Source organism: Aythya fuligula, chromosome 2 (assembly GCF_009819795.1).
Source record: "Aythya fuligula isolate bAytFul2 chromosome 2, bAytFul2.pri, whole genome shotgun sequence".
Taxonomy (NCBI): domain Eukaryota; kingdom Metazoa; phylum Chordata; class Aves; order Anseriformes; family Anatidae; genus Aythya; species Aythya fuligula.
In genome coordinates, this window is record NC_045560.1 from 65900139 (window position 1) to 66022034 (window position 121896).

At 38.9% G+C, this 121896-nt stretch overlaps 2 protein-coding genes across 5 annotated transcripts; one reads left to right on the forward strand and one right to left on the reverse strand.

Moving 5' to 3' along the window:
- Positions 1-26537: 26537 nt before the first annotated feature.
- Positions 26538-83313, forward strand: FBXL2 (F-box and leucine rich repeat protein 2). 2 transcript variants are annotated; one of them, XM_032181559.1, is made up of 15 exons: positions 26538-26695; positions 39805-39866; positions 51000-51054; positions 52559-52633; positions 56102-56196; positions 59280-59348; positions 59435-59530; positions 59865-59991; positions 60188-60262; positions 64829-64959; positions 73940-74000; positions 75510-75554; positions 76145-76201; positions 80309-80521; positions 81371-83313. In XM_032181559.1, exons 1-15 carry the CDS (start codon positions 26693-26695, stop codon positions 81476-81478), a joined length of 1272 nt encoding a protein of 423 aa, XP_032037450.1. In that variant the 5' UTR covers positions 26538-26692; the 3' UTR covers positions 81479-83313. The 2 variants fall into 2 exon arrangements, with proteins under 2 accessions (XP_032037450.1, XP_032037451.1); XM_032181560.1 differs by lacking the exons at positions 26538-26695; positions 39805-39866; positions 51000-51054; positions 52559-52633 and having other exon boundaries at positions 56133-56196; positions 59416-59530.
- A 195-nt stretch (positions 83314-83508) lies between these two features.
- Positions 83509-121476, reverse strand: UBP1 (upstream binding protein 1). 3 transcript variants are annotated; one of them, XM_032181557.1, is made up of 16 exons: positions 121318-121476; positions 112523-112674; positions 105436-105512; positions 102654-102759; positions 101952-102058; positions 100163-100315; positions 99899-100009; positions 99242-99349; positions 92118-92221; positions 91317-91371; positions 90990-91080; positions 89816-89906; positions 88998-89107; positions 88192-88334; positions 87596-87647; positions 83509-85368 (listed from the first exon to the last, which is right to left on the reverse strand). In XM_032181557.1, exons 1-16 carry the CDS (start codon positions 121428-121430, stop codon positions 85331-85333), a joined length of 1611 nt encoding a protein of 536 aa, XP_032037448.1. In that variant the 5' UTR covers positions 121431-121476; the 3' UTR covers positions 83509-85330. The 3 variants fall into 3 exon arrangements, with proteins under 3 accessions (XP_032037448.1, XP_032037447.1, XP_032037449.1); XM_032181556.1 differs by having other exon boundaries at positions 90990-91083; XM_032181558.1 differs by lacking the exon at positions 99242-99349 and having other exon boundaries at positions 90990-91083.
- Between the last annotated feature and the right edge of the window lie 420 nt (positions 121477-121896).

The following is a 121896-nucleotide window of genomic DNA, read 5'->3' on the forward strand; positions in this document are numbered from 1 at the left end:
TCTTTTTCAACACAACACTTCAGTTTAAAGTGTCAGGAATACGTAGGTACACAATATTCAAACCATCTTCACAATACCTGCCAAATACTATCTACAATGTCCAAAGTCCACTTCCATTCCTGAGGTTCAGTCTAGTCCTCAGAAGCTGACTAACACTTAAACAGCTGCTAAAATACTCTCCACAAGACACAATGACAGCCGGGGTGGAGAAACAACATAATCTGTGCCAAAATCATGAACCACTATTAAAAGTCTATGAGCTAATGCCAGCCCTTTGAACTGGTACACTCTTGCAAATGTGTTTGAGTTTAATAAAGTAAGAAATTGTAATTGATGCATTCACTGTTGCAAGGCCACTAACACTGCAACCAACATTTTTATTACCTGGCCACACACATAGTAGAAGATTATCATTAGATTAAAAATACTGGAAATATACTTTAAGCTTAAAATGACATAAATACATACACCTTTAGCAGTGGAAGTAGGCACCATACTTTTGATACTAAAACATTTATTTAAAAAAAAAGAAAAGAAGTATACCCTCTTGGTAAAAGAAAAATCATCTGTGGATCCTCAAAGAATTGATAATTTTAGCTCTATAAGTATGAAGGAAATTTGTAATAAATCTGGACTCCAGGGCCACTTCAGGGATAAAATACTGTTACTGTGAAGATGGCTTTTAATCTTTTAAATGAACATCTTTTTAATATATAAAATCTTTTTAATATTCATCATATATTTCATTTTCAAATGAAATTGGACACCACCCTGCAGTCCAGAACATCTGCACTTTCTAATTGTACACAGAAGCTGAGCAAACTCAATCAAGACAGAAGCTTTTTGTGTGTACGTGTATGTGTGCATGCACATGCACATGCGTGGGTGGATATATGTACTTCTGTGGTAGTATGAGAAAGAGGGAGGCAGAGAAAAAATGAGATATTTTTCCCTTCCTACTTTATTTTTGCAACTCTGGACCTGGCAATAGGTGATTACCAGACACTGATCAAATGTTGCAGACCTCATCATATGCTGTTACCTCCAAAATTAGGTTTGTGGCCAAGGCTTCCCACTTGAAGAACTTTGATATTTTTGATGTGTACCTCATACACACTTGATATATTTCATTAAATGTACAAAAAAAAAATAGTATGAAATGAAGTAACTTTTAAAGCTCAATATTTGCCAACAAAGGGGTTATAAAATAGGAAGCTTATTTAATAAGCTATCTGGCAAAATATTTGAATAAATAAACCAACATTTAATTATACAATAAATATTACCTAATTTCAGTAACAGAGAAACCACTGACCAAGTCACTTTACCAAAAGCAAATTTTAACGATGAAATATCGACCAATGGATAGTGCCCCAAATAAGACCTGCTTATTCTGCTTTATTCTGAGGCCATAGCATACTTTATCAATCTACCTTTTCTTCATCTGACTATTTTTTTAAAGTCTTTTTCAAAGTCCATACATTTCCCATGGTATTTTTTCTGGCCCAGGTGGTGAGCCAATATTTGGAGCACAACCAGTATTTACTACTAAGACAAGCAGTCTTAGGGGAAGAGAGATGACTAAAAGAGAGTTTTGCACATGAATGCACGTGCAAATGTTCCGAGCCTCTGAATGCAAGACAAGATTATTTTTTCAGTATTTTAGCCTTCTTTCATCAGTCAGAGTGGTACTGCAAGAGCAATCTGAGCTTCGCATCCAACTCACAGTATCAGTGCTCCTATGGTTATCTTTGGACTTCACTGTCTTTGTATTCAGCCCTCAGTGAAAACACTTCTATACAAGTAAATTGTACAAGGAGCCTTCTTTAAATTTGGGCTTTGCATTTGAAATCTGGAAAAAAAAAATCCTGATACTTACCCTAGATTATATATGGCTCACCAATTTCAGCCAAGGCAAATCCAGCCTCCTGAACAGCATAACTTATTAATTGCTCTTAGTTCCATATAGAAACAGCATACATGGAGTTGCTAAACAGAGACTAAAAAGGATACGACTATTTCCCAAGGTGTAAGAAAGAGTAGATGGATACAAAGAGATTATGCTAGAGTCAGAAATTTTGCAAATTAAATTACATATTTAAAAGAAGGCAAGAGGCAGTTCAATGTACATTAAGTAGGATGTCTCAGACTTCTGTGGCAGAGACAGAAACATAGTAAGTCTAATAAAAGTAAAAGAAAGAGAACAATGAAAAGACAACTTTACATCAAGAGAAAGGGATGAGAATCCCCAAGAGACAGATTAGGAAAAGGTATATAGATGGGGAAAAGGGAAAGAAATTCTAAAAATAAGAACAATCTTCTACTTTGAAGCAATAGACAGACTTCAGGCTGTCTTGCTGAACTATTCCTTCAAGCTATTTGAAAGTTAGGTATCAAAGGCTACAGAACAGCAGATTCTAACAGCCCTCCACAGATTTACATACCTGCCAGAATAAAGGATAGGATAGGATAGGATGGGATGGGATGGGATGGGATGGGATAGAATAGGATAGGATGGGATAGGATGGCTCAGTTGGAAGGAACCTTCAAAGATCATGTAGTCCAACTGCCTGACCACTTCAGGGCTAACCAGAAGTTAAAGTATATTATTGAAGGTGTTTTCCAAATGCCTCGAACACTGACAGGCATGAGGAACCACCTCACTAGGAAGCCTGTTGTAGTGTTTGACCACCCTCATGTTAAGAGGGTACAGACCTTTTATGCTTAATTTCAGACCTAAGAATTTTAAGTGTATGCCCCCAGCACAACGGTCTTGGAGATCTCTGAATTCCAGGGAACTTTGCCTCCATCCTTCCCAAGACACATATATACAGAACACGAGTGTGCAGCATCTAAAAGCTTAGAAACACCTGGCCTCCAAAGTCCCACATGCCCCTTTGCTGTGGCACGGCTAATACCTGGTTAAATATTGGCACAGCTTCAGATCATTAATTACAGATACATAGCTATTTAGAGCTCTGATAGCTTCCAGAGCCTGAAAGCAGCCACCACACTTCAAAAGCATAGGCATATTTATAATGATATTTCCTGTTGGTTTGCTTTGTTTTCTCTTCCTAAATCTCTCCCATTGTTGAAATTGCCATCCTCCTCTGTTTCCACTCTTGCTTTCCCTTCTCTGTTTTCTATTTACTCTATTTTGTTGTTACCTCTCCTTCCCTAACTCTCTGTTCTCATTTTTTAAATTCATATTAACTTATCCACTTTATTGTTTCTCTGTCCTACCCTGGATTTCATATTGCAACAAGCAAAACAAAATTTGAGAGGAAAAAATGAAGTGTTGCATTTCTAGTTATCTGCTCACATATCTTGTGCTGTTTTGCATGTGAAGCCTTAGCATATGTCTGGAGCTTGACTTGAGAAATACTAGTTTTCATTTGGAAAAGAGAAAGCAGCTTTCTAGCATACGTGGTTTCTGAGAAAACATTATCTGGGCATACCCTGAATGCTAAGAAAACAAAGGCAAATAAAAAGAACCTCACATTGATTATTTTTAAGCCAGAAAACAAATAAAAAGGAACTCCAATTTGATTATTTTAAGCAACTCTCATCACATGTGATTTTGGAGCACTTAAAGTTGGCAATACTGCAATATGGATCAGGCGTGGTATTTGCCAGAAATCAGTCTGATCATTTTATATACATTTGCTTTATTAGTAGTAGTAGCATTTTTCAAGACTCGTTGTTAAAACGTGTTGTCTGCAAACTAGCAAAAAGGGAGTGTGCGCCCTGAAAACTTCTGAAAAAAAAAAAAAAAAGAAGCAGAGATCAACACAGGGAATAGAGGAGTTGTGTGACTGCCATGATCCCTCCTGTCTTCAATCCTGGATGAGGATGGACTTTTAGTCTGGCTCTGGAACAACCTTATTGCCCCACCTTATTCCTAGGCCTGGTGTACTACACCTTAAAGGCTCCTCACACATCCTCTTGTCATCAGAAGTACCAAGTAATGACAAAATAGAGTAGTAGGCAAGTGGTGAGTATTATTTGTCCTCAGATTTCCAGAGGTGAGAAAAGCACATGCAAAGCCACAACATCATCTTCCTTTTGTGCTTGGGAGGGGAGACTGTTTTCCCCCCTTTCTTTTTTCTCTTTGCCCTCTTTTTTGGGAGAGGAAAAGCGTAACTCTAAACAACTTCACATTTTCTGATTTTTTTTTTTAGGAGAGCGAGCAGAAGAATCAAAAAATTATACAAGTGTGACAGTGCTCCCTGCTCTTTTGTTTCCTTCTACTTGTGTGGCTAAGGTGCCTGTAACCCTGGTAAGTATCACACTATTTCCCATCTGATTAACACAAGTGGTTCTGGAAATACCATGACACACTCCTCTCTGTGCAACAACTACTTTACTTTTCAACCATTTTTAGGCACGATGCTGTCTATTCCACTTTAAGCAGATATAAAGCTCGGAAATCAGAACCTGTGGAATTCATAAAGGAAACAGCATACAAAGCAGCTATTTACAATTATAGCACTAGGGTTTTTCCAAGAATTTCTGAATATGTGTATTCCTTTACCCACGATGTTTCAGCTTCTGTGGTAGATAGTTTGATGGATCTGAATTGGAATGACGTTGAATGCATAAGAAACAGAAACAAGTGCAGAAATCTTGGCTGGCTGCTGCTGGCTCCTTACTGGTGGCACGGATATTATGATTAATCAACAGTGTAGTTCTGGACACAGTGAGTCAGGACCTTATTGCTGCTGGTGAAGGAATTCAGCAATTCCTGTCCAAACTGAACTTACCATGGGAGTTCTGTGGGTGTCTTGCAGAGATTCATACCTGCTATGAATATATATATGTCTTCAGGAAGCAGAAAGTTTCTAAAATCTCAGCAATGCCAGGAGAACATAGATTCAAGTTCACCTTTCTGTAAGTGCATCATGCTCTTTCTCCATGTTACCATCACTCTGTTCCCCATCTATGTGCAGGCACACCTGTCTCTTTCCTGAGCCTTTTTGGCATTTGGTAGCTGTTGTGTTGCTGGATAAATGGGAATAAACAGGCTTTAAAGCTTATCCTAGCTCTCCCATGAACTGCACAGGAAGACGAGGTGCTTAAAATCAGCATTAATATCCTAGATTTTAGAGCTTGTAGAACCTGTCTTTTGAAGCAGGATCTTTCTGAGGGTCTTACAGATACAGCCAAACTGCTAGAATCCTAAAATCCCTGACTGTAGCACTCATTTGTCCAGTTCATAAATCTGCCTCTCTATTCTTCAAAGTGCCAAAAGCTATCTAGCCAAACATCCAGCTTTTATAAGACAGTCTAACAAGCTGTCTGGCTCAATTAGCTGAACTCTGATGGTGATCCAGATTTTCAGTCAGCAGACCACTTTGTAAGGAAAATATCTACTCGCAGATCCTGTTCCCTTCCAGTACCAGTAGCTTAATCTACCATGTATTAGTTTATTTTATGTTTTTTCAATCAACCACAAGAAAGAGCTCTGCAGTCCATCCACTCACCACAGTTTCAGATCCTTGCTTCCTCAGCCTTTTTTTCTTGGCCTTCTTCACTGTAAATGGTGTCAGTGATACTTTCTATGGTCTGGTTATGCATAATATGATATAAAAAAAAGCTGCATACTTGGTATGACCAAGAAATTCTGAGTACAAAAGTACTCTTTGGGATTTCTTCTGCCTGAGCTCACTCTGTTCTTGGATAATCCTGTAACAGGCCGTTCTCTATGATCACAGATGGCCCCACAGAAGCTGGAGCACTCGACTCTACTACCAAGTTAGACTGCACACAGTTATACCTAATTGCTGTTTCCATTACAACTTCTTTTTCAAAGCTGGTAAGGCACAGCTAAACAGAAGCAGTCCTTGTAAAATCACAGCTAGGGCTTTTAATCAATAAAGAGTAAAATAACTACTATAATTACAGATTTGTTGCGATGCTTCCTCCTAAAAATGGCAATGTTAAAGAAAGAAATGTTGTTTTTAACACAATTCTTCAAGTTTTACCCTTGGCATAGATACATAGTGATTCTCTTTCTCTCCTGGAAGATAAGGGGCAGAGAGGCTTTCACCTTCCCATGTTTCTACTGCTCATTTCTAATAGCTTCAGCAGTGGTCCCGCCAGTGCTCCCAAGAACCTGGCTGCTTCAATAATGAAGAAGCATGATCCTCAGTAGTGATGCAGGTATTAGTAACATCACCACACACACAATATTTTAAGGAACGAAATCTGTATAGAAAACTGGAAAACAAGAGACTCAAAGTGAAATATTCCTATTATTTCATGCACTGTTATTTTTTATTATTATTTTCAGGAAAAACATCTTTCAACCTATAGTTCTCCTATGAGTACATACAGTTGTTTCTCTAGTGTTACGTCTATGAGACCATATTTTGCATTCACTTACAACATTGTCCATGCAGAGTTTAATCAAGTATCTCCTAGCCTGTGACTGAAAACTGGTAATGATAGAATTCTCAGTCATGCAAAAAAAAAAAAAAAAAAAAAAAAAAAAAAAAAAAAAAGTGAAACGGTAAATAGACAGTGGGAATGCAATTATATTAGGGCTCTCATGTTTTCAAGACTTAATATAAGTTTTGGCAAGGATATTCAGTAAAACTATATTGATTCATCTTTGGCTGTTTTTAGTTTTTGTATTTTGAGCAAACCCCAGCATTATCACATGAACCCACATAAGGTGCTATTTTTGTTTACAATATTTTACTACATGATTAACTTAATTCTGTGCAAAATTTCAGCTTTGTGCATAAAGTTTAACATGACAACTTATCCTATATGAAGCCACTAACAGAGGAGAAAAACTATTTTAAAACTAGGTGCGCTGACTTCAATACATTTTAGAGCAGGCCTTATTTTCATGAACTTCACAAGTTAGTATGCTGGTTTTATGAGAGAGAATCGTCAGGACTATGTGGAAAGATGTTGACAGAGTAATTCATATAGTAAAACAGTTCTTAATATACTAGGTTGTATTTTCAATTATGCTTTCTATTTGATTGTTAAAAGCAAATCTTGTTGATCCAGCAATATACACTTGGCTTTGCAGACACTGTTGCTGTTTAGTAATGTCTTGGGAAATCCTATGCCTTTGAAAATCTATGCAAATCATCTAAAAGGAGCCAACTTTAACACTCAGGTTGAATTAGAAAATAGGAAAACACACAGTGTAAGTAGTTTAAGAACAAATTTGTCTCTAGCTAAAATTAAGCACCAATTCATAGTGACATTGTGAAAACACCAAACTGTACATTAAAATTCCTAAACATCACTTCTATTTACAAGCCAATACAAACATTCTTTATTTCTGTGTCTAAAAGTGAGTTTATAAGTTAGGAAAATGATGTCAGTATAAAAGAATTCCAAACTAATTTTATCTGATGGGCAAGTGAATTCACATACGGAGATGCTAAATAAATATTTGACAGCACCATTCCATAGTATAATTTATTTCACATATGTACTAAATTAAAATGAAAGTTTTTTCTAAACTGCAAGCGATTTCCAGGCAAACCACTAAGTGGGATGATGGTGATGGCTGCCATTGTGTCACAGTGGAGAACTTTCTCACCCTTCCAAAGGTCACAAAGAGTTTTGAGCAAATAATCAAAACCACAAGGCAGAGAAAAGTATAGTAGTTACTGTTTTGTCACTTTAGTGACAGTGAATTTCAATCTATAACACTGAGCACTTCTGCTAATGGGGAAGTGATGTTAAATGTCTGACCTTGTATTTGCATCAAGAAGCACTACCATTATTGATAAGGAGCTCAGAGTTTTGCCTAGCAATGGGCACTGCAGGGAAAATTCATTCCAATGTGGCAGTGCTGTTGTTAGGATACTATTTAAATCTGTGCTGTGTCTCAATGACTGGTGGGAAATACGTTCCTCACACAACAACCAATACACACTGACACTTGATGGCACAGGGAAATACACAAGGGGCATGTAAGAACTACTAGATGTGTTGCACAAACTACTAGATGTGTTGCACAAACAGGTCCAGTGCACAGATTCTTCAGAGAGGAAATTAGATAGCATGCACTATTTTCTATTCTATGCTGAAATGGAAGCTGCAGAGAGACTATACATAATTCTAGGTCCCCACATGGAAAAAGTAGGTCCATTCAGTGGTTCCTACTAAGCCAGAGTTTCTATGAAAATTGCATTTATTTAAGGTTCAACCAAAGAAGGAAGAGTTCAACACCATCCCAAGGATATAGAGAAGCATTTTTTTATACTGTAGTTAGGGTGATAGAATATCAAACTGGTTTAGACCACACTGTAATGCAAGGGTCAAAATTTGAACTGAAATTCCCTCAAATTGAGAGACTATTATACAGAATTTTGATTAAACCCCCCCTAGAGACAATAGATAGTTGCAAAGATCAGCTATTTTATATCCCAGAAAGGATATATATCAAGGATATATATAAAGGATATATATCAAGGATAAGGTTCATACTTAATTAAGAAAAATATAGGTAATACTTATCTCAAATGCAAGCCTTACTTATATGTAATAGCATATGGTTTTAAAATATTACAATGTACATACCAGTACAAAGTTTTGGTTATTAAATGCAAAACAAAAAGTATTCAATAGCACTTTCACTTACAAAAAATAATTTAATACAATCTGTTCTTTTTTTCCCCATTACAGAAAAATGACATCTATTTAACAAAAAATAAAAGAAGTGAAATTGAAATGAAAGCTCAATGTGATTTATATAGTGAGATTAAATTCAGAATGACATTTTCCATTTATATTTTTAATACATATTATATTCCCCCCCCTCACTTGCTTCCTTGCCTTGGAGAAACCTGGAATATCTATTGATTGTTCTACAAATCATGAAACCTTAACCAATCTGACATTAAAGTACTTGAGCTATGTAAGAGAAAATTCAAAGAGACAGTATTAGACTTTCTACATTAATCTTCACTCTTGATCTAACAGTTTGTATCATATATGAATATATGAATTCTAGTCTTCTTGATGTACTTACTGTCGTGTACACAGGGTCCTTCTCTCTCTAGAGAGTGTTAATACAGAAAAACGCATTTGTTATGAAGCTTCATTCTAATACAATACAGATTCTGTATAGCACTCTGGCACTGTTCTGGATGAAAAGCATTACATGCACGTAAGCTGTGCTATTAAAAAACAAAAACAACAACAAAAAAAACAATTAGGGAGATTAGAAAGAGTGAAAGACAGAAGGAAAATAGGAGTTCTGAAATAATATAATGGTGCTGGGAAAAAAAAACATTTTATCTTCCCAGGCTTACAGTGCCACGTAATTGCCATTGTGAAGTAGCTTTTTGTTTTATTTATTTTTGAAAAATAAATACCCTTTGTGTACATGGATGTTTGGTTGTACTTTGGAATTAGCTGCAGTTCATGGTGATTGAAATACCAGCAATAAACCATTTTCTAATAACATGCAGAAAAAATCAGCAGGTTGACCCAAAAATCAGTACTTATTTGATTACCTACCAGCCTTGTTTCCAAAGTTCCCAGGTCCCGATATCTGCTTTAGAAATGTCTATTTTAAAGCTTTTGGCTTAAATGCCTATGCACAGATGCTACACATGAAATCTTATGGATAAGTGCCCCCAAATAGGGCACAGATTTGGTTGGATTTGTGCATGTGTAGATGTATTTGAAAATGTATTTGAATGATAGGCTTGAGTAATTTCATGTATAATTTGTCAAGCAGAAGTCTTGACCACTTATACCAGAATACAAAAAATAATAAATAAATATATTTTTTTCAAACTACAGGGAAATTAAGTGTTATCTTTAATAGTGTATCAGAGAATATGAATGCATGGCATGGAGCTGTGGCATACTGAATGACTACAGGTTTTTTCAATAAAATAACATTGCAAAAATATGCATCTTTAAACAGCTACTCTGCTACCAATTTGTTATTCCAGTTCTGTCAGACTACCTTGGTGAAATTCAACTAAAAATGTTAGAGCTACACCTATTTCTGACCTCACTCAGTTTGCATTGATGTGTGACATACCCCAATATCAGACTAGGTTAAGTGTAAGTCCAGAGCTGACTGTATATAACATCTTCAGTTAAGTCAAAAAAAAAAAAAAAAAAAAAAAGTATAGTTATTCTTCTCATGTTCCAATGTGGGAATAAAAATGTTTTTGCACAGTCACATATTTTAGAGGGAAGGAATGTGGTATTAAGATATGCTTGCAGTGATGAGAAGGCTTAACAGACGACCTTGTAAAATGCAGACAACCAGAATCCTTAAAGCAATTGGGCAGAAATGTAAGAAACATTAAAATTGTGTAAGAAACATTACCACCTCATAGAGTATAAAAGTCAAAAGAAATTTGACTTATAACAGGCCGACAACTGAAAACCATGTATTGTCTGTGAAGCACTCGATAGACTGTGAACCTGGATTACTCAGTCAATGGGGAAACAGGGAATGGTACCGGTCGTCGAGAAAAATAAATAAATAAATAAATATAAACTGTGTTATGGAACTAGTAGGTGCGCTCCTGCTTGTGGGACGCCCACCATTGCAATTGCGAATAAATTACTACTTCACTGAGATTCTCACCTGAGCCTATGTTATTGGCTACGGAGTGTTTCTCACAGTTTGGGGGCTCGTCCGGGATCCAGTCACCTACTGGGGAGCCCCACCGCCGCAGCAGCAGGAAGGCCTGCCCCGCTGATTTCAGGGGTCCTGTGCATCCACGGTGGCGGTTCTGCGGAAAGCTGACAGAGGGCCCGAGACTGGTTAAAGAGGCAGGATCCGTGAAGTAGTGGGGAAAGGAAGAAGGTAGGCACCCTGCGTTTGAGAATCGATCCGGTAACTCTGTGCACAGACCAAGGTAAGAAATATTAAGTATTGCCTTAGGGGTCGGGTGAGACTCTGTGTGATGTGTGAGTGAGATGTACTTTTGTACGAAGCGCGTGTGGAGTCCTGATCCTCGGTTCCGTAGCTCGGTGAGGGGCGTGGCTGGAGACAGACGAAGAGTGAGATAAAGGAAAGGAAGAGTCTCGGGAAATTTGGTGTACGGTACCCCTTGCACGGTAAAGTGCTTGGCAGTACACCCCCATTTTCCAGAATTGGAACACTAGTGTGTGGTACCCTGCAGGAGGTAAATTTCAGTAGCAGCACACTGACAAGGGCTAGGAAAAATAGGAAAATATGGGCTCCAGGGGACAGGGAGATATCCCTGGGGGAGTGCCTACCGACAGTTCTTCCTTTAGAATGATAAGAAATTGGAAAAATAATCCCAAAGTTAGAGGAGATGATAAAAGAAGAAAATGGTTAAATATTGTGTATCAGTCCAGACAAAAGAAACAATTAAGGAAACAGCACTATTTTGGCCAAAAGAGGGGTCTGATGAAAATTCAGGCTTTAAATTTATATGTAAACAATAAATTCCTTTTTCAATGAAGGAACCAAGTTATGCTCCCTAAAATCCTAATATTGCACCAGCAGCCACTGCTGAGAAGGAGTGTGCTCTAGGCTCTGGTAAGAATTAGAAGAAGGTAGAAGAGATATTAAGAATTTCACCTTCCCTGACACTAACAGTACTAACATTAGCTGTGTATCCTCTTAGGTGTCCCCTCCCTCCCTGCCTCCCAGCAGAGAGGTTAGGAGTTTTAAGAAGGAGATGTTCAGTCTTTAATTGAAGAACCCATCAGGCTTGCTGAACAATTAGACCAGTTCCTAGAGCCTAACTTATACTCTTGGGGGGAAATGATGTCTATAGTAAGTATGTTGTTTACAGGGGAAGAAAGGGGAGTGATCAGGAGGAGAACTGCTGTGCAGGAGTTGGGGTCCTCCAGGACCGGGTGTAGTACCGGCAGAGCAGGGGTGACCACTTGCTGATCCTGGCTGGAGTGGTGATAGTGTGCAACACAGGGGTCATGTGGGAGGTTTGGGGTTGGGGTGGGGGAGTGCTCGGGGGTGAGTCGCAGGGACCCGGCGTCCAGGGGGCACTCGAAGGTTCATTTTGTGGTTGGAGCCTAGTGAGATACACGGTGTGTGTGTGGGGGGGAGGCTACTCCGGAGGGTGGAATGATGTCACTGGATGGAACAGTCACTGAGGGCCCTCCTGAGGGAGGCCCTGGAAGTGTACATCAGGAAGGGAGATGAGAAGGAAAAGCAGAGAGCGAATCTAATGGTATTCACAGTGTACCAGGTAGTGAGGTAGAAGGTTGGAGAAAGATGAAGAAAATCTTCAGGGGTAGTAATGGCAAGCAAGGAAAGCTACCTGTGCTGCAGCTTGAATCCTAGCAGGGACAGGCTTTGATAAGATGTTTTAAGTGTGGCCAGGCTGCCACTTCAAATAGGAATATCTGGAGTGGAAGGAGGAGAGAAGGAAAATGGGATGAAATATGGTATACTGATATGTTGTTTCAGTGCCCTGGAGGGCAAAAAGTATGAAATTAAGTTGCCCCCTGACTGAACCTTTAGTAAATGTGTGAGAAACACTCTGTAGCCAATAACTCAGGCTCAGGCAAGGATCTCAGTGAAGTAGTAATTTATTCAGAATTGCAACGGCAGGCATCCCACAAGCAGGAGCACACCTACTAGTCACACAGTACTGTTTATATACTTTATTTCTCAATGGCCAGGACCCTTCCCTGTTTCCCCATTGACTGAGTAATCCAGGTTCACAACCTATCCAATGCTTCACAGACAATACATGACTTTCAGTTGCCAGCCTGTTAAATTTCAAATTTCTTTTGACTCTTTTACTGTTTAAAGTGGTAACATTTCTTCACTTATCTGACTTGACACCGTGATTTTCACCTAATTGTTCTAAGGAGTCCGGTTATCTGCATTTTACAAAGTTACCTGCTAAGTTTTCTTATCACTGCAAACATATCTCAATACCACATTCCTTACCTTTAAACAGTGTAACTCTGCAAAAACAACATTTTTATTCCCACAAAAGTACAGACTGGAGAAAGATAAAATGAAGTGTTGAAAGAGTTATTGAAGGTGTTAAAGGTGTGGTATGTAGTATTTGACAGAGCTGTTTGAAGTTGAATGAGCAGAGGAAGAGGATGTAGGCATTATTTAAGTAACAGTCTAGAAGTTTTGGTATACTTGCTGTGGTGTTTGGTCAGTTTCCCAAGTATCAGAGTGAGGGGGGAGGACAGCCTGCTCCACCAGGGCCGTCTCCACAGGGGAGCTTCGGCTCCAGCGCCTGGAGCACCTCCTCCCCCTCCTTCTGCACTGACTTTGGTGTCTACAGTGAGGTTTCTCGCTTCTCCCTCTCCCAGCTGCTGTTTAGCGGTAGGTTTTTGTATTCGTTTTCTTGGATGTGCTCTGAAGAGGTACAGACTGTGTTGCTCATGGCTTGGCTCTGGGCAGTGGTGGGCCCCTTTGGGGCCAGCTGAAACTGTCCCTTACCTGCCATGGGGAGGCTTCTGGATTCTCCTCACGGGGGCTACCACTGCAGCCTGCCCAGGACCTTGCCATGTGAACCCAGTACACTGGTGTAGGCAGGTCATGAGTGGCCTGTAAAGCATCACGGATTAAATTAACTAATGAAACCCTAAAAGTGATGGGGTTAGAAGGGGCTGGGATAAGAGTGCCACTTTTGGGGGATACCAAGCTGAGACTAAGGGATAAAATGATCACCGGGCAATTATTGTATGTACCCAAGGCAGGGACTAACTTGTTGGGAAGGGATTTGATGATGAAATTGGGCATTCAACTAGTAAATTATTAGACTGGAATAACAGTGTTATTAATGGAGTGCTCTCAGGCCCTGAGAGCAAACATATATTCACCTCTGACTGGAAAGACCCTGAAATGGGGGCGGAAGCAACAATATAGGTGGACAATTTTACCTCAGGGGTTTACAGGGACACCTATCTATTTGGGTAAGTTTTAAAAAAGATTTTGGAGCAATTCCAACCTCCCAAGGAGGTATTAATGTTACAAATATGTGGATCATTTTCTATTGTAAGGACAGGAGAAAAGAGTTGTGAAGAAAGCTACTAACAAGCTATTCAACTTTCTGGGAAAGCAGGGCTTGAGAGTATTAAAAAAAAAAAAAAAAAAAAAAAAAAGTTACAATATGGAGAAAGAGAATTCAGGTATTTAAGGCATCTAATGTCTGAGGGAAAACGAAGAATAAATCCAGAGAGGATTCAGGGAATTGTTGAAAATTTAGAAAGAACTAAAAAGTTTTAAAAGAATGATTTTTTTAAGGAATCAGGAGCCATGAAGTCTGAAGGAAAACGGATACTCCCTGATGGGAGAGAAATGCTGAATAAAGTGATAATGAGGCAAATATTAACTGTTTTACATCAAAAGAGTCATTGGGAGGTGCAAGCAATGTGTGATATTGTGCTAAGAAAGTATGTCTGTGTAGGAATATACACTTTAGCAAAGCACATATGCAGAGGATGTACCCTATGTCAAAAGGTAAATAAAAAAGTCTTCTGTAACCCATCTAGAGGGGGACGGGAGCCGGGGGTTTGACCTTTCCAAAGTATACAGGTAAACTTTACAGAGTTACTTGTTTGTCCTAATTGACCACGTGACTGGATGGGAGTAAGCTTTACTGCAAGGGTGAAAGCAGGCCTTAGAGATTGAGTGGGATTTTCACAGCCCCTGGCACCCCTCCTCTGCTGGGAAAGTGGAGCGAATGAATCAGACATTAAAGAAGCAATTAACTAAACTAGTGTTAGAAACCCAACTTCCTTGGGTAAAATGCTTACTCCTACAGGTTCAAACAGCACCAAGAAAGGATATAGGAATTTCACCATATGAGACGCTGTTCAGATTGCCCTATCTGGGCAGAAGGGATGAGATACCACAATTCAAAACAAGAAAGTTTTCTTAAGAACTGTATTCTGGGGTTGTCCTCTTCTTTGTCATCTCTCAGGACCTGTGGGTTGTTGGCTCAAACCCCACCTTTGGAATTCCCCATTCACCACCATCACCCAGGAAACTGGGTCCTGATTCGGACCTGGAAAGAGTCAACTCCGGCCTGAATGGGAAGGACAATTACTGACCACTGAAACAGCCGTAAGAACTGCGGAAAAATGTTGGACTCACTATACTCAAGTGAAGGCATCCGTCGACCCTAGTACCTGGGAAGCTGTTCCTACAAAAGACTTGTTGGAAGTTGAAATCGAAGAGAAAAATCTCACAGTGCACTCTGAGCAGGATAAGAGCTTACAAATGTAAACTAACCTTTTATTTTCACAGGTAACTAACGAGTGTGACTTGTGATTGAGAGAAAGGACAGACCTATAGTGAACTGCAGTGCTCCCAAGGGGGGGGTTGTTATAGTAGTAGTGTACATCTTATTCTTTGTATCGATAATTATTTGGAAACCTAAGGTTTAAAAATAATGACAGGGGAAAATCGATTACTAATTTTGTTTTTAGTGATTCTAGGCCTCAGAGAAGGCCTCGGTCAATTGGTAACTTGGAAAAGGCATGACCAGATAATAGCAAAAACGGGATACCCCATCAAAATATGGGTGACTGTGACAGAGGGTTATGTACCACAAGCCATCACGTTTGATGCTTGTGAGGTGTTAGCTTGTGGAGATTTAAATGCCCAATGACAACTGAGCAGAGAGAACAAATAACTGGGAGAGACCCAACAGCCAGATTGAGAATAGCTGTATGGAAACAATCCTCTATTGCCATCAGAGAAAGAGAGAAACTCAAGGAGAAAACAGGAGAGAAAACAGGAGGCCCTCTGAAATGTGGCAGTTCAAACATTTGAGATTCAAACAGGGTATGGGGATGTGAATGCCTGGATAGAATGGGTCAAATATACTGTCCAGAGTCTCAACCGTAGCTACTGCTATGCTTGTGCCTCGGGATGACCGATTGCCCAGATAGTGCCCTTCCCATGGGGGTGGACCAAAGACTCCCAAGGGATGCGATGTATGATTGCATTGTACCAAGAAAAGACTGCCTGGGGAAATGAGGCCTGTAAGTCTCTCTTTGCTGTTCCTTGCATGATAGCAATATCGCGGTTCCCCCTGCATTCTCTACAGCTATAGGTAACCATACAGCTTGCCTCTCACGGCAGGGTGTGAGTGCTACCTGGCATCTGGGAGAATTTGCCTTGTGCTACCAAGGACTTGATGGGAAACTGCTCAAGACTAGAGATCCCCAGGGCAGATCTCTGGTGGTACAGTGGAGGGAAGATCTTACGGTCCACCCTACCATCTAATTGGGGAGGCACTTGTGCACTTGTTCAATTAGCTATACCCTTCACCCTGGCATTTGAAAGAGAAACATCACAAATACCCAGAAGAAGTAAAAGAGGCTTAGGAATATCATTTGATGATAGAGTATACATAGATTCTATTGGGGTACCTAGAGGAGTTCCGGATGAACATAAAGCCAGAAATCAAATTGCTGCAGGGTTTGAGTCACTGTTCTGATGGGTAACAATCAATAAAAATGTGGATTGGATTAATTATTTCTATTATAATCAGCAGAGATTCATCAATTATACCAGGGATGCGATGAGAGGAATCGCTGAACAACTAGTTTGTAAAATGCAGACTCCTTAGGACAATTAGGTGAAAATCATGGTGTCAAGTCAAGTCAGATAAGTGAAGAAACATTACCACTTCAAGCAGTAAAAATGGCAAAAGAAATTTGAAATTTAACAGGCCGGCGACTGAAGGCCATGCATTGTTTGTGAAGCATCAGATAGATTGTGAACCTGGATTACCCACTCAGTGGGGAAACAGGGGAGGGTCCTGCCATCAAAAGGTATATAAACTGTGTTTTGGAACTAGTAGATGCGCTCTCTCCTGCTTGTGGGGCGCCCACCATTGCAATCGCGAATAAATTACTACTTCACTGAGATCCTCGCCTGAGCCTAAATTATTGGCTACGGAGTGTTTCTCACAAAATGAAAATAGGTCCTAGAGAATCACAGAATCACAGAACTGTAGGGTTGGAAGGGACCTTGAAAGACCATCGGGTCCACCCCCCCTAACAAAGCAGGTTCCTCAGAGCAGGCTGCCCAGGTAGGCATCCAGACAGGCCTTGAATATCTCCAGAGAAGGAGACTCCACAACCTCCCTGGGCAGCCTGTTCCAATGCTCCGTCACCCTCACCAAGAAGAAGTTCTCTCGCATGTCAGTGCAGAACTTCCTGTGCTGTAACTTGCAGCCATTACCCCTTGTCCCATCCCCACAAACCACTGAGAAGAGGTTGGCTACATCCTTCGGTGAGAAACGCTCCGTAGCCAATAACTTAGGCTCAGGCGAGGATCTCAGTGAAGTAGTAATTTATTCGCGATTGCAATGGCAGGCGCCCCACAAGCAGGAGAGAGCGCATCTACTAGTTCCAAAACACAGTTTATATACCTTTTGATGGCAGGACCCTCCCCTGTTTCCCCACTGAGTGGGTAATCCAGATTCACAATCTATCTGATGCTTCACAAACAATGCATGGCCTTCAGTCGCCGGCCTGTTAAATTTCAAATTTCTTTTGCCATTTTTACTGCTTGAAGTGGTAATGTTTCTTCACTTATCTGACTTGACTTGACACCATGATTTTCACCTAATTGTCCTAAGGAGTCTGATTGTCTGCATTTTACAAGGTCGCCTGCTAAACTTTCTTATCACTGTAAGCATATCTCAGTACCACATTCCCTCCTTCTAAGCAACGTAACTCTGCAAAAACAACATTTCTATTCCTACAGTTCCCCCCTTTTCTTTCCTTTTCTTTTTTTATAAACTGTTGATTTTTGCAAAACCTTTCTCTAAGGTGTAATTTGGTAGATTTCTTCTTCGCTTTCTTTGCTTTCCATCTCCTCATTATCACCTTATCTGAGTAAGGTGGTGGCTCCATGGTCATTTGTTTCAATAGTGTGGTTTCAGTTAACCACTGTACTAGTCCTCTTACACAGGGGATAATACAGCAACCAATGGCTGTCAAAACTCCTACAACGACGATCAAGGATGTAAATATGCCTACTTTTTCTGCCAATTCACTGGCAAGGGTGGTAAACCCTTGCAATGCTCTAGTTACTGAGCCATCTGGGACAGTATTGTTGGGTATAAGAGTGCAACAATGATTGCTCAGTATCACACACACACACACAAACACCTCCTTCCTCCAACAGCTTCATATCTAATGCTATCCTGTTTTCCCAAGACATTTTACTGATGGCATCTAGTTGTTCAGCGATTCCTCTCATCGCATCCCTGGTATAATTGATGAATCTCTGCTGATTATAATAGAAATAATTAATCCAATCCACATTTTTATTGATTGTTACCCATCAGAACAGTGACTCAAACCCTGCAGCAATTTGATTTCTGGCTTTATGTTCATCCGGAACTCCTCTAGGTACCCCAATAGAATCTATGTATACTCTATCATCAAATGATATTCCTAAGCCTCTTTTACTTCTTCTGGGTATTTGTGATGTTTCTCTTTCAAATGCCAGGGTGAAGGGTATAGCTAATTGAACAAGTGCACAAGTGCCTCCCCAATTAGATGGTAGGGTGGACCGTAAGATCTTCCCTCCACTGTACCACCAGAGATCTGCCCTGGGGATCTCTAGTCTTGAGCAGTTTCCCATCAAGTCCTTGGTAGCACAAGGCAAATTCTCCCAGATGCCAGGTAGCACTCACACCCTGCCGTGAGAGGCAAGCTGTATGGTTACCTATAGCTGTAGAGAATGCAGGGGGAACCGCGATATTGCTATCATGCAAGGAACAGCAAAGAGAGACTTACAGGCCTCATTTCCCCAGGCAGTCTTTTCTTGGTACAATGCAATCATACATCGCATCCCTTGGGAGTCTTTGGTCCACCCCCATGGGAAGGGCACTATCTGGGCAATCGGTCATCCCGAGGCACAAGCATAGCAGTAGCTACGGTTGAGACTCTGGACAGTATATTTGACCCATTCTATCCAGGCATTCACATCCCCATACCCTGTTTGAATCTCAAATGTTTGAACTGCCACATTTCAGAGGGCCTCCTGTTTTCTCTCCTGTTTTCTCCTTGAGTTTCTCTCTTTCTCTGATGGCAATAGAGGATTGTTTCCATACAGCTATTCTCAATCTGGCTGTTGGGTCTCTCCCAGTTATTTGTTCTCTCTGCTCAGTTGTCATTGGGCATTTAAATCTCCACAAGCTAACACCTCACAAGCATCAAACGTGATGGCTTGTGGTACATAACCCTCTGTCACAGTCACCCATATTTTGATGGGGTATCCCGTTTTTGCTATTATCTGGTCATGCCTTTTCCAAGTTACCAATTGACCGAGGCCTTCTCTGAGGCCTAGAATCACTAAAAACAAAATTAGTAATCGATTTTCCCCTGTCATTATTTTTAAACCTTAGGTTTCCAAATAATTATCGATACAAAGAATAAGATGTACACTACTACTATAACAACCCCCCCCTTGGGAGCACTGCAGTTCACTATAGGTCTGTCCTTTCTCTCAATCACAAGTCACACTCGTTAGTTACCTGTGAAAATAAAAGGTTAGTTTACATTTGTAAGCTCTTATCCTGCTCAGAGTGCACTGTGAGATTTTTCTCTTCGATTTCAACTTCCAACAAGTCTTTTGTAGGAACAGCTTCCCAGGTACTAGGGTCGACGGATGCCTTCACTTGAGTATAGTGAGTCCAACATTTTTCCGCAGTTCTTACGGCTGTTTCAGTGGTCAGTAATTGTCCTTCCCATTCAGGCCGGAGTTGACTCTTTCCAGGTCCGAATCAGGACCCAGTTTCCTGGGTGATGGTGGTGAATGGGGAATTCCAAAGGTGGGGTTTGAGCCAACAACCCACAGGTCCTGAGAGATGACAAAGAAGAGGACAACCCCAGAATACAGTTCTTAAGAAAACTTTCTTGTTTTGAATTGTGGTATCTCATCCCTTCTGCCCAGATAGGGCAATCTGAACAGCGTCTCATATGGTGAAATTCCTATATCCTTTCTTGGTGCTGTTTGAACCTGTAGGAGTAAGCATTTTACCCAAGGAAGTTGGGTTTCTAACACTAGTTTAGTTAATTGCTTCTTTAATGTCTGATTCATTCGCTCCACTTTCCCAGCAGAGGAGGGGTGCCAGGGGCTGTGAAAATCCCACTCAATCTCTAAGGCCTGCTTTCACCCTTGCAGTAAAGCTTACTCCCATCCAGTCACGTGGTCAATTAGGACAAACAAGTAACTCTGTAAAGTTTACCTGTATACTTTGGAAAGGTCAAACCCCCGGCTCCCGTCCCCCTCTAGATGGGTTACAGAAGACTTTTTTATTTACCTTTTGACATAGGGTACATCCTCTGCATATGTGCTTTGCTAAAGTGTATATTCCTACACAGACATACTTTCTTAGCACAATATCACACATTGCTTGCACCTCCCAATGACTCTTTTGATGTAAAACAGTTAATATTTGCCTCATTATCACTTTATTCAGCATTTCTCTCCCATCAGGGAGTATCCGTTTTCCTTCAGACTTCATGGCTCCTGATTCCTTAAAAAAATCATTCTTTTAAAACTTTTTAGTTCTTTCTAAATTTTCAACAATTCCCTGAATCCTCTCTGGATTTATTCTTCGTTTTCCCTCAGACATTAGATGCCTTAAATACCTGAATTCTCTTTCTCCATATTGTAACTTTTTTTTTTTTTTTTTTTTTTTTTTAATACTCTCAAGCCCTGCTTTCCCAGAAAGTTGAATAGCTTGTTAGTAGCTTTCTTCACAACTCTTTTCTCCTGTCCTTACAATAGAAAATGATCCACATATTTGTAACATTAATACCTCCTTGGGAGGTTGGAATTGCTCCAAAATCTTTTTTAAAACTTACCCAAATAGATAGGTGTCCCTGTAAACCCCTGAGGTAAAATTGTCCACCTATATTGTTGCTTCCGCCCCCATTTCAGGGTCTTTCCAGTCAGAGGTGAATATATGTTTGCTCTCAGGGCCTGAGAGCACTCCATTAATAACACTGTTATTCCAGTCTAATAATTTACTAGTTGAATGCCCAATTTCATCATCAAATCCCTTCCCAACAAGTTAGTCCCTGCCTTGGATACATACAATAATTACCCAGTGATCATTTTATTCCGTAGTCTTAGCTTGGTATCCCCCAAACTGGCACTGTTATCCCAGCCCCTTCTACCCCCATCACTTTTTAGGGTTTCATTAGTTAATTTAATCCCTGATACTTTACAAGTCAGTAATGACCTAGCTACCCCCGTGTATTGGGTTTGATGGCAAGCTTCGGGGGCTGTGAGTGGGGGGGTGGGAAACTGCAGTGGCAGCCCCCGTGAGAAAAACCCAGAAGCCTCCCTGTGGCAGATAAGGGACAATTTCATCTGGCCCCAAAGGGGCCCACTGCTGCCCAGAGCCAAGCCATGAGCAACACAGTCCGTGCCTCTGTGAGAGCACATCCACGAAAACAAACAAACAAAGAAACAAACAAAAACCTGCTGCTCAACAGCAGTTGGGAGAGCGAGAAACCCCCCCGCAGACACCAAAGTCAGTGCAGAAGGAGGGGGAGGAGGCGCTCCAGGCGCTGGAGCCGAAGCCCCCCTGCGGCCGCTGGAGAGGCCCCTGGTGGAGCAGGCTGTTCCCCCCCACCGTCCCCCTCCCCGATGCTTGGGAAACTGACCAAACACCACAGCAAATATGCAAATACACCAAAACTTCTAGACTGTTACTTAGATAATGCCTACATCCCCTTTCCCTGCTCATTCAACTTCAGACAGCTCTGTTAAATATTACATGCCACACCTTTAACACCTTCAGCAACCCTTTTAACACTTCCTTCATCTTTCTCCAGACTGTACTTTTCTAATACCAGCACCAAAGGCTCAGTCAGGGTCCAACTTAATTCCATACCTTTTCCCTCCAAGATACTGAAACAACATATCAATATAGCATATTTCATCCCATTTTCCTTCTTTCCTCCTTCTTCCACTCCAGATATTCCTATTCGAAGTGGCCAGCCTGGCCACACTTAAAACATCTTATCAAAGCCTGTCTCTGCTAGGACTCGGGCCACAACACAGGCAGCCTTCTTTGCCTGCCATTCCTTCATCTCTCTTCCTCTCCTTTCCATCCTGGCCCTGACTCCCCCTGAAGATTTTCTTCATCTTTCTCCAACCCTCTGCCTCACTACCCGCTGCACTGTCAATACCATTAGTTTCGCTCTCTGCTTTTCCTTCTCATCTCCCCTCCGGACACACACCTCCAGGGCCTCCCGCAGGAGGGTCCCCCAGTGACTGTTCACTACATCCCCCCACCTTCTGAAGCATTTTCTGCATATTTTTCCAGGCTTTAATCACACAATGAACTTTCAAGAGCCCTTGGGATACTGGGTCATCAGGTCTCATCCCCAAGTACTTTCTCATTCTGACCCCAAGTCTCTCATATGATTTCTGTGTTGCACACTATTATTATTCCAGCCAGGATTGGCAAGTGGGTATTTCTGCCCTGCCGGTATTACCCCTGGTCCTGGAGGATGAGCTCTTTCCCATTCTTGTATAGCAGCTCTCCTCCTGATCATTCACATTTCTTTCCCTGTAAACAACATACTTATAGACATAATTCCCTCCCCCAAGAGTATAAATAAGGTCGTAGGAACTGGTCTAATTGTTCAGCTAGGCTGTTGGGGTCCTCGAATAAAGACTTCCTCTTCTTCTTAAAAGTCCTAACCTCTCTGCTGGTAAGGAGAAGGGGGTAGTTCACCTAAGAGGATACACAGTTAGTGTTAGTACTGTTAGTATCAGGGAAGGCAAAATTCTCAATATATCTTCTACCTTGTTCTAATTCTTGCCAGAGCCTAGAGTACGATAATTCTTTAGGGACAGTGTTAATTACAGTCCCTATCTCCCTTCCTGGAGTGACTGCTGCTGCCACCAGTTCAATATTAAGATTATAGGGAGCATAACTTGGCTCCTTCTCTGAAAAAGGAATCTTATTGTTTACACATAAATTTAAAGCCTGAATTTTCATCAGACCCGTATTTTGGCCAAAATACTGCTGTTTCCTTAATTGGTTCTTTTGTCCAGACTGATACACAATATTGAACCTTTTTTTTTTTTTTTTAGTTATTTTTCTTTTACAATCCCTCTAATTTTGGGATTATGTTTCCAATTTCTTATCATTCTTCAGGAAGAACTATTGGTAGGCACTCCCCCAGGGATATCTCCCTGTCCCCTGGAACTCATATTTTCCCATTTTTCCTAACCCTCGCCAGTATGTGCTACAGAATTTTCCCTTCTGCAGTGTACCACACACCAACGTACTGAAAGATGGGGGTGTAACGCCAAGCACTTCCCTGTGCCAGCGTTACCGCACACCTGAGTTTACCAGATTCCCTGGTGTACTTCCAAGCACTTCCCCGTGCAAGGATTACCGTACACCAGATTCCCCTGGTGTAGTGCCAGCACTTCCCCGTGCAAGGGCTTACCATACACCAGATCACCCGACCCCCAAGGCAATACTTAATATTTCTTACCTTGGTCTGTGCACAGAGTTACCGGATCGATTCTTAAAAACCCGGAGTGCCTACCTTCTTCCTTTCCCCACTACTTCACGGATCCTGCCTCTTTAACCAGTCTCGGGCCCTCTGTCAGCTTTCCGCAGAACCGCCACGGTCGGTCGATGCATAGGACCGCTGAAATCAGCGGGGCATGCCTTCCTGCTGCTGCGGCGGTGGGGCTCCCCAGTAGGTGACTGGATCCCGGACGAGCCCCCAAACTGTGAGAAACACTCCGTAGCCAATAACATAGGCTCAGGCGAGGATCTCAGTGAAGTAGTAATTTATTCGCGATTGCAATGGCGGGCGCCCCACAAGCAGGAGAGAGCGCATCTACTAGTTCCAAAACACAGTTTATATACCTTTTGATGGCAGGACCCTCCCCTGTTTCCCCACTGAGTGGGTAATCCAGATTCACAATCTATCTGATGCTTCACAAACAATGCATGGCCTTCAGTCGCCGGCCTGTTAAATTTCAAATTTCTTTTGCCATTTTTACTGCTTGAAGTGGTAATGTTTCTTCACTTATCTGACTTGACTTGACACCATGATTTTCACCTAATTGTCCTAAGGAGTCTGATTGTCTGCATTTTACAAGGTCGCCTGCTAAACTTTCTTATCACTGTAAGCATATCTCATTACCACATTCCCTCCTTCTAAACAACGTAACTCTGCAAAAACAACATTTCTATTCCCACAATTTGACTAGCATAAAGGGAGATGGGGGAGAGGGGGAAAAGAAGGAAAGGTAAAGTAAGGTCAAATAATTAGCTAGTTTCAAACGAAATTCCTTCAGCTAATAAGGGACAATTCCTGGAAAGATTTCTACAGAGATGAGCATAGTGGGCACAAGGCCACTGCAAAGAATACCAAGGCACTTCTAGACGCAACGGAGTCCAGCAATCAAAAGACCACTGCAGAGGAAACTACTGTATGGCAAGTTTCCTCCTGAACTCTAAATACTCTGTTACTGCAGTCTGGCAAAGTTGGGAAACAACATGCATGGAGAAACCCATAGTGGTTTCTAGTGAATTTGGGGAAAGCATAAGTGAAGAGGCAGGAATCTGGAAATAAAACTGAGTTTGCAACACTGGGCTACTCAGTCTTTGCAATGACCTTCTGGAATCGGAAAGTCTCTTTTGAGCCATAGGACTTAATGCAGGACATAACAGCTCAGAGGCCTCAAAGCTGCTGTTTAGGAAGAGTAACGACTTCCAGAACTGGCCCCCTTTTCTGCAAGATCTTACTCATTTCTGCACACTAACCCACCCTTCTATAGTTGGCACTTGCTCGTTTTCAAATGGAGAAGAGAGACCACGTTGTATACACATCTCTGAAGTCTTTCCACAACTAATTGCTTATTTGTCAAAACTGAAAGCTGTCTAGAGGATTTTCTGAGTGAGCTTTTCTTGGATTGAATTTTCAAGTTGTGCCACGATACAGACAAGAAGGAAAAAAGCAGTCCAGAAAGTCAGTAGGTGAAGCATTATATCATCCTTAGCTGGCCTCCATCAAAAGATACAGATTTCAGCCTTCTACATCTTAAGCAAATACACAGGTGGCAAAGACACAGCTGCCTCCTCTTCCCTGAGGGATGAAACATGGAACTTTCTTTCTTACAGCCTTTTATACAGAAAATATTGGTTCAAATTTATTCTGTATTGTTCCATTCCTTCCCACGTTTTTTATCAAATAAGAACTGATATTGGTCCACGGAAAGTCCACTCCACATTTGCCTCTCATATTGCCTTAAACAGATCCCCAATGGGCTAATTATTCTGAACTCCTCTTCATTGAAAAAAAAAATTATTATCCTGCAATACCACTTATTTTTTGTAAAATATTATTTTTTTTTCTTCAGGTTGCTGCAACTCTGATTCCAAAATTGCTTTCTTTTCACTGCAGTGATAGGATAATCTATCCCCATCTTTATAACAGAGTGCAGAATTTCACACTGAACTAAAAAAATATAAGAAATTATGTGATAATATTTTTTTTTTTTTTTTTTTTTTTTTTGAATGTGAACCAATGGAATTTAGAAACTGCTAGTCTAGGCCTTCTGCAATTCATCTGTACATGCCCGAATTGTTTATACATATTTCACATTTCTGAGGCTTTCTTCCCTCCTATACAAACCAGACCAAATGTATGCACGAACCAGGTCATTCTCCAAAATCTGGAGAGTGAGACAGTTGATTCAGAGAAGTGCCAACAAATGGTATGTGCATGTACTGGCTGTTTACCTGTGGGTTCTGAGAAAGCACTCTTTCATAAGAAACCATTTTTACTGTTAATCAAACCAGAAGGTTTCATCTTTAAAGGAATTAATGCATTTCATTCCAAACAGCAAAATTGTGTTTTTCTACCATGGCCACTTCTGTTTCAACAGAACTGCATCAACATCAGACATTACCTGCTGGGAGAGGTTTTTCTCCTCAATTTTGCCCATCTCCTCGATTTTGTATGTGGTATTGTGACAGCGGAACAGATGTAACCTTTAAGTGTGCTATTAACAATATTAATTTGGCTCTGATAGTGGTTTTATGCAATGCTCATAGAGGCAACTGACAGCATGCGTTACTTTAAAGCACTTGGCTGACAGATGAGACTTTGTGGATTCTACTGTAGTTATCACCCTCAGCTTTCCACACACGTGGCTGCAAGGTAAGCAAACACGCACCCAGGTCCCAGTTTACCACCTGGGACCAAACGTGTTTCCAGCAGCCATTTCACATCCCAACCGACAAACTGGAAGAGCAGGGGGCACCTGCAGACCTGGAGGAAAGCAGAGAGCGCGGACATGTCCAGCAGCGCTCCCAGACAGCTGCACCAACCCTCCCTCTCCTATTTTCTATGGGATTTCACCCCATGAGGCACCCTCTCTCCCCATCCACCGCAACGCCCGCCATCTCGCGCCCCCCCTCCGCCCGCCACCTGGGCCTGTAGGGGGAGGGAGGAGCAAGCCACCGGGGCGGGGCGGCCCGGGCTCAGGGCGCAGGGGCGGTGGCAGTGGTAGTCACGTGGGGGGCTCCTACTGGCGGCGGCCCCGCCCCGCCCCAGGTCGGGGAGGCGGTGGCGGCGGCGACGACGACGACGAGCCGGGAGGGAGGGGGTGCGCGCGCGCGCGCGCGGCCGTTGCACCTGGCGCCGTCCTCAGGGCTCAGCGTCGTCAGGACGACGGGGCCTCGCCGCCGCCGCCGCCGCCATGGTGAGTCCGGGGGTGAGGGGGCTGGGCTGCCGCCGTGCCCTGAGGGAGAGGATGGCGGTTAGGGCTTCGAGGGGGGAGCGGGAGGGTTCCTGCGGCGGGTGTGGGGGCCAGACCTTAGGGAGGAAGAAGGGGGCCCCTGAGGTACTGCCGCCTCTCTGCTGCCTCTGTGTAAAGGCTTGGTTGGGCTCCCTGCGCTTCCAGCCCAGGTATTTTGAACCTGAGCAAAACAGAAAACAGCCTTGATAGCTAATTAGAGGTGGAATCAAAAGGGTGGGCGTGCTACTGTGTCATACCGTGTTTTTGGGGTGGAGGGATTTGCCAGGCAGAGGTTTGGGAAATTGCTACTGCTGCTACAAGGGTGAGTAAACAGCAGCGTGGCTGCGGGTGGGGTGGTGTTGGTGAGGTGGTTGCGGTGCAACTTAGTGATGTGCCCTACTTTTCAATATTATGCCACCGCACGTCTTGGTGGAGCTTCTGGGATGGGGAGTATCTGAGAAGTAAAGCAACTAGAAATGAATTTATCTCCTGGGCTAACGTTAGGGAAAATGGCAGACTGAAAAACAACAAACTAAATGGCTTTTATGGAGTATATCACAAACATAAGTGAATATTTTCCATTTACTCAGAGGAAGATGAAGAAGGAATTGATTTCACGCACTTAACATGCAGTGTTTAATATATGAAGTGTCAGCATTTCTACAAATCTGAAATGTTGTTGGCTTATTGCTCACTTATTCTGACAGCAGACTGAAATATTTAGTGATCTTAGTTAAAATTAGAGAGAATGTGGGGTTAGCAGATGTGGAAAGTTGAAACGAAAAGTCAAATTTTCACTGAAGCATAGCAACTATTTTTAGGTTAGTGTAGAAAAGTAGTACTAATCTTGGCACGGTGACAATATTGATCTGAATGCCAGCAGAAGGCTATACATCAACAGTACTTCAACTGTTTTGTCAATTAGGAGTCAGAATAACAGCATCAGTTTCATATAAATTATCAACTTGCCTGATAGTCCTAGTAGTATTTTTTCCCGAATCAGACATGCACTTAAAAGGGATATGCTAAGTATGACAAAACCATATGAAACTGTGTAATCGAAGAGTTTTCTCTCCTGGTTCAGACAGCAGCCCGGAGCTAATTTAGACAATAGGCACAACATTCATTTGTATTCTTTCTAATAAACGTTTTGGGAAGGTGATCTGTATACTTCATAAATTTCTCCTTCTTCTTTCATTTATCATTTTAGCACAATACAAAAATGGTTACACTGTTATCTGGACATATGTGGACAAGGTATATTGAGTGACTTGATTGTGATAGGGTTGGAGTCCAGTGTTCTGTCAGCTTTTGCAAAACAGCTTTCCCACTTGAATTTTGTAACATGTGGTGGGATATTTTATTTGTTTGTAAAGCTTCTGTGAAGAAGCAAAGAATAACTTCTGAATGTTGCAGGTCAGACTTGTGTTCTTTAAAATGCAGTATGTCTGAATCCACTGTTACAAAAGATATATATCAGGCATTACAGGAATACAAAGGTGGACTTCAAATTCACAGCATAATGGTTTCTTCTCTGTCAAACCCATGTTTATTTTTCAGGATCAAGAAGTTACTTATATACTTCCTTAAAAGTTTAAACTAGTTATTCTTGAGCTTGAGCATTTTTTTACTGATGGTTTGTTAAAGATAAAACTCTTCTCTCAGACTGATTTTTCCAAAAGTATGCCATGCTATAAATGTCTGAAAATCTGTGCATATAGTGTGTTACTGCAAGACTGCTTGGAACCAAATGGATTATTTCTGTGATGAGATGAACAGTCCCTGTGAATGATGTTGTGGTGAAAGCTGCTGTGGAATCAGTTTCAGTGTTTTTGATCAGTCACAGAGTTAGTTGAATGGTCAAAGGGAAGTACCTTTTTCAGGTGTTTTGAACTTAGAGTTCTGCAAATGCCATCTGAGTCTCTGGTGCTTAAGGAAGGACATGTTGTTTAACCTGCCCAAGAAAAGAAAGCCTGGCATCTGTAAGGTGCATCCTTTTGGCAGCCCCATTGCTGTCCCTTCAATACCCTTCAAATCTCTTTGAGTGATTCCATCTGGGTTATTATCTTTGCTTTGGAGAAACACTGCACTCATGCGAGATGAGGCCTGGAGCTGGAAACATGCCCCTTTCTGGGCCTGCATTCTTAAAACCACGAGCTGTTGCTGTACAGTCCACAAGAGCTTAATGGCAACAGACTGATACCAAACTTTAAAATGTTGGCTACGCTTCAAGGTATATTCTTTTTCTGTCAGTGTTTTCCTCTGCTCTTCTTCAGGCAGAAGGAAATAGGAAGCTCTGTCTTCATTGGTTTGGTTACTTTTCAATTGGTTAACCGGTATATTCTGTAAATTTAAATCAAGGAGCTGAGACATCATCAAGTCTGCATAAATGTGAAACTCTACCAGTATGTCAAGTTTTTTTGTTCCTCAGATGCTAAAATTGAGGTCAGAGCTTCACTGAGCAAAGGCCTTTCTGGATCATTGCTTAATATTATGTAATAGTTATTCAAATATTAAGGGCCAAAATGTCTGAGCATACAGGTAGTTCTGAACATGTCTATACCATACTTCCTAAACAAAAGTATTGAGGATATTTTATTTCCACAGAAATTCAAGGACTGTAAGCTTTGTTAAGTGAATGTCCAGCTTCTTTAAGTCTCAACCTTTTACCTTTCCTGGAGCAGTTTAAAAAAGTATTTTGGAAATGCTACTGTAATGCTATTTCCTTTGAAGTCAGACATAATTGCTGCATGTAATCATGAAGACATAATTTTGTCTCTTGTAACTGAAAGCTTTTATTAATCATACAACACTTATACGGTGTGTGCAGTGGCAACACAGATCTTGTCATATTTGTTTTCTGGTTCATACTTGGGGAAGATTGTTCCAAAGAGCAAACCTCCACTAGGCAAAAATTTCACACTCAGTGGTAAGAAAAACATCGATTCTGACATTGTTTGCAGTGCAGATCAAGCACTGCTTTAAAACAGCTTTGGAGAAGCTTTAGCTTCGTTTCTGTAATGAACTATATCTTCTAATATAATTCTGAAGAGCAGAGTTGTCTTTGGGGAAAGAAACCAGTATTCAAAATTTGTCTCTCAGGTGCTCAGAGGAAGGGATTCAGCTTCAACCATGCAATCAGGACTTAAGCCATAATTTCAGTTACAGTTTTAGCTAGCATAATAGGAAAAAATAATTGACCTTCTGTATATGGGTAGTGTGGTTGGAGAAAGGGCTGCATCAGTCCAACTTAGAATAGCGGAAATTCCTGGAGAAATGGACCTGCAGAAGAATTTCTAGGTTTGCACATTAGGAGAGTTGGTACTGACATCAGTGTGTCTGCAGGCTAGTATACTGGAGACTGGGAATGAAGCTAGTCATACGTGTAGCACTACAATTATATATTGACACAATGATTCAGAGCTGGAATTTTGGAAGGTGTACTCTTAAGGGCTCTGATGAATCTGTGATGTGGATTAAATTTGGATGGCTGAAACAGAATGGCTGTCCATAACCAAATACTGATGCATTCAAGCAAATGGATACCAGCTTTTCTTTGTGATTTTCCAAAAATATATCACAGTCTGAATGTCTAAATGTTTATTATAATATGAATCTGTGAAGGCTGTTTGGAACCAAATAGATTTTTGTCACGAGATGAATTTTAATGAGTAAACAGTCCCTGTGGATGATGTTGAGGAGAACGCTGCCTAAGAATTTATTTCAAGCTTTCTGTTTAGAATGTCAAAGTTATGTGAATGCACCAAGGGAAATTTCTTTCTTGAGTATTTTGAATTTAGGCTTTTGCAAACTGTATTTGAGCCTGTTTGATGCTTGAGAAGGGATTTGTTACGTTCTTGCTCAAGAAAAAAAAGGCACCAATTCTGAAGGATACAGAATGTGAAAGATGCATCCTCTAGCTTTCTGATGGGCTACAGTCAACGAGTGCTTGATCCATTCAACTTTAATTTTCTGCCATAGGTCTGTTGCTCTTGAAACCAGTGGAGTAGATGGTACGGGTTTCCCTGTGTTCCACTTGGACAATCAAATCTACAGATTACTTCAGTTGAAGGCTTTATTCTATTTTTTAAGCAATAATCTATAAATGCTTCATTGTATGCTGTTTTTGTTTGGAAGATCATAACCTTAAAAGAGAAGTTATGGACAAATATATGGACAAATGAACAAAAGGAAATATGTAGTCATTAAAACTTTTTGTGTGTGTGTGTGTGGGCAACCAATAACAAAAAAACACCTAAAAGAAAGTTTACTAATCAGTATATGTCTAAGAGGTAGAACTATGCTTTAGCAGATGAGGATAAAACCTTATCAGGCCCATTTTTTCAGCTGTCTCTTTATATATACTTGAAGAATGTTTAGACATGCAATTAACAACTTTTCCAAAATTTGTTGCTGTTTAAGCACTTTTCTTTCCCTGAGCTGAACTGCTCTCTGGTGACTTTGTAGGAGAGAAGGTGAGTCTCGCTTACAAGGATGGACAGCTCAGCTAATAAGTTTCACTAACTTGTTGGGCCTTAATAACCTGGCTGCCTGCAGTTGAAAAGCCATACTCTGAAGAAAGCTTAATCGGTGTTTTTCAAGTACAGCTGGCAGAAAGTGTCTGCACTTCTGAAAGCTAAAGGGGAAAGGGTGCTGTCAGCTACTTGGCCAACTGCGAATGGGTGGATGGGGCAACCCCAGGCACCCCCAGGTCTGCTTGAAGGGGCAGCTGAGCTGGAGTGGCTGAAGGTGCCACGGTAGAGCTGCATGGCTGCAGAGGTGAGCACTAATGTTTGTGAGTGACCTTCATCTGTCGCCAAGTGAGAGTGCGGCCTTGCAGAGCCAGACTGATGCCTTCCAGTAAAACGTGAATGATGTGCTCTGAATACCAGCGCTGGCAAAACAAGAAAGATGGCTTTTCTGGAAGCAAACCAAACAGCAAAATGGGCAGTGTGGCCAGCTGCCTGGCAGGTTTTATCTTGGACAGAGCTCGCTGTGGGGAGACTTTAAAGACAGTATGGCCTTTATGGGCAGCCCTAGGTCAGTGAGGCATTTTGGAAAGGTGGAGAGATATTCCTGGGTGTGTTTGATCTTTTCTGAAGGTGAGCTGTGATGGTTTATAATACCAACACAAGAGCAAAAGTCTTTCATGTGAGGTGTCAGTGGCTTTTGATTCATCAGTTTGTCACAGTGCTGGAAGAGGAAAGATGCAGTAGATATCTGGCAGTGCTGAGGGAGCTGAAAGCCTGCTGAAGGCAGCTTGCTGGGCTCAGGTTCCAGGGGAAAAGGTGGTTAGCTGCCACGACAGAGCAGCATGGCTGGGATTTCCAAGTGCACAGAGCCAAAGCCTGAGGCAGAGCATAGGAGCAAGAGCCTGGGTGGCAGACAGCATCTGCATGTTCATATAAAATACTGCCAGTTTGTTGCCACTGTAGATGTGCATGGTCTGAGATGGCATCACCTTTTGAGATTCAGTTTTGTTGTGTTTGATATCCTTTGTTTCAGTCCCGTTAGCAGTGCACATCCATTCTCCTGCTTTTGTTGCCTAGATACGGTTACGTTTTGCTGCTTGCTCAGTGTTAAATGAGTCTGCTCGTCTGCCATTTCCAGTGCATTAATTGCATGTTTCTAGAGGAAGCACCAGTTAGCAGCAATTCCCTAACCATTGAAAAACATTTTGTAGTATAACATGAGGTAATCCTTAATCGTTAGTCAAGGAAGATTTTTGCTTTTCTATTTCATCCTCTATTTTTCTCCTGTAGTTAATGGCATGCTAAAAGTTCTCCATTTGATGACTTCAGTTCTGCTACCCAGAGCAGTTTGAGCACTCTGATCTGCTGGCTTTTCTTCTGTTGTAGCAAGAGGCAATTTCAGCTGCATGGTAAAGGTGAAATGGCTCAGGCAATAGTTGGGCGTTCCCATGGAGGAGCAGAGATGTGCAGCGAGTTGGTGGGTTTTGTGTTGGGTAGCACAAATCTGCACATCAGGGACCTGAGTAAAACCTCAGTTTTAATTTTGACAAGATTTTCCTTTAAAGCATCTTGTTCTTATGATGCCTATTACTGCATAAATAATACTAAATAAATCCTGTTCTTGCCAGTAGAAACCTGAAAGATTCTATGCTTTTTACATATGGCAATACTTACAGCTTAGCTAGGATGTCTGCTGTGTCAACAGCAGGGGAAGGGAAATGAAAGGATTTAATTCTAAACTGCTGTCTCCTTCGGTGACAGTGACCCACCCTTTGGTTTTGTTACTGACTTGGTAAATAACTCAACCCTGCTGACAGTTTGTCTTCTCTTTTCGCTGGTGTCGTTTGGGGTCTCAAGATTTCCTCTCTGTCAAACCCACGTTTACTAAAAAAATGCTTACTTCAGCACTCTAATGAGCAAAGTTATTAAAAAACATAATCTCAAAAATAACTTGATTTGAAAAGTTAGCAGGTTGAATGTCCTCATCTACTCTGGTATCACTGGAAATGAGATCCATACGTATCTCTGAAATTGAGCCATTATAGCTGAGTTGCTAACAAAGTGGTTACACATGTTAAGAAAATGGTCCTGTTCAATAGAGGACTAAATGATGACTGAAATCGCATCATCTAAAAAAAGTGACTATCAACAAAATGAGTAGTATAACCTTATTTTGATGCTGAACATAATAATAAAATAGAATTTCTAAATGGCTTAGATGAGCATGATAAATCGGGATGAATATTTGTTTCTTCACAGAGGAAAATTAACTTCTTTGAGCATGCTGCAGTTCCTTGTCAATTTGTGTACAAAAACATGTGTGCACAACTCCATCAAAAAATGTGTCTTCACTTCACTAATTCTGTTATAAACAGGAGAGTTAACTGTTAGACCAGAAGAGAATAATATGGTGACAAGCTAGCTGTGATGTATCAGAAAGTTATGTTCTAGGACTAAAGGTAGTCATTATATTTAATAATGTGGAAGAGGAAGCAAAAAGATGAGACACAATGTATATGTATATACTACATTTTATAAAATGAAAAAAGCGATAGTTATGTAAGAAGTTTAGTGAAAGTAAATATCAGGTAATATTTTAAGGAAATCTTCAGCCTTTAGCTTACTGTAACCAGTCTTAGAAAAGTGAAGTGAAGATACTAAAGCAAGAGGTCAGTTAAGGAATGTGAGAAATGGCCCAGAATTGAACTAATAACCAACTAGCTGTGGAAAACAGGCTTTGGTAGAGCACCGTTAGTTTTCCCTTGCATGTTTTATTCTGTTTATTTCCCGAACTCCTGTCAGAATATAGACATTTCCTGTATCTCTTATGCTTACAGGAAATCCAGAGCTGGTTTCAGAGTAATATTCTGTTACATATGTTCAATGTCACCTCTCTTTTTTCATTCTGAACTGATTTTTCTGTTGTATTTCATGTTTTTGTACAATTTGAAACATGCTTTTCTGTGGTTTTATGTACCCTGTCATTAACACAGGCAAACTTGCTATCAAATGTGAAAGTAAAGAAAGAAGAAATATTATTTCTGCATCCACAGTTATTTTGTAACACTGGACAGGTATTTTGAGGGCGTGTTGTTGTCAGCACTGTCTGACTAAAGAAGAGGAAGTCATATTTTTCAAGGTTATTAGAATATTTTCACAACAGTTGATGAACACTTCCTTGACTGGCTTTATTTTTTATTTTTTTAAAATAGAAAATTAGCAAGTCAAGATACAAAAATCAAGCAAAAAAATAGCACAGTCCTATTACTTCAAATAGGTGATGGATATATGTACCCAGGGTAATTACTTCATTAGTGAATTCTGTGATTAATGGCAGTTTCAGATAATCAGGAAATCCTGAAAAAAGGAATAGATTGTCCAATATATTAACCTTCTCTTTTTGACACCAGTTGCACACAATCAGCCCCCTTATGTTCTGTCTAGAAGACGACAACCTCCGTTATGCCATGTCTGCTGTAGATTTGGCAAAAAAATGAAACTGAAGAGCCTTAAAGGGTTCCCTCTCTTCCGAGGTTCAAATGCAGGATCATTCTAGAGGCTGATCCACTTTTTCAGAGTAAAGAAGTAAAGGTTTTTTCATTTATTTAAATGTTCCATAAGAATATTTTGATATGGTAACTATAGCTAGTGTATACACCAGCACATATAACTGAGAGAATCACAGAATGGCTTGGGTTGGAAAGCACTCTAAAGATCATCCAGTTCCAACCCCCTGCCATGGGCAGAGATACCTCCCAGATTGATCGGGGCCTCCTCCAATCTGGTCTGGAACACTTCCAGGGATGGGACATCCACAGCTTCTCTGGGCAACCTATGCCAGTGCCTCACTACCCTTGGAGTGAAGAATTTATTCCTAACATTTTATTTAAGTCTCCCCTCTTCTAGTTTAAAATGAGAACTAAAACCTTTCTATCACTATCTGCCTGAGTAAAAAGTCGCTCTCCATCTTTTTTATAAGCTCCCTGTAAGTACTACTGAGAAGCCACTATAAAGCCTTCCTTGAGTCTTCTCCAGGCTGAACAACCCCAGCTCTCTCAGCCTCTTTTCGTAGCAGAGGAGCTCCAGGCCTCTGAGCAACTTTATGGCCCTCCTCTGGACCCACTCTAACAGCCCCACATCCTTCATGTGCTGGGGGCCCCAGACCTGGATGCAGTGCTCCAGGTGGAGCCTCACAAGGGCAGAGCAGAGGGGCACAATCACTTCCTTCCATATGCTGGCCACCCCTCTGTCAACGCAGCCCAGGATGGCCTTCTGGGCTGTAGGCACTCACTTCCAGGTCATGTCTAGCTTTTCATCTTCCAGAACCCCCAAGTCCTTCTCTGCAAGGCTTCTCTCAATGAGTCCTCATGTCTCTGTCCTCATGTCTGGCATTGCCCCAGCCCAGGTGCAGCACCTCGAACCTGGAATAGTTGAACCTTAGGTTCACATGGGCCCGCTTTTCTAGCTTGTCCAGCTCCCTTTGGATGGAATCCCTTCTTTTTGGGGTATTAACTGCACCACTCAGCTTGGTGTCACCTGCAGACTTGTTGAGGGTACACTTGATCCCACTGTCCATGTCACTAAAAAAACAGCTTTGAATCTGTTTCTTGCCTCATCTGCAGCTTGTTTTGTAGGTATGGTACTTTGTATGGAGGGCAAGTCGCATGCTTCTCATAAGCAGTAGTAAAAGCTGCTTTTTCTTCAGTTTAACCTGGATTTCTAAACGCGAGCATACGGGTCATGTCTACTGTCATTTATTTACCACAGTCTGCAAGTCTAGGTTTGATTTAAATTCTAAAGATACCTTTCATAAACAGAGATAAGTCTTTTTCCCATAAGAGCTGCCAGAAGTATAGATTGGTTATAGGTTTAGATTTTCACCCTGGCCACAAGAGCAAAATACTTACTAGTCCCCAAAATCTGTGCTATGTTACGTAGTGCTTTAGCTTTTTAATGCAGGAGTTAAGTAGCTGGAAATACCAGTAGTCTTGAGCACACATTTTATCTGTTTGTATTAAATAGTATTGTATTAAATACCTCATGTCTTATGAATTTAACTGCTGTGTCATCTTCATATAGTGAGCATATGTCCATGTTATTGTACATATGGGAGTCTACAGAATAAATAAAAGTAGTATAATAATAGATTTTGCGCTGGCAAAGCTATGGCGTACTTCACAGAATCACAGAATTTCTAGGTTGGAAGAGACCTCAGGATCACCTAGTCCAACCTCTGACCTAACACTAACAGTCCTCCACTAAATCATATCCCTAGGCTCTACATCTAAACGTCTTTTAAAGACTTCCAGGGATGGTGACTCAACCACTTCCCTGGGCAGCCTGTTCCAATGCCTCACAACCCTTTCCGTAAAGAAGTTCTTACTAATATCCAACCTAAACCTCCCCTGGTGCAACTTTAGCCTGTTCCCCCTCGTCCTGTCACCAGGCACGTGGGAGAATAGACCAACCCCCACCTCACTACAGCCTCCTTTAAGGTATCTGTAGAGAACAATAAGGTCGCCCCTGAGCCTCCTCTTCTCCAGGCTGAACAAGTCCAGCTCCCTTAGCTGCTCCTTGTAGGACTTGTTCTCCAGGCCCCTCACCAGCTTTATTGCCTTTCTCTGGACTCACTCGAGCACCTCCATGTCCTTCCTGTAGTGAGGGGCCCAAAACTGAACACAGTACTTGAGGTGTGGCTTCACCAGAGCCGAGTACAGGGGGACAATCACTTTCTTAGTCCTGCTGGCCACACTGCTTCTTGTATAAGCCAGGATGCTGTTGGCCTTCTTGGCCACCTGAGCACACTGCTGGCTCATATTCAGCCGACTATCAACCAATACTCCCAGGTCCTTCTCTGCCAGGCAGCTTTCCAACCACTCATCTCCCAGCCCGTAGCGGTGCTTGGGGTTGTTGGGCCCAAGGTGCAGGGCCTGCTACTTGGCCTTGTTGAACTTCATACAGTTGGCCTCAGCCCATCGGTCCAGCCTATCCAGATTCTCCTGCAGAGCCTTCCTACCCTCGAGTAGGTCAATACACACCTAACTTGGTGTCGTCTGCAAACTTACTGAGGGTGCACTCGATCCGCTCATCTAGATTACTGATCAAGATATTAAAGAGAACTGGCCCTAGTACTGAGCCCTGGGGGACTCTACTAGTGACCGGCCTCAAACTGGATTTAACTCCATTCACCATGACTCTTTGGACCTGGCTACCCAGCCAGTTTCTAACTCAATGAAGCGTACTCCAGTCCAAGCCAAAAGCAGCCAGTTTCTTGAGGAGAATGTTGTGGGAAATGGTGTCAAAAGCCTTACTGAAGTCAAGGTAGCCTTGACTTCAATACCATCCACAAGACCAATACCATCCACAGCCTTTCCCTCATCCACCCAGCATGTCACTTCGTCATAAAAGGAGATCAGGTTTATCAAGTAGGACCTGCCTTTCATAAACCCATGCTGACTGGGCCTGATCGCCTGCTTGCCCTGTAAGTGCCACGTGATGACACTTAAGATAATCTGCTCCATGAGCTTCCCTGGCACTGAGGTCAAACTGACAGGCCTATAGTTCCCCGGGTCTGCCCTCCGGCCCTTCTTGTAGATGGGTGTCATGTTTGCTAGCCGCCAGTTGACTGGGACCTCCCCCGATAGCCAGGACTGCTGATAAATGATGATAAGCAGCTTGGCCAGCTCCTCTGCCAGTTCTCTCAGTATCCTCGGGTGGGTCCCATCTGGCCCCATCGACTTGTGCACATCCAAGTGCCGTAGCAGGTCGCCAACCATTTCCTCGTGGATAGTGAGGGCCACATTCTGCTCCCCATCCCCTTCCACCAGTTCAGGGTACTGGGTATCCAGAGAACAACTGGTCTTGCTTCTAAAGACTGAGGCAAAGAAGGCATTAAGCACCTCCGCCTTTTCCTCATCTTTTGTAACAAGATTTCCCCCCGCATCCAGTAAAGGCTGGAGATTCTCCTTAGTCCTCCGTTTTGCATTGATGTATTTGTAAAAAGATTTTTTATTGTCTTTAACGGCAAAAGCTAGTAACAGTCTGCAAATTAGCTTTTTATAATTTTTTTTATGCATATCAATGGAAAGTATGTTCTAGATGGATATTAAAACTTCCGAGGAAGCTTCTGCAACTGCAGAATGATTATGTTGAATGATTAAGGATTTTTAGTGGTCTGTGATACTAAATGTTCAGATATTGGACCAGAATTAATGAGATGTAAGTTCTTCTGTCTGTTTTACCACAGACTGCTTATGGAGGTAACTTCTGTTTTTGTGGCTTATATTTGTCTGTAATGCACAAGTATATCACCCTCACCTCCAACAACTTGGTGATCTTAAGCTCTGTGAGGATGGCATGCCTCCTTTTTCTGAATGAGTGCTCCAATAAGAGCATGAAGGCTGAAAATAGGAGTAATGACTATTGGTGTAAAGTAAAACCAGTGCTAACCTGTACCTGTGTTCAGCCACATGGAACTGCTTAAAACCAAGCACGTATCTTTTCTTTTCAGGGGGAAGTAGAGTTGTCCTATTGAAGCACATATGCATATATGCTGTAAACTTTGAAACTCTACAGCCATTGGTCTGTTAATAATTGTGTTGCTCCAGTTGCAGGAAAAGGAAGCCTGATTAATCTTGCTGGTCCTGTTGAAAGTTTACGGTTTTACTGTTCGTAGATGTGTATACTGTTTGTTGCCCAGAGGTCGGAGGTGCAAAAAGTGGCTTGTGCTGCAATACAAAACTGAGAAACGGTGGTGTGCAGTTAGACCTGACATCAGCCTAGAACATACTGGGAGAGAAAAAAAGGTTCTTATGGCAGCTAGAAGGGAATTCCAATTTTCTAATCTTACAGTATTTGGGGGGAGATATTTTAGAATTCCCAGGCATGTACTTTTTGCTGACTTCCCTTTTTTATGGACAGAGTTATGCTTGCATTTGGCTTTTTCGATGTACCTTTTTCAGAATACCTGTTATTGAGCTTTCCTTTTTTTAACCAAGGAGCACATCTGATAGTTACCAAGTATGTGATATGTGTTGATGGAATTGAATCTCTTGTTGGGAGATATGTTGGTAATAAGATGGCCTAGGTGAGCCACATTTCCTGTTTTTCTTGTAGCATTTCTTGAGGTGCTTCTCTTGCTTTCAGACCACTGCCATATGTGGCAGTAAATTCTTTAAATCATTAGATTATTGCAGTTTCATGTACCTGGGCCATGGAATTTACAATGTACACTGTAATAGGACATTTTTAGAACTGTGCAACCAGTGCATATTTGTATGTGTCTTGCTGTTGCTAGAACTTTTACTGCTACCAAGAATACTTCCTGGGGTGTGTTTCTTAGTGTTTATTTAATGATTACAAAATGGTTCCACATGCTTTGTGTGGCTAAATCACAGCACTAGGAAAGACTCAAGTGTATGAGTGGGTGTGGCTGCATTGTGCATATTAAAATAATTTATAGGGATACCAAATAGCATGTTGAAAACATGGTGCTAATGGTAATTTAAGAGTTAAACACCTAAGCAGAAGGTTAAAAGGGTCTCTAAAAGCTGTTTTTCTTTTGTTGGTCTTTTTAAATGATTTTTTTCCTTCTGTTTCCAGGTTTTCTCAAATAATGATGAAGGCCTTATTAACAAAAAATTACCCAAAGAACTTCTGTTAAGGTAATTCGCGATAACGTGTTAAGGAATAAAAATCTGAGGATAATGCATTGCTTATGTGGCTTATAGACTACAAATTAATTCTTAAACTATTAAGATTACTATTAATTCTTAAATATCTTGAAATAAATAGTAACATGACTGTTTTAAATCTTTGAATTCTTTAACCTGTTTTGTTTTGATTGGTCTTGATTTGTTTTAGTGTTCAAATTACACTATACTGTAGATAATGTAGTTTAGTAGTGATCTTTTTCGTGCATAAAGAAAAAGTGAAATAAAATGTCCAAATAGCTGTAGTATATGTAGTTAACTCTTTTCCACATTGCACAATGTTTTATCTGTCTGTAGAGTGTAAGATCCATCTCTTATGTATTTCCCTACAATAAATACTCAAATTCTTTTTCTTATGAAATTTGTTATAACAAATATAAATACAACTTCAGAGCTTTCCAAAAATCACTGTGGCGAAAAGCACAGACCGTCACCTTTTACTGTTGGTCTGTGTTATATATGGTAGAACCAACAGGAAGTTTTTACTTACTGGAATCGTTCGGCATTTCGTCAAACCTGTGTGAGTAGAACACCTTCACAGGAGTTAGTTACAACATCAGCATCAGTAAGTTTAGCCTATGTTTGAGACACTGGTGGAATTCTTCACATGCTTGTGTTGAAAGTTGATTTCAAGCAAAATGTCAATTCCAGAATGTGGAGGTACTGCTCAATTGGATGTAACCGCTTCATAGGGGAAACTGAATCGGCCCAGTGACTTCTTCTCCAGCTGCCTATAGTTTTCATTGCAGTCCACTCTTTGTGTAAAAAGAAATGTCCATGTATAATTGTGCAATTATAATTTTTAGTGATGGTGTTAATAAAATTGAGCTAATGATTTGTTCTTGATACTCTAAAGAGTTGCTTTGGTTATCTTATATGTCACTGCTTCCTGTCTGAAACAATGGTAGTTTGCTATCTTGTGTATTAAGAAAGTGTTCTTAAAATGTTATTACTTTTTAGTGTCTGTACTGTAACAATGTTCTCTTGGTGGTACTAAAGAAACAGTCTTTTGTTAAAAGGAATTGCATTTTTAAAAGATTTTCATTTTTGTTCAGATATACTCATTCCATGTTGTGGTGATGATGTAAATTAGGCTTGTAGAACTATTTAGAAAATGTGATTAAATGAAAAAGCATCACTGAATGATGCCCTGAATACAAATTCTAATAACTTGGCTTTGTTTCATTGTATATAAAGGTCAACGTGAGACATTTTCCAGATTCTAAGGGAATATGGAATATTCTGCAGGGAATGTTCTACCCACTGACCACTAACCTATTGATTCTGTCCTGAATTTGAGTTAAATCACTGGAAAGTTTTAAAGCCCATTACCACTTAACAGTAATTGGAAAATTTTCTAGCAAAAGCTGATTGATCAGAAAATTTCAATTTGTTTTATCCTCAGTGTTTATTTGAGGTTAGGTATGCTACCTTGAAGACTGAAGGTACAATGACTATTCATGTATAATTGGGCAAATGATGTTAAATAAAAATGGTACTTGTAGTGTGATACTACTTATCAATTGTTGCTAAAGCACATAAGAATTTAATAATAATAAATCTGTTAAATCTTGTTCCTAATATTTTTGTTTCTGTTTCCCATTGGCTGAAAATATCTAATCACTTCCCAGAAGCTTTATCTGCTCCATGACATGTGCCTGTGATTTGTTCTAATTGCCTGTTTGGTTCATTTTCTAATAACTTCTTTGGAGTTAAGGACCACTGGAAATGGGTATATGACTGCAGACGAGAGTCTGGTTTTGATATTATGCTGTTATCAATCTCTTTTTTTTTTGTTTTGTTTCCTATCAGTGTTAGTCTCCATGCTTCTGGTTAATGAATGTATTGTCCGTATTTTTATATAGAGGAGCTTTCTATATTGGGAAATTAACATGAGCTTGGAGTATTGCAGCTGCTCTGCACTAATTCCTTGCTTAGACATATTTCAGACATGTCAAATCACAGAACTTACTTTGCTTAATAAAAGCTACCTGCACAAGACATGATTAGACTTCCCTTTACAGAAACCATAGATTTGTGTTTACATCCTGAAATTAAAGGAAATGTGTTTTACTTTCATAATCAACTCCTATACAATCGAATAGATTAATAATCTGTATGAATACAGTTGATGTATCAATTTGGTTGTTTGTGGTTCTAAATAGCTATATTGTAATTGGTTGAAGTCCTCTATTGTAGTGTGCCAGAAAGGCAAAATGTGGTCTAAAATCAAAGTAAGTGATTGCATGTGCATTATAAAATTGAAATGTTTTCCTGAGATTATTAAATATTAAACAGCAGTCTTTGCTACTCAAGGTGAAATGTTGCAGTATTTAATTATACAAATGAAGTGGGGAAAATGAGGCATGTTTCAAACGACATTTCTTTTTGTCTTCAATATACACGTACTGTTTGTCTGCTTATGAAATTGTTACCAACTAAGATCTGTTCCAGATGCAAGTTCATATTTTTCAGTTCTTTGACTTACGACTTGGTTATTCTGTATGCGTTTTCTGAATTCTTTGTATGAGGTGATTGCTGAACATGTGAAAACTATTGTTGTTGTTGAGTAAACTTGGCCTTTTGTAACCAGAGGAGGTAGCTGCCATCCTCTACTTGTTGTTTAAATGTTTTTGTTTTTTTTTTTCATAAACAAACACAAGTATAAGCTTAGAAGTTTGGGGCAGAGATGTTTCAAATGGAATTCCTTTTAAAACTGTGAGTGAGAGTCTGTAAGAACACAAGCAGAAAATTCTATGAGTGCATTTGTACACTGTTAATGCAGAAGGAGCAATTTGGGAATGGAAGTAGTGGTTTTTTTTTGTTTTGTTTTGTTTTTTTGCCAAGGTGCTGAGTAAAATTTGGGAATTATGAAAAGGAAATTATTTGTTTAATGTTTCTTCTTGAAGAATTGGGACTTTCTTACAAATGGACTGCTTCAGCATTACCTACTTCAAGGATGGATGTGTCCTGGTTTCAGTTAGAACAGTTATCTCTTAGTAAAAACACACTTGTGACAAAAGATTTGTCGTTCTGGAACAAACAAAAGTAAATAAGCGTTTAAAGCAGCAGGAATAACAGCTAAAGTTGATGTAACAGCAACTTACATAAGTCTCATATTCATTCATTACCATTTGTTTCATTTTGTTTTTTATATGCTTTCAAGCTTCTCTTTAGAATCTGTTATTTAATTAATCAAGGCCTAATTCCATTTGGAGCTTTATTTACTTTGAAACTGGAGCCTTATTTAAACTCAGTCTCTTGATTAACAAATTACCAAAGCCAAATGTTCAGAAGTATCAGTGATATAAAGAAGTCATTCCTTTCATATGGAATTCTCACACACATGCACTCCAAAATGGTTGTTTTTCCTTTCTCATTCCCATGCTAGAAGTGCCAGCAAAACACAAAGGCAATTCAAAGGATACTCCAACTCTCTACCAAAAACAAAACAAAAATTAAAAAAAAGCACAGAACATTGTTTTTATTTCATTCAGGAGTGATGTTAGAGAGTTTAAATAACAATGTCAAGCACCTATACTGTGCTCTTTTTTTGTTTGTTTTTGTCAGTAATTTATGAAGCATTTACAGTAGAGGTGAGCTTTCATATCTCTGTCTTCCTGATGCAGGCATAGGCATCAGGATGAGAAATCTGTTTTTCAAAGTTATTTTCCAGGCCAGTAGCAGTACTAGTGTACCAAATACTAGTCCAAAGACTAACTGAAGTTTCCATAACATTTATGTCTGTAAGAATCATGGTTTATGGAATATTCCTAGGCTGCATACCACCAGAGCATCATGTTTGTGTTGTTTTTTTTTTTTTTTTCCTTCACATTTTTATCAAGCCACCAGCATGTAGAGTGGGCATGTTTGATTTTGGCTCTTTGGTGCCCTGTTTGTATAATACCTTCTCTCATGGGAAGAATTGGAATGACCAGCAGGTTGGGTTGGCACTATGGTCTGCCAGCTAAACCTCTCTGAAATAATCATTAGGCTAACTGTTTAGTAAGATGCTTTCTAGTTGCCAAATTTGTACTTCATAAAATCATCTCATAGAAATGAATTTTGTATTCATAAAATTGACTAGCTAAGGTTGGAAGTGAACTCTGGAGATCATGTAGTCTAACCTGCAGCTGAAAGCAGTGTCAGCTAGAAGAGAAATATTTTGGCATTGTCCTGTTGAGTTTTGACTATCTCCAAGGATAGGGACTCCAAAAACCCTCAAGTCAACCTGGTTCAGTATTTGACAACGCTAACAGTAAAAATAAAGGTGTTTTTTTCTTCTATTTAAGTGGAATTTATTGTATTTCAGTTTACATCCGTTGCCTCTTTTCCTGTCTAGTCCTGGGCACTACTGAGAAGAGTCTGTTATCTTCACTTCCATCAGATATTCATACACATTGAAAAGTTGCTTCCAATGCCTTCTGCTTTGAGAAATATCCATCATGGTGTTCAGCAGGAACTCAGCTCCTTTTCTGCAGAGCTGCTTCCCATTTGATCAGCCCCAGCTTGTAATGGGTGCATGAGGTGTTCCTGGTATGTATCCCCTTTCAGGGATTCCCATCTGCCCCAAAGTACTTACGTTTTCATTTATCATATGCTTTTCTGTAAAAAATAAAAAATATTTCAGTGTTTTTGATCCTTATGGAATTCTTTCTCCTGGTTTGATGCCTTAAAAAGAAAATGTTGTAGCTGGAGTAAATAGCTGAGACTTTGACAAAAATCTAGCTAATGAAACTAGGGAGTCATCAGTTGCAGCATGCTCAATTTTAGAAACTGCAGAACCTTGTGGGTCATCCAGCCCTTACAGAAAATGATTAAACTGGACAATCCATGAGGCTTTTAAGGTTAGAAATATGGATCATCCTCCTCTGCAACTATTCCAATTTTAGGAAGGCGTGATTGATATGGGAGCACAGGAAGTAGAGGTGGCATGGCTGGGAGTTGTCTTAGCTCTCCTCCCTTGGCCTGCAGGTCCTCTATTGCTTCATTTTAGGTAAAGCACAGGACTTGGTTTGGCATTTAGTTTGAAAGGTGTTTGGTGTTGGGAAGGGAGAAAGATGATGAAAAAGAAAAAAAAATAGCGAAGGAAAAAATATAGTGAAAGGTTAAACTGCATGAAGTTCAACAAGGCCAAGTGCCGGGTCCTGCACCTGGGGCGCAATAACCCCAAGCAGAGCTACAGGCTGGGAGAGGAATGGTTGGAGAGCTGCCAGGCAGAGAAGGACCTGGGAGTGATGGTGGATAGTCGGCTGAATATGAGCCAGCAGTGTGCTCAGGTGGCCAAGAAGGCCAACGGCATCCTGGCTTGTATCAGGAACAGTGTGACCAGCAGGGCTAGGGAGGTGATCGTCCCCCTGTACTCAGCTCTGGTGAGGCCGCACCTTGAGTACTGTGTTCAGTTTTGGGCCCCTCGCTACAAGAAGGACATCGAGGTGCTTGAGCGGGTCCAGAGAAGGGCTGTAAAGCTGGTGAGGGGTCTGGAGAACAAGTCCTACGAGGAGCAGCTGAGGGAGCTGGGCTTGTTCAGCCTGGAGAAGAGGAGGCTCAGGGGTGACCTTATCGCTCTCTATAGGTACCTCAAGGGAGGCTGTAGTGAGGTGGGGGTTGGTCTGTTCTCCCAAATGCCTGGTGACAGGACGAGGGGGAATGGGCTTAAGTTGCACCAGGGGAGTTTTAGGTTGGATGTTAGGAAGAACTTCTTTACTGAAAGGGTTGTTAGACACTGGAACAGGCTGCCCAGGGAAGTGGTGGAGTCACCATCCCTGGAGGTCTTCAAAAGACGTTTAGATGTAGAGCTTAGGGATATGGTTTAGTGGAGGACTTGTTAGTGTTAGGTCAGAGGTTGGGCTCGATGATCTTGAGGTCTCTTCCAACCTAGAAATTCTGTGATTCTGTGATTTGGAAACACTGCAGTGGGATTCTCAGTACTACTGAAGACAAAATGATGCTAATATTATATAATGTTATTTTCTAATAACCATTGTTGGTTTTTCTTTTTGAAATTGTCATATTTTTCTATTAGACGAATCAGGATAACCAATGTAATGAAGTGATTGCCCTAAAATGTTAGGTCACACTGGCTATTTTGAGTGAAACAAAGCTAAGTAGGAGTGCTGAAACTGATTATAGCATGTATCTGACCTTTTGGAAGACAATAGATAAACTGTTTCATGGGTTGAGATTTTGCCCTAAACCTTCTATACGTGTTTTGTGTTCAAGTCTTCAACTTGACTTCTTAAAGGTCATTCATTTCTCATCTATTATTATAGATGACTTCCATTTCATAGAAATGTAGAATCACAGAATGAGTTGGGTTGGAGGGGACCTTGAAGACCATCTAATTCCAACCTCCCTTGCTGTGGGCAAGGATACCTCCTGCTAGAACAGGTTGCCCAAAGCCCCATCTAGCCTGGCCTTGAACACTTCTAGGGATGGGGAATCCATATATTCCATCCATCGAACTATATATTTCTGTATACTTCGACATCATTCTTTGTGTGCAACAGCACTGTGAATTGAAAAGAAGTGAAAAATAAAAGTTTTGAAATAGCATTCCATTCTTAAAGCAGTTTTAAAAATCTTATTTTATTGCTAAGTGTCTTTAGAAATTATCAGGCATTTCTGTCATACTTGGCAGATACCAACATTGAGTTTGCCAAGCCAAAAATTCCAGGAAGTCACAGTACAGTATGTATGTATGCATTACTGTATGTATTTTGTTACCTGCTTGTAATCAGGCCATGTAGTATTGTATCAAAATACTTAAAAACGAGTAATTATCAAGGTGCTACTGCGAAAGCTTGTTCCTTATGTGATTAGGTTGGCAAGGGCCTTAGAAAGATGAGAGAGGCAGTTTGACTCTTGCATGGTTTTGTTTCTTATTCTGTAGGTGATGCTCCGTGCAGTGTTGGGGTTCTGAGAAATAGCTGTTTCTTTCTGTGGTTCCACAGAGAGGGAAACAAAATAATAGAAGTGACATCACTTATTTCTGTGTTTTGAAAAACACGTCTGTTCATAGCACAAGGGAGTAATGAACTCTGTATGGAAATGGAAATATATGGAAGAATACAAGAAAACTCAGCCTCCTATTCAATATGCACTGGAAAAACTCACTATATGTATGTTTGATAGAAAATTGAGAGAGAGAAATATAACCAACAGTTGTGTTTTAGTGGGGAAAAAAGTGGTTGGACGATATCAATCTGGGGTTAAACAATCAGTTCTACCAACCCAAATTACGTGAATTTACTCAGGCATTTGACTTTAACATTTGAACTTTTGATTAAGAAGTAGCACTGTACAGTACATTGGTTCATGTTAAAAGGATTCAGAGTTGCTTAACAGTTGTTGCAGCAACTGGCAGGTAGACCAAACAGCATTTTTTTTTTCTTTTTGTTTTCTATTCCATGTTATGGAAATGACATTTTTAAGAAGTCTCTGGAGATAAGAGTTCTAGATGACTCTAAAAGAAATGCAGTGGTAAATTACTGCGAAGACAAACCACTCCCAAGGACATCTGAATGACATATTAAATGAAGGGACATTCAAACAAGATAAATTTTACATTTTACAAGATGAATTTTTACATGGATTAGGGAAGGTCACACAAAGAGCTGTAGCCTGGGATGTTTCATCCCTGAAGGGGATGTTGGAGTGAAATGTGTAAGATCCTGTAAGTATCTTGTCTGTTGCTGTATCAAAAAGGCTGTTAAAGTCCCCGGCTGTGTGCAGCTTTGTTGGTACTAATAAGGTTTTTAACACTTCATGTGCTTCTGATGTGTACATTTGCAGAAACATACTGGGAAAGAAGAATGTGCACTGAAGATGAGATTTAAAGAGCTAAAGTAAAAAGAATTAAAGATGACATAAGTGGCTTTAAAACTATGTGAGAAGGAAGTACTAACTGCTAAAGCACTCTTGAATTTGGTGAAGAAAAGTAGAGGAAAGCATGAAGCTGAAAGTCAGATGTTCACCTTGGAAATAAGGCAAATATTATAACAGCATGATTAACCAGTGGAACAAACTACCAGAGAAGGTGGTGACTTTCCACCCCTTGAAGGCTTTCGAATCAAGAATAGATCATTTTCTGGAATTTAGGCTTTAGCCAAATAGTAGTTTACCTTAAAGGAGTTGAGGAACTGTGAGCTTGTACAACTCTGTGCCTTTGGCATGACACTCGTGCGTACTGCTGGTACTGTTAACATTGAAAGAACTCCAAGACCAAGCTCATGAGGCATATGTATGTCCAGACTGGTGTGTGCCTAGGGACAAGAAGTTTTGATGAACTCTCATTATTAGTAAGCAGATTGTCCTTCTCGGGCTCAGTACAGGCTAACTAAGGAAAAATTGATAGCCTGGGATACAGGAAGTTAGAACAGATTATTAGTAAACATTACTGTGGTTCTATAAATTTCCAGTTTCCCTGTACTAAATTGTGCCAAAGACCTAAGTGGAAATTAATCCTGTGGCCAGCTGCATTAACTTCCATCTATGTAGTTATGGTCATAGAGGACAGATGTGCTATACAACCATCATCTGGCCTACATGGTAATCTTTTCCACTTTTTAAAATTACAAGTGCTTGCTGACATAGTCCCTTTGCCAAAGTGCCAGACAATGTCAGAGTTGCCATCTCTTTCTCTATTCTTTGACTGGGTTTTAAAGCCTTAAAACCTTAGTCTTGTGTCTTGCTGGCTATTTTCCCTGACTGATAAGGATTTGCTAGTAGTTCTGTGGGGCTGCAAGTAGAGAAGCTGTTGTCTTTAGCGGTTTGCCCATAATACTGTACTATAGAGAGTAAACAAATAGAAGACCATGGAAAAAACAGTTCCAAGCAAGTTGGCAAAATAACTTTTAGCAATTGTAAAATAATTTACTGGTACCTATGATAATATTTAATTGAGTAATTATTCTGATTTTGGTCTGTTAGAATGCATCCTAATCTCATTTTAAGTTATCTATTTTCATGGAGACAGCTTGAGCTGCCTTTCAAGACAGTTCCTTTGTTAGAACAAAACTGGAAATCTAAAAACATCATGGATGTTTTCACTTATTAAAATAGTTTTCCTTTTAACATAAAATAACCACTTTCAGTTTTTGACTTCTTAAAAAGTCTCTTCATACAGAATGGAGCAAAAATAAATATGTCTGTTCTGCATTTGGTTTTAATTCTTTTCAGCGGAAATCATACATTAACATAAATCTCGTAACAGTAACAAACAGTCAAACATGAAGAGAGACTGCTAGACAACTCAGTAGTTGGAATATAGAAAATAGCTTTTCTTCAACGTCTTGAATTCCTTCTGTTATTTCTTACTTTCAGTGGAACTGGATGAATCACTTCCAAAGCATGTCCTATGCTTCATTTAGGCAAGAATATTGTGTCATGAAATAGTTTGTCACCATCCTTCATGTCTTCATTAGAAATAATTTAGAAACATGTCTTTTATGCTTTGGCTTCTGCAAATCTAAGATAAACCTGTGATTCCCCTCATACATCATTATTACAAGGAATCTTCTACAAGCCAGGTGGCTTTTACAGCTCTCCAGTGTTATATCCCCTTCCTCACCTTCTGCTGCTCCCCTCTTGGGAAGGGAGGAAAGGTGACTACAGAGAGGGTTCAAGGCAGGTCACTGGGATAAATGCTGCTCTTTAAAGAGAGAGCGCTTTCTTTACTCACCTGTGTTCAGCAAGATTGTTGGACTGTTCATGCAGTGTGCAGTTTGTGTGTAAAGCACTGCTAAGTTTCTTAAGGGGGGCAACAGACCTTAGAATGGATGTTCAAATGACAAAATAGATGCTATCAAAATGAATGTTATCTGCATTGTTTTGTAAATTGTCTGTTTGCCTTTTGAGATAATTTTTTTTGAGAAATATATTATTGTACAGTGAAAAAAAGTATTTTCATATGTTGATGAAATATTGGAAAAATAATAACTGTTCAAAACTAATAACTAATAGATCGTACAAAATATCCAGAAGGGCCTTAATGTTTAATAAGTACGTCCATTAACTTCCATTGCATTACTGTTACCACGGCTAAAAACCACAGCCCTTAGGATTTAGGCATCCATTTAGAGCTCTAGCTTCAGGTTTCCACTTAGAAAATAGTAATCAGAATTTTACATATAAAATTCAACATCTCTTTCCAGTTAAGTTTGCTCCTTAGTGCCAAAAATGCCATGTTACACACAATATTATTATCACTGTTCATTGTTTGGATAACTGAAAAGGTTCATTGGTGAGAGGTGATACTTTATAAATGAACTGCAGGAACATCTTTCATGTATTTCATATCTTTAACTGTTTGTAGTAGAAACTGATTTGGGAATGGGATCTATATTTTATGCTTAAGTTAATATATTTTATTCCCTGAGAATTTTCTTTGAATTGGTTTCATTGTTGTTTTTAAATGGTATTTAGCAAAATTAATTTTGACAGTGAAAAATTTAGTTTAGAAAACTACAAAAAGTCGCCATCCTTGAAGAATTGTTACAGTGATCTGAATTGTAATGCTAAATTTTGAAGTGTAATTGTTTCTTTTAGAGCAAATTCAAAAAAAAGATGCTGACTGTGATAGACTTGGTAGTCATTGTGATGCCCCTTTAGAAATACGGGTTATCATGCTTTGTGTTTGTACTTATTTTCTCAAATTTGGATTTATCTGTATGTTATTTCCCATTTCTTACACTTCACCAGTCTCTAAAATCTTCACATATATTTGTGTAAGTTATTTCTTTAATAGCATCGCAATTAAAGGTTTACAAACCAGTTTCTCTGAATTAAAAATAATAATATTTAAAAAATTGTTATTCATACACAAATGGGTAATGAGGAGGGAGAGTTGTAAAATAGATTATCTGTAGCAGCACCTGTTTCCTACTATGCAGGAGTTGACTATCTTAAGAAGATGGCCATGGTATTACTCACTAAGCAAAATAATTTAGTGAAACACTTGTATTTAATTTAGCTTGCTTGTTGTGTTACTGTTTATCTTTCCATAGAACTACAGAACAGTGAATTCAGATGTTAGTCTGAACTCGTAATAAAATATTTTAATTTTTATTCTTTCATTTTTTCTAGAATTTTTTCTTTCTTGGACATAGTTACTTTGTGTCGATGTGCACAGGTTTCCAAGGTATGTATTTCTGTTGTGCTTCTTTTTGTTGTTGTTCTTTGGAAAGCTTTCACTTAATTACTTGCAAATCATGGGCTTTAAGGCAATCTCCTTCCTGTCTAAAATAGGAAGAAAAAAAAATCAAATATAGCCTTATTGTTCATTAAAACAAATAAACAGTGGGTCCACAATTGCATTCAGATTCATAGTTGCCATGTTAGAATTCTGTTTAAAGGCTATAGAAAAGATACCCAGATATCTTTTCTATAGATACTTTCTATAGATACTCTATATCTGGAGAAAGGATTAAGCCCATTTTAGCATAATGGCATTTGCTTTTTATAAAGCATGCGGCCATATAACACTATTTTTCAAACGCATATTCTGCTTAAAATTCCATGTAGTTCAGTTAATGTGCACCATGTGTCTAAGAAGTTCATCCATCATTAGCTTGTCAAGCACAAATTATGTTAAATAAATGGACTACTAGTAGAGGAAAAAGGCACACAGAAGATAATAGAGAAAGCATGCAAAGTAAGCTTTTATGTTTAACTAGTCTTTTTTTTTAAATTAAAATGAAAAATATTCTGGTCCTACATGAAGCGTGTACAATGAGACGTATTCTTATACAACATGAATTAACTTTCTAATTTCATGCTTTTCTCCATTTTTATTTTTTTTTTTTTTGTTTCCTTGTTTTATTATATAATTGTGTAACTGTTTCATTTCTATACCCGTACCATTCTGGTCCACAACTTCAATAAGTTTTTTGAGCTAACTAACATCAGGCTTTGTTAGAACTTTCAGGTAGTCTTGAATACATCAGAAGAAAACCAAGGTGATAAAACAATCAAAATTTTTTCTCTCAAAGCTGCCTCTTGTTGGTTGTATGTGATTTTCTTTCAGTTTTTCTAAGTATATATTTTTTTCTCTCACTCTTTACTTTGTTCTAATTTAAAAAACTGTCGTCTGTTACGTCGATAGTAGTGGACAGATTCTCTATATGTTACTCAGCACATGGAAAGGCCTGATTCTAACAGTGGAAAGTCAGCAGTTTTCTGAAAGGCTTCTGTTTCTGTTCATCTCAGAATAGTAACTAATGAGGCTGAGGAACTGTGGTTTTATTGGAAGGACTCTCAAGTGCAGTCACTTCTCTCCATATACATCTAGCAAGAATAACTTACTAGACAAATTTACAAAAGCTCTTTTTAAAAATTGACCATTGAATACTGCTATGTTCATATATTTTATTTAATTTCTTCCTCAAATGCATGTTTTATGGGCATAAGACAAATCTCTGAAGTGTAATCCTTTTAGATCTGTGTTTAATTTCCACAAATGCCCTGGTTTTAACCAGTTAATGTTTTAGGATTGGTAATATCTACAATTACATTCGTTTTTTAAAAACTGCTACCTAAAAACGTCTATTTTACTGTATTTCAGAGTTTGTTGTATTTGAATTTCTGAGACAAAAATGAAGGGAGCAGGCAGTGGAGGTATATAATCTCTTATTTGTTTTCTGCAGGCGTGGAATGTTCTAGCTCTGGATGGAAGCAATTGGCAAAGAATAGACCTTTTTAACTTTCAGACAGATATAGAGGTTAGTGTCTTTGTTTATTTCATTCCTATGGTGATGTTTAAGTGCATAGCCCGTTTTGAGTATTCTATAGGCTGTTCTTGAGTTCTCACATTTTAAAGGTTAAAGTTCAAAATACTAAAACAGAGAAGGAGCATGTAGAAAGATGGCACTATATTTGACTTTTTTACACCGGATGAGTTTTAGAGTTCTGGTTGTTGGCAGTGTGTCAGCTAATTTGCAAATATTATATACATACAAGGCTCTATAAATTAAGAACTGATCATTTCCAGAAAACAAAGATGTAAACGGTGCCTCTCGATTGAGATGCTGAGTCACTTTCACAACCTAGAGGAATTTTTGTTGCTTGTCTCTGTGAGAGTGCCATCTAGTGCTGAATGCTCCCTGGACACTTGGCCCCAGAACTTGGAGACTGAAACAACAAAATGCTAACCAACTCTTCTTACTGCTGGCTTGGCCTGGATTTGATTTGCTGTATATATTATTACCACTTTATGAACATTTGTTTCCTAGGGCTTTAATCTTGCCTGAGATGCATGTACATGTAGATTAAAGTCTTTTTCAGCATATAACAAAAGGATTACGGCAGTCTTATGTTTCATAAGAAAAAATGTATTAATGCTATCATAGATGTGTATAACAGAATAAAATTTGATGTTGGAAAGTGAAGACAAAAATCCATAGGAAAATACAAGTCCTTAATTGTAACTGAACTAGTTTATAATTTGTGTTTGATAATATAAATTAAATTTAGAATACAATAACTAATTTGCTTCTGGATTTTATGTTAAGCGTTTTAGTTGCATGAATAAAATCCAGATGGGGATCATTTGGTATATTTTGCCAACTGTGGTTCAAACTGTTCCTTAAGCTTTACAGCAACATAGAGTAAATTTTCTCACTGTTCTCTTAAAATTTTAATGCCAACTCCTCTGCTATACTGATGTCAAATACAAGAATCTTGTGGAGGTAGGAAAAAGATTTTGGCATCTTCAAATATCTCAATGTGTCTAAGAAGTCTTGGAGGTCTAATTTCATTTTTTCACTTGCCTCTAAAAAAGCTGGTGTCTCTCATTTGCTAAAAAAATAATAAACAAACCCTACCAGATCTGTGGCCATTCTCTTGATCAGCCTTTTTTGTGTCTGAAACTTTTCTGTTATTTAGGAACAGTGTTGGGGTTTTACATTTTTGCAGAGTTTGTCTTATGTTGTTCCTAGTGGTGTTGCCCTTTCAGACATATTTGTAGTCTGGTGTTAATGAGAATGAATGAAATTAAGCTATGGTCCTCTTTTTCTATAAGGAGATACTGTGATTTTGAGCAATTCAGTTACTTCAGTGTATTACATTTAAGTACTTTTGTAATATATATGTGTTAAATTTATTCCTAAGTGCAAGTTAAATGAACGAGTGCTACAGAAATCAGTTCTGGATGAGAAATGTGTTCACATTCAGTGTCTAACAGCTTGTTTTTTCCTTAAACTGTTTTAGTATTTTTTTTTCTGTCTAGATTTAAGACAGGTAAAAGCTGCTAATTGTTATTTGGCAACTTTTTGCTCAGATCAATATTGCATTATCTGGTGATATTGCACATAACATCAAGGGGTACTTGATCTGAGACTATCAGATAATGGAAAACCAGTTTTGTTACGAAATTTTTCCTATTCAAGACCTTATATGATACTGAATAAACTGAGAAAAAAGTACATGCTATAAAGGAAAAATGTTCTTCTCTAATGCAAAGATGTGTGAAGATCTTGAAGTGTGCCTTAGAATTTGTTGGTATGTGGCACCAAGCATAAGCTGGGATAGTCTGAAGAACAGGATTTTGAGTGACACTGAATTATTCAAACAGCTAAATACATTTGAATGCACTTATGTTGTCTTTTTGAATATGCTGGTTTGGTGTTTTTTTAACATGCTTAAAGTAATAAATGGGTATGGAAAATGTATCTTATTATTTGTTTCATTATTTTCTTTGAATAATACATTAGGTTTTGGCTTTTTTCCCCTATGTAGATTGAATCTGCATTATATGTAATTCATTGAGAAGACTTTATTCTTACAGTAAAGGTATTTAGCCTCTGCTGGGAAATAATTCAAAGTGATAAGAAAGCTCTAAAAAGTATGTCATTTCATGAAGTGTATAGTTGCCTTCAGTTTGTTTTGAAGTAAAAATATTTGAGATAGGAGATTATCTGTTATTCACAGACTAACAAATAAGCTCTGATATTTTCACATAGTTTTAGCTGGGACTTTAACAGGTGAACAACAAATTCCAAGAAATGTTTTATTGTTTCAGTAAAATTGCTGCCATTGCATACAGAGAGGAAATTTAAAAATGCACTGCCCTGTAATTTATGAGTATTTATATATATTTATATAATATATATATATATATTATATCTCTCTATATTATAATCTATATATATTTAGAATAAAAGAGAGAAGAAAATAAAAGGTGCAGTTAGGTATATATTTGTCCTATTTGTTAGAAGATCAGTGTTGATTTCTTTTACTTTGTCTTCCTAAAATTAGACACAATGTGATGAGTAGTCAGTTGTTGCAGTGTTTACCTGTTTTTTGATATATTATTCTGTTTTTACTATGAAGAAATAAAATAAAAGTATTTATATCGTAGTTGAAATAACATTTTTCATAATGCTAGCTTGGAGCACTAGAAGTACTATTCTGTTCTGCTTACTCCTTTCAGAGAGTAAATGCTCTGCTTTCAGGGTGTAAATGAATAGCATTTTGTAACGATCACAAGGTTAAATGGGAAGTTTTGTTTGTAAACTGTACTCCAACTTTTGACAAATAATGAGGTATAATGTCAGTAAGTTCCATAGTCTGAGAAATCCTTGGGCATTTCCAGGTGTTAGGAACAGACTCCCAAATATATCTGACTTTGAAGACTGGGAGGTAGGCTCTTGTAAGTCTTCTGGAGTTGAAGTGGCTGCTCCCACCAAGTGTCCAATACCTTCCTGTTTCAGAAGTAACCATCCCTATAGCAGGGACTGTAAAATAGGATTTACAAGGGGCTATAGTTGAGATTAAAATACTAGCCTAAGCACGCCTTCAGGGATAATTTAAAGTTGTATGCTGTAGTAATAACTGTAGTCCTTGAGGAGCAGGATGCCTTCTGTTCTGCCTCTGGGTAGTTCTTCAGATTGCCTGGCAAATCTGACAGATCCTAAGATCATTTTAGCAATTTTAATGGATAGGGTTTTGCCAGACAAAAATCGGGCCACGTATCATAGACTGAAAAAAGGAAGAGAGATCTAAAAATTGAATTGAGCAGAACTTGTTTCATCAGGTAACCCGTTTTTCCTTAAAGTAGGAAAAGAAATTCAATGAGGTATGGTTCTGGTAGGATTTAACTGAGACTGATTTTCAGTCCTGGCATTTTTAATTTGGTTAGAATGTTATGTCAGAATAAAACTCAACAAAATCTTCCTTTTATTTGGTTTAAGGGTCGTGTTGTGGAAAATATATCGAAAAGGTGTGGTGGGTTCCTGAGACAACTCAGTCTGAGAGGATGTCTTGGTGTTGGAGACTCCTCTTTAAAGTAAGTAAAGTCCTAGATTGAGACATCACTTACTTCCTAGTATCCAGACCAAAAGCAATTATTGTTACATTTGTTTGGGTTTCTAAGTACTGTCTAATGAACAAAATGGGATGCTTAAGTACCTTAGCAATGACCAAATGAGCCATCAGTTGAGATCAAAATATAGCTACTTTTTTTTTTTTTTTTTTCTCTCAACTTTCAAACATTTAAAATGTTTTCATACTTGTACTTTAAGTATAATTTCATCAAGATTGTCAGTTTATAGTTAATCTTTTTGTTTGGACAAGAGATGACCCTAGCAAGGGGATGAATAGTAAAGACTGATGCAGTTCAGTGTCTACAGAATTGGGAAAGGTGTGAGATTCTCCTCTTGCTGTAATGTAGGAGCAAACAGGCAACAGGAGCATCTCAGGAGTCTTTTAGCAGAGTCCTTTAAGATATGTATAAATTGAAATGTGCAACTTGTTCCTGCAAGATACATTGAATCCCTGTAAACTTTTGTTATATGCAAATGGATTAATCCAGATTCCTCTGTTGATGTTTCTTTCCTTATTTAAACCCAAAGATCTTAACCTGCAGCTGAAGGGTCCCTACATGACAAATACTACAGGGCTCAAAGCGTGTTCGGAGACAGGCTCAGAATATAACTTGCAGTCATTACACTTTGCTTGACTGTCAGAGCAGAGTGGGCTAGATAATGTTCAGTCTGACCTAGATACAAGCGCAAAGATTTTTGTTCAGCAGTGGGCATTAGGTTAGTGTCTCATGACCTTTAGCTCTTCCTAAGATTTACAAGCAAGTCTCATTCATTTAATTTGTCTCCAGAATAAATTAATGAGCATTTTTGATGTGTAATACAAGCAAGTCTCATTCATTTAATTTGTCTCCAGAATAAATTAATGAGCATTTTTGATGTGTAATCGACTTTCATGAGTAAAAGCCAGAGCATGTTTTTTCCCTTAGAGTTTTAAGGCTTAAAAACAAACAACAACAACAACAACAAAAAACAACAACAACAACAAAAAAAAAAACTAGAAATTTGGTTAAAAACAAAAATAGAAATGTTAAGCTATTCTAAATTATTTGTTTTTATTTTTTCTTACTCTTTCCAGATTTTTGTGGGTGTTGCTAGAGAGCCCTTTTAAAAAATTTAAAATAAAATAATAATAATCCACATAAATCCTCCAAGCTCAACGAGCATTTGTGCATATGGTCCCTGTGTGTTCTCAGTAGTGGAAGTCAGGGCTGAAATTGGAGGAGTTGGGGAAGGCAGGCACTGAGAGACGTGGGAACTAAGAAGGTAGCTGGGAAGGAAATATGGGTGTTGGAGGAAAGAGGACAGGTAGGCAACAGTTTTCCTCCTGATTAATTCAGTTTTTGTATCACTCTATGCTCATGACTGCTGGTTCAGAACACTAAGGCTAGGGGACTGCAGTGAGGGTTGTGGGCCAGAACCAAAAAATTCAAATGGGTTCAGGTATTAGTGGTGTGGTGAGAGGAGGAAGATGGCAGGATTTACAATATTAGTGAATAATGATATATTTAGTAAAGAGATATTTTTGTAGTTGTTCAGTATGTAGCATGTGTAGATTGATGCAAATAAGAAAATGGACAGGGTTGGCTGAGACCAGCTATTGTACTGCTAGCCGTACACATAGTGCATCCATAATACTAACTAGTGCAGATGGTAGTGTCCTGAGAAACTTTAGGAAAGATGATGCTTACCCCTGAAATGTAATCAGATGATACTGGGAATTACCAATGAATGATAAAGCTGTGAACTTAAGACTTTCAAAACAGTAATATGAGAAATGGCTTTAATTTTGGGGGGTATTGTTTCTGAAAGCAACTTTACCTATCAGGAGTTTTGCACTGATCCATTAGTTTTGGGCTGGTACTAATTTCTCATTTTATCCTTCCTCTACATCCCCTTTAGTTTAAAAAAAAGGCAGTCATCAAAGTAGGTATATTGGCTATATAAGTACTGAATGTTTGTGGCTCTGTCAGGACATGCCCCACAGTTGAATCTCAAAGTCTGTTTACTGTTCCTGCAAATTATTACAGAGTGTAGCGTCTTTCCAAGTGATTTGAAAAAGTCTCGATTATAAATCTCACTCCACTACGTGAATTTTGGAATAGCTGTTTTGAGAATTCACGTGGAAACTATCACCAGTATAACTGCTTGCTGTTGTTTTTTTTTCTTTCCCATTGTTTTCAATCCACACTGGAGAGCCAGGAAGTTGTTGCCCGCTGAGTGTGTAGTCGGATCTGCTAACCAGGGCAAGCCTCCAGACAAAACTGTTTTGTGTGTTTCCTCCATCACTGCCAATAAAATCCATGCAGTTGGAGGAAACATGGGCATAAAAACGGTGCTCTGAAATGCAGTGCAGCTGTAAATATTGCTCTTTAGAGATGAAAAGGAAGTTGATACATTTCTTCTGGGTAATTAGTATAATGATATATACAGGCTTTAAGTGGTGTAATAGCTCCAATCATCTTTAGTGTACATACCCAGTAGTGCATACAGATGCATTTTAATTTTTAACATCATAAATAACCAATTTGCAATTCCCAGGGCTTTCCCGTAGTAGTCCAGGCGACTTAAAGCCCAATTCTGTGTTGTGCAGGATACATTCCTGCATTTTCATTTGATGTGGGAGTCAGCTCCTTAATAAGACCTACAGAAATTTCAGTAACAAGGTATATGAAAACTCTCCCCAGAAGCTTAAGTATGCTTAGTATTTAACTGATGTGATATTTCAACCCTTGTGTTCATTCCCTTAATGATTTTAGTTATGGCATTTGAAGCAAATCAGTTCTGTTCAATGACAGAAATAAGCACCTTGCTCAAGCAGTATTTGAGAGAGGAAGAGCACTTGGTTTTAGAGTTACTCAAGACAGAACTTGCAATAGCAAAATGAAAAAGCAGCCGCTGAACCAGATGTTTTACTCTATGGGTTGAAGAGCAAGCTTTTTCCCTGAGATGGAATTCATTAGGGGACAGAGTGCGCTCGACTAAATTATAACAGTAATTCAGTCACTAGGCATAACAGTAATTCTCTAGCTTTTTGTTGCTGTTTTAGGACCTTTGCACAGAACTGTAGAAACATCGAACACTTAAATCTAAATGGGTGCACAAAAATCACTGACAGGTAAGTCAAAGAGTTTTTTTGTTTGTTGGTGGAATTTGGAAGAAGAAGTAGCTGAAGGTATTTTTAGTGTGTCTGCTGTTTTGCAGTACATGTTACAGTCTTAGCAGATTCTGTTCCAAGCTGAAACATCTGGATCTGACATCTTGTGTAGCCATCACAAACAGCGCTTTGAAAGGTTTAAGGTAAGAAGATTTAGTGTTTTGTATTAAAGAAAATAATTGAAAGAGCTGTTCAATATATAATAAAGTTGTTTTTTGTTTTTTTTTAAAAAAAAAAACAACACAGTGCTGAGCCTTAATATTGTGCATCAGCACTGACTGTATCTTGTATCTAGCACTTCTTGGGTGTGGACAATAATGTTTGTGTGTGGTCTTTTCTCATGACTTTTCTGTAGAGGCCTGGCACAGTCCACTGGCTATCATTAACTTCTAACAGTGGTGTTTTAATTTGGGTTTCCCACTGTTATGACTATTTGAAGGCTGGATTTAACTTTATGTATTTTTTTAATTCTCCCAGTGAGGGTTGCAGAAATCTGGAACATTTGAATCTTTCCTGGTGTGATCAGATTACAAAGGATGGTATTGAAGCACTGGTGAAAGGGTGTAGTGGACTAAAAGCACTATTTCTTAGAGGTTGCACACAGGTACATAACTGCTTGGGTGATCCTTTAGAAATACATTTTTTCTTTTGGCTTTTTGAAATCTTCATGAATTAAAAAATATTGGTTTTTGTTACAATCTTTTGTTCAATATTACAAGATGTGTGCACTCCTTTGTCTAGTTTGGTTTGCTTTTAATTTCTTGTTTCTTTTCCTATGTCCAATTTAATTGCTAATACAGTTAGAAGATGAAGCACTGAAACACATTCAAAATCACTGTCATGAACTTTCAATCCTGAATTTGCAATCCTGCACAGTAAGTATTTGAAACTTTAAAAGATATATTATCTAAAAATCTAAACCATTTTCAAATGCTAATGAATTTAGTTGCTGCATACTTAAATAATTCAAATTGTACATCTCTGCAGTTTGCAGAATTTTATGTGGAATAGATATCTAAATTTAGATAATTTAGATAATAGATATCTAAAATGAACTGTCTATTCCACAGCTGAATGTAGATTTGGAGTGTTGGGTTATTTTTCCTCATTCCACCTTTTGACTCTAGCAAGCTCCAGAGTATGAATTAACTGTTCATTCAACTCAGATGAATTATGTATGTATTAAAACATACAGTTTTACAGATGTAGTTCATATTCTCCCATATGTTAAGGTCAAACATTTTGCTCTGTTCGTAATTTTAAGGTTTCTAATGGAGCAGAAGCCATATTGTGGGCTACATAATGGAGAATAAAATGGAATGTCATCATAACATGATGATTCAGAACCATCTAAGTAGCAGAAGGGCATGTTTTTTTTTTCAGCATTAATGAAAGAATACATTGATTTGTAATGAAATAACTGGGAATCATACATGTTTGTTTAATTCTACTTAAAGAATACACAAAAATTAAATTTGCTGTGGTTTATGTTTGCTTTTTTTGTTGTTGTTCCTGATGTGACTTTTTAGGAGTGGAGAGAGATCTTTTTAGGCTTGAAATGTATTTAAGTCACTCTTAGTAAATCCTTAGTAAAGTTTGAAATAAATTAAAGTTTCAGTTTTTCAGTCATACAACTTCAAATGTTTGTTTTTTTTTTTTGCTTTTGGAAAATTTTCTACAGCTTTATTGCTAATTTATTGTGTCATAAAATCTGCTTGGGCTGAAACATTGAAATCTGTTTCCTCAATTAATGTGGCATGGGACCATTTTTTCTTAAGATTTGATGGAAATTTTTGATTAAATTAATAGACTAAAAAAAAGTTTTGATTATTTTGAAGTATTAGGGATTATTACAAGTTAACTTAAATTTTGAAGAAATTAGGAACAATATGAATACAAATTTTAAGCTTCAATGAGGCACGTCTAAGGAAAGAAAATTCTCAGATTTTTCAATCTGAAATTTGTTTCAAACCTTTAACTTTCTCAGAAAAAAAAAAAAAAAAGGAAACTGCAGTTGTAACATGATGATAATGGAAATGAATAGAATTTCCTTCTTTTTGGTCAGAACCACAATTACAAAAATAAAGGTAGGCCATAATTTCCTTTCCTTTCACTCTTCATTTTGTCCTCCTCCTCATAGCTTCTTTTTCTGTTGTGTTTTACCAGGGTCTAATGATAGCAGGTTGCAGCCTTTTATGATTTTTTTTGCAGGAGGCTCTTGAAGTCTGATAATACTCAGTTTGATCTCTGCCACCTAAAAGGGGCATTGGCATAGAAGTGTACTGGAGTTTTCAATTGGGCCATTTCCATTGGCCCAATTTCCATTAGTTGTCATGTAGGATTAACTTCAAAAAAAAAAAAAGTTAGTGTTTTTCCTTTTGAATTGTTTGAGTTGATAGTTCGTACGTACTACCTAGTTGTGTGTGCTTTGAAGCTCTATTTCACTAGAGAACTTGCTGTCCTTAGAAGAATACTTCCGGAAGCATTTAGGCTCTTTGTTATCAAAGGGCTAGCATTGATTTTTACACAGCAGGTCTCCATGTGCTTCATATGATCCACACTTTATTTCTAGTGGATCTGTTTTATGATCTTTTTTAAATGGTAGGCCAGCTCCAGTTTCTGTGAAATTAACGTTATAGAATCAAAGGTTTGGGTGGAAGGGACCTTAAAGAGCATCAAATTCCAATCCCCCTGCCACAGGCAGGGACACCTTCCCACCAGACCAGGTTGCCCAAAGCCCCATCCAACCATGGCCTTAAACACTTCCAGGGATGGGGCATCCACAACTTCCCTGGGCAACCTTTTCCAGTGCCTCACCGCTCTCTGAATAAAGAATTTCTTTCTAATACCTAATCCAAATCTACTCTTTTTAAGTCTAAAGCCATTGCTCCTTGTCCTATCGCTATACTCCCTGTCAAAGAGTTCCCTCCCCAGCTGTCCTGCAGGTCCCCTTTAGGTGCTGGAGAGGCCACTGTAAGGTCTTCCTGGAGCCTTCCTTCTCCAGGCTGAACAACCCCAACTCCCTCAGTCTTTCTGCATAGAGAGAGATGCTCCAGCCCTCTGAGAATCTTGTGGCCCTCCTCGGACTCATTCTATACATCTATGTCCTTCTTGTGGGGGTGCCCCAGAGTGGCAGTGTTCCAGGTGGGGTCTCACGAGAACAGAGCAGAGGGGAACAATCACTTCCCTCGCCTTGATGGCCACACTGCTTTTGATGTAGGTCAGGACATGGTTGGCTTACTGGGCTGCAAGCACACATCACCGGCTCGTGTTCAGCTTCTCATCAGTGAACACCCTCAGGTCCTTCTCCTCAGGCCACTCTCAATACATTCTATTCCTAGCCTGTGTTTGTGCTTGGGATTGCCCTGATCCAGAAGCAGGACCTTGCACTTGTCCTTGTTGAACCTCATAAGGTTTGCACAGGCCCACCTCTCAGGCCTGCCCAGATCCCTCTGGATGTCATCCCTTCCCTCCAAGTGTGTCAACCACACCAGACAGCTTGGTGTCATCAGCAAATTTTCTGAGGGTGCACTTGATCCTACAGTCCATGTCATCAACAAAGATGTTAAACAGCTCTGGTCCCCTTACTAACTGCTGAGGAACACCACTTGTTATTGATCTCCACTTGAACCATTTGATGTTGAGCCATTTGACATTGAGCCATTTGACGTTGAGCCATTGACTGCAACTCTTTGAGTGCAACCATCCTGCCAATTCCTTACTCACCAAGTGGTCCACTGATTGTCATAGAATTACAGTACGGCTCGGGTTGGAAGGGACCTTAGGGATCATCTAGTCCCAAGCCTCCTGGTAATGTGCAGGGTTGCCACTAGATCAGGTTGTCCAGGGCCTTGTCCAACCTGGTCTTGAACATCTCCAGGGATGGGGCATCCACAAGTTCTCTGTTCCAAATACTGATAAATTCCAAATACTTCTGGAAACTGATTATCTGAAAGGTACCATCTTTAGAGTGTAGAAGCTTGTAGATATTTTTGGCCACTTTTCTTTCCTGAGAGGGATATAGGCATTGAAATCACAAGTAATTTCAGAATAAGAGCATTTCTGTATATTACTTGAATGTTTTGCCCATCTGCAGCAGCAGCATAGAGTTTTATGTAGTCCCTACCTATAAAATAGTTCATTTTCCCAATAATAATGTCATGAATCTCTCTCAAACAAAACAAAAAAAAAATCCTGAAAATAGCAAATTTTGAGTCAAAGCCAGAAAACGCTTGATTTACATTGGACTTTTAATAACAGTAAATATTATTAATAAAAGCTTAGCTTCTATAGCTAATGCAAGTCCTTATGGATCCACAAAAAGAAGACAGGATTTCTAGCTTTCTGTCTGGAATAATTTTTATATGATAGAACAATTTGCAAATTCAAACTGCTGCTATTAAAAAATGATGTTTTGAGGGGATCATAAGGTGATGTCCCTTTGTGCTGAAATATGATTTCTCATCCTGTTTTCTTCTACGAAATGTAATGTTTGTGGTAATGGTTAGCCTCAGAAATATGCTATAGTGGTGTTATCATACCTAGATGGGTGGCTTATAAAAGGAATGTGTGCTTTAATTTGGAAGATGCTAGCAGGCTTTGCTACTGTTGCAAGAGTAATACTAGTTCAGGAAATAAAATAGGCTTATCTCACTGTGAAGGATCAGTCCATTCAGCAGAAAAATTAAATTTCTTGGAGTAGGAGTGGGAGGAGGGAAGAACACCTTCCAGAATAGAGTGCATATAAATAAATATTTGCACACACATATCCAATAATCTAGTTCCTATTGCTGTTTTGTGTGCAGCTGCATTGGGGCTATTTATTACAGCATCTATTTCTGAGAGAATTTTTTTATTTGTCTCCCAGTTTGAGATTTACTTTTTTTAAGAATATCTAGTACAGAACACTTCTGACAAATGAAAAACCTAGTTCTTTGAATCAAACTGTAAGTGAAGGATTTTTATCCATGGGTCTTGTAGCTCCAATGTAAAACAGGTAGTTCCCTGTCTTGCATTGAGATTTTAAGCTCTCTTTTGCATTGTTCATAAACTTACCTGCAGAGTCATTGGAATGAAAGACCTGAACTCTACAGGTGTATAAGAAATAAGATACTTGACATGATGATAACTACAATTTGGAGAAAAAATAAAAAAGTGTTATGTGAAAATTATAAAGCAAATACAAATTAAACAAGACTTCCTCTGTTCTTCAGACTGCCTTTGAGCAGTTCTCCAGGTCTGTGGAAAAATGCATAAGTAGGAAACATCTGTGTTGATTATCTTCAGTGTTATCAGTGAACATGGTATCATGATGTTATGTTGTGGTTGAAAAGCCACAAGTTTCCATGGTTATATACAATGTGACACAAAGTTCAGTAATATGACTTGATTTTTGTTCTTGACAGATGACTTGATAACTTCAGCCTTTTTCTGTGTTGCAGCAAATTTCAGATGAGGGTATTGTAAAAATCTGTAGAGGATGCCATAGACTTCAGTCACTGTGTGTTTCTGGCTGTAGCAACCTTACAGATGCTTCTCTCACAGCACTTGGTCTAAACTGCCCAAGGCTGAAGTGAGTATGTCATGAGCACATCATATGTATGTCATGTTATTTCTGGCCTAATCTAAGAAATTCACTTCTGAAGATAATGGCAGATATCTGCAGGTTTGATTTAGTTTTGTGTTGTTCTGATTACCTTTACAATCAAAACATTAAGTTAGAGGTACCACCTGAATCTAAACTAGAGGGCTGGTTCTCAGTGTAGCTATCATATGAATGTAGTCCACTGTATATAAGAAAACAAAAATAATATGACAAGTAAACCATCTTGAACCTAGTAGTTCAATTCTGTGCTTTTAGCTGAATGTTGTGTACTTATGAGCCAGATGAAAGAAGATCTAAAGCCTATTTTTTAAGGTAAAAGTATCTGTAGTTGTCTTTTGATATTTTTAATGTGGTTTTATATGATTTGTCTTGAAAAAAATAACATTATAAAGTATAAAAAGTTATACTTAAGTATTGTATTTACAGATTTTGTTATAAATGCATTTTTAATATGCTCTGTAGTAATATGTGTCCTGGTATTCTTAAACAATGACATGGAGTGCACTAATGCCACTGTAAGCACTGAGGACTTGTGTTTCTGGGATAAATTTTGTGTATCGGGCTCAAAAGCTGGTTGGAATTCTTGTCATCTGAGGCTGGTTCTTCTCCAACCTTTTTGTTAGTATCTGTTAGGGCAAGTGCTAATATACTTTTAAAACAGCAAATTACAATGTGGAGTTAAGGTATTGGCTTTGTCTCCATCTTGCACATTCCAGGGGCTGGATCTGTCAGTGGGATAGCACTGAAGTTAGTTTTAATTGGAGCCTCCCCCAGAGCAGGGAATCATGCTGCTTGAGGGATGTTTGCATTTGGCTTCCCTCCCCTCAGCAGCACAAAAGGGCTGGGAGAAGGAAAACAGCCATGGCTTTATTATGTCATTACCATATGTGAATTATCTGTCAATTAAAAATAATATAAACGTTCACATTGATACAGTTTGTATTTTCATGTATATTATGGTGGTATTCTCTGAAGTGGGGAAAATTTCAGCGTTAATAATGAAGTTCAGTTGTGCAGCAGGTCTAGTTGAAGAGGCAAGTAATACGAATTGTAAGGTCTAATTTTAATATAAACAAAGTCAAAACAAAAGATCTTTGGATGACACTAAATTGCTATTTCTGACAGGAACATGCAGGAATTGCCACTTTTTATTCACGAATCACAAATGAATGGAGCAAAACAAAGTTTATAAAAATTAGGGGAAACTACATTCAGATGCCAGTGTGCAGTATGCTGAAGATCAGAGTATCTGTCTGAATTAAAAAGAGCTTTTGTCGCTTTAGGAAACCTTTTCTTAAGACAACTACAAAGTGATGGTCTCCTTCGCATAACCATTCATACTCACAAGAGCTTATGTATTCCTATGTTGGGGGCTTAGGAAACTTTTGTCACACTTAACTGTATTCCTTAGGAAGTTGTGCTGTTATTACTGGTCTTATGTGATCGCTCCAATTATCTCAATGCACAGCTTACATGGGAAATTAAAGGAAGTCTAAAGTGCTATTAATTGCACAGTTCTTTCTAGGGTACAAGCTTAGCAAGAATCATTTTTCTTTAGAAGAATATTTAATATCTTATAAACAGGAAATAGTCACTCATGCAGGCAAGCCTGCATTTGTTATGAAACCTGTTAGTCCCTGTCTGGGCAACGAGCGGGAAGGCTTCTGCTGTTTTCCTCCTGTAAAGAGGTAAAGTATAAGGAAAGGAAATTGACCCTTTGCAGTGATGACTGCCAAGGAGCCTGTGGTGGAAAGATTGGTGATAGATCTAGGCCTTTGGATCGGTGTTGAAAATACTTGATTTAAAACAAAGCAAAACAAAACAAAAAAACAACTTGGAAATCGAACAGTAATGTAATTCCAGACTTGTTCATGCCTTCTGAGTATTTTAGTGTTGAGTATGAAAGAAAACTTGCAAGAACCTAACTCTCATGCATCTGTTGGATATGCTGGCTGTGCTAGGAAACTTTTGAACACTTTCAGTGTTGTGCCACTCTCACTTGACTTTGGGGTTTTCAATGTCCTACTATGTTTTTTTTGTTTGTTTGTTTGTTTTTTTTTCCTCTGGGATAGTGCTGTGCTCTGCAGCTGTTACCACTCTTCTGGAAAACAAATACTAAACTTGGCCAACTCCCGTCAGCTGTTTTTTTCCCCCACGTCAAGATACGGCAGTCTCCTGATAGCTTTTGTAAAATCTACTGTAAGTGCTAGATACCTTTTTTCTATTTTTTTTAAACTTTTTTAGTGTTAAAATACTGGTAGTTTTTTTGGTGAGGCTTATTGAGAAAAGCACCTGTGAACACTGCTGCTTCCAGAATATCTTTGTCTAGATATGGCTGTGAAAATTAGGATCATGTTGCTGTTAGCCCCACCAATGTTGTTGCACGCCTGCTGCTAAATCACAAACAATAAGGAGAGGCGCTGTGCAGGGGGATGCTCCAGGTGTGCCCAAAAGACATCTGTAGATGATGAGTGCTGCTGTGAGGTCTGTCTTAGAGAACACTCATTTATAGGAATAGGGAATCCACTCTGGGGTATAATTTGCCTGTTCAGCTCCTATGCTAAATACTTTGACACAAATCAGTGGATTAGAGGCCAGCAGTATCTGGGGAAAAAAAAAAAAAAAAAAAAAAAAACAGAAATCCCTGGAGCCCTCTAAAATTAAATACAGTCACTAAAATGAAGCAAATATTAAAAAATCACTCATTTCTGTGCAGACCAGTGCCATTCTACTGGTTTTTCATACTGGGACCTGACGCAGTGTGCCGGTATGTAGCTCATTCTCCCCGTTCTGCTCTTCCGACTGACTGCTCACCCAGTTTCAGGAAGGGTAGAGCTGCTAGTCTTCTGTTCTCTTATCCCCTGCTTCATTGTTCTTCAGAATGTTTCAACTGGTTGTGCTGTAAGTAGCATCCCCACTGATTTGCCCACTGTAGATATCATTATTTTCCCCCTTTAAAGTCAGAAGTGTAGGGAATCTAATGGTTTTCAGAGTAGATGGGGTTAAAAGCAAGTGAATGATGAAAGGAGTAAGAAGGGTAACAAATGTGACCTGAATTATGCTAATTATGCTTGTTGTTGTTACTTATGGGTTGTTTGGTTTTGTTTTTCCTTCTTCCTATCTGGTACCCAAGGTAATTTTCAGATTAGCTGAGTGTTTTGTGATGGGTTGCTAACTGCCCTTTAGGGAAGGGGACAAAGCCCCCAGATACAAGTGTATTTACAAGTGTGTACATGAGTGTGGAAAGAACAATACATAGATGTTACAAACATCCATTTGGAAAGTAGTAGCTACTCTTGTCTTTTTGTGAGTTTCCTTCTGAACCTCATAGAATAGTGCTCTGGAAATGGTTATCAAGGGTGTATAGCCTGTGGGGCTGCTTGCCTCTAAGCTCAGCTGTGCACTTGCTTAGAAGAGATTGATTCATCAAAGTCAGAGGTCCACATCCCACAGTCTGATGCAGTTTTATTTTTCTCATGGGCACAGCATGGCTTTTCCCTTTGCACTTTGTTCGTAGCAAGAATGCTTTCTTATGACGTCTTAAACTAGTTGACAGATCTAGATGCCTCTGAGTGCCACCACAGCAAGAGTTTCTTTGTCCATCTTTCTCTTCCTCCTTCCCTACCACCCCCCAGTAGAAAATGTTTGCTGTGGTAAATGAAAAAGTTGCACATAACTGTGCTTCTGATACCATAGTGCTGTGCTTTCTCCTTATTCATCTTGATACTTATTCTACTTGCAAAGTAAAAAAAAATGTTCATTAAAAGAAAAAGAAACAAAAAACACATCAATGGGATGGGGGCCTGGAGTGCTGTTTGGGGCAGTTGACCCTTGTTTTGTCACCACTGTTTCCCACTGCCTATTGAAATAGTGCTGGATTTATCTTTCCAAAATATTCAGTGTTATTTTCTTTAAGGTTGTGCTTTTGTAGTTTGTTGAGGAATTTTTGAAACAGCAAGGAGGCCATGCCTTGCTGTGTCTGAGCAAACCAAGCAACCAGGACGACTACGAGGAGTTGCCATTACGATGTTCCCTTATTGCCCGATTGAGGAATTAGAAATATTGTTGCCAGCAGCTGGCTTCAAGGACAAGATCTACATGACTGCTAATCACAAGGGGGTTGTTTTCTTGCAGTTGTTTGTCTGAGTGCTTTTGACCAATAATCTTGTGTGAGACACTATCCGCCCCTGCTAAATTTGCTATAAAAGTCAGGCTATTCGGGTAATAAAGGAAGAGCATGATCTGACCGTGTTGGTGTGTCATGTTTTTTGCCGTTCTTCCTGCAACAAATGGCACCTGAACACGGGGAGATGCGGAACGGAGACGCAAGCCGAGCAGCAGGTGGTGATGGCGGCCACGCAAGCTTTAGTTGTACTGTCTGGAACTGACAGAACACCTAGTGCAAAATCTAAAACCTCGGGAATGTAGCTGGCACGGTTCTTATCATCGGCTCCTGTACCCACCGTGGTTCGGGGTATGACCCCTTCAATAAAGGAATCAGCGGCAGAAATAACTAAGGTACTGTCGGAGCAGAGTGCTGATGGGGAGTGGGGATTGCCCCCCCCCACACCTTGCGCTGGAAAATCTTGATGAAGCTGCGCTGCCAGCATCTGTGCCGCTGCCAGGCAGCAATAAATCCACTTGGGATGCTTCGCCAATGAGAGGTGCAGCAGCAGCTTCTGAGAATCAACATTCAGTGGAGGAGTTGTTCCAAGAATTGTTAGAAAAGTTGGAGAACTTAAAAATTAAGGATTTGGATGAGCTTCCTCTCTTGTCTGCCCCCTCGAAGCCGAGTCCCTCGTTATCCATGGCTACAACATTGGCACTATTACCCGTGGCTACAACGACATTGGCACCAACGAGGGACAGGTGGTCCAGCATGATATGCGATGCCATCATAGAAGGACAGTGCCACGCCGCATCTTTGGCCTGTCCTATTATTGTCATGGCAGCCACATGATTGGAAGCTTTTACAGCAAGCTTGAAAAACGGTTATGGACTATGATTTGCAATCCAAGGCAGCTCGACAGATAGTTCAGTGGATTTTCCAGGCAGACCTGATGTGTCCACTTGACTGCCAAAACTTGGCGCACTTATTGTTAACTCCTTCGCAGTTGTTATTGTTTGAAAGGGAATGGTTGTGGTTGACACCAGGGGGAAGCGGGTCAAATACGTCAACCAGGGGACCCTCTGTATGGGATTACTGCAGAGATGTTAATGGGGACGGGTCCTTGTATCAATACCCAGGTTCAGATGCAGTTCCCTGCGATTATTCATGAAATAGCTGCACAGCTTGCACTGAGGGCTCTTCTTGGTCTCCCAGGGGAAAAGAAAGCACCTCCATTTGCATCAGTACAACAGGCCCCTGGGGAATCATATGCTAAATTTATCAATCGGTTGTGGGCAGCAATTCCTGATCATCCTGATCTAACAGCGAAGCCTAAAAGCAGTGTGTTTAAAATGCTTGCATTTGATAATGCAAACCCAAAAACTCAAAATATCTTAGTTACACTGCTGCGAACTGCACCGGTAGAAGATATGTTGGAAAGGATAGAGAGCGCTGATTGGTCCAGGCAAGCATCTGTGGTGGCACAGGCTGTAAAGGACTGCCAGAGGTTTGCTTTTACGGTACCCTCCATTAACAAACAGGCCCCGGCAAAGTGCTATGAATGGCTAGTGCTTCCGCAGGGGATAAAGAATTCCCCTACGTTATGTTAATTATATGTGGCCTGAGCATTAGAACCAATTCAGACAGCGTGGTGTGACATAATTATTTACCATTATATGGGTAACATTCTGTTTTGTAGGCCAGAATGCTTCCAGGATTCAGATTTGAAGTTTATTCAGAATACGTTGGAAGCAAAAGGGTTGACGATAGCCCCAGAGAAGGTTCAGCAGAAACAGCCATGGCTATACTTGGGATGGAAAATAACAGACTCTACTATTCGTCCACGGAAAGTTGATATATCTACGGTGTTACATAATTTGACAGATGTACAAACGTTCTTGGGTAATATTCGGTGGGTTCGGCACATTGTAGGGATTACTAATGACAATTTAGCTATATTGTTACCTTTATTGTGAGGAAGAAGTGCAGAGCAAGAGGTTACATTAACCAATGAGCTATGGCAGGCTCTTTCACAAATAGTTTCTAAGGTTGCAGCTGGCTCTGCTTGCAGACATATAGCAGAAGTTGCACTCTCCTTACTAGTTAGCAATCATGTGTCTCATCCATTTGTGGTGCTTGGTCAATGGCAAAAAGAAAGGGAGAGAGTAAGGGGCAACAAAGAAACAGTGTCAGGAGGATGCCACTGACACTAACAGCACTGGTGATAGGAATAGCAAAAGTGAAACAGGAGACAGCAAGAGTGGAATGATAGGACAGGATTTTTGAGTCCTGGAGTGGATTTTTCTACCGATTCAGCCAAAAACGAGTGTTCAGACACGGGCGGAAGCTATCGTGGAGTTAGTATGTAAGGGTCGTTCCCAGAGTATTGAGATCAGCAGGCAGGAACCAGGAGATACTAGTATGCTGATGGCTCAGAATCATTTGGAATGGTGTTTGCAGGAGTCCATGCTACTACAAGAAGCTGTGTTAGGTTACCTGGGATTGGTACATTCCTGAACTCCAAAGGGGCCTCTCTGGCAAGTCATAATATCATATAAATGGCAGGTAATACTACAACTCTCATCCCGACCAGTGGTGGGCCTCACTGTATACGCTGATTCAGGTGCAGCAAGTGGGAAGTTGCTGATGGTGATTCTAATACTGTCAGCAGTGCTTGCGCTCGTGACCAAGATCGAGCCGCGACAAAATCTGTGGGTGACATGGGCTAATCAGACTGGTATATCAGAATTTTGTCTGTCCATGGCATCATCATCCACGGCATCATCCACAGACCTGTTCAGGATTTGCCTCATAGGTATACCTGTGTATGACCCTTCTGAGTTTGGCCAGTATGCTACCCACAATTGCTGCAGTGCCTCATGTGTAGCTGCATGCTCAGCGAAATTGATAAATTCACTTACTGTCTTGCTGCCCTGGGATCCACAAGAGTTACAGTTACTTGGGTATCAAAGGATTGGGAACACATCATAGAATTGGACTCAAACATGTTTTGTGTTCAGTAATTTACAGCAAAGATTAAATCCTTTCAAAAAACACAATCCAACAGGGTGGACAAATGTGACTTCAGAAGGGACATACAGGAACAGAAGTACAAATAACACCTGTGGTTACAATGACACTGCTAGGCAGGTTTTGGGGGCTTTTGGCACGGAGACAAGGGGTAACAACTATAGCATTTGGAATAATCGTACAGCTATGGCCCTACCTCCTGATGTTTTTCTGGTTTGCCGGGATAGGGCTTGGCAAGGTATCCCTGCAAATGCTATCGGAGGTCCATGTTACTTAGGTAAACTTACTATATTTGTTTCTAGCTTGTCACAATTGCGTAAGATCACTAGACATAAACGGACATTGCTCACACCAGATTGCAATGATAATGTTGAGTTGCTTGGTGTTGCGGCTAGAGCGGCATTAGCAATTTTTGTGCCAGGAGTAGCAAGTGCGGCTGCATGCAATAATTTAGAAAAATTGGCGTGCTGGGCCAAGAAGCAAGCCAATGCCACGACAGAAATACTTGAGGAGATGTTACCAGATCAAAATAGTCTGCTACATGTGCTTTTACAGACTTGAGCTGCTATTGACTTCTTGCTCTTGGCTCAAGGGCATGGGTGTGAGGACTTTGAGGGAATGTGCTGTTTGAACCTTTCTGATTATAGTGAGTCAGTTCACAAATCTATTACTTTCCTGAAAGAGCACATGGGAAAGATTCAATACAATATTAATCCTTTTGATCAATGGCTCACTGATTTGTTTGGGACGATGCCTAGATGGTTACTGGGATTAATCAAAGAGGGATTAAGGATTCTGTTTATTGTGGTGTTAATCATCATTGTGTGTTGTATTGTAATGTGGTTAAAAGGTTACTTGCAAAACTGTTACATTGGGCTTGGTTTGCTCAAAAAGAAAAAGGGGGGATTGTTGAGGAATCTTTGAAACAGCAAGGAGGCCATGCCTTGCTGCATCTGAGCAAACCAAGCAACCAGGACGACTACGAGGAGTTGCCATTACGATGTTCCCTTATTGCCCGATTGAGGAATTAGAAATATTGTTGCCAGCAGCTGGCTTCAAGGACAAGATCTACATGACTGCTAATCACAAGGGGGTTGTTTTCTTGCAGTTGTTTGTCTGAGTGCTTTTGCCCAATAATCTTGTGTGAGACACTATCTGCCCCTGCTAAATTTGCTATAAAAGTCAGGCTATTCGGGTAATAAAGGAAGAGCATGATCTGACCGTGTTGGTGTGTCATGTTTTTTGCCGTTCTTCCTGCAACATTTGCTTTGGCCTTTGATAGTTTAAGCTCTTTGCTTTCTGTTGACTAGTTTCACAGTGCTTTGTGCACAGGCTCTGAGGACAAATTTCTAGTAAGTGGTTTCTTAGTTCTGTGGCTTCCCAACTTCCTGTGTTTAAATGACATGTTTTAGATGCAGCTTTTGTCTGTGTTTTTCTTGACTCAGGGTGTATTCTTGCATATAGTTGCTAAGGTAACACTTGAGAAAACATAAGCATTTTGCTGTCTTACTGAAACAAGAGGTGAAAATACCTGCAATTATGCATATTTCTTTTCACTAAATATTGAGAAAATTTGAGTATTAAATTTCATCTGCACTGTAATTATTAGACTCTTCTTATAAACTGGATCCAAATCTGCCTAGTGCTTCTTAATTGCAAATCACTATGAAAAATAGGCATGTGTGTTTGCTATTAAGATATAAGATACAGATAAGTATTTATTTTAAATTTTATAAGGCAGATGTATGTCTCAAATACATTTGCTTTCCTCTGTATTAATGTTTTCTTTAATATTGAAAACTTTTTCAGGATTTTGGAAGCTGCAAGATGTTCACATCTTACAGACGCTGGTTTTACCCTTTTAGCACGGGTAAGAGCCATTTCAGAAAGTTAGAGCCTACTTTGTTTTCGTTGCTGCTGAGCAGCTGTGAATTGATGTAGTGCTGCTGGGAATGAATATGAGAAGAAGAAAAATAAAGGAGAAAGAATCCAATGGAGGAGGGGACAAAAATTTATTTTATTTCGTTATTGTACTTAGAGCTGTGATTTGATGTGTTTTGCTATACTTCTCTACTTGTTTTCACTTTTTTCCTCTTTTTTTTTTTTTTTGGTATATTTAAATTGGATTTGTTATGCTTAGCATAACAATTCTAAAATCGCATTACTCATTCTAGCCAAATTTCTCATATAAACACGACACATACCTTGTCATGTTTAGACCTGAAATCATCATAGAATAGGTTATTCAGACCATACCTTCAAGCTACAAAAAAAAAAACCAACAACTTTCAGCCACGTATTGTAAACTATAAGGACTTGTGCCGGGATTCATGCTGTACATAAGTAAACATACTAATTATATCAAATGCTTAAAGTTATACTTGTATGCTTGCTGGTTTGAGAAATCTGGACTCAAAAATAATAATACTCTGTAGACAGGATTAATTTATACTAATGATATTTAGCATGAATGAGAGTCTTTCCAACCACAGTGGTTAAACAAGGTGGTTTTCTAATCATTCACCAGTACAGCCTTGGTCTTCCAGTAGTCACCTGAAGCCTGCTTCTGGGAGCTGCTATTAAACCATTTCTTCCTGTGCCTACTAACAATAAGGGCTGGGGGTAGGTCTGAGCAGTGGGACAGTGGTCTGCTATGAGGTCACAAGGTTACATCATTTTCTTGAAATTAGTCATGATCAGCTATTGAAAGTACTTCTAAAAGTTTGCTAGAGACCTCTAAGAATATTGGAATACTGGGAAAATTGCTTGTATTATTACTGGGAACAAAAGAAAAAGTGAAGTGCAGCTTTCTCCCAGCCTTAAAGTAGACCTTATTTTAATATTTTTGTCATTCAGTATCAAAACAAATTGTTTTAAGGCTTCATTCTAAAAGCATGGTGATAAATAGAGGTTTTACAGGCTTAAGTGTCTTTCAGATTAGTTTGATGCAGGTTGATGTACAAAGAAGTTGGATTCATCTGTATGCAGATTAGTTAACTTTAATAGAGATGCAATAAATACTATAGGATTGAAGTGAAGTTGACCTCAAGAGGAGGGAGGAAAGCAAGGATAGTTGAATTCTGTTCACATACTATTGCAAACTTCACAGGGCAAGTAGGAGAAACATCCCTTAGTAAGAGAACAGACCGAAAGCATAGCAGTTTGGGAGGTGGTGGGGGGTGTATTGCTTATGTTTTTTGTATTTTTTTTATTATTACTAATCATTGTCCTTTGGTTGTCAAATACTTATAGGGATTTAGCTCTCAATTTCTTCTTGAAGTTTGTGCTTTCCCATGTCACTAGCCCTATGCATGATCTCACAGCTATATGTTCTATTTCATCTTCTATTTATCCTTTTTTATTTTTTCTTCAATTTTAGAATTGTCATGAGCTGGAGAAAATGGACTTGGAAGAATGTGTTTTGGTGAGATTTAATAGGAAAAGGAAATATCAAACATTCAGTGTAAGGATGTAATGCCAATAAGAACATCAGCACTTTGAGATAAATATTCTGTGGCGGTTTTGGTGGGTTTTGTTGTTGTTTTTTTTTTTTTTTTTTTTTTTTTCTGAGTGCTGTGGTATTGAGAGTAAAAATATAACTATTGGGAAATTCTATACAAGGAAATAGAATCATTAAGGTTGGAAAAGACCTTCAAGATCATCTGGTCTAGCGATCACCATGCACCAATGTCACCCACTAAACCATGTCCCTAAGCACAAGGTTCAACCTTTCCTTGAACACCTCCAGGGATGGTGATGCCACCACTTCCCTGGACAACCAGTTCCAATGCCTGAGTACTCTTTCTGAGAACCAGTGTCTCCTAATTGCCAACCTAAGCCTCCCTTGGCGCAACTTGAGGCCATGAGGTGATCACCAACAGGTGATAGTGTGTTTTTCAGAAAAGTGCATGACAGAGATAAAACAGCTTTCATCTGTTACAGAAAGGGATATCTTACTTGAGGGTTGCCCTCACCACTGTCAGTAACTTATGTTTTTGTTTTTGTTTTCCCTAGATAACTGACAGCACATTGATACAACTTTCTATACACTGTCCTAAACTACAAGCATTGGTAAGTTTAACTTCTGTACATGAAATTTAACACACAACCCCAAACTGTATGTATATTGGACTGCGATGACATATGACGTAGCTGTGTGTCTGTGACATAAAAAACAGGCTATCCACTCTGTATATATATATGTTTCCTGAAGTAGAATTATACTATTCAAAAAATAGGCAGGTTTCACAAGTGTTCTAAAAGAAGCAGATTACTACTGAAATAATTAAATAAATTATGTGATAAAAATCATTATCTTTGGTTAAATAAATTGTGATAAAATAAATTAAAAACGTAATTATTTGTTATAAATAAAATTGTATATAATAATTTATGTATTATATAGTGCATAATATTTATAATTATGTGATAAAAATCATTTCCTCTGGCTATTACAGTGAGTAGTAACCAGAAAGCTTATATTTTATGGTTAACATCCTTCATACGTGATTCCTTAATTCAAACAAAATATAGGCAATTTAATGTACTCAGATCCTTTATAGATACTCTTACGTGTTTACTAATGTTTTTTTTTAGGGAGTATGAAACTTCAAGTTACAGACTGAAGCAAGTCAAATACTGAATAAACAAAAACTAAAAAAATAAAATCATCAAGTAAAGATAAATCCAAATCCCATTCTGTAATCAGTTTTGCATGTAAGCAGTTCTAACCAAGGTCTAAGTTTACCTAGTAAATTGTGGAACTTTTTTTTTGACATTTCAGAAGTAACTGGAGAGGATTGAGATTCCTTCAGTGGGGTACTCTACTTACCATATTTCAAAGAACTGTTTTTTAGGGAGTGGTTGGTTAGATTTTTCAGAACATTAAAATGTCAGGTGGCTTAAAATTGTCTATTCTTTAAAGGTACACCAAAATTGCTAGACCATCCATAGAGTAGGAGCTCCTGCATTTAGGGCCAGTTGTCCTGTAAGTGTAGATTTGTGATATGCTACTGTGAATGTACTTGTGAGAACAGGTATCTTTATAATCTGCTCTTAGATGGGATTAGAGGAAGGTTTGCTGCTTCATTAATTGAATTGTCTTATGATTGGCTTTTCCAGCTCAGTGTTACTAAGGTAGCAACATGAGGAGAGATGACTTTTACAAGGGAGCCTTACTCATTATTTCATAGAATCTTAGAATATCCCAAGTTGGAAGGGACCCATAAGGATCATCAAGTCCAACAATTTGTTGTTGTTGCTTTTTTATTTTTGTTTGCTCATTGTCCCACCTCATTTCTATACCATAATTCTTAATGCTAATCCAAACAAGGGTTGACAAGAGATATGGAGTCATTTATATGGCACACTGTCTGTTCTTTTGCAATGAGTATTTCTTTTTGTATTGTAGTCCCAATTGTCATCAGTACATGCAAGAGATCTTTTGTACCACTTCTGCCAGTGCTTCACCAGAGAGGTCATAAAAACTAATAATTTTCATTTATTAACCTGCTTCTGTTTGCTGGCACCAGTGAATACCTTTGTGTGTTAGTCCACAGACAGTGAAGTGTGGCAGTGGTAAAATAGCACAGTTTTCTAGGGGACCTGTAAAAATTAAATTTTGTTGTTGAGGTGTATATCCTATGTATAGTAATATTTGAAGACTGTGAATGAACAGTGATGGGTGAGAATTATAGGGACATTAAAAAAACAGGGTCACAGATGTTAACCTACATGAATTAATCTTGATACTTCAGATTTGAAATTGTGTACTGTTGATAGTTCTGTAAACTGTTATGTGGCTGTGGTTTAATATATGTTTAGGTATATTTGCAGTTTAAACAAGTATTTTGAAGTTGAATAAATCAATTTTGAATGCGTTCCTTGGTGTTCAGAGACTTGGTAGACAGTGGAAATAAGCAAAAGCAGTGTTAAACCAATTATAACCAACTGTTACACCTTCATTGGTGTCAAAGTACACAAATGCTTTACTACTTACTGGACTTAAGTAATTTCTGCTGCATGTGTTTAACATTTGTGCATTCAGATTTTTAGAGAAACTGTGAAACACTCTTTTGATATTCCTAGTGATGAGGACAGTTGAATTCTTCAGTTAATCATACTGTTTCTTACTGTCATGGTATATCACGCCATATTTGATATACACACAGCCTCTAATATGTATTAATAAAAATTAATTTGATCCTATCACTTTATTCTAAATATTTCAAGCAAAAATCTTCATAAGGTCAAACTTACAGTTTTTAACAAGTTTATGAGGTCAGAAAAATTACATGTTTTGCATATTTGTTTTACAAAGTTTTGTGAACTCAGCTGCACATCCTGTATTGTCCTTTCAGTACCAAATACAGTGTCTCAGGAAAGCTGAATTTTATAAGCTGCTTACTTCCTGGGATGGAAAACTCTTAATTAGCTAGCAAGCTGCTGCTATAGCCAACAGCTTCACATAATCTGTCCTTTCTTGAAACAGCAGGTCTGTTATAAATGATCTTTAACCCTGAAATTGCTGATTGTTTCCAGGCTGTAAGCCAATTCAAATGCTCAAAACATCCTAAAAGAAAGTAGGTATAGGAGAGAAAACTTAAATATTTAAAGAGTTAATAGACTCACAGAATGTAAACATATAAGATAAAATGCTGTTGGTAGGGTCAAGTTTTTAATTTCTTTGGCCTTTTGGAGACAGTATGCACTAGTTGTGGTGTTGCTCATCGTTGCTGTCTGCTTACACTTGATAAGTGAATAAAATTGAACCAGCTGGAGATGCAGGAAAGAAGATAGTTGTGGACTTGTCTCGCATTCTCTTCTGTGGTTACTCACTCATCCTTCATGCTGGTGAGCAAAGGAGAAAAAAGAAAGTTGAGAGGTGAGTTGTTCTGAAGGGCAGGGTGAGTTGTTCTGTATGACTGATAACAGGCAAGAACTGCTCATTACTCTATCTGAGGTAAAATAAGGGTAAGCCAGAGCTGGCAGTCCTCAGACTTCCCTGTCAGGCTCAGATAAAAGATGATAGATGCAATGTATGGAGAGAAGAAGGGAAGGATTACATATTTGATTCAGGTGATTGGCAAGAGGGACTGCTTAGTGCTGTTGTTTGCTTGTGCAGAGTTAAAAAGTACTTTTGGATTGCTGCAAGCATTTCTTCATCAGTTGCTGTCTGAAAAATACTTGCAGAAAGGAAGTGCCGCTTCAAAACCAGTCACTATTAGGCATAGATACAAGATACAAAGCAGAGGGCAGGGCAGAGAGCATAGAGCTAGCTGTGAGGACCCAGTGAGAAGAGTGTGTAGATCTTGTACGTCCCCAGTGCAGAAGTCTTGAGAGTGTTCATTTCATTGACAATGGAGTTTTTAAGCCTCCTCTGAGGAACGCTGTTTCTTATCATCATTATCAGAGCTTCATGTGCTTCTCCAAAAGTCATGAATTACCTAAAGGAAGCAGGAAACTGCTTTATGTGGTGCTACTGCCTGAGGTGATGCAAGTTTTTCCATGCTCTTGAAATGCAAGGGAGTAAAGAAGTACGCTGAAGAGGAGTGGAATTTTTTGATTTACTATGCTGGCTGTTGCAGAGGAGACCTGCTCCTCCAGCTCTGCAAGGTATTTGTTACTCCTTTTATGTGCAGCCTGAGGTGCTAAACACTTACAGTTTTCCTGAAACCTTTATTTGGCAAATCAGTCTGGACTTCTTTATCTGTGTGGACCTGCACTTGCTTGGTCCCAGTGGTGTGTATGAAAACTGACCATATCATGGTAGCTGTGGAAGTTACTGCTGTCAGTAGATCCCCATCTATTCCTGTATGTTCTTGATCAACTTTTGAAGTTGGCTTCTGTTTCTGGCATGCTGAATAGCCGTTTAGGCCTTGCTGTGACTGAGGTGCACAACACTAAACTCTCACAATCATCAAGAGCAGAGGGGGTTGAGGAGTTTGCCAGTGATGCATCTTTTGGTACTGTCAGCTCAAGTACTCTTTTTGAAGCAAAGTTAAATACAGCTCCTGTTTTGTTAACTTCAACTGATTCTTTTGTTACTGCTTTGGAAATAAGCTTTATATTCTTTGTAGCCCTTTAACCAATAGGAAGAGGTTGAGGAAGACTGCTGGTATTTAGAGGATTGAGTAGTTTTGAACTGAGTGATGTTAACTGTTTGCCTCTCTGTTTTAGAGCTTATCTCACTGTGAATTGATCACTGATGATGGGATTCTTCATCTGAGCAACAGTACGTGTGGTCAGGAGAGGCTTCAAGTGCTGGAGCTTGATAACTGTCTTCTCATCACTGATGTAACTCTGGAACACCTGGAGAACTGCCACAACTTGGAGAGAATCGAGCTGTATGACTGTCAGCAAGTCACGCGGGCTGGAATCAAAAGAATCCGAGTACGTGTTGTGCTGACTTGCTTGGGTGGGAGCACCCAAGCCAGTGATACTTCTTGAGACTGTAGGAGTTGCAGATGTCTCAGGCAAAGGAGCCTTCTGCTTTCTCTATGTATGTTAAATACCAGTTTCTATGGTTTTAGGATTTAGTGACTTTTTTTAATTCTCCCAGAATACACACTCTTACTATACAGAGCCAATAGTAAAACATCTGCATGGCAATTTCACTGAATGTGTTGTAGGGCGGTTAGGTCTTGGAATCTGGTCACAAGCTCTTTTCTTCAATGTCCAGCCCTGTTAAGTCAGGGACTGCATAACAGAGTGGGGGGAGGAGGTGGGACAGCATTTAGCCTTACTGTTAGAGTCACCTGCAGCTTAGTATCACACAGAGTTTTGTCCAAATAGTCTTGCAAATGGAAAGCTTGTCCCTGATAGTGACTGGTGAGGGCAGATGCCCTGTTCTATTTCCTGTTGCTTTCCAGGATGAGAGAAACAGGGAATATGGGAGACAAGGTACAGAGTAGTCTTTGTTCAATAGCTTGAAGTCCATCTCTCCTCTGTGGCAAGATACATGCTTCTTTTGGTAGAGAGCTCTTTGGCTGATGAGTGCTTTGCTGGGAAATAAAGGGGGAACCCTGACCACATAAGTGTGGCCAGGCATCAGTGTGCCTGAGCCAGATGGAGCACAGGAATTACGTGTCAGAAGGCAGCTTGGGGGGTTTCAGATGTACAGGTACTTTTTAGCTAACTCAACCTTAAAGAGAACCAACATTGGCAGTACTTGAGGTGTACTGCTTCTTTGCTAGTTATGCGTATTTCTCTGCCATTAATATCCAGGCTTTTCGTCCACAGGCTCATCTACCTCACGTGAAAGTTCATGCTTACTTTGCTCCAGTAACTCCCCCTCCTTCGGTAGGAGGGAGTGGACAGCGCCTCTGCAGATGCTGTATTATTCTTTGACAGTAAGTGCAACCACACTTTTTTTTTTTTGGTGAAGAAAAGAATTGGACTGAAAGTCAGTGGAAGGAGTCAGTTTCTTGACAGTTATAATGGTGGTGTTTGGTCATCTAGTTTTGTGACAAGAAAAAACACCTTTTTCCAGGTAGAAATCTTAACATACTGTTCAGATGTGGATTAAGTTGGTTGGTGATGCTTTGGTTTGTATTAGCAACTCCTTCCTTCCGTTGGCATGAGAACTGAAGTATCTTGTAAAATGGGAGTGTTTCAGCATAGTGGCTATTTGGTGAATATTCACTAAACTCGGAATTTACTTCGCATTTCTAAGCACTATTTGGTGTGAAGTTGTAAGCAGAAGTTGGGGGCTCAAGTAAGTCACACAAAGAAACTGAACCTGCTGTTCTGTAATATATGTGGCAGATTAAATATCAGGTTTAAGGACAAATCAGCTTTAGCAAACGACCAAAAATGCAAGGTAATCATGAGCTGTTACAGCAAAACAGCTTATACTTTTTCATGATTCAGCTTCATATTTAATTACATAATAGAACATAATAGGTAATATCCAATGGTAAGCTAGTACCTCATGGTAACTATATAAATAATTTTCAAAGTTTAGAACTTGGTTCAGTTAAACTACGTGTTTGTTGACAGCTTGCCCATCACTGAAGCACGTTTTATGCCCAATGCCATCAGCCTTAAAAAGAGGTTAGAAATCCACTGTGGTAGAGCTTGTGCACTCTACTGTAATTGGCTGCCACAATCATACATGGTGCTTACTGTAATGCTGTTACTGCGTGTCCTCGATTATCTCCTTGGTTTTGTAAGAGCAGGATGCAGCAGCTCCAGGAAGAGGGGTATGCTACTCGTGTTTTTCTACGGATGATGGAACCTAGGCAAAGTTGCAGGAACTTTGATGGAGTGAGGTCTTTGATTCAAGCTGTTTGTCCTATGCATTTTAGGGATGCAGCAAGCAGATAGGCAAGTAGATCCGTAGGCAGTTGAACCAGACCTACCCTGTGGTTTTCAAGTGTAGAAAGCCAAACTCTTCACATTTGGGTTGTTGAAGAAGCTGTCAACCTCTAAGTAATAATAATTAAAAAAAATCTAAGTATTAACTCTTAAGGCCATGCTTTCATCCTTAGTTTTCCAGTGCTAGAGGGTTAGATAAATCAACTCTTTTATATTAAGCAACCTAATTATCCAAGATAAACTACTCAACAGTTCAGAAAGCTTTTCTGTGTAAGATTGATTGTGTGTGTGTATGTTTTAAGAGTTCAGGGCCTGTGTGTTTACTGAAACCTAACAGAAATATTGGCTTCATTAAAAAGCAGTTGGAGAAGCTCCTATTGGGTAGTACTGCAGCCTCCCCGGCAATTTAGAATGAGGTTTTGAATGTGAATGCGAACATTAAGAGACTTTGATGGGTAACAACAGCTGCGTTTTGTTCATGCTTCACACATTCACAGGTGATGGGGATGGTAAATGAAGATATCAACTTTATGGATAAATAACAGATTGTAGTGCAGTACATGGATTTCTTTACTACTACAAAATAAGTCAATTAAGGCTTGTTTTGCACAGTGGTAGCGGAGTGTTGTTACAATCAGATTTCCATTAAGATAAAGCTATAATAGAGTTTAAAGCAGATTTTATTCTCAACTGTACCAGGAAAGTCAGTGGTAGGTACCAGTATGTCAAAATATGTTGCCTTTTGTTGGCTCATTTTTTCTAAGAACATAATGAACATTGTAAGTCTATTGCATAAAAGATGTACAAAAACAAATGGAACCTACTCTGATATAGGCCACTTAAATAAACAATAAGCTGATGTCAAATTCCGATTTCTTTGAATTATTTAAGTAAGTTTTCTATTGGAAGCAGCAGTTGGGCGTGTGTTGGGTGCAGGATAAACTACAGAGCTGGTTTGCTTCAATTATTTACTTTTACCAACCGTTCACTGCTAGGATAAACTTCACAGTCTAACTCTTAACAGAAGTATCTCCAAGATGTTAAAAGAAATGAAAAGAACGTTTACAAAATTATTGAAAAACATTTATTATACTTAAATTGAAATGTGTACATCTTATTAAAAAACAAAAGCAATTTGCTGGTGCCATAATTTAATTCCAATTTCAAGTGAGCTGGACAAACTACTGTACAACTTTCAATATTCTTTAAAATTAGATATTTGGATACTTTCCAATCAATCTTTCATAAAACATTTGGATTTGAATATGGTATGAGCTGAAAAGACACAATTGTCAGTTCAAGAAAATACTAGGACCAAACAATACCCAAGTATGAACAACTTATAGGCAGAAATGTTTAAGTACAGAAAATGTTACTTTCAGTGCAGAAAAACATAAAAATAGGAAAGAAACTCTAGCTTTGATGAATTTAAATTTTCAAAATGCTACAGGTTTAAGAAGCTTTTCTTCTAAGCATTTGAGCCAGTTATGAAAGAGGGAATGAAAAATCTAAGCTGCTTTTTTACATGCTGTAGTAGCTGTTCACAATGAACACTGCAGCATAAAAAGCAAACTATTCCCAAGCTTGCAAGCCAGAGATCAAGGTGGAAACTTTCAGAGGCACAAAATGACAGATATGAAACTGTCACTTAATACCTTTTGAAGTATTCCCCTTTGAGTACCTAGAACAGTTGAAACAATGTTAACATAGGAAATGCTGTGCCATGTCTTTACTAGAAATATCCAAAATATTGAAAAAACACATTGCCTGGTTCAAAGTAAAGTAAATATTTGGTCATATGGTAGAGGCACTGTAACAGTTTTACAGTATGCATCTGAGGGCAAAGAGTCAACAGAAAAGGTAAGATACTTGTTCATAATAGTGACTTCAGTAAGGTTTTACCTGCTGGTAAGGAGACTTAAAGGGTGCATTATTTAGTGTTTCTTAAGCAATTTACTTGATGCAGAAAGTGATGATAGCCCCTTGGTGCCAGTGGGTCAAGTTCCCTCAAGAGCGTAATACCATAAGTCCTACAAATCCACCTCTCACTGCTAGTATTTTTAAACCCACAATGTTACAAGCAAAGAGTTGAACTGCAGCAGTGCTCTGCAGAGAATCTAGGAAACTAAAAATAAAGGATGCATAGGCAATTCTTTTCCATTAAATTTGTTAAAGCAAAACACAATTACGTGGTACCCCATAGGATTTATATTAACCTGTCCAATAAGGTACTACTGATAATGCAGTTAGCTGCATGCATATATTGCATCTGTCTAGGACTTCTTAAAAGCCCTATTCTGGCATTTACACTTCTTACATACACTCTTATAAACAATTTACATGGAAGCTGTTTTGACAGCTTTGTTCTCAAAGACCCAACAACCTGATCACTATCAGCTTAACTACTCATTTCCACACAGATTAATATGTGCTCTGCTAACATCAAAAAAAAAATAAAATCAGCATAAGGTACAAGCAAGTAATAGACAAACTGGCACAGAAAGGTAAATGCCCTCAGATAAGTTTACATTCATCTCCAACTGGATACAGGTAATAGAAAAGCAATAGTGCTTCACTTCTAGAAACTGTATCTACTGGCCATAATTTGCCTTATTTCAGTAAAGGGCAAGCACCTTTGCTTACATTGTCTTCCATGCCTGTACATAAGCTGTCATGGCATTATACCTCTCATGAGGACACTTAGTTATGGCAGTGATAAGGAAGTTCACTTATCAAACAGCTCATTTGAAAGGTAGGTCATCTTGTGTTTTCAATATGAAACATCTTATACAGTGAAGTTAGATCCGAAGTTTTTGGATGATCTTCATAATCTTTAGGCAGGACTTCATTCTGCATTGGAATATGTGTAGCAATCATGTGACATCACTTCAAAATTATATGGAAGCCTTCACCATTTTCAGCTAAAAAAAGAGAGAAGTGTCAGTCTTCTGTAAATAGAGCCATAAATGTGCTAGCCAATGCAACAAAATATCAAGGAACGAACTTGGTTTTTACTGTATGGAAGTAGCTTGTTACTGTTATGAATTATTAAGCTTGAAACTCATAAAACACTGGTAACTTGCTATTCAAACTAAATGCTTAATAATGATTCTGTTTGCATTTGTTTCTGAACTCTTCCTGTCGCACATTAAAACCACATCATTTGACGGGGACAGCTAAAATCATAGACGGAAGGAAGAACTTCTGCAAGACCAATAAATCCGTGTTAGTGTATTTTTTCAATCATCTATTTTCTGATACTCAGCCCTAAACGATAAAGCCAAAATGGGACCTGTGTTGGAATCCTGTGGACTTTGTTTAGAAGCTAGCAGTACCACCGAAAGGCTTATTAACAACAGAGAAAAACAAGTCTCTAACAATCATTAGTGACAGGAATAGATTTTATTCTACAATACAATGGGTTTCAAACTAGAATGCTTGTAAAGTGAAGAAGACATCCAGCTGATCTACAGCAAACTTTTTTTTTTTTCCTTACGCTGAAGCAAAAATGTTACGATTAACAATTCGTAACTGGCTCTTAAAAATTGGGTCAGTTTCTGTAGGTAAAATCACAGTCAACCTTGTCCATTGATTATGTCAATTTTGTGGTAAGTTTTACCAGAAATAAATTTGATTCTAAGGAAGCATGGCATTCATCTTAATGAACACTCTTTTCTATTCTCTCTTTCATTCTCTCTTCTTCCTCTTTCTCTCCTTACTTTCTTCCTCTTCCCCTCTTCTCATGGCTTTTTTTCTTTTCTTCCACTCTCCTTTCTTCCCTTTCTCCCTTTTCCACTTTTTCTTTCTCTTTTCTGCTACCTTCCTCTCTTTTGTTCTTTCTCTTCCTCCTTTCCTCTTTCTTGCTTGGTCTTTTTCTTTTTTCTTCCTTTCTTTCAATTTTCTCCCTCCCTCACCTTCTTTTTCTTTCTTCTTTTTCTTCTGTAATTATTCTAAATTCCTTTCTCTGTACTTTTCTTTCCTCCTCCTCTCCTCTCCTTCTGTCTCCTTCTCATTCTCTTTTGCTGTGTCTCTTTTCCTTTGTTTCTTTTTTCTTTTTTTCCTTCCTTCTTTTTCCTTCCCCCTTTCTCTTTTCTTTCCCTCTTTCTCCTTTCTTTCGCTTTTCTTTTTCTCTCAGTTTCTCCTTTTATTTGTTTTCACTGTCTTTTTATGCTTCTTTTCCTTTTTCTTACTCATTTCTTTCCATCTTTCTCCTTCCTTTTTTCTTCCTCTTCTGCTTTTTCCCTCTCCCTCTTTTTCTTCTTTCTTTTCTGCTTTCTTCCTTCCTTTCTCTCTTGCTTGCTCTCTTCCTTTTTTCCTTTTTATTTCTTTCTTTTCCTCTTTCAATCTTTTACCCTCTCTTTTCTTCCTGTTTTTTCTCCTTTCTTCTTTAACTTCATCTGTCCTTTTCTTCTTTCTCCCTCCTTTCCTTTCTCTTCTCCTTTTCACGTTCCTTCTTTCCCTTTCTTTCTCTCCCCATCTTTTTCTATTTTCTTTTTCTTCTTTCCTTCCTTTTTTCATCTCCCTCTAATGCTTTTCCTTTTTCTACCTTACCTTTCTTCATCCTTTCTTTCCATCTTTTTCCTTTTTCTTCCTTTCTCCTTTTTACCTTCCTTCCTCTTCCTTTCTTTTCCCTTCTCTTACTCTTTCATTTTTCTTTCTCTTTTGACCTTTCTCCCTCTTTCCTTACTCCTTTCTATATCTCCTCCTCTTTCTTTTGCTCTCCTTTCTTCTTTTGCTTTCTCTTTCTCACTTTTTCCTTCCCTTCCTTTCTCTCTCTCTCTTCCTTTCTCTTTTTTTTTTTTTTTTTTTTTAATTTTGAAACCTTTCTCAACACTTATGAACAGCAAGCACTAGTCAGTAACAGCTGACTGAATTATAAGAGACTTATTACTGAGCACTGCACTGGTCTGTACTAAAAGCTTGGTAGAACTGCAGCGCTACATAGGGACTGAAAGGTCTGGCTAAGAGAGGAGTAACTCATATACACTTTCTGCCACTACTGCATGTAGTTTTTTGGCAAGTCTGCCTTTACTGGAACTGCCATTTCTCTTTGCTCATTGAAGTTACTAGAACAGTACTCTGCTTTAAGCAAAACTCCTTAGTGGAATAAACATTTTTGTTTTTAGCTGTCATTAAAAGACACTGTACCTTTTATTGTGGTGAATAGGAAACAACTCTCATCTTGAAAGTTTTGAACCATCTGAAAAAAATCATATTTTTATTATGCAGAAGATAATTACATCAGATACTAAACAAAGCCTTTTATAAGCAACTGCATACTTTTAGTTTTATTCAGCTGTGACAAGCATATACCAAATTAAATTTAAACATATTTCTGTCGTAAGTACTGCTTGTTAATCATGTGACAACCAGTTAGGAACCTATTACTGTTGGCTGTTTTTGAAGTCTAAATATATGTAGCAGATGCTAGAGTAAGCCATAGTCAACAGTACTTAATGTGCCTTTGGGCATATACAAAATAAATACACACTAAGTAATTACTGCATCATCTCAGAACTAGGGACTCGGAAGTCCTTCTCTTCTCGTAGTTTGAGATTATTCAGGTAGAGGAATTGACATTTAAAGGTAGTTAAAGGCTCCTTACAAGGTACAAGAGAAAAAAAAAAAAACATGTTGCATTACCAAACAGAAAACATAGTAATAAAGAAGCAAGCATAAGAAAAGTCTTCATTCTCATGAATTCATAAATAAAGCATTTTTTAAGAAAATAAAATTTCTCTTACCTGATCACTAACAAGAATGTGGATGCCAGTGGGACCCTGTCTGTAAACCTGGTTGATCTGATGCAAAGGAATATTAAATGCCAAAGCGAGCTTGCGTGTGACTTCTGAGGCTGCCATTTCTTCTAAGTAGATTGCATGATAAACTACAAGGGAAAAAAGCATATAGATAGACAGTGTGCTAATTAGGAACAAGTTATTACATGAAAAAAAATGGAAATCGTGTATATCCCTGGCTCTCAAAAATCTTAAAACCTAAATGCCTTACGTCCACTCTCCCTGTGTACTTGCCTAACAAGCAGGTAGTTGCAGTCCCTTAATTGTATGATTTACACAAATTTACAATTAAACATTAAGGTCCCATGTATGTTGAAACAACCGCTAGTTCCCGGAAACTAACATGGTACCCCTGTGCTAATAACCATAACCTTGTACACTGCTTGGCTGTTTACTTGTCAAAGCTGTACCAGTTTTAGCTTAGTTGCACAGAAAATGACAGGGAAACATAATTAAACATTGCTAAGAACATTAAGTCTTTAATTTGCTTTCACTTTTATATTCATCTACATGCATCTAGTTAATATCTTGGCTGTACAACACAGCACAGCTAATTTGAATATTTCTTAATTAACTATCCAATTAACTACAGTTAGTTTTATCAGTGGACTGAAAAATCAATAATTTAACCTTGAAAGCTTTTCAGGTCCTACAATGTTACTGGACAGCTGTGTCATTCTGAATACACCAGCTATCTTTTATATTTTTAAGATACGAAAAACGTTACATAAAGAGACCCGTATGTACCATACCATATATTGCACCATTGCTGCTATCACCGTTGCCTGCATCTTGTGTTTCCAGTTGTACGCTCCTTAATGGCTCCTGACAGACATAGATTGTTAAACGGGGCCTAACAGACCTGCAAGTCAAACAAATCACGGTTTACACAAAAGCTTGCTTGCCCTGGAAATATGGAAACCAATTTGCAAAGGTAGGTTTTTTTTTTCTATGTTAACAGCATAAAGAAGTATACTTGAAATGCTTTTCTTCTCAGACAAAAGAAACAGTGATTTGATATCACACTATCAGTAAGTGGTTTCACAGATGCTACCACACCAGATTTAAACAGTATCAGTAAATTTTGAGTTCATCATGACACTGCTTGTTGGAATCCTGGAACATAGCTGAATAGCAACAAGTCCCACAAAGGAACTGTATACCCATTTCAGTCAGAATCAGACAGATAGTTGGGATGCTGTATGTCTTAGTAGTCAACTTTTTAGTAGTCAAGCCTCAGGTTGTTCTGAGTTCACCTAAATGAGAGGTTTTGTGTTATGGCAACAAATTCATTTCTTCAAGAAACTGGCACTGCCCAACTGCACTGGTACTAGTCTTACAGTTTACTTCTGAACCCATCAGCACCTGCATCTCATCTGCGGTCTGCCCAGGACACGGAGTTGCTTTTTAAATGTGAAAGGATCTGCCAGATTCTGGGAAAGCTCATGCAGGCACAAAGGCTCATCCAGCCACTGAGCACTGGCTTCCCAACCTTCCGCTCCAAGGAAGGGAGTGCTCTTCCAGTGTGTGATACAACAAAACCCAATCAGCGGCACATTCAAGGTTTTACCTGGATTTCAGTGCATTGTATAGCCGAATTCCATCGGCTGGACCACAGATTTGTACCAGATCTTCTCTTGTCAGCTTTAATAAATCAGCACCTGGAGAAACACGAGGATTTTACTAAGTTTGTTTTAGAATATTTCTGCTTTTAAAAAGAAATTGTAAATTCATTTAAACCAGGATAACAAATTCAACCATAAAAGTGGAATCCTGCAAACATGAACAAGCAAGCAACGTTTTTAATAGCCACTACCTAGCTAGCACTATGAAAATATGACCGATTTTCTAAAGGTGACTAGTTTTTCATGATGGTGTACACATCTTAGAAGTACAGAATCTGCAAGACACACAATTTTAGTAGAGATATAGGTATTCGTTTTCTATCCAGACAACAGCTTAAATTGCTCAAATATACTCATTACTCAAACTAATACCTACCCTGCATGCACTTAAGTTACTACGTTGTGCTCATATATAGGAGATGCTGCTAAAGGGTGGCATAACTAAATCAGCATAGTCAAACCAGTAAATCAACATCCTGTGGGATACTTCCATCTAAAAGCAGTTCTTTTTGAAAAGATCCTGGGAATAAGTGAGCTGTGAAAACAACTACTTCCCAGAACACTTACTTCAGAAAAGGAAGCTTCAATAAATGATATTAAGCAGTTTTAAACACAAAATGGAAGGAAACGTATTTCTTAGAAGCAGCATCGGTGTCAACGAAGAAAACAACAGTCTGGAAAATCAGTAATTGTAATAGATTTAAAAAAAAAAAAAAAGACGGCTTTTATTATGGAAGCAATCCACAGATGATCTAGGAATTCATAGATGAAAAAACAGCAAGAATGTTTTGTTATCATTACCTGTAAATACTATCGTAATAATAATAATAAAAGTTGAAGTACTATAATAAGAACTAAAATGGGTCTACTGCCTCAAAGGAAATGTATCAGACAGCTAGTATTAGACTTTCATGAACATATGAAGACTATAATCAAAAAGAACTGGTTTAAGGATTTCCTCCACAGGTCTTTGTCATTGAAAATTAAACACTTAACAAGCAAATTATACACAATAAGCTACAATACATATTGGTTCCATTTTATTTTTAGAGAGCAATTTTCCACACAAAACTTGCTCATTAGCACAAACACTCTAAATAAATAATAAGTTTTAGATACCTGAGAAATTTGAAAAAAGCCTTGTATAAGTAGAGAACCTATGCTTGAGCAACCATTGCTGAGTTTCCTGGATTGTGGCTGAAGGATGAAGCTGCTGTAAGAAACAAGATTGGATGTGATAATTTTTATCAGGAAAAAAAAAAAAAAAAAAAAAAAAAAAGGAAATACAGATAAAACACCCCAAAATAATGAAAAAAAGAAACCTCAGTTAAACACTTTTCCTGAATACCTATTAATGTCTAGGCATGTATAAATCAAATATACTAACACAAATATCTGCCTTTGTGCAAATAGAGCCAGTGTAAATAGCAGAAAGCAAACACTCACATCTCCAGATCCTTGAGAGGTTCCATCTCCTTGATGATTTGGGGAGGAGGAATTACTACAGAGGACAGAAAAAAAAGTATTAAAATAAATTAAATGCTGCATAGTCTAGGAGTATTAAAGTTAAAATCAAGAGAACTATCATTACACTTTGATATGCAAATCATCTGGTTCATATCTGTGTATTCTTTATCAACTGGAGAAGCAGCTTTACCAACAGTCACGGGAGGATATGTGGTCATTTAGTTGTCTTAAAGGATGACTGAAGAAGAGGTAGTAAAATACAAGGCATACTAAACAAAAGAATACAGACAATACCACTGTAAATTATTCCTTGATCATCCCAGTTTAATCAATACCTCAATGCAACACATTTTTACTAATACAATTTCTGTTATAAAGCTGGTAAAGATTTTTTTTTCCTTCATATTGTATTACCTGTATGAGGGAAATGGGAGACTGTTCTTACTGAAAAAAAGCTGAATAGTTTCCATACACTGACAAGACCTAAATTGGTATAGTTAAAAGGTCAAGTATTTGCTATATGCCAAAGGATGAGAAGAAAAGTTTTCAGCAGTGAACAGCATGGAAGAAAAATGTTAAAGCAAAGTAAGTTACATTATAATTGAATCACATGATGCATGTGTCACACTCTAAAATAAATATGTAAGACAAAACAATAAAATCTCTCTCATTCCCCAGTGAAATCAGGAAAAAGTAACAAGCTTCTGAACTCACTCAGAAAGCACTTTTGAATATGCCTGATTTAAAAATGCAATCTCAGTTACAGAAAAAGAAACTGACCTGTCTGGGACACTGTAGGTATTATGTTGAGCAGAGGTAAAGGTTGGAGCAGGAGTAGGACTGTTGTTTACAAATGTCGTAGGAGTATCAGGCCATGGTGAGCACTGAAGGTAAGAGAAATTTGGATTTAATTCTTTAACAATACCGTTTTTATTCTGATGCATAGTTCTTCCACTTAGACCCAGATTTTTTCTTCCCACTCAGACTTTTGCTCTGTAAATAAAGATTCCCTCCATCCCACACATTACATGCAGATACTCCAGGCAAGAATCAATTTTAACTTGTTCTTTCAAGAAGACTTAAATATATACCTTCACAGTTAACACAGTGAAGGTATTAGTGGTGGAACTGACAGAGAACCTGCATAGATTACTCAGTTTAAACCAAACCAACTAACCCCAAGCCATCTGCTCAAACACATCCCTTCATCCTTGCATGAAAGGACTGTTCAAACTCCAGGTACAAAACAGCAGTTCAGCAAGAGTAAGGAGAACTCTGAAGCTACATTTCACATTGCTGGTAAATCTAACAAAGCTGCCCTGGAAGCAATTAAATACACCTAGAATTTTCATTAGAAATGTTGTTAAATAGTAAAAAATATATATTAATTTACTGCTGGACTAAAATTATGCTACACGTACTGCTTTTTCTAAACTGGAATTGTTATGTGCAAATTTATGCCATGACAAGTGTATAATGAACCAGCTATCTAATTTAAAGTCTTCTTTTGGATAGTTTTTAAACCATTATCATAAAAGCTCTTTGACACTAGCTTTTAGTGTTTCTAATACCCTTGCAAATTCATCGCTTTAAATAAAACCAAAAACCAAACTGATTCTGGTATGTTCAAAGACAGTATTAAAACAACCAAGCTGCCCAAGATAAAGTAAGCTAAGACCATGCCTGTTAAAACAACAAAGATTTCTAATATATAAACCAACTAAATAAATACCCTGTAGGGAAGTTTCCAGAGTTGTATCATAGCAGTGCAGAGGGAGGGGAGGTAGAAACAAGTATGACTTCATAGAAACATGTTTCAACAATTTTCCATTGAAAGATCCTTTCACTAGCTGAGGGAAACCATAGGTAAGCCTAATGCTGGCTGTAATCTTCTGTAAAACAGTTAACAGCATTTCAACTACAACCAGTGCCGTCCCTACAAAGCAAGCTTTCCATGGCCTTATAGTGTTACTCATGATTCCTTCTATTCTGTGCATTTCCCTTCTGTTGTTTCTCTTCAAGCTAAGTTTAAATTTCACCTCAAATAATTACACGCTCCACAAACATAATTGTAAAATAGAAGCTCAACATAATAATATTAGCTTTGTTCTGCTGAAATATTTTTGAAGTTAAATGCATTTTCCTTCATTTTCTGAGATTCGCTGACTAAATATCAGTGCGAGTTGTTTATCTGGACGCACAGTTTCAAGTTGTACATCCTTAACCACTACTCCTTTGAAGATAGGGTTCAACATTTATTTCACTTCAGGGGCAAAGAAGAATGCATCAGTGTCAAGAGAACAGGCTTTGAACATTTCCAAGTCATGTACTGCAGTTAATGTTGCTTTCCTTCAAAATTAGTTAAGTTGTTCACAACAACAGCCTGAGTTTAAACACAGGAAAAAAACAACAACACATTTCAGAAAAAAGTTCCCAACCAGAAGAGAGTAGCCTTCCTTCTCCTATACACACACTTAACGCCCTGTTCTTAACTCCTCTTCCTGCAAAAATATTATCTACCAACACTGAATCTGTTGGTTAAAAAAAAAAAAAAAAAAAAAAAAAAAGTAGTGATAATACTAATCCTGCAACATGTCCATTGGCTCAGTTCTTCTGTCACATAGGTTGTGGAGGGAAAAAAAGAACGTTTGAGCATTGAGACACTTAATTCTGTAAGGTTCAAGGTACAAAAAAGCCTAGCGTGAAAAATAAAAAGTAAAAATAAAAATGGCTACAGCATATATTCTTCAAGTGTCTTATAGCAACTAACTCAATCTGCTTAAGGTTTTTGGAACCATTCACATGTACAACTGTCCCACACTTCATAATCCTATCAGATTCAGAAAAAGGTTTAGACAAATGTTTGGGTATCAAATCCATTAACAGTCATTAAGACTCAGCAAAGAGGTGCTTCCTAATATCCCACGTGACAGTTCTGGACACAGGGAGTTACGAGGGGAGGGGACCACAAAAAGTGCCGAGACTTCCCTGCTGAGGGCTCTCACAAAACATCATCTACAAATTGCCACTGCCAGATACAGAGCACAGGACTTTCTTTACAGACTTGTGATCTGATCCAGCAGGATATTTCTTACATTCTTACACCCAAAACTGAGGTAACCAAAGGTCTCAGTACTAACTGCCCTCCGTTACTAGTACACTTATACAATACCACTGATACAATTATGCCTTAATCTCTGAACACTGATTAGTTCTTGATAAAGAGAAAATTATATTGGTTTCCTATCTTTAACATCCTTCTTTATGGGATACAAATGAAGTTATAAACTTAACTCATGATTTTACTGAGCTAAAATGGAAGACTTTCTTTCCAAGTATGACTTTTCAGACTCGGGATATGCGGCATTCAAACTCAATGTTCTTAACTTTTGAAGAGCTGCAAAAATTCAAGTTTTTCTAAGCCACTGTTTACTGTCCTTTCCCTTCCTACTTCCAGTCTATTAGAGTACGCCCAAATTCATGCTTTACAATAGAGTAAAAATGAACTTTGGCAAAGAAGTCCATCATTCAAATACCAAATCATCACAAAACCAAGGCTCATAGCATCATCTTTGGAGAACAGGGCAGCAATTTTATTACATTAGAGCTTTTTCAAGAAACCTATAAAATAAAGGGTTCTTGCCCTAAGCAGCTGCAGTCCTTCTTGTCCAAAGTGAAAAACTTCTACTCATACAGACTTAATTATTCTGAAAGCAGAAGTAAAGAAGTTATTCCCATAATGTAAAGTCACCCACATAACATCCTGTATGCCACTATATGAAGTACAGAGGTAAAGAGAAACAAACAAGCAGTACTGTATGTTTTTGTTGCTACATCAGTTTTGTCCCAGCTCTACTTTCTGACTCATATGGCCTCGAGAAGGTCTCATATTCTAAATTTAAGTTGCTTATAGAAAATATTTAACTTCTGCACCAATCTTTCACATCCAAAACTTAATGCTCCAATTCATTTCAAGGCCTATACCTGGAAGTCTTCCAACTTCCATGTGTATTTTATAGTCAACTGTATTTGTAAAAATAGACATTTTGACCAAGTTTAATCAAATTGTAGTTTTATACATTCTATCTTGTGACATATAATTCATTGTATACTAATATAGCAATCAATCAAGATACTGCTTTTTCAAATTCAAACCAGGAAAAAGATCCTGTTTTTGTTTGGTTTTGTTCTTGTTGTTATTTGTTTTTGTGTGTGTGTGTGTGTTTTGTTTTTTTTTTTCCTTCTTCGTCAGATAAACTCTAGGTTCTATATATTTGAAAGACAAAAATATAGGGCACCTCTTTCATAAGATGGCCCCTGGATGAAAGTCACCTGTCCATAAACATCTGCTCTGAGGTCAAAAAGGCAGTGTTAAGTTTGTAGCCTTTTACCTCTATGGAAAAAGTAAACTGTCCATAGTACAACACAGTCTTAACAAGTAGTTTAATTATGCGTGTCTGTTTTGAAAATACTATGATAAACACTGAAGAAATTGTGGTGACTGCACTGAATTTTGAAACATGAGGTGGAAAAAAAATGAATAATGGAAAAGCACATTCTTATGAAAATGAATGAGAGGGGAAAGACAGATGACAGTAATAGACAAAGCCTCTAGTTCCTAGGAAAGGATATGAGAAGAACAGAGTGGAGTGACTGCTCAGAAAGCAAGCACCCGTTCAGAAAGGAAGTTTCCCAACTCTTTGTACAGTGTTGTGTTAGAATCACAAATTAAATCGTGAAGAGACCAATTTGTCCAGCTGGAATTGTGGCTGAGCTGGAAGAAATCACACAGGAAGAAAGGAACAGAATTAGATATTACCAGCAAACAGTAGAATCTTGGAGGGGCACAATAAAACGACAAACATGTAAAAAGAGATGCAAAACGCAAGGAACAAAAAAAGACAGCCTATAGAGTAGGTGAGGTGTAGGAGGAAGATAACAATACCCAGCTTTGAAAAAGGAAGAGAACTACAGAGTGGACTGAGCTAAATTTCTACAATTCATGAAGAGGCAACAAAAACTTATTTCTGAGCTTCTAGGAAAAAGTGCATGCTAAGTAACAGCCAACACACATTTGTCAGGGAAAGCATTCCAAGCAATCTCGTTTTCCTTCCGTAATGGAGCTACAGTTCCTTTGACACATGTACAAGAACCCTCATATATAAAGACCATAATATGTATGCAAGTGTGAATCCTCATACCTTAACAAAACAGGCCTCTAGTTTTTCTCTGTGATAGTTTAAACAGCACATGCATCTGCATATATCTGATCTGCATATATGAGGCAAGTCAGATACAGACACACCTTCTGATTTAGTAAATGGCTAAATCTGGGAAAAAGGATTTCCAAGGCCAGAACTGATTTAAGTAGAGACGTGTGTCATTCATTCCCTGTCCATATTTACAAGGCCTACAAAGTCAAGCCTGCCTGGTGACAGAAGTCTGATGAAGCATCCTTCTAGCTGTAGAATAGTTACTCTTTCCCTAGCAAGCAAGTTGTATACTCAGAGTTAAAAATAATACTAACTTTGTAGTAATTACTAAGGTTTTACTAAGAGTACAGCAAAAATGGATGTGTGATGTGTGATGGAACAGACCGTGTGTTATATTTGCAGATTAAATCAAATTAGCAAAGCTGAAAGTGTTTCATTATACAGGAATGAAGTTCAAAATGGCCTGAACAAACTGAACAAGCAATCTCAAGGCAGAATTTTATTAAGGGCAAATGCAAAACAGGAAGAATCAGCTGCAGAATTATGAGAACTGAAAAGCTGTAAGTAGCTGTTATTCCACAATAGCCTGTGGGTCATTGCTCACCCAATTCATACCTGAATCAACATGTATGACAACACCACAGAAAAAGCAAGCAATTTTCACAGAATCACAGAATTTCTAGGTTGGAAGAGACCTCAAGATCATCGAGTCTAACCTCTGACCTAACACTAACAAGTCCTCCACTAAACCATATCACTAAGCTCTACATCTAAACATCTTTTAAAGACCTCCAGGGATGATGACTCCACCACTTCCCTGGGCAGCCCATTCCAATGCCTAACAACCCTTTCAGTAAAGAAGTTCTTCCTAATATCCAACCTAACCTCCCCTGGCGCAACTTTAGCCCATTCTCCCTTGTCCTGTCACCAGGCACATGGGAGAATAGACGAACCCCCACCTCACTACAGCCTCCTTTAAGGTACCTATAGAGAGCAATAAGGTCGCCCCTGAGCTGCCTTTTCTCCAGGCTGAACAAACCCAGCTCCCTCAGCCATTCCTCGCAGGACTTGTTCTCCAGGCCCCTCACCAGCTTCGTCACCCTGCTCTGGACACACTCGAGCACCTCGATGTCCTTCTTGTAGCGAGGGGCCCAAAACTGAACACAGTACTCGAGGTGCGGCCTCACCAGAGCCGAGTACAGGGGGACGATCACTTCCCTAGACCTGCTGACCACACTGCTTCTGATACAAGCCAGGATGCTGTTGGCCTTCTTGGCCACCTGAGCACACTGCTGGCTCATATTCAGCCGACTAATTTTGATACAGCATTACATGACCCACAAACCAAGTAAGCTTTCCAATTCTCTTGACACTGGCAAGGCTTAAGCTGTGCTCAGTTTTAGGTACCATGGAGCAAAAATGACATGGAACATGGCACAGCATACAGAGCAGAAAAAAGATGCTTGATCACAGGCATCATCACAAAATACTACTGGAAGTGGGGGGAGACATTAAGAAAATCAGGGTGCTCAAAGCTTAAGAGAAGCAAAGCCTTAAGGAAGATGACTATTCTGTAAATGCAGGAAGTGAAGAAATGCACTCTTTATATTCATCACAAGTCCAGTACTAGCTGCCCTAGCTCAATTTTTCTTCACTGTGATTAATGTAACACTTTAACTTCGTATTTCAAGAGTTTTGTACAGAGGTTGTTAAGAAGTTTAGACAACTTTCAAGAATTGTTTGGCTATAGTTTGTCTTAATTGCGACAACTGATACGTCACAACTCTGTAAAGTACCTTCTATCCTTCCTATAAGCAATAATTATTTCAATGAAGTACTTACAACAAGAAGAGATGAAAGCAAGGGAGGAAAGAAAAGAGTAAAAATCTCTCCAAGGAGCAGGATCAAGAAATGCTTCAGACTTTCTTTAGAAGCAGAAGTGCTAAAATCCTGTTTTCTCCTGTCTATACCTCTCCCCACCACCTCGGGCCATCTGCATGCCTGCGCTGCCAAAGAATCCTAAAGGTGCATCTTAAAAGATAGAAAACAACAAAACAAAACAACACCCACAGCCAAGAATACTAGCAGGTAAATTCCAGACAGCTCTTTGCTTACAGTAGTTCTGGGAAGGGGGTGGGAGGGAATCCCCCAAGGAACCCATATTACTTAATACTGCTCCCCACCCCAGGGTTAGTGCACACACACAGTGACTGACTGCTCTGAACTGCATTAAACCTGCTTGGAGCACAAGATGTAGATGGCAAAAGGAAAAATTGGTAAAAATCTGCAACGCTGCATGTCATTTTAAAAATAATGATGTACATGGAAACTTAGATCAAATGTAAACAGAAATAAGGGACAAAACATTTTGACTAAATTTCGCTGTTCTTATTTCCACTAATTACATACATACAGGAAAGCAAAAAGCTATTTCACTTAAAAGTTGCATAAACTGAAAGCTCTTTACTTTTGAAAGTCACACAGTCTCTCTGCAACAATTTATCTTAAGTGTTAGATTTAGGAAGGATTCCTTTGCTAAAAACCAACATGGAGCAATTGGTATACATAACAGTGAATAAAATTAAGGCACAGCAATCAAAATATTTTTACTTTATATAACGGAAGTTTCTCCTATATCTAACACTGCACAAGGTATCTTGCACAATGAAAAGATAAGCAGAAGTCCCTTACACTGCCTCGCTTTGCCAGAGAATCACCGTAGTCTGCTGGCAAAGTCCGCTTGCTGGACTTTTTCTGCTCATGTTCAACTGCATCTTCAATTATAGGCTCAAGCCTCATCTGGACAAACACCAAAGATTTGGATCAATTTCTTTTCATTATACAGCGAGGAAAGATCTAAAATCCTTTTCAAAACTTCTGAAATCTTTAGAAAACTCTATAGAACTCACTGGTGTTTAAATAAAAAGAAAATGCAAAAACCTATTGAGGCTCTGGCCTTATATTACATAATCTACAAAAAAAAAAAACAAAAAAAAAAAAACACCACAGTCTGAAGCTCAAACTTAGCAGATAATTAAATTCTAGATTCCCCCTCCCCTTTTTTTAAAAAGGCTTTTCAGCTGCAAGCTTTTTAGATCTGTACCAAAAGACTTGCTCTAGGATTCAATGCAGTCACTCATATAGTGTTCGTTCTTAGAGTGTGTTAATACAAGCATCTATAATCTAAATGAAGTTTACTAAACAGAATCTTTAAATTTAATGTTGCTGTCCATTGGACAAGTTTGTCAAATAAAGAGCCTATCTTTGTGTAGAACTCCTTCTTCCCCAACCTTTCCAATACTGTATCTATATATTTTCTCCTCAGCAGATACAATTCTTTTTTGTTACCTCTGTGAGAATTGTGGTGTCATATGAAGGCTGATACTTTTCTTTTTCGTGTGCAGTTCGTTTTTCCATCTTTTCTCTGTCTGTTTTCTGTTTCCTGTCTGCTCCTTTTGGCTAAAAATGAACAGTTACATGAATAAAAAAGTGGGTGTAAAACAGCTTTATAACTGAAATCTGATCACAGAAGTCAAGCAGTAACATAAAGATGTCTCCCATCTTTATGAGAGCTTCTGAGAGACTTATTAAGTATCTGTTTTCTACTGTTACCTTAAAAACTTTAATTTGACAGCTGGCTGAATGCAGATGGTCTGTATATTCTCCATTTTCTGTCTGTTTAAATGTGTCAACCTGAATCCTAAAAGGAACTCCTTTCTCTCCTCCGTGTTTACGAGGGGTAAATTCAGTGCTGATACAATGTACCTGAAAAAATAAGCACACAAATAAAACCCTCAAAAGTGTCCTATACATGAATTTCACTAGGTGTTAGCAACAGCAAGTACATTTTTAAGGACAAGTAACATGACCCAGCCTATCTGAGGACCAAGCTGCATGACTATCTTTTTTTCCTGCCCATTTGCAAACGAAGCCAAAAACATTATACTTGAGCTGGCAGGGAAGAAGGGAAACAAGTGTGTGACTGAAATTGCTCCAAAAACCAGAAGGCATTATAGATTCTTATTAAATGAGAAATTGTAAGCTGTCACATTAGATCTTAAGAAAAATGTATGCGCATGACAACTGTATCTACCATGAATATAACAAAAACTTTTCAACATACTATTGTCAAAGACGTTATACCTACAGTAAATTTGAGTTACTTGTAATAAATGCTACGAGAACTACAGAAGGTCCCTGACTGGAAGAGTTTTTCATCTCACGTGAACACAAGGTATTTTCAAATATGCCCAACTTCCAGTAAAAGTCAACAGATTTTTAACCAGTATATAATTGCCTGAAATGCTTTTGAAACTACATCAGCCTAAAGACTGCATTTATCAGCTAGAAATAACCCTAAAACATACATAATGAAAAAATCAGTGCAACCGCAAGAGCTATAATTAATCTCACTGGACAGTGCTCCTGATTTTTTGGTTGCTTCTGGAATATTAGGCAAGTTAAACACCATGGACAGAAGCATACCTTACACTGCTAAAGACCATGTGCAGTACTATTCTGCTTTCTGTGGCCTTCAAAAACAGAGAACCACAGATTGGAAACTGAAGCATAGCCAGGGCAGCTAATTGCTATGCTGCAATTATACTTGCATAATCAGAACCAATTTATCTCACACTTCTTCACAAAACACTATGTTTTAGTAATCATATAACTGTCAACAGAAAAAATGTCTTTGATTGCACCAGATCAAAGTTAATTTATTGACAATGCTGCATTTAACCTATGGCAGCCTCAGTAAGAAAAATTGCTACCTCAAACTCTATACTATTTCTCCATAATAAAAACAAGTCTGATACAAAAGTAGGCTAAAAATTTGAATGCAAAACTAAACACTCTAAACAAATTCCAAGGAAAGCACCTTCAATTGTCCTGAATATCAAATCAAAAAATAAACAGCAAAAATCCTACTACGAGGAAGCCTACTGATATAAGAAACTTATCTGAACATTTAAAGACCTATTTGTAGCACATTAACATTTTGTATCCTCAAGCCAAGCTTCTGTTGAAGCTCATCAATAGGACAGTGGGTCTCCCAACTAAAATAATGCGATAGTGACAGTTATTTACGATAAATGAATTTTAATACTCCATATAACTAAATATTTTTACCATGAAATCTTTCTTCAAAAAGCTTTTTGAAAACCTTTTGTTTCTAGAAGCTGCTTTTATAAGATCAAATTAAGTTGAAAAACCTAACATGGAACCCTTACAGATTAGTTGCTATGAACCTGTGTTTCTTAAAAAGCTGGTATTTAATGACTATCTCACAAACAACAAACAAGAAACTTACATACACAAATATGCAACTTATGCAAATATACTGTTGTTTGTGACCTGTAAGGCACCAAACACAGACATCCAGTCAAGTAAAGTTTCAAACCTGAATAAAAGCAGATGTACATTTTGTTGGATCCCACAAAAATTCAACTGCATTGAGCTGGCTTGGATTTGTCTTGATATCAATGACTCCAACAGACATTGGAATATCTGTATTAAAATAAGTAGTATATATTTTAAAATTATAATATTCCAAGAAAATACTAGAAATACATTGTAATACAAGGTTACCATGAGCACATGCGATTAAGGGAGAAAATGTGGGCTTTGCCAGCTTAAACATAAACAGTTTCTCAGGACTGATCTGAAGAATCTTAGTAGACTTAACATACAAAGTGCTCAACGTTTGGGAGCTCCTCCCCTGCCAGCCTGCCCACCCATCCACCTACAGCTTATGCACCAAATACTATAAAGTAATGCAAAATAAAGAAACCATATTGGAGCCATTTCCACAGTCTGCTTTTATCTGTGTTCTCCTAATAACTGTAATATTTAGGAATCAAAATTACAAAGAGTACTAAATGTATAAAGTTGCAGAATTGCAATCTTACCTCTGCAACACTTAAAGGTTTTAAAAGAATATGAAAGTGGTAAGAACATTTTTGTTTGAAATACATTAAGACAAAGTGGCACACAGAAAACTGGTCTGCGTTTTTTTCATCAGTGCTAGCAGAAATACGACCATGTTCAATTTAAATGTGGGTATTTAATCTAATATAACTCCAACAGATAGAAACAATTATACCTAAGTCAAGAAGTCTGTCCCCAGGGCGGTTCCATTTCCATCCTTCTAGCTGCTGGTGTTCTGTATATTGCAACCTTCTATCATGGAACACAACTCTTATAATACTCTAATGAAGAAGAAAACAATGATGAGCCACAACATTACTACTAGAAATAGCCTGAAGATAGACCACTAAAGCACTCTGAAACAGCCATACTGCTAACAAATAGGTATTAACAAAAACAACAACAAAACAGTTCACAACCATCAGTATCCCTAAGTATTCTAGAATACAGAAATAAAACTGAACAGCAGGAAAACTTGGTAAAAGTGCAAAAAAAAATTTACATCTTATTGCATATTCTAAGGTCACTATAAGTTATGCACAGCAAACAGAGCAACACTGACAGCACAGTATCAATTCTGTATGCTACATACACTTGTTTTAGAAAACTTGTTTAGAAAGCAAAAGCCTTCATTTATTCTGAAAAGGGGTGAATACAGTTTGACCATTTTTTAATGGGCAATTTTGTGAAATACTGCAGAAAGTTTTAAGAAATTAATAAAAAAATCTTCCTAGTACTTACAAACGTATTTACAATAAATCTATTATTTTAGTTAATAGCAAGGAATAATAAACAACTTCCAAACTATTTGAGCTTTTCTACCTAAAATATTCGTTTAAAGATACTAGGATTTGATTAACTTTAATCAGCTAGAAGCAATTATCCAGCAATACCTATTTTTGTGACCAGTTCTGCTACAACTGTGCTCTTAACCATATTAAATAAATTTCTGTTCTGCTGTATGAATGCATATACAAAGAAATTTGTTGCACAGAAGAAAAAATATATATGTTGTATTTATGAATTAATACTGAATGAACAAAACTTAGACAATTTTTTTGAAGTATTTTCTTTCATTTCTACGGTCATATTAATAGTGGACAAAATTGGTAAAAACAAAACCAAATGTACAACTTCTAAATGAAGTGCCTCTTCTTCACGATACATTTCCTTAGTTTTATTTTAAAGGTAACAAAGTGCATATGCATACACACAAACACACTGCCCCTTTTTCACTGCACTGTTTGACAGCTATGAAGCTTCAAAGTATCTGGAGCCACTTTCACCACCATGAAATGCCTTCTTTGTTCAAGTTCTGGGATTCCAGTATTTAAGTTTCCTAAGTTTTTTTTTTTTTCTGATGCAGCACCACAACACCTTGCTGTAAGAAAGTTTCCTTTTTTCAACTCTTACATTGCTTTGTCCCATTCTACCTACCAAATGATTCATAACTAATGTATGAACCTATCATATGGCAGCAGACTGATTCTCCAAAGCTATATGGAAATAGCACCTAAGGGGGCAAAATATGCAGCAGGCTTATTACATCAAGTCAAAATGCCAGGCTGTAAAGTTTTAATTGTAGAGCTCACAAATCCCAACTTTATGCTTTTGCTTAGAACTTCTTGAAATTATCTCTGAACAAGCATCCCACAGACAAGTAAGAGCAAAGCATAGGACTACACAAGCCAGCCAAATTTCACCAATGATATAGACCAAAGCTGACAGGTAAAGACTCAGTCTCCCACAGACACACCATTCTGATGTAATTTTGCAGTACCACTGTCAAAGTAACTTTATTGAAAAGATGTTTCCTTCTTCCCCCAATAAAAAACACGAATACGATTTTTTTTTTTTTTTTTTTTTTTTTTTTTGGAAAATTTGATAAAAGTTGTCAGATGCTTAAGAGAAAAATCCTATCTCCCCCACCCCCCCCCCACAGTAATTATTTTAATAATTTGTACCATGAACTGGACATTTTTCACTGTGCCTCAATTCTTATACTTTGTGCAATACCTCTGATTCACAGTATCCTTCTGATAATATTAAAGCATAAGGAAACAAATATGGATTAAGTACAGGAGTTTAGCTACAGGACAAACTGTTCATTGAGCAGCAGAATTAGAGAGGTCCATGGAGTTCCTATGAATTAATCTCCTACATGTCAATATCTCACTGTTCCAAAAACCACAGGTTGGGCTACGTGCATTTTCCATTACATGTATTAATAAACATGCTCACTACGCTTCTTCTTTCTGAGTTACCCTCTAGCTTCCTTCCACACTTCCTAATGAACTGGAAAAAGAGATGGCTCAGAAGACATTGGATACAAGTCTACAGACAAGTAGGTATCAAGCCTAACATGGAAAAAAAAAAAAAAAAAAAGCTGCCTTCACTACACACAAGCACTCTATGCACTGGATTTTTTTCTTTTAATACTACTGGTCAACAGTCACTCAACAAGTAGCTAGCATTGGCAGAAAAAATAAAAAACAAAAAACAAACACAATCATAAAATATACAGCCTCTGTATTGGATTTATCTACCCTAACTTCAGATATTCATGAGTTCAACACTGTTACCACAGTCTCGTTTAACTGCGCAGAAACACACAGGTACATTTAGTGGAGATTCATCTCACCTTAAAGCAGATCAGACTGCACACTGCACAAAGACTAAATGAAGTGATACCTCACCTTCAGTTATCTAAAGATACATGAAATGAACTCATTCATAAAAGGGGAAATGCATACATATATAATCTTGTAATTTGTAGTAAACCTGAAACCAAAACCCAACAAAACTAAGCACTAGGATCTTCTGTGCCTACTTTTATTGGTCAGATCAGCTAGTCCATCACGTTCCATGAGTCAGTGTACAATAAAAGGTTAAATACTGCTCTCTACATATGCAATCAGTAGAGGTTTGTTAGTAACACTATCTGGAGAACTTCTCACCTTCACCAGTTTTCCATTGATTTCTGGTATGTCTCCAGCTTTCCGATTATCTAGCATCCGTATTTCATAGGACTGACCTATAAAGAAAAAAAATTTGTATGAACAAAACAGTCAGATCACAAAGCCATTTTGTGTTTAATTCAACTAAATTAGCCTCTGGTTCATATATGGTACACAAGAATATCAGTACCTGAAAGTTCACGCCTGAACTTGAACCTGAAGGTTCACTTTACAGCACAGGAATTGGTGCAACAACAATTTTTTTTTTGATTCATATCAAACTACAGATATTTCCAAAGCTTAAGCATTTCATTTTACATTCAGTGCAAGTATTTTTTTTCTGGTGCGTTCCTGGTTTTGTTTTTCTTCCCCCCCCAAAAAAGTACACCATAAAAGCTGAATTCTGTCATTTTTGAAATTGATGAAAGGCAACATACTGAGAACCACAGCCTAGTCTTCTGAAACAATGTTGAATGCATGAAGTGAGTTTTTATACTCTTCATACAAAACATACTGTTCTCCCATGTTTAATTTTGTCCATGTACTTGTTACCTTTGTATGATCGTTAGGCTTTGTATGATTTCAGAAATAAGCATTTAGCGTAAGAGCTTGTTACCAGTTATTTCATATGAGTGAACCCATTTTTCTAGTCAATATGACAAACTGTTGTGTTTAAAACAGAGAAGGCTAGAATGTATCTTAACTACAGTGACTTTTTCTTCCAATGTGCGCAGCACATATTCATTTGCAAATCATGCTTCCCTTACTAAAAATAAAGGATAAAATAATACTTCAAGAGATTCACTGAGATCACGTGCAGTACATGCATTGCCTTCTGTATTACCCTCCAAACAGTCTTTACATTCTATTATTTCCTACATTTAGAAGATATTTATTGGCCTGCCCTACAAGGTAAAGAATCAGCTGTTTTTCCTCTGCGAATAAGCAAATGATTTCTTCAACTCCTTTCACAGCTCCATCAATTGGTGTCACCTACAACCACAACGCAGGGGCTTTTGGTTTTGCTGTAACACACTTAGCCCATTTATGTACCTACACTATATACCTGCAGGCATTTTTTACTCCAGCAACATTTGAATATTGGTAACATAAATCTATATAAAAATTAAATGTACCTAGTGCAGCTGAGCAAAGCATCAGATTATTTCAACTCTTATATTTATAAGGACTATTTTTTCCTATTATCAAGATTTATTCAATTACCGGTGTTATTTTATTCACATGGAAATATAACACATGCAAGCCCGTCTGAGTGTATACATAGCATATGGATTTTTTAAATTCAGCACTACTAATAAAATTCCTGCAAAACTTTCTCTGTTCTCCTCCACCATTGTTTTGAAAGGGCGAGAAAGAAAAAATCAACCGGATCACTTGCTCTAGAAGTGTTGCTAACCTTTCTCTTTTGTAAAATTTTAGGTACAAAATGGCATTAAGGAAGATTTGATGAAGGCAATAATCAAGGAATATGAGAGGCTCAAAAATGCAAAAATGGTATTAGTGAGTTTTTGAGACAAAGGAAAAGATACATTCCATTCTGGAGTTTTGGACACATAGCTGATTTTGAAGTATGAAAAGCAGTACAGCACTGATTATTCTAGTCATTTCAGTGCTGAGCACTCTGCTCTTTCCTCAAAAGTAGTCACAGGAACAATATAACACAGGGCACTAGGAAGTTTAACTGCTGAAGTTTAACACTGGAACTGTGGTAGTACCCTCTTTCACAAAAATAACATAATCACAGAATAGTTAAGGTTGAAAGAGACCTCCGGAGGTCATCTGGTCCAACCTTTCTGTTCAAGCAGGGACACCTAGAGCTGGTTGCCCAGGACCAAGTCCAAACAACTTTTAAATTACCTCCATAGATGGGGACTCTATAACCTCTCTGGGCGACCTGTGCCAGTGCCCCGTTATCCACAATGTAAAGAGGAGCTTCCCAACATTCAAAGGGAACCTGTGTTTCAGTTTGTGCCCACTGCTTCTTGTCCTGTCACTAGCCAAAACTGAAAATAGCCCAGCTTCATTCTCTTTGCACCCTCCCTTGAAGCATCTGTACATAAGACCCCTCTGAGCCTTCTCTTCTCTCAGCTCCCTCGGCTTTTCTTCATCAGAGAGCTGCTCCAGTCCCTCCATCATCTTTGTGGTCCTTCTCTGGACTCTTTCCAGTATGTACATATCTCTCTTGCACAGGGGAACCCATAAAAGGACAAAGAACTTCCAGTCTGGCCTCACTCATGATGAGTAGAGGGGAAAGGATCACCTCCCATGACCTGCTGACAATACTTTGCCTAATGAAGACCACGACACCATTTGCCACTTTTGTTACAAGAACACCTTGCTGGCTGTTGTTCAATTTGGTGCCTGCCAGGGCCCCCAAGTCTTTTTCTGTCAAGCTCCTTTCCAGTTGGGTGGCCCTCAGCATGTACTGGTGCACGAAGTTGTTCCCCCCCACAGGTGCAGGACTTGACACTTGTGCTTGTTGAACTTCTGAAGGTTGCTGTCAGCCTGTTTTTCCAGCCTGACGAGATACCTCTGGATGGCAGCATGATCTTCTGGTATATCAGCCACTCCTCCCAGTTTGTGTCACCTGAAAACCCACTGAGGGTGAACTCTGCCCCAGCATCCAAGTCATTAATGAAGATGTTAGACAGGAATGGACCCAATATTGGCCATGTCTTCTATTTCCACGTCTTATGTCAACAGGGCCCCTGTCCTTCATTTTTTTCTGTTTTCTCTAGTCTTCCTTTTGCCACATACAGCAGCTCTTCTTGTTGCCTTTGTCATTACTGCCCAGACTGAATTCCAGCTGGGATTAAGCTTTCCTCAACTTCATCCCTGCATGCTCAGACAGCGTCTCTGTATTCCTCCTAGGTTACCCGTTCCTGTTCCCACCTGCTGTATACTTCCTTTTCATGTTTGAGTTTGGCCAGGAGCTCCTTGTTCATCCATGCAGGCCTCCTGGCCTTTTTGCCTGACTTCCTGCATGTTGGGATTGACTGCTATTGAGGTGGGAGGTAATGACCCTTGCACATTAACTGGCTTTCTTGACCCCCTGTTTCCTCCAAGGCCTTATCCCATGGAACTCTACCAAGACGATCCTTGAAGAGGCCCAACTCTGCTCTTCTGAAGTCCAGTGATGTGATCTTGCTTTCTACTCTGCTCCTCTCAGGATCCTGAACTCCACCATCCCAGGGTCACTGCAGCCAAGTTTACCTTCAACCTTGGCATCCTCAACAAGCCCTTCCTTATTGTGAGTATGAGCTCTTAGCTGAGCACCTCCCCTTACTAGCTTGTCTGTCACTTGTATCACTAAGTTGTTATTGATGTTCTCCAGGAACCTCCTGGATTGTTATGCCCTGCTGTGCCCTCAAGCAGAAAGATACCAGGTTGGTTGAAGTCCCTCATGAGGATCCAGGCCTGTGAACATAAGACTACTTCTGGGTGCTACAGAGGGCCTCATCTACTTGTTCCTCCTGCTCAGGTGGCCTGTAGCAGGCACTCACTACAATGTCTGATGTTTATCCTTATCCATAAACTCTCAGGTGGCTCATCACCTGTCCCCATTCTTCAGGCATTCCAGTTATTCCTCCACATAAATGGAAACAGCATCTTCTCACCTCTCTGCCCTGTCTTTCCTAAAGAGTGTGTATCGTTGCATTACAAGCCATCCTACCCTGTCTCTGTGATCCCAACAGGATCATAGCCCTAAAATTGCACAAAGATTTCTAATCCATCACATCTGCTGCACGCATTAGTGCCCATGCACTTCAGAAAGGCATCCTACCATGCCAATTTTCCAGAAAGGGTTTGGGGTTTCCCCATAACTGTGCTTTGTAAACATTTCCTTTCTCCATGCAGATACTGGAGAAATACTGCAAATACCCTGTTTATGACAGCCTTGTTTTGTTCATTTTTTTGTTCCCTTTTACTCACATCACTCCAGGCACTTTGCTCATCAACACTGTACATCACTCCCTCACAGAGCTGCTTGTAACTTTCCCTCTCCCATCATTCGTAGCTAGAGCTCTCCTTACCTACACACTTCCCCTTTAACAACAATTCTCTTCCACGTCACTCTAGCTCTTTGAGGATACACACATCTAGCATAACAGCAGCCAGCTTAGAATACTGACCTAACACCTACAAAACATATTCTCCACAGACTCATTTAACAAGTCTTAGTTAATAAGAACCCTGCAAACCCCTGAGCAACCACCCATCATCACTCCAAGATCTGAACTTCTAGAATCAGCTTTAACTGAAAACCTAATCGCTTAAAATATTCTATTTTTAGCTATTCTATTATTAGCTATTCCAATTAAAATTCTTACTGGCAGAGGGTAAAATCAGAGCTTACCTAAGTATTCCGTTAGGAAATGTCTTATCTTAACAGACAGGACAAACATTCCCTTTGCCTCTGGAATTCCCAATCAGAATACACTAAGACAACTGCTGATGAAGTTGAAGAGGCTATCAGGTCTCTATGGTACTCCTCCTACTCACAATCCTCTTGAAAATGATTTAAGCAAGAGACTGTCTGATAATGGGGCTGAACTAGAAAACAGAAAAGTGAGGTGACCAGGATTAAAATCACTCCTTTTCTAGATGATTTAATCCAACTTATTACACTGACATCTGTATCAGTATAACTCGGAGTAATGTAAACTACAAAATATGACCAGAACTATTCAGATCCCTATTTCACACTGAAGTCAGTGTGAAAGATATAATCTCTCAAAACTATCCCATGATTAATATTTTAGTACTTAGGGCTTGTACTAACAGCTAAGAGAGAAACTGTTAGAAAAAAAAAAAAAAACAATCTAGGCAGCAGAAGTATTTGTCTTTCTATCTGAAGTATTGGCACAAAAGAGAAGTTGGATAAGTGTTTGTTTCCGGATTTATTTTGAAAAAGGATATACCGATGCCTTTATTTTTCAACATCACAAGAAGTTACCTAGGACACTGAAAAACAGCAAAAGAACTTTGCAAAAGAAACCTTTATATTAGAAGAGATTTTCAAGGCCTGATGAAACAATTACAGTTATTTCAGACAGCGCTACTTAAATAGCAAGCTCTTCTCAGAAGCCAGATAACACCTTTTTTTAAAAAAACAAACAAATAAAAAAGATTCATCAGCTTGCCATCTTGTGCTGGTTCTGCAGCAGACTGAGCTGACCTTGAAGCTCTGTGTTTGGTCAGGGAGGTTGGATCCTGACACTGAAAGAAACAAAGAATATCTCTACAGATACAAAACTTGAAAGTTTTGTAAATAGTGCAAAGCATCTTGCTGGTCCAGCATAGTGCTGCAATTGCACTGTTTTTTCCTAAATGGAGGATGCAGGGTACAAGAAGTGACAAAAAATAAGGTAAACCTGACTAAACAAATTGCAATCATAAGGTTTGCAACAAACTATTAACAGCCTAACAAACTTACAATCCTCTCATTAGGAGACAAATCAAGTAATGTTTAAAGCATATTTAGATGGATTGGCTGCTACAAGATGAAGCACTTGGCAACTTTATTCACGTGGAAAGCTCACAATAATTCCTTGTCACCATCAAATTACATACAATCCTGCCTTCATAGATTTAAGGGGCCCAGTACACAGTTCAACATTTTCAGGCACTAGTAATGCATCATCAGACATTCACACTACTAGTAGTAACATTTCAACTTGAGCAAAAAGGCTATATTATCAAAAATACACAGGTAAAATACACACATTCTGTAATCTAGTTAAGCAATTGAGTTAAATCTCACCAAAACTAGTGAAAATTCACCACTACATATTTTAACCTGTCCTCTTAAACTGCATAATATGGCTGTACACTGCTCAGAGAACTACAGAAGAACTAAAAGATTAATTGTAGCAAAATGTAACAGGATAGGAGGTATAAGTTTTGTATGAATAGTAATAATAATAATAATAGTAATAGTAATAATAGTAATAGTAATAGTAGTAGTAATAATAATAATAATAATAAAAACTGTGCTGCAGAACTTCTAATTATAGTGCTGTCTATTAAGAGATTTTTGGGTCCAAGTACACAAAGAAAAGAAAAAGCAAAACCAAAAACATAGAAACAGTGAACCTACAGCATTAGAGCTGGGGTAGGTAGGGAAGAGTATACAGAGCCCATCAGTATAGTCCATAAAATGTGAAAAAAATGTGAAATGAATCAGAGTTGAGTTCAAAACACTAGCTGACTCAGCTTAGGACTTCAGTGCAAGGACATTTCCAGAGGCAAGGGAGGTATTATCATATAGCAATGGCTACATTCAGATTATTTTATTCAGCAGTCAGGGCTATCTGTAGAAGAAACATTTTTCATGCAAGTCAGCCACAGGCTAAGAGGGAAAAAAAAAAAAAAAAAAAAGAGTAAAACTCACATGAGATATTTATTTGCTTAATTCTGATAAATGTATACAGACAAAAGCATAATACACATGAACAGCAAAGGTAACCACAAAGGTACATGCACTTGCATTTTTTTTTTTTTTTTCAAACATGAGACTGTTCTGGGCAGGCATCCACAGCTAATTTGAGAGAGATCACAATGGCCTCTGTTACACAAAACTTTTTGTTTAGGAATTGACATATGAGCATTTACTGTGACTTTTGAGGGCGTTTGAGTGGAAAAAACATCAGAAAAACACGATATGCAAATGTCATCCAATTAATTTATTATTATTTAAGTTTAAACAGGAATGCAAAATTGGTTCTGTGTTTTAAGTAATTATTACTACCTGAAGTTTTTGTGTTGTCTTACCTAGGTTTGAGAAGTCGTATACTCCTAAAAATAAGTTATGTTTGTTTGATTTTACTGAGGGGCTGGGGAGAAGAGGATGAAGCAGGGAAGACACAGAACATAAAAAAATGAAACAGCCTATATGAACAGAATAATGATCAACTATAGCTATGAATGTGCCACATGGACAAAACAAGATGAGTAAACAAGATATCCAAACTCATTTTTTCAAGATATGAAACAAACCTAGTTTTAAGATTTGTATCATAAGCTGCTTTCACTGTAGCTATTCCTGCAACATACGCATACCAACCTTGATTCAAGTATGTAAGAGTTTCATCATATAATTTTACTGCTGGAGATGTCGCAGCACACATAACATACTGGAAGGGTGGATGTTTGGTCTCATTTTCTGGAGGAAGGCTGGAATCCTCCTGTTTGAAAATAGGCAGTGCCAAAACATCACTGAAAAGAAAAAAGAAATAACTCTGTGAGACCGTTGGCCCTGCTTTGCCTGAAGTTAAAAAAAAAAAAAAAAAAAAAAGTGACTTACCTTCTTCTAATGTTTTAGGTTAGAACACATAAACAATGCTCTATGATCTAAGTAGACAATAAATACAGTTGTGCTGAGCCTCTGAAAGTTTTATCTTTAGTTCCTGTCTCCACTGTAAAAAAGTTTATTTCTAACTTTTCACCTGTCTATACATGCAAGCTTGCCTGACGTACGCATAGTTGAGAGCAATGCATGTACTTTCTCCTTTGAAATATTTTCCCTGAAGTAAATTATACTGAAAATTCTTCTCCCTATTTCGTATAATTTTATTTAATGTATGAATTCTGTTGACACTGAATATTTTTTCAATCTTAGTTGTTATTAGATCTTATCATATTGAGAATGATTAAGCAGATTCACAAAACATAAGTTACAGGGAGCATACACCAAGATCTGCTTCACTTATTTCAGAAAATGAGACCGGCAAAACTTTCAATCTGCAAAGTTTCTGAGGTTAAAAGAGCAATCCAGGCTGCTGTTTTGTCTTCCTTGTAAACAGTAAAATATCAAAAATAAAACCTCAGACATTAGTGCGTTCTACTCCATGACAGTGTTCTAGCATGGAATTTTTGTTCATGATGAAATTCGTATATGCAGCTCCATTAAATCTTCTCTGAAAATTAGTTTCTAAACTGAAGTAAGATTTCTCACGCAACCTCACTTGCTCAGTTTTAATCTAAAGGTACTTTTTCTGTTTACTTCCTTTCCATTTATCACAGAGATAAAACAAACTCGGGTTGTTTTATAGGAAGGGAATTCTGCAATCGCTCTCGATTTTCAACTCATACCTGGAGACTCAGAAAGTATCAGTATAATAATCAATCTTAAGAAGTGAAATTCCAGCCAATACATTTGTATCAAAGACGACTATAGTATAGTCTTGGCCTTAATAAATATGAGGTATTAGAAGTGCAGCTGGGGCACCCCAACATTTCTTTCAGAGCACATGCCACATGCAGTGAGGTAAAGCCCAGCCACATCATACACCACTACCCTGGGATCTGGAAGAAGCTACACTGACCTGAAAGAGGAAACACTTCTGAATGGTGAACAAGTCTAAGAAGTTTGTCTTTATCTTGTACAGGCTTCACAGTCTCTCCCAAAAGTAATAACTAGAATTGAAAGAAAAAAAAAAAAAAAAAAAAAAAAAAAAGACATCCTCATGGGTTCCTTTCCACTAGGAGGGAACCACAGGAGATGCTACAAACAAGCATGAAGGCAGGAAGCTGTCCCAAAAGCACAAGAGCCCTGCTGGACCATACCATAGTCACTGGTGATGCCAGGTTCCCAGACTGGAACCCTGAAGAGGCTGTATTTCTTAACTAGCAATAAAGGAGGATAAGAAACACCCATATAATAGAACTCTCCTATATGTATACAGAGAGTATAATATATAAAAGAAAATAATCTGTTTATATAGACAAAAGTAGCCACACATACAGAGGTAGGACAGAAAACTTCACTACTACTTGAGGATGACTAAGAACCACCCAGGTGCTTCAGGCCTTCTTGCCAGTCAGAAGGGCAGCCCAATGCAAGAGGGAGCACTGCGACAAGCCATTCCTCCTCAGAGAGAAGCGATGTCCCAAGACAGGACTTGGGACAGCCTTAGGAGGCTTTGCCTGTGACACACTTCAGCACCCAGAACACTGGTTGATGTTTTTAAGAGGAACTCTAAAACTGAAAGAACATGGCAACAAATACAATGTTTAAAATACACGCAGAAGAGTAGAAGTGCAATAAAGCAGATATGCAAAGCATCTCACCAAATAAATAACCCTTAGTCCTTTACTACTTTCTGCAGTACTTGTTTTCATGTAACATGTAAAATTAAAAGTCTCATCTATTTATGAAAAATATCTTTCAAGCCTTCATTTTCCACCAAAGGTTTACCGACAGAAATACATCTGGTCTATCTTAAAATGTGTGTAGTGGTTTAAGAAGTTGTTAAATTAACAACTTAAGGCACTTGAAGCCAACAAAAAAAGACAAATTTAGTCAACTTTAAACCTGCTTTGTCTAATACACACAAAGTGGTAATGACTAACTGCTACTGCAGGGGAAAGAACATATCCAGCTCCTCAACCCTACAATTTAGCCGTAGAGAGCACAATGCACATTCTTAAAAGCTACAATTAAAAAAAAAAAAAAAAAAAAAAAAAAGCTCCAGAAGGCAAATATAATATTTGCCTTGTGCATTCTAAGAATCTTCATGGATTTTCCCACATGAAACCACATATTTTTTCTGATAAAAGAAACAGTCTTCTAGGTACCAGTACATTCCAAATAAAAAGAGGAACCATTGCAATTCAAAACTATTTCTTAGAAATCTTTACTTGAACATCATTTAATTAACATTTAAGGTTTGTTCATGCAAAGAATGGCATGGCAGTGTCACTTAAATGTGTTCCCATCTGAAAACAGATAAAACCTGCAGGCAATTAAAGAGAGTCAGTAAGGTATTCATAAAGTATTTCAAATTGAGGTTTTAGATGTGTCAGTGATAAGTAAACGTGTTGATTTCAAACCATTAATTCCTCTTAACAAAAGTACTGAGAAATCTTTCTGACCTTCAGCAGTGAAGCTGCTATGGAACAACTGCTCTGTCTACCCTTCAGTCACAGTTTTATGGTACCCAAATGTGACCAGCTCTGTTCCATACCCAGGAGCCTAAGGTTCACCAGTGCAGGGTTTTTTGGGCAAAGCCAGCACAACAAATTCCTGCTGCATAGCGTGCACCCTCCCCACCCTTTCCCCTCAAAATATTCTGCAGGGCTTTTACGTAGGGATCTCTGTCAGTTCATAGCACAACCCAACACACAGCTACACAACCAACGCTAGAAGAAACAAGGTGATAAAAATCTTGGTGTGGAGAACCCCCTGTCCTATCCTGTGTGACTTGAGGGCAGGCACAATGGGTTAAGTCCAATTCCTTCCTCATGTTTAGTAACAGGAGCAATGAAATCAGCTAATGTCTGTGCTAACCTGGGAAATCATTGTAAGCACGCAGCACTGAGAAACACTGGAACACAAACTGCATGGCTCCCAGCTCTTGAAGGCCGAAAAACCTTGCTGCTTATCCTTATGGTAACTCACATAGAGACCATCTAAATTTCATTGTGACAAATGTTTTCTACAACAAGAATTCATTGCGCACTTGAAGAATTGATGTCAAGCACACTCACAATTCAGAGTAGGAAACCACGTGAAAGCATTCTTTCCTCCCCCAAAACAGAAACAATCTTCATTATACAACAAAAGTATGCTGTAAACACATCTGCAACACCCAATTTAACTATCTGTTTAACTATCTGTGCTACAGAAGTGCTTAAGTGAACGACTTCTAGAAGAGTAGCAGGAAGGCATACAATAGGAAGCAAGGTGCAGGTTACAACTTGAACCCCAGCATCCAGTTAGATGGAGCACATGTGTTAAGCTACCCTATTTTAAATAGCCTACATGAGTGAAGTCCAGAAAGACAACAAAAAATACGAGTTAACTCCTTCCCATGTTTGTGAAATGTCTTCTTCAACCACAAGATCACCTTTCTTCCGAATTCAAACCCCTCTTCAGAGCACTTTCTCTGAAGCATTACGAAAAGAACTTGCCTACTGATAACATGGTCATAAAATAAATGAAGAACCTCCTGTCCTTACAAAACCAGGAACTGGCATGTCATCAAAAGTCAAAGTGACACTCCATCAATCATTGCCTTATCTGCCCTTCTGGGTTGTATACTTCTGGGTGTGAGAGTACTGAACCATCCAAGAACACGCAGGTCTTTTGAAAATTTAAACCATGGTTTACAAGGGCAAATACCTTGGGAAAAATGCTTCTTGAACAGGATTTGAATTGAAGTTAGGATTTGGAGTTATGCTCTACACTGTTAAGGTGTTGGAACAAGCAATAGGAAAACGTAAAGAGTTGATACTTCCTAACACTTTCCCTGTGTCCACATAAGCAAGCTCAACATGAGATGAGACCACCAGAAGGAGCTGCTGGGAAATAGCCTTCTCTGAAGTAATGCAAGATGAACTAGAAAACAGGTGTAAATGTAATGCCGAGCCTGGGAATCCCACAAACCATCCTAATGCGAACTGGTTAAAGGCCTCAATTTATGGCAGGCCTGGCAAAAGAAAAACACACACACCAAAATTCCACCACCAAAACCTCCGTATTCCTAAACTCATGACAGGACCAAGGAAAAGGTGTAATAGCATTTGCTTACAGTCACAAATCCTTGGTTCTCCATCCACTCCTCCAACACAGGGAGTCAGGCAACTGTCGTATAGGGATTGCTAAACTGGAATAATCCAAAAAGCCTAAGTGATGGTAAACCTGCTGCCCTGCTCTCCATCCCACATCATGGGAGGTGTACACAGAATACAGCTATGTAAGTCTTCCTTGACCTTTGGAAATGTATTCACGCATCTAATTGGAGAGGGGGATCAATGCCAGTGATGTAGAACATGAGGTTTACCTTTCAACATGGCCACTGAACTAAGTGCAACCATGCTTTATGCGTAGTAAGAAAGGCAGGAGGTTTGGGGATTTTCCTTTTCCCCAAACGCCTATTTCCAGACAGGTATTTACGTACTTGTGTCTGCACATACGATCTGGCTCCAAATCCAACCAGCACATGGAATTTTATTTTAGAGTCCACAGGTCAGTAAAACTTAATTTTTCTACAGTGGAACACATTAAAGTAGTCGAGACTAGTACAAAGGTAGCTTTTAAATTTATTATGCAGAAATAATGCTTACATTTGAGAAAAATAAAAACCCCTTTCAAGTTACCTTAAGTTCTACTTTTTGAAAAGGAATATATAACCCATGGCAGAGTCTCAGAAGAGTGGGTGGTGTTAAGGAAAGCAAAAACAGTCATCCTGTCAGAAAATAACAGCAGCCACAAGGAAAACAGGGCACGAATGACATAACTCCATTTTTTATTTTTTTTGCACAATGACAATACATTAAAGACAGTAACTGTTGTGACCCAGTCTTGTTAAACGTAAGTCAAGAAAAGGATGTCAGGGACCCCAAAATTTTAAGATGAAGACAATACCTTTTCTTCTTCACTTGACAGCAAAACCAGGAGCTGTAAGACAATGGTTCCCTGAATGCTGGGCAGGCAGCCTTAACAGTTGCTTTAGCTTCAGCTTTGGAGGACAGCTGATGCACAAAGTTGCCGTACCACTGAAGCCCACAGGCAGCTCTCCACAGCACAGTGAGACAAGAAGACCAACTGCAGTAGGGTTTCCTTCTTTCCAGCCAAAGCCACAGCCGGCTCAATTCTCCAAAGACATGCCAAGCTTTCAGAGGAAGCAGTAAAGTCACACGGACCTGACTCTCCAAAAATGGAGGACTGTCTGGATTTTAAAATGTATTAACCTTTTGTATGAGAGTTATCTTCTTTTATTTCACTTAATAAGCTTTGGTTTTTAATCCAGAAATAATATACCAGAATAGCTACTTCTGAAAATAATCAACTTCCCCAAGGACAGGCCTTAATTTCAACATTAGAAATACCACTGCAACTGCAAGCACTTAAAGAAAGCCATATACTAAGCTTCCAGATTGTACATGAAAATTAATTCACAAATACTAAGGTACTTGTCCTCATATGAATATTCATTTAACTTAATTCATTCATTAATAAAATCATTAATTATACAAAATATGGAATTTTGCTAGAGAAAAGGCAATGTGGCTCCTCAAAGTTACCTTGTCAGTGAAACAGCTTGCATTTTTAATAGCTCATACCAAAAATGAGCGGTCCCCAAAATTACATAATTCTTTCTGCATTATGAAGATACTGTCTTTGGTCATGCATATTATGCCAGATCTGTAAGAAATCACTGTCAGAGTCCTAATTCTATACATCAGCATCATTATCAACCTGAGTTAACAGCAATACTCAAAACTCATTGAGGTTAAAGTACTATAGGTCTATGTAGGTGCCTTTTTTTTTTTTTTGGGGGGGGGGGGGGGGGTACTTGATACATCTGACAATAACTACTCTAATTTGCACTGAAATTCCTGTTTATAGGCAGTTTCTCATTGCCTGAAAAGATGTTATAAGAGAAAGCAGAAAAACTGGGTTTCAAGATTGTAAAGAAATGCTGGTTACTATTTAAAGATGAATCTTCTGAGGAATTTGGTCCTGTCAGCTTCCTTTACAGAAATCTGCAACTACTGATCAATGGACATGAGCAGTTTTCTCAATATGGAAAAAAAAAAACAAAAAACAAAAAACAGGAATAACATCAAATATTCTACCTCAGGGCACAGCTGACAACTCAAGGAAACATCAGCTACATTACATACACCCTAAATATGTTAATGGGTCACATGCAAGTGCTCCTTAAAAAATGCTGGGCCATATAGCTATGGGACCTCTCAGTATTCTTAGGAAAACGCTTTTCTATCACATTTTAGCAAGTAAGTAACAAGTAATTAGTTTCCACTGGCACCCAGAACAGCAGCAGAGGAGTATCTTCACTCTCCATGTTACGCCACTCCTCTTAGTTTCCCAGCCTGCCATCACCACCAAGTAAACAGGCCATGATTTCCCTTAAGTAGAACTATATACAGCACATAAAGTAACTAAATTCACTTGCTGAAATCACTTCGAGTCCAGCAAACACTAATTGCAATCAATTAGGTCACCCCTTTAATTATGCATTCAAAAATTGAAGTTGCCTTGTTAGTACACGTTCCCAGAACACTTGCACGTGCCTTGTCAAAAATTCAAAGTGTGCAATGTCAAGTTTAATGCCAATTTACAGCTTTGCTTACCCAACATTGTTTTTTTTGTGAGCTACTTCTAAGTGCTAGAACTCTTCTTGTGGTAATGCAAAGTATCCAAATGGGAAAGTACAATCAACTAAAATAATGATAATAATAAATAATAATAAATAATAATAATAATAATAAAGCTTAGGACTGCTACCCACTGTGAAAAGTATGATATAAACAATCTATACAACAACAACAAAGATTAAAATGTTCAAAGTTTCAAGAAACCGAACAGTGTGCATCACTGGGGGGAGAAATGCAGTCTACAAACAGAAAGGGAAGTCTTTAATAAGCCTTCCCATTCAAAACTAAGAATTTCTACTCTAAAACATCCTAGAAAGAACTGGACCATGGTAAAGAATAAAGCATGCTTCTCAAACACAAGAGTATGAATTATCAAATACTGTTTGCATGAGGAAAAGATAAACCAGAAGCCAAATGTTCAAAGCATCCAGCCACTCGCCATGCAGCCTGCAAAACCCAGCCAGCACACCACTTTGTGGGATGAATGTTCACTTGAGAAAGAGAAATGAGACAGAAATAAAATAATAGTCCAGATGAACTGAATATAAAATCATGAATACCCTCACTAAAAGAGATAAATCACTTTGTTCTTTGAATTGACATATTCTCAAGGGTATTTTCAATTAAGAATATGCTTATATATCTCAAGCAGGCCTACTGAGTTCACAATCCCAAAAGCTAGGAAAATTAGTCCTCGCTTCTGTTCAAGTGAAACCCCGATTTATAACTTAAAACAAGCATCTTGCAGATACAGCACTTCACCTGAGAAGCATTTCCTTAAAACATACCTGCTAGCTGCAACTCATGGTGGCCTTCAAGATTCAGGAAATCCTGAGAGAAAACACACCTTCCATATGGCCGTGAAAACTATTAACTGCCAGCATTTTACATATCTCTATTAGAGACTAAGCAATCACTAAACACTAAGCAACTATCAAAAGACCATAGAGTAAAACAATTCCCACAAATCGTAAATCTCAAAAGTAGTTTCTCTCTTTACACTAAGAAGTCACTTAAGAATCTGAACGCTTTGCCTGTAACTGAGGTAAAACGTACTTATTTCTAAGTACAATTTTATCTTAACTTTGAAAAAGCACACCCGAAGACTATTTAAACACTTTTATTGCAAAAGCTGGAAAACAATTGAGGTGAAAATACCGTCAAGGTGATTAAGAACAGAAAGAGCTACATTGTGGGAAAAAAAGAAAAAAAAAAAAAAAACACGAAAGGAGGCCACTAAAGACCCAATCTATACGTAAATATGGAGAGTGATGAAAGTACAATTGTATTACAACCCTACTAACAAGCAGTATTTGCTTGTTCGTGAAATAACTTTTTAAAGACATCTGACAGAAAATGGCTACTGTTTGTTATGAACCGGATTGTGTTTGTTAGGTGCAGGAGGACAATTTTCTAGCACAGGAGGTCCAGGCGGGCAGGTGCAGGTAGGAAGGATGCCGCGTGCAGGCGGCAGGCAGGCTGACAGCACACCGGGGAAGCCCCAGCAGAGGCCCTGGGCTGCAGACGGAGCATACCAGAGCCTCCCTTCGCCATGTGCCCGCTCGCCGGGGAGCGAAAAATAAAACAAAAATAAAAAAATAAAATGCAGAATTAGGGAGGGGACCGGAAGGGCCGCCACAGGGCGGGCGAGGCGGGAGAGGGGCGGGCGGCATGGCACGGCACGGCACGGCACGGCACGGCACGGCACCCCTCCCCTCCCCTCCCTTGCCGTACCTCATGCTGTAGGCGCCGGCTCCCAGCTCCTGCCCGATGCCGGAGAGGCTGGCGTCGAAGTCGTGCACCAGCCCGGACTCGATCGCCTCGTCCATCTTCAGCACCCACGCCATCTTCCGCCGCCCCGCGGGAGGGGCCGGACGGGGAGGGGCCGCCGGGGCACGGCGGGAGAGGGAAGGGAAAAGAGGGGACGCGGGAAGGGGGCACCCGCAACTGGCAGCGGCAGCGCGGGGGGACGGGGCTCAGCCCCTAGGGGGCCCCATCAGCATCCCCGGAGGGGCTGGGGGGCCGCCGGCCGCCGCCGCTTCTTCCTCCTCCTCCTCCTCCTCCGCCTCGCCGCTGCTCGCCGCCGCTCGAGCCCCGAGCCAGCTGAGCGGCGCCTCGCGCCGCATCATTCAGCGGGCAGGGAGAAGGAGGCGGCGGCGGCGGGGAGGCCCCCGCTCTGCTGCTGCTGCTGCCGCCGCCGCCACCCGACCAGGAACGGCTGCCCCCGCGCCGCCCCCTGCCTCCGCTTCCTCCACCTCACGCTGCGCCCGCCGCTCACGACAACATGGCGGCCGGCGCCGCGGGGAACGGCCT

What these genes read in the sequence shown, in the direction of transcription:
- FBXL2 (XM_032181559.1), top strand. An exon ending in CCCAAAGAACTTCTGTTAAG is followed by an intron (nt 39,867 to 50,999) that starts GTAATTCGCGAT and finishes CATTTTTTCTAG; the next exon opens with AATTTTTTCTTTCTTGGACA. An exon ending in GTTTTACCCTTTTAGCACGG is followed by an intron (nt 74,001 to 75,509) that starts GTAAGAGCCATT and finishes CTTCAATTTTAG; the next exon opens with AATTGTCATGAGCTGGAGAA.
- UBP1 (XM_032181556.1), bottom strand. Translation starts at nt 121,430, where the DNA reads ATGGCGTGGGTGCTGAAGATGGACGAGGCGATCGAGTCCGGGCTGGTG. An exon ending in GCTTTTTTCAAATTTCTCAG is followed by an intron (nt 89,907 to 90,989) that starts GTATCTAAAACT and finishes GTGTTTCTCCAG; the next exon opens with GTGCTGATTTATTAAAGCTG. An exon ending in ACATTCTTGTTAGTGATCAG is followed by an intron (nt 87,648 to 88,191) that starts GTAAGAGAAATT and finishes GATTTTTTTCAG; the next exon opens with ATGGTTCAAAACTTTCAAGA.